This window comes from Pantherophis guttatus, chromosome 1 (genome assembly GCF_059756535.1).
Source record: "Pantherophis guttatus breed Tessera chromosome 1, ASM5975653v1, whole genome shotgun sequence".
Lineage (NCBI taxonomy): Eukaryota > Metazoa > Chordata > Lepidosauria > Squamata > Colubridae > Pantherophis > Pantherophis guttatus.
This window is the reverse complement of record NC_142063.1, coordinates 67,045,378-67,189,556: the sequence shown is the minus strand read 5'-3', so window position 1 is coordinate 67,189,556 and position 144,179 is coordinate 67,045,378. Positions and strand designations below refer to the sequence as shown.

The 144,179-nt window shown below is 39.2% G+C and overlaps 3 protein-coding genes across 9 annotated transcripts in view; 2 read left to right on the top strand and 1 right to left on the bottom strand.

Moving 5' to 3' along the window:
* PLCB2 (phospholipase C beta 2) overlaps positions 1 to 48,951 on the top strand; it is a 58,879-nt gene extending 9,928 nt beyond the window's left edge. The window contains exons 3-32 of the mRNA XM_034417870.3: positions 3,269 to 3,337; positions 5,690 to 5,830; positions 6,771 to 6,850; positions 7,847 to 7,900; positions 9,526 to 9,601; positions 11,382 to 11,482; positions 12,134 to 12,300; positions 13,132 to 13,278; positions 13,716 to 13,873; positions 20,138 to 20,220; positions 21,381 to 21,465; positions 21,589 to 21,778; positions 22,936 to 23,030; positions 24,513 to 24,609; positions 25,911 to 25,995; positions 26,641 to 26,765; positions 27,168 to 27,322; positions 28,632 to 28,796; positions 30,165 to 30,264; positions 31,345 to 31,449; positions 32,794 to 32,876; positions 34,669 to 34,753; positions 34,954 to 35,010; positions 38,317 to 38,530; positions 40,425 to 40,596; positions 42,044 to 42,120; positions 42,334 to 42,426; positions 43,676 to 43,733; positions 47,450 to 47,536; positions 48,618 to 48,951. Of these exons, the coding sequence (XP_034273761.2) occupies positions 3,269 to 3,337; positions 5,690 to 5,830; positions 6,771 to 6,850; positions 7,847 to 7,900; positions 9,526 to 9,601; positions 11,382 to 11,482; positions 12,134 to 12,300; positions 13,132 to 13,278; positions 13,716 to 13,873; positions 20,138 to 20,220; positions 21,381 to 21,465; positions 21,589 to 21,778; positions 22,936 to 23,030; positions 24,513 to 24,609; positions 25,911 to 25,995; positions 26,641 to 26,765; positions 27,168 to 27,322; positions 28,632 to 28,796; positions 30,165 to 30,264; positions 31,345 to 31,449; positions 32,794 to 32,876; positions 34,669 to 34,753; positions 34,954 to 35,010; positions 38,317 to 38,530; positions 40,425 to 40,596; positions 42,044 to 42,120; positions 42,334 to 42,426; positions 43,676 to 43,733; positions 47,450 to 47,536; positions 48,618 to 48,887 (3,474 nt within the window). The 3' untranslated portion in view covers positions 48,888 to 48,951. The remainder of the gene's footprint in view (positions 1 to 3,268; positions 3,338 to 5,689; positions 5,831 to 6,770; positions 6,851 to 7,846; positions 7,901 to 9,525; positions 9,602 to 11,381; positions 11,483 to 12,133; positions 12,301 to 13,131; positions 13,279 to 13,715; positions 13,874 to 20,137; positions 20,221 to 21,380; positions 21,466 to 21,588; positions 21,779 to 22,935; positions 23,031 to 24,512; positions 24,610 to 25,910; positions 25,996 to 26,640; positions 26,766 to 27,167; positions 27,323 to 28,631; positions 28,797 to 30,164; positions 30,265 to 31,344; positions 31,450 to 32,793; positions 32,877 to 34,668; positions 34,754 to 34,953; positions 35,011 to 38,316; positions 38,531 to 40,424; positions 40,597 to 42,043; positions 42,121 to 42,333; positions 42,427 to 43,675; positions 43,734 to 47,449; positions 47,537 to 48,617) is intronic.
* Positions 48,952 to 60,564: 11,613 nt separating this feature from the next.
* On the top strand, positions 60,565 to 62,509 carry ANKRD63 (ankyrin repeat domain 63). The gene has a single exon (XM_034417871.3). The coding sequence runs from the start codon at positions 60,791 to 60,793 to the stop codon at positions 61,610 to 61,612; it is 822 nt and encodes a 273-aa protein (XP_034273762.2). The 5' UTR covers positions 60,565 to 60,790; the 3' UTR covers positions 61,613 to 62,509.
* Positions 62,510 to 71,281: 8,772 nt separating this feature from the next.
* PAK6 (p21 (RAC1) activated kinase 6) lies at positions 71,282 to 133,547 on the bottom strand. Of its 7 annotated transcripts, none has more exons than XM_087875624.1 (11): positions 117,600 to 117,720; positions 116,426 to 116,494; positions 102,883 to 102,950; positions 101,873 to 102,081; positions 91,728 to 92,357; positions 83,120 to 83,608; positions 81,978 to 82,111; positions 80,790 to 80,916; positions 78,513 to 78,638; positions 77,899 to 78,033; positions 71,282 to 72,932 (listed from the first exon to the last, which is right to left on the bottom strand). In XM_087875624.1, the coding sequence occupies exons 4-11, from the start codon at positions 102,074 to 102,076 to the stop codon at positions 72,765 to 72,767; spliced, it is 2,013 nt and encodes a 670-aa protein (XP_087731750.1). In that variant the 5' UTR covers positions 102,077 to 102,081; positions 102,883 to 102,950; positions 116,426 to 116,494; positions 117,600 to 117,720; the 3' UTR covers positions 71,282 to 72,764. The 7 variants fall into 7 exon arrangements, with proteins under 7 accessions (XP_087731750.1, XP_087731730.1, XP_034273764.1 ...); XM_087875604.1 differs by lacking the exon at positions 117,600 to 117,720 and adding an exon at positions 116,803 to 117,197; XM_034417873.3 differs by lacking the exons at positions 102,883 to 102,950; positions 117,600 to 117,720 and adding an exon at positions 133,365 to 133,547.
* Between the last annotated feature and the right edge of the window lie 10,632 nt (positions 133,548 to 144,179).

The following is a 144,179-nucleotide window of genomic DNA, read 5'->3' as shown; positions in this document are numbered from 1 at the left end:
AAGATTAGTCAGCAGCTTATCTGCTCTCAGATGAAGGAAATGTATAGATTTGTCTTTAATGCCAAATGTATCTATTTGGGAATGGGTATCATTATATTGTAAAGGTTGGAAAATTACTGTGCAATTTCCAATTTCCAGTTTCCACTCCTAGTCAATCCTCACACCCAGATCAGAGCAAGCACATATGACACTCAGTTCAACTAGCAAAAAATATAACTTGGTTTATTTATTCAATTTATATGGCCACCTGTCTCAACAAATGAGTCTGGGCAGTGACTAGAATTAAAATCAAATCAAAAGCATTACAAAAGTTAAAATACAAAGTAGCTGAGAAACAGCAAACCCAAATCACTTGTACAAGCAAGAAGCGGTTCCCTACATACACTTCGGGGCCTAGGCCCAGGCACATAATCAGGCCCTTAGGACCTTATGAAAGGCTAGCAAGGCAAAATCAATGGTGACATGTTTAATCTGGTTTTTAGAAAAAGTCAAAGAAAAGAACAAGCACATTATTTTTAATGCATGTTGGATAATTTTAATGGGCTGTGGGAATATCCTTGGAAGAAAGGAGGAAGAGCCACAGCCAAAGCAATGGTCAGACAAAAGATGTCTCAGCCCACAGAAGGCATGGGGGTGGAGAAAGCATCTCAGAAAGGACCCTTCCTTTCCAGTTCTCTGGAAAGTAAAGGCAAAGAAGGGGAGAAGTGCTTTTGGGCATATAAGATTCTGTTAGTGTAACCTTATATAAAGGTAGTATCAGTACTCATGATTTTGGTGTCTTGTCTAGGCTACCTTTAGGGGCTGACACAGTGGTGAAATCCAAATTTTTTTACTACTGGTTCTGTGGGTGTGGCTTGGTGGGTGTGATGTGGCTTGGTGGGCGTGGCTTGGTGGGCATGGCAGGGGAAGGATACTGCAAAATCTCCATTCCCTCCCCACTCCCGGGGTAAGGATATTGCAAAATCCCCATTCTCACCCCACTCTGGGGCCAGGCAGAGGTGGTATTTGCCGGTTCTCTGAACTATTCAAAATTTCCGCTACCGGTTCTCTAGAACCTGTCAGAACCTGCTGGATTTCACCCCTGGGCTGACATGAATCATAGACCTTTTGAGTTAAAGAAGGGTAGATTTTCCAGGAAGCCAAGGTTATTTCCGTTTAAGTACAAGTGGATTACATAAAGGGAGAAACAAATATAAAAATATCGGCTCTTACATTTGCCTTGGAAATACAATACTTTTTAAAATTAGAAAATTAAACAGAGACAATACTTAAATATAGGAGAGGCGATTACCAGATTTGCCTTCAAATCACATTCAATGTTTAATTTACATTTAAATTTTGAATTTAAATCAGCCTTTAAGGTTAGCCATGTATTCCAGAATTTGTATCCTCACAACCCTGTCTGGCTGAAGTGCTTTTGAAAATGTTAACAAAAGCTTAAAGAGCAAAATTGACATTAATGGAGTGAGTTTGGAGACTGATGCCTGCCACATATATTCCATATAGTACAAAAGCTACATCAGACCAATAGCTGCCTATATTGTTTCTTCTAGTGAATGTCTTCTTAGCTCTATTCTTTTCATGGAATTCTTGCCAGAATAATTATCTATTATTTCAACATATTCATCTAGGTTTTGCATGATCTCTTTCAAATGCATTCTGTGAAAACCCACTATGTCCCAGAACTGTTTTTATATTGAAACCAGCTTTTGAAGATGATTTTTTGAGTAGAGAAGTGTTAGGAGATGTAACAACCCATTGTCTCCCAGCCATTTTCTCTTTCCAAATTTAAACAGCACATTTTCTTTGCTTTGTGGAGTTCTTGGTATTCTGTTGGTACTAGCCAGTTAGTAATGAAATGTCCACAAGCAACCAGCCAAGCTTAGAGAGCACCAACAATTTTACAGAAATTTTCTTCTATTAGAACCACAAGGGTCCAATACTTCCTTATTTTCCCCATCTCACTAGCTTCTAGATCCTTGTTTATACACAAAGCAAACCATCTGCAAAGGAAGATTACCGGTAGTCAACAGTTTACCTACTCTTAGATGAAAGAAATGTATAAATTTGCCTTTGTTTTTAAAAGCGCACAGAATTGAGAAGTGTTAATATTCCTTTGCAAATTATATGTAATTTGTCCCCTGAAATAGCTAGGGCTTAGCAAGCTGAAGAATTGTGATAACACTGTAGATATATAATGTGAACACTTAGAAACAACAATCCTGAGGCAGAAACACCGGGAGCCACAAAACCTGGGTGGGCATGGCCAACTCGATGTCAGTCACTTCCACCAGTCACATGACACCCAGCCACACCTACCCAGCTGGTCATTATTCATTTTATTTATTTATTTATTTATTTGTTCCTATTTCTATACCGCCCTTCTCCAAATAGGACTCAGGGCGGTGAACAGCCAAAGTAAAAAACAGTACATACAAAATTAAAAGCAGTTTAAAATAATTAAATATTTTGGCCGTAAATTAAAACAACCCAATTTAAAATCAATTTAAAATTTAACTCAAACTCATTAGGGCAGAGAACCAGTTGTTAAAAAACACTGGGAACCACAAAGCCCCTTTGACATATCTCTCTCTCCCCTCCCTCCCCCCTCCCTCTCCCCCTCTCTCTGTATCTTTCTATATCTCTGCCCTGGCCGCTTCTCCATCCCCCGCTGTCACCCTTTCCTTCTCAGGCCAGGAGAGGAGTGACTGGTAGGGGAGGGCGAGGGGCGGGGGCAGCCAGTGGTGGGATCATCCGATAGGGAGCCACAGCAGAGGGCCCAAAGAGCCGCATGTGGCTCTGGAGCTGCAGGTTGCTGACCCCTGTTCTAACCAATAGGTCCAGCAGTGCACTCTTTCATAATTTCTCTAGTAATATGATGTAAAAAGATGTCACTGGAGCGATGTATTTCTAGGCATCTAGGCATCTTTCTGAGAAATACATTTTGCATAAAATGGCTTTTCTATGCTGTACCCATTGAACAGCAATTTGATATTTTTCTAGCTTGGATGCTACAATTTACTCTTTTGTAGTAGTCTGATAAAGAAAGCCTTTAAACCTACTTTTAGTGGAATCTGTTAGATTTAAACCTATAGAAAAATTGATAAAATATACTGTATACTAATTCTTGTTCAGTGAAGCTCAGACCCAAATATGATTAGGTTGCTAAGTAATATGCCTGTTTATGCAAATTATCTGGATTTGAGGTTTATTTTTTGTTTTTCACAGATGCTAAAATTGTGCGTGCTACTTTTTTATTATTTTGCAGGAAATTGAATTTTTGGATATTACAAGCATCCGAGACACTAGAGTGGGGAAATTTGCAAAGATTCCTAAAGTAAGTTTATGACATACGGTGATACATAAAAGTCTTCTCTAACCTAGTGTCTTTCAAATTTAGAATACTTTGGCTCCTAAAATTAGGTGAGCTGACTGGCAATTTAGAAATCAAGGAAAACTGTCCTTACATCTTTTGTGATAAACTCAAACCCAAAACTGTCACAAGCAGAAAAAAGGAGCAGGGTTTTGATTGTGCAGTTGTAACCTTCTTGACATTTTCCATATCTCCCCAGGATGCCCCTGCTCACTGCTGTTTTATCAGCAAGTTATAAAAAGTGGTACATTTCCCCCCATCCTTTGTAACAATGTGTATAGTATGAAAGGCCATGTGCAATTTGAGATGATACGGAAAAATAACTTCCAGTCTGAAAATCTTAGCAATCTTGGAAATGGATTTAAGTGTCTGCAGCTGTGCTAGAAAAAGTAGGTTTTTCCATCTGCATCTTTCCCTTTCCATTATGTTCTCCCCAACTCTAAAAATGCTACACAGAAGGTCCTATAATACGGAGAGATTTCTCCAAATTTGGCCATGACACCTTCTCTGTTTGGAGCTCTGTTCAGAGAAGGTTTCTCAGAGCTCTGAAAATAATTCTGCTAGCAGTCTGGCACAGCTGAATGCTAACCAATTTTAAGAGAAAAGATTGAGATGACTGTGCCTCCTTTATGTGCCATGAAGAAACACAATATTGCTGAAGAAAGGGAAGGAGAGAAAAAGTATTGATTTTTAGAAGTAAGAGTCAAGCTTCTACTGTGAATATTGGACATTAATACAATTGAGCGCTTCCAGAAATATTTCACAAGAAGATTCCTCCACTCCTCTGCTCGTAACAAAATACCCTATGCCACCAGACTTGAAATTCTGTGTTTAGAAAATTTAGAACTACGCCGCCTTCGGTATGACCTAAGCATAGCTCATAAAATCATCTGCTACATTGTCCTACCTGTCAATGACTACTTCAGCTTCAACCACAACAATACACGAGCACACAATAGATACAAACTTAAAGTGAACCACTCCAAACTTGATTGCAGAAAATATGACTTCAGCAACAGAGTTGTTAATGCCTGGAATGCACTACCAGATTCTATGGTCTCATCCCAAACTTTAACCTAAAACTTTAACCTAAAACTGTCTATTGTTGATCTCACCCATTCCTAAGAGGTCTGTAAGGGGCGTGCAAAGAGCACCAGCATGCCTACCGTCCCTGTCCTAATGTTCCCTTTAATTGTATTCATTTTATGTACTCAATTCATGCTTATACTTATATATATTATCTAATATGTATTTGATAAAATAAATAAATAAATAAATAAATAAATATAAATAAATAAACTATCATGGAGAGAGAAAACTTCTGGGCATAAAATTGGTGGGTACACTCTGTGTGTGTGTGCGTGTGTGTGTGTGTGTGATATAGGCAACAGAAGTGCACTATTGCTAGGAGGCTGAGGTTTGCACACACTTAAAAGGAGTTCAGAAAAGAAAAAAGATCAGTTTGAATGGCAACAGCCAAAGTCTCCCATGGTCAAAAGTGATACAGGGCATTCTTGACAACACTTGAAAGTGCAGCATCAGCAAGATCACAGCTTTACAATATTTCTTTCTTAGGGCCAAACAAGGACCAGTTTATGTAAGCATTTTGTAATACAGTGGTATGTGACTCACTTGCATGGCATTTCTTGTATTTCTTTAACTATCCTCCTCCTGATGCAACAGCATTAAAATGGAAGTGTTCAAATAGTTCCTCCTTTTCCCAGAGTAACAATTGATGCGTTTAATTTTAAGGCCAGTAGTAGTAATGCTCCTCTATATTAAGCAGCAAACTGCATTTTGAAAAATAGCCATTAGATAGACAAGATTCTAGTATAGATACTGTCTTTGCTAAAACATCTGCTTAGAGGTTGTCCTGTATTTCTAGACTAGGAAAGATGTTAAGGATTCTGGCCTTATCAGGGCCAAGCCTGTGGAACAAGATGAAGAGAAACAAAATGCTTTCAAAATGTCGTGCTGACTGAATGCAAATTAAAGAAGCAGAATATTGAAAACAGTTTTTCTTCAATAGCCCCGTGTTGGTTATCACATTTAAAGGCCATTTTAGGAATTTGATAAGATGTGCAATAATATACACCTGAGAACCAAAACCAGCTTGCTAAACTCATCTATAACTAAGAAAGAAAAAGAGGGGGAAATATTGAGTAAAGACTATTATTTTCATTAAAATATAATTTTGTGTTCAAAAAGCCCATTTTGAATTTTAAAGCAAGATTTTCTCAAGTCTCCTCACTTCTGCTTTCAGTTTTTCTTCTTAATGTGCTTTTATTTATTAATTTCTATATCTATCCTTTGCAGAATCACAAGCTCCAAGAAGTTTTCAAGTTGGATTTTCCAAAGAGCAACTTTTTTCACAAGATATTGACTGTGGTTTCTGGTCCTGATATGGTGGACCTCACATTTCACAATTTTGTTTCTTATAAAGAAAATGTTGGAAAGGTATTAGAAAATAAAATAACATTATTGCATTAATGCAAGCAAAACCTAACCATAATATCCACACAGTGCCATATGTGAGAGAATAGTTGTCATTCTGTTTAAAGTGCTGGCATTAGAGATGGCAGACACTGGTTTTGAACCAGCTTGGACATTAAGTTTACAGAGTCTTTTTATACATGTGTGTCTTTCCTCCCTAACATATTTCACGGAATATATCCATGGACAAAAATGGAATAATATGTGACTGTATTAAAAGCTAAATAAACATAATATCAGTGTGATATTGTGGTTATGCTAGGCCTGATTACTTTCATATTCAAACCCCCACTCAGTTATGAGTTCCCTTCATGGCCTTGAAATACTCATAATGTCTTAGCCCAAACCCACCTCACAGAACTGTGATGTAAACAAAAGATGGCAGGAAGAATCAAGTATATTGGACTAAACTGTCTTCAAGAAAACTTGGAATTTATATTTATTGACCTTCTATTTCATTTTGTTGTATGAAATGCAATGACAATAAACTAAACAAAGCTAAACTAAACTAAACTAAGCTAAATTAAGCTAAGCTAAGCTAAGCTAAACTAAACTAAACTAAACTAAACTAAACTAAACTAAACTAAACTAAACTAAACTAAACTAAACTAATTTATTTTGACAATTGCCTAAGTATGAGTATCAACGTGATCATCCATTTTAGATAGAAGGAGAAAGATGTCAATTGCTTCCACTTAGTTTAAATTCATAAAAAGTAAATGTCAATGATTCCAAAAAGTGGCATAGATTAGAATCTTGTCTTTAGAAAAGATAGCCATAATAGAAAACGAGCATTTATTCCATGTGGAAATACTGCCTGGCAGAGCCACTCATGTGCTGAAATGTAGATGTTCACTTTGCAAGTTTTGGATTTTCAGCTTATACCCTTGGCTTCATTTTTCAGAAATGGGCAGATGATATCATGGACTTCATTAGGAACCCCTTTATATACAATGCTTCCCGTTACACTTTTCTGGAGAAAATGTGAGTAGTTATTGACAAAGGTTGTATTTCCAAGTATTTCTTGACAGTTCTAGTAATATAGTATGGTGACTGAATGATGTTGAAAGCTGGTCATTTAAAAACATTGGAGTGTAATGTTGTTTTAGGAGGTCCATACATATACGAATAGAGGAAACATTAGGACAGGGATGGAAGGCACGCTGGTGCTCTTATACATGCCCCTTATAGACCTCTTAGAAATGGGGTGAGGTCAACGGTAGACAGTCTTAGATTAAAATTTGGGGGGTTTTGGGATGAAACCACAAAGTCAGGTAATGCATTCCAGGCATTGACCACTCTGTTCCTGAAGTTATATTTTCTGCAATCAAGTATAATCGATTATAATAATTATAATATATAATTATAATATAATATATAATAATTATATAATAAATAAATATATAATAATATAATATAATAATTATAATATATAATTATAATAATTATAATCGAGTATAATCGAGTAAACATATGTTATCCATACTCTTCCCCTCCCCTCAAAAAACAAATAACAGTCAAATATGGGTAAGACATTCTCTTCACGTGGTAGCTGATAAAAATCCAGTCCTAGTAGTATCAACTCATCGAAATTCATCTTATTGACCATTTGGGACCATAGGAGAAAGAAACAAGGGACTTCCTCTTTATTTCTTTGCTGGTCCCCGCTCTTCTTTCCTAAAGTATTCCCTTCCTTCTCTTTGTATTCCTTCTGTGAAAACCTAGAGATCCAGGCTTGATACTACAACAGATAACTTTAATTGCCTTTTGGGATCTTAAAGCTTCTATTTTGGATACTTTTAACAGTCTTGATTCTAGTCACACAAGTTCCAGGCTCCAGTTCCTGAGGGAATCAAACCAGGGCTACCTCAGTTGTTTTTCCCTACAATGGCTACCTTTCTTCATTCTTTTTTGTCCCACAACTTTGTAAATATCATCCTAATACTAATAAAAATGTATCTGTTCTGCCCTTTCCTGCAGTCTGGTGAAACTAAAGCTGCAGCTGAATGCTGAGGGGAAAATTCCTGTCAAGAAGTGAGTATGGTGTTCATAATGCTTTGGTTAATGATGGACTCATCATTCTAAGAGGGCCCTGGGTCATAGCAATAGCATAGGCTCCCATTGGGATTTGGGCAAAGATGTGACCAGCTAACCTCTATTCGAGGCGTATAAGTTATTCAGTGTTTTTCAGATGGAATGGCACAATCCCACAAAATACAATGGAATGTAGATGTCTGTTGCACAAGGGAAGTATTCCATCTTAACAATTTGATTACACACATATATACACTGTCATTGACAACAAAGCACCACCGATGTATCATATTTGTGACAGATGTTTAAATGCATTACTTCCTTGGCAACCTTATGCAAAGAGTAGGCCTTATCTTGTAGCTTTGCTTTAGGAAGAATGAGCGATTATGCGTGCGCTCATGCTCTTTCTATTTTCATTGAAAAGGCTGATTCATCAACAAACCTTCTTCTTCTGGCCTATGGTTTACAGATTAAAGAAGGTCAGAGCTGCAATATGGCATAGTTCATAAGGGAAATTCCTTCTTCCTGGGAATAGAATTGTGAAATGTTTAATCAGAAATCAATTTTTGATCTGGTTAGCCTCAAGAGCTTCCTTATGTTTTCTATTCAATGCTTTTATTGTGATGTATTGAATCATGGTGGCATCTTATAAGTACATAGGCCATCTGCTGCCTCATATGTTGGTTCAGTGGTCCCTAGAATTATCCAGAAATCGTGCCTGCAACATTTGAGAGAAAGTTGCTGAAATACAAAAGTTTTGATTTCTTGATATCTTTGTAAAAAAAAATGTGTTGGACATTTCAGAAATCCATCCTCTCAAATAAAAACTCCGTTCAGCTTCAGAAACACAGAAGTTTCAGCTCTATTCACTTTGGGAATGTGACTTTTCTGCCTAATACAAACCTTAGACACTGAAGGTTTGGAGTTTTGAATTCTACTCTGACATAATATTCTCCTTCAGTAGAGTTTGTTTATTTTAGTATTATAATGGTTATTCTTTATGGGCAGTCTTCCAGTGGTGGGTTGCTCCTGGTTCGCACTGGTTCACAGGAACCGGTAGTAAAAATTTGTAGTAGTTTGGAGAATCGGTAATAACATTGGCTGGCCACGCCCCCGAACCGATCCCCAGCCCAGTCGCAGCTCACTTACCCCGCCAACCTCATCAGAGGCTTTTTTAAATAACTTTTAAAAGCATTTTTTCTGCAATCTCTTCGGCCGAAGAGGTTGCAGAAAAAAATGCTTTTAGGAGCCTCTGACGATCAGGCAACTCAGCTGGGATCGCCAGAGGCTTTTAAAGGCATGCTTTTTCCTACAACCTGAAGTGGTTGTAGGGAAAAAAATGCCTTTAAAAGCCTCTGGCAATCCCAGCTGAGTTGCCTGATCGTCAGAGGCTTTTAAAAGCATTTTTTCTGCAACCTCTTAAGGTTGTAGAAAAAATGCTTTTAAAAGTTAAAAAAAAAAGTTGGCCACACCCATCCACCAAGCCACGCCCACAAAATAAGCTACGCCCACAGAACCAGTAGTAAAAAATTTTTAGAACCCACCCCTGCAGTCTTCCCATTAGAACATTGCAGTCTTCTACTAGTGGCCCTGTCTCTCTTTCATTTCATCCCTTTCTTTTTCAGTATTTTTCAAATGTTTCCCGCGGACAGAAAAAGGGTAGAGGCAGCATTAAGTGCCTGTCATCTTCCACAGGGGAAGGTCAGTAATTTTTTTTTTTTTACGTGTATATACCCCAGAACTCATAAATGGAATTAGAATTTAATTCTGAACAAGGTATGTAAATTATGTAATAAATACTGATTTCCATAGACTGTTCATCAAAACTCTTGAGCAAATGGTTTTGATCCTTCAGCCCAAAACTTTGCTATGCTGAACAGCCATATCTGAAAAAGGGATTCTATGCAGCTTCGTCTGACAGGTCAGGAAATAAATGGGTAGAAACAGTCTGTATGAGATCACTGGGACTACTGAATTCAATGAATATACCCTTGTGCTCCTATAAGAATGTGCATATTTTATTTAGGCTTAATACTTGAATAAAGTGATTGCTGGTAAATGTATTCATATTGGTTGGTATCAAGAGTAAGGCATTTGATACAATCCCGTGCCTTGAAAATAAAGAGAGGAAGACTGTTGAACATTTAAACAAATAGTGAATTGGAATCTATTGCCAGTCTACCAATATCCTAGAGAAATAACTGAACGGGCAGTCCTTGTTTAGGAACTGCCTTGGACAGCAACAATTCACAGCTAATGGCAGTGATAAAAAAAACTAACTTTGCAACCAATGCCCACATTTACAATCTTTGCAGCATCATGTGTTTCCCATTACAGTTAGTTTGTCAACTTCGAACCGAACCTGGTAGCAGCCATTTTCCTATTCCTCAGTTGCCACACAGAGGGGGAAGTGGGGAAGGAGGTTGGAATGCATAACTAGACGCAACAGAGAGCTTTCTTGTGAGAACCCAGGTCATCTCTACTGGCAACAGATAAGGTAGGAAGGAAGGAGTGCCTGGAGAGCACTTGACCTAATTGGCCAACATGACCTGTGACACTTGGGAATGGGGTTATTTCCTATTGTTAATTATGCTGAAACCGCAGGAAAGATTTAGAGTTGGTTTTCCTTTAGAGCTGTGCCGATATGTACTCAATAAAGAAGATATTTGAGGAGGATTCTAGTCTCAGAGTTCTGATTTGCTTGGGTTCGTTAGTTGGAACTTTGACATAGTTAGTACATATTGCCCTGTGTAAAATTGTAAGCACAGTTATAGTCATAAGATTTTTCACTTTGTAATCCTTTTGGTTTTATACTACTCTTCCCCAATCTAGTTGTGTTGGACTGCATCATCACAAATTCTTGAATTGTGGCTAATAATTTTGGGAATCCCCAAATTTAGTACATATATAGTATTCAATGCCCTTACATGCAGCCACCAACTTTACCCTCTAAACCCTTAGATGCATGTTTGCATGTTTGCACTATTCCACAAGTGTTGTCACTACTGCCATTCTTGCAATGCTCAGTACTTCTCCTAAGTTCAGGTGTGGAAAGAGGAGGGTGAGCCAAGCAACCAGGATAAACTGCAAATTCTCACTGATGGAAAAGAATTTGCTTCCCATTTGCAGAATTTCCTGCTGTGCCAGAATTAAATTGTAAACTAATCATCTCAGCTAGAGAAGGGTTGCAACAACATATTGAGGTAAAGGAACCACAACAACATGGCACTTTTACAAACACTACAGGTGGAAGGGCCCATAAAACTACTCTAGCTACATCATCTGTTCTGTGAAAGAAATTACATTCTTAAGGGAAAACTGAAATGCTTGCTAAATGTATTTTTCTATTTCACATGCAGCTTTTCTTTGTTCTATGTCATACAACGATCTCTTTGTCATATTTAGGCTCAGGAGAAAGAATTCATGTTACAACTCAGAATACATTGTTAAATCTTATCTTGAGCTGCTCTTTCATTTTCAGAATGATGGTATCAACCCAGAAGACTTTCCTGAAACAGTGTATAAAACATTCCTGATGAACCTGTGTCCTCGGCCAGATATTGATGAAATATTTACCTCACAGTAAGCTTTCATAGTGTAAGAGATACTATGTAGGTAAAGGGAGTCTGGGTGAATCCAATGAAATCTAGTACAGTTCTCATCCTTCAGCATTTCTTGTGCTTTGTGTTTGGTTGGATTCATATGAGTCTTTTGGGATTCTGTATTTGTATTCTGTGTCATCCAGAATTGCAGGCTAACTCTGCCCACTGCCTGGAGTTTGATCCTAATAGGTCTCAAGGTTATCTCAGCCTTCCATCCTTCTGAAATTGGGACTCAGATTGTTGGGGGCAATATTCTGACGTTGTAAACCACCCAGAGAGTGCTGTAAAACACTGTGGGCCAGTATATAAGTCTATGTACTGTTACTACTGCTAGTATAACTTATTATATACCATTTTCTCTACAAAGAAAATTCTTTATGGGTGTTAGTTGTTCATTTGTTCAGTATGCAGATGTTTGGGAAAGTTTTAGGGTGATAAAGGAAGCGCTTTAGATTGAGCTTTATTTTTGCACCAGTTGTTTCATGTCTTATAGTGCTGAATCTGCAGTGCAGAAAACGATAAGCTGGAACAAGCTTGTTCAATACTTTAAAAAAATTGAAAGTTGCCTTGCTTCTAAGTGGGGCTTTTCCAGGGACCTCTAAAGACATTCTTCTTCATTGTTTTTCCTTAGCCATTCAAAAGCCAAGCCATACATGACGAAAGATCACCTGACAAAATTTATCAACAAGAAACAGCGAAATTCCCACCTCAATGACACGCTTTTCCCTCCTGCCAAACCAGATAGAGTACAGGGTCTCATAGAAAAATATGAGCCCAGTGGGATGAATATTCAAAGAGGTGAGTCTTTTCTATTAGAATGAGATTTTGTCATGATCCCACGCATGATCCCAAGTCTATAGAGACAATAGAGTGCTATACACTGTCCAGTTCTTATGTGGATGTGAACAGGATAGGAAGCATAAAGCAGTAGTGAATGTGTTCATGTGTGCTTGTTTGATCTATACACATATACGTACTGTACACACACAGATATTTGGCAGTCTGGTAATATATTGCTGAATCGCCTCCCTAATATCAATAGAACAGTAAGACCTATAAAAGAACAAGACAGTGTTGAGAGTCTTGTGAATACCTCAGGGTTTCTGAGAGTTTTGTGAATACTTCAGGGTATGCCATCAAAAACCAGTTGGCCTTTTCTTGATTAACAGTCCTTTTCTCCCAGAAAAAAAATATATTGTAGTCCTAACATTGTGGAATGTTTCCTTATAGCCTTTTTCTCTTTGTCAGCCAACAAAAATTGGGTGAAGTTGGCTAAACAAAGAATCTCCAGAAGATTAAATGGAATTAGGAATAAAAGTTATGAAATAATCATAACTCACAACAATCATACCTCTATTGCCTTTGATTTTAAGTCAGAATAAAATGCTGAGGGGTTGGGGGGGGGTGCGGTTGGAACATCCAACTCAGAGACAGGCGCCTAATTTCCTCCAGAAGGTTTATTCTCTAACTCCCACAATTCCTTGTCATTGGCCATCTTGGCTGAGGCTAATGGGAATAGAAATCCAGAACATTTGGAGGGCAGCAAAATACCTATTCCTGATTCAAAGTCATCTTCTTCAAGGCCTTGAATTCCACTCCCAGTCACAATACAATTGTTTGCTCCTGCAGGGCAGCTGTCTCCTGAGGGAATGGTTTGGTTCCTGTGTGGTCCTGAAAACAGCATCGTATCTCAGAACAAACTGTTGCTATACCAAGATATGAACCAACCACTCTCCCACTACTTCATCAACTCATCCCACAATACTTACCTAACAGGTATGGTGATACCTACCAAGATGCACTCATTTGTCCCAGTTAGGATCATTTTCTCCAAGTTGTCAACTTTTATACCGGTATGTGTTTAATATTACAATTCCCCACATTTCCTGGTTCTGCCAGTTCAAAAAAGATTAGGTAACAGGTGCTATGAAAGATAATCATCCAAGATCTAGCCATTGATGATCAAAGAAAATAGGCAAAATGGATCACAATCATACCATAGGGCAGATGCCTATAAGCCTATTGGGTGCTTATAACTTACACATCACCTAATGTATTTGCCTGCTGAACAATCATTTTCATTGTCTTCTATATTAATCATAACACAGAGAGCAACTTTACATCCACACACTCACTCATACTCACATTTACATACTGGTATCCACTTTCCAATTGTTGGTTATTGTTTTATGATTTTATTAATATTTTAACAGCTGGACAGTTTTCTGGAATCTCATCTCCTGAAATGTATCGCCAAACTCTCTTGGCTGGTTGTCGTTGCGTGGAACTTGATTGCTGGAAGGGACGTCCTCCAGATGAGGAACCAATCATCACCCACGGGTACACTATGACAACTGAAATACTGTTCAAGGTACACATTTGCTGGTGGTTTTTTCCTATTTGTTTTCTTTGAGCCCATATAGTTCCATCTGATAAACTGCTACCTGAAGTGGTTTGGGAATAACGAGAGGCACAAGCAAGCAAGTGACAACAGCTCTTTAATATATGGTGAGACTTCAGCAAAAACTCAGGGGCTGCAGCCCTCCTTATATACAACTCCGGAGAGGCTGTCAACCAATCAGAACTTAGACAGGTTTGAAACTCCCGCTGAAAAGTATCAATACATAACACCCCTCCCTTCCCAGAAGGCACTAACATTCAAAAAATTTACATAAATACACACAAAATCTCGCAGGTGCCCTGGCCGAGTTCTCGTTCTAGTTGACCTGCGCAGTTCAGTGTTTGGTGGGGCGTCGAGCTGGTCGGAGGGACTTTCTGTCTCTCCCGGCTCTGCCAATGGAACCTCCTGGATTTTGTCCGGGGCATGGTTATCCCCGGCTGGGAGTGGCGACTCTCTGGGGCAGCGCTGGAACCAGGGCTTGTCAGCTAAGTATTCACTCGAACCCGGGCTTGAGTTAGCTGTTTTGGGAAAGTTGTTGTAGTTAGGTTCGGAGATGTCTAAAGTGATGTTTGCCTCACTGACTATTCTTTTCCTAAGTTGGTCTATGTGGCGTTTCCAGAGTCTGTCCACCCCTACGTCTACCGTGTATGATTTTGGGCCCGTTATGCCCACTATGGTTCCTGCAACCCATAGAGGTCCGCTAGCATAATTGCGAGCGAACACCGGGGACCCAACCTGGAACTGCCTTAGTCCGGTGGTCTCTCCCTTAAAATTCTCATGAGTATAATTGGGGTGAAGCCTGTCTAACATGCACCGAAGCTTCCTGCCCATGAGGAGTTCGGCGGGGCTTCTCCCTGTGGCCGTGCATGGTGTGGCATGCTGGACAGCTAGAAATTGGTCTATCCTGGCCTGCCAGTCCCTGTTATCTAGCCTGGACAATGCTTCTTTGGCCGTTCCTACGAAACGTTCAGCCAAGCCATTAGAAGCCGGATGGAACGGGGCCGATAGGGCATGGCGGATGCCGAGTCTGGCCAGGTAGCCCTCAAACAGGGTCGCTGTGAATTGAGGGCCGTTGTCAGATACCAGAGTATCCGGTAGGCCATGGGTGGCAAATAGTTTGCGAAGGACTTTGATGACTGCTTCGGCTGTGGTTGAGGGCATGAGTATTATTTTGAGCCATTTTGAAAAGGCATCGACTATGATTAAAAATGTTTGCCCATGGAAGGGGCCGGCAAAGTCAATATGGATCCTCCCCCATGGCCCTTTTGGTTTCTCCCACTCTTGGATGGGCACTATCGGGGGATCGGGGCGAGACTCCTGACAGGGTCTGCACTTCCCCACCCACTCGGATATGACTTGGTCCATGTTGGGCCACCAAACGTAACTGTGGGCTAAACTTTTCATTCGGACAATCCCTGGGTGTCCCTCGTGCAGTAACTCCAAAACCCTCGTTCTCAGTTTCGTTGGTATGACCACCCTATCACCCCACAACAAGCAACCTCCTTGCATAAATAATTCATTACGTTTGTTAACATAACCCTGGTACTCCCCACCGACCGCCTTGACCGGCCACCCCTGAAGGACCCAACCCATTACAGTACGAATTACAGGGTCCCTAGCAGAGGCTTTTGCCACCTCGCAAGAGGAGATAGGTCCCAAAGTCATAGCATCGATCAGCAGAACGGGGGTCTCCGGCGTGGGGTTGACCAGCAAATTGGGGAGGGGGCAGTGGCTGAGGCGTCCACGTGGCCCAAGGTCCGTCCGGGTCGATGGACAAGCTGGTATGAATAGGCCGATAGAAAAATGGCCCACCTGGTCAACCGTGGGGACAGGGCAGCGGGGGTGGGCTTGTCACCGGCCAAAAGTCCCAGCAAGGGCCGGTGGTCAGTCACAAGTTCGAATTGACGGCCATAGAGGTATTCATGGAACTTGGGGCAATTGCGCCGGGGGCTGCCTGCGTTTTTTCTGTGGTGCTCTGTTCGGAAAACGTCCTCATCAGACTCGGACTCCGAGCTGGATCCGGCGTCTTCCATGTGCACTGGTGTGGACTTGGGACTGTCTTTGCTAGTCAACGGACGCTGCAGTGTTTCTGCGGCTTTAGTGGAGGCTTCGTGGGCCCTGGCCTCGTCTAGGGCTCCAGCAAGCGTTAAATCAGGCTTAGCAAGTAATCGCCTTTGCAGTCTTATATCTCAAATGCCACAGATTAGCTGCTCAAGCAGCGCATCGTCCAAGTCTCTATAGTCACAATGTGTTGCGGCTTTACGCAGGCTCGCCATGTAAGCGCTGACCGGCTCTACCTCTCTTTGCACTCGTTGTCGTAGTTGGTATCGTTGCACGAACTTGGAGGGAACGGGAGCGTAGTGAGCCCGGAGGTTTGCCATCAGGGTGTCCCAGGAAACGGTCTGGACCGGCGTTGGCTCACAAAGTGACTCCGCCATCTCGAGCACATCCGGTCCGCAGTGGCTTAGAAAGAGGGCTCTCTTTCGGTTAGCGGAGGGTCCCTGCATGTCGCTGGCTTCGAGCGAGCACTCAAACCTCGTTAGGTACGAGACCCATTTTTCACGGGCCGGATCAAAAGGCTTGGGCGGAACGTAGGCAGACATGTTTGGTATGTCTCCTGTAGTTCGCCTCGTCGCCTAGCTGAAGCTCGTGGTCTCACTGGTTCGCTTCTTGTGGCCTCAATCCCACCTTCGTCGCCAATGAAGTGGTTTGGGAATAACGAGAGGCACAAGCAAGCAAGTGACAACAGCTCTTTAATATATGGTGAGACTTCAGCAAAAACTCAGGGGCTGCAGCCCTCCTTATATACAACTCTGGAGAGGCTGTCAACCAATCAGAACTTAGACAGGTTTGAAACTCCCGCTGAAAAGTATCAATACATAACACTACCCCATCCCAAATTAAAGATAAAAAATCCTTATACCAGGATAATTTAACAATCCACTGCCACTCTGTCTTGCCAGAATTGAATATAACTATTCATCCCCATCCAGATCTTCACATCCTCCAGGCACTGGGACATGATCTTGATAGCATTACTTAACTCAGGATCAAGATGTACAACTGGTATTATCAGCCTACTGATGTTACTACATCCCACATTGGAGGATGAACTCTTCCAGTGGTTTCATGTAGCTATTAAAGAGGAAAGATAGGAGATTCAAACCCTGAGGCATCCCACAGGTAAGGGGCTAAAGGATTAGCCTCTCCTCATTCCCACTTATATCGATTGGAACCAACTTCAGAGAAAGGAGGAAAACAGCCTTAACACTATGTCTCTGTAGTATTTTCCAGCCTGAAACACAACTAGAAAGGGTCCAGATATCCTACTTCAGGGCTTTCTGAAGCTCCACCCCAGCCACTTCCTCAACAACTCCCCACCACCACCAAAAGAAGGGAACTAAATTTCCATTTAGTTATATTGATCTTAAAAATCTAGAATGCAGAAATTGTACCCAGAATTGGGGAGGAGATATAAAATGTTCTTCTGATTTACTACAAAATCAGGTACTCCCTATTCTAAATATAGATTTAGTTCATTCACCTTATGTTGGTTTTTAATTATAATCATTTATTAGTTCATTTTTTGGCCTAAATGAGTTTGATCTTAAAGACCTTAAAGATTTCCGTTACTTTCTGTGTTCTGCACAGCAATACTTTGACATTACTGTAATCAAGTCACGTAAGACATAGCAATTCAAATATAGATGCTTAAGATCTATATATTGCATCAGTGATGCATGCATAATAAATGATAGACTTATATATTTAAATGATCAGAATCCTATTCTTTCTTCCAACCCTTTCAAGTATTTAAACATTTTCTTTTGTCCCAAACATTCAGAAAAGAAGTTGCTCAGTAGGTTCCAACCTTCAGCTGTAGTTTAAGCAGCAGGGAAAAGAATAAATGGACTCTTTAAACGATTGCCCTGGTAGTAGTTTTTGGTATTAACAATTTTACATTCTCCATCTTATGACATCACAATTACCATGACACAGCGCCACGCAATCTACAGAGCAAATAAAAGCTATTGTGCTCGAGTAGGGCTATAATTATTATGGGGACTGATTGCTCTGCACCACAACAATGAAACTTGAAAAAGAATTACAGGGTGTTAACACAGCATGTACTTTTCATTATAGCTTATATAACATTTGGACATTCCCCTCTCCTCTTTCTTCCTACTTAGTTTCCCTCTCCAAAATAACTTGTGGGTGGAAAGATGTGGCTCTCTCCTGATTTGAACCTACATCAGTTTTCTTTGAAATCAGATCATGTCAAGAGGCAGGATCAGCCTCCCCTTCCCCAGTTCATGAACCACTGCTTGTTCGATTAAAAGTTGTTCTGCAAAAGACAATCTAAAGTTATAGGCCGTTCAGTACAGTTGACTCTTGGTGATTTTATGAGCTGAAGTTCACTATTTTAACCTCTTTGGCTTGGATCCCATTTTTGAGCTTGTTATGTGCTGATAAAATTCATTTGGTATTAAAGTAGCTGCAGAATGAGGCTCAGTTTACCCACAGAAGATAAATGTCCTATTTAAAATGATGTCAATCAATGGCTGGAGCAACAGGAGAGGGTAGATAATTACACAGAAAGAAGTATCATCAAGAACTATAAGTTACAATATTGGAGTAGGGAAAATAAATAAAGAGGATTCACAAATGTATTACCGTATTTTTTGGAGTATAAAACACACCCTTTCCCCCCCCTAAAAGGAGGTGAAAATGTAGGTGCGTCTTATACACCGAATGTAGCCCCGCCCACCCACTGGCCCCCACCCTTTGGCCTCTGCCTCCCAGCAGTTTACCTCCTTGCAGCAAGCAGCAAGACGAAACAGCTCATTTCAGTTTCAGCACAGCCTAATTAGCACAAGTTGATTGTCCCTTGGATCGGCCTCCCAACTCAGCTGCTTGCTGCAAGGAGGTAAATTGCTGGGAGCAGATTTTTTTTTCCTTGTGCTAATCAAGCTTGCTGAAAATGAAAATGAAAGTAAAACAGGCTATTTGCTGTTTGCTGCAACGAGGCAAAATTGCTGGGAGGCAGAGGCTGAGGCAGATTTCTTTTTCTTGTCTTCCTCAACAAAAAAGGTAGGCGCATCTTATAGTCTGGAGCATTTTATACTCTGAAAAATATAGTATTTATTTATTTATCACATTTATATAGCCGCCCATCTCACAAAAAACGACTTTGGGTGGCACACAGCAATGAGATAAAACATCCTGTAAAAAAACCCCAGATATAAATTCCAGAATTTATAATGCTGTCTCACAATCCATGACTGTCCAAAGAAAGTGAGTGGTGGAACAAGCAAAAATCTCATTCATAAACTTTATTCATTTATACAATATAAAGCAGTGGTGGGATTCAGCTGGTTCTCTCCGGATTGTGCAAACTGGTAGCGGCGACTGCGGGAGGCTTCACTTACCTGCCCTGACGTAATGCGCGACTACTGCGCGTGCACAGAATGCGCGACTACTGCATGTGCACCTCAGGGGATGAAAAATTGCTATTGCAAGCATCCTTTCTTTTGCTGCAACTTCTGAATTCTACACTATGACTAAATCTGTAGATCTATAGATTATGGTTAGAGCTGTTAGTTTTAACAATAAATTTGATCGTGGACTCAGTTATTGTAGTGTTTAATTTGGGGGGTAAGAAATAGGTCATTATAAAATGCAAGTAAATTGCCAGGGCGGTTGCATTTTAAATTAGACAGAGATGTAATCAGGCTAAAGTTAGAAGAGTTTAATTGCAATTTCAGTCTATAAAATTAGAAAAGGACCCAGACACAATTGCTCATTTTAAAATTGCTTATCTCTGTATTTTGGTATATTTATGCATTTCAAAATAATTCAAAATATTACAAAGTAATTGCCAGTGGGTTTTATCAGGCATCAGTCTATAAATGACTGTTCACATGGTATTAGAAACTCTGAGATCATTGTACATACATACATTATGCTGATAATTATCACACAAATATGCCCATCTTACTGATTTGGGTTCCAGTTATGTATGTGAAGGCTTTCCCCTAGACATGAGTAATTTGTGGTTTTCCAGATATTGCTCAACTAAAATTCTCCCCAGAACCACCCAGCACACCAATTATGAGAGATGTTCATCGGCATTTGAATCATGTAGGTTTCTTCTCCTTAAGCAAACATTACATTACATTCATGGAAAGCAGATTTTTCTCCCTCGCTCACATTTTCCCTCTTTGTCTCATACAGGATGCCATTGAGGCTATTGCGGAAAGCGCTTTTAAAACCTCTCCCTACCCAGTAATCCTGTCTTTTGAGAACCATGTGGATTTGTGAGTATTAGGATCTTATGCTGCGGTAAAGGATTGAAAGTGTGTTTTGATAAACTAGAAGTGGGGAGGAGTGTATTCAGTCAGGATAAATTAATTCTTGCTGCAATATTTACTGGCAACTTTCTAGCAAATCAAAATTAACAGTGGCCTACTCTTTAAAGTTTAAAGAAGGGACGCAGTGGCTAAGATGCTGAGCTTGTCGATTGAAAGGTCAGCAGTTCAGTGGTTCGAATCCCTAGTGAGCTCCCGTTACTTGTCCCAGCTTCTGCCAACCTAGCAGTTTGAAAGCACGTAAAAAATGCAAGTAGAAAAATAAGGACCACCTTTGGTGGGAAGGTAACAGTGCACCTCTGGCGTTTAGTGATGCCGGCCACATGACCACGGAGACGTCTTCGGACAGCACTGGCTCTTCAGCTTTGAAATGGAGATGAGCACCGCCCCCTAGAGTCGGGAACGACTAACACATATGTGCGAGGGGAACCTTTACCTTTACTCTTTAAAGTAAAACAAATGCCATGCAAAATCCCAGTCAATTACACGAGAAAGCAACTGTATACGCATTTGCCATGCTAGTTTTCAGACAAGAAACATCTTTCATCCAGCTCTGGGTTTTCTCCTGAAGTTTTTCTTTAAGTTTGGTGCTCAGACCGCTCTTGAAAGGCTAAGCAGGATTCACAATCAGGAGATGGTAAAAGCTGACACCTATGTTTTCCTTTTCAAAGCTTATTTATAAGTAAAAGGAAATTCTCATCCAATCTTCCCATCCCTATGCATTGAAACAATTATTCCTAGATTTCCTAGAAAATGTATTGATTAAAATGGACCTGGGAAGTGTATTCCATCCAAATAAATGTGGAACGCACCAGTGTGATAGTTAAATTACTTAAGAATTAAGAGAGAGGAAAAAAAATCTTAAATTAACTCTAAATAATTTCAAGGGAATTTTTAAAGCAATTACCATGAAGTAGCAAGCATGGGATATGGTAGAGAAGAGATGCAGACCAAAGTTTAGAAAAAAACAAACATTTTCTGGGGTAGTAAATTTAGATCAGTCTTGCACATGCTAGGTAGAATATAAAGAGAGAGTAAAACAGGTGAAGCATTGATGATGCTAAACTCAATTTTTTCTTAATTTATTCCTTTCCTGTACTTTCTTTTAGGCCTAAGCAGCAGGAAAAGATGGCTGATTACTGCAGAACCATCTTTGGGGACATGTTGCTGACTGAACCCCTGGAAAAATATCTAGTAAGTGAATAGAAAAATTAATTAGTTAAGTAGTCATTGGATGCACTTGTTCTGACCATCTGCATTTTGCGTTGATGTGAGGATTATATGAATATTAACGTGGTCCATTTCTTTCTTTGGTAGCTAAAACCTGGAGTTCCGTTGCCAAGTCCTCAGGATCTCATGGGGAAGATCTTGATTAAGAATAAGAAGAACCAATTTATGCCTGGGGAGAACCAAGATGCTCTGAAGAAGAGGAAGAGTTTGGAGGATGAAGCCAAACCAACCCATGAAGTCACAGACCAACCCATACCTATAGAAAAGGATAGCACAGGTATCATATCATACAGCAGCCTTTCCAAACTTGGCTTCCTCCAATTGTGTTAGGATTATAATTTCCACAAATTCAAGACACTTCTGACAAGTGAAGTTAATGGGGGAAGCCAGATTCACTTAATGACCACATGATTTGCTTAACAACTGCAGTGATTTGCTTAACTATTGTGGCAAAAAAAGATCTTAAAATGGGGCAAAACTCACTTAACAAGTGCTTTGCTTAGCAATGGAGATCTTGGCATCAATTATAGTTGTAAGTGAAGTGCCACCTGTGGTGATTCAGGATTATCTAAATTGTATTTAAAAAAAACATTTTAGAGAACATGTATAAAGGAGAATAGAGCTGCATAAAAGTCTGATTCTTTTTAACAAAATGAAAGACTAATGATAGAACTATATAAAGATGATGTAAAGCTTCAAGATGTACTTAACACTTCCTTCTCATTTCCCCCCACAATAATAATTTTGCTGGGGGATAGTGACTGTCCCAAAGTCATCCAATGAGCGTACGTTTCAAAGAGCAACATCTACTTTTGCATTTGTTGCTAAAGAAATAAAATCTGAATTCATGGCCCCAAAAAACCATGTAAATTAAAAACAATGATTGGGGCTCAATAACCACTGTTAATTATTTTCTTATGCACTTCTCAAAAAAATAAAGAGAACACAAGCAGAAGACATCCGAGATCTGAATGAATGAAATAGCCTTATTAAATACTTTGTTCATTACATACACCGTAGTTTATACACCGCTCAAACAACTAAAGGGAACACAAAACTACTGTATGTAATGAACAAAGTATTTAATAAGGCTATTTCATTCATTCAGATCTCGGATGTCTTCTGCATGTGTTCTCTTTATTTTTTTGAGCAGTATATATTACAGATCCCTATAAGATAAAGGAGCTACAGTGGTATATATCCAAACTAACCATCTTAATTTGCTTTGAGTTAACATTTTTTATGACCTGCCTCCATTGACTGTTAGTATGTTGTAGTTCACACCGGTCAACAATCTGTGCCTGGGTGAGTGAGCTTCTAGAGCTCCAGAATAGATAGTTGGGTGGAGAAAACCAGAAAATATCAGTCACTCTGGAGGAATTAGATTAGATGAGAACTTTCGTAAGCATACTGATTTTTCTTTCAAATTCTCAGTCAAGCCAGTTGAGGAGGGTGAAAAAGTTCCTGAAGCAGAGAGAAATTTGGAAAACCTAAACGAGGAAGAGATTAAAAAGCTACAGTCTGATGAGGTATGATTTATGATTTTGTGTATCTAGCCTAAGTATATGGTAATTATTCCAAGACTTTAGTTTAGCTTCCAAGGCCTTAGCTTAATGGTCTAGTGTACGGTAATATCTGTTCATAGGATATTGTCCTGCCCTTAACCAGATGAAATAGTTTGGAATTCATACTTTCCTTCACTTAATGGAAGATGATCAGAGGATCACCTCATAAAAAGTAGAAAAACTTCTTATGAAATAATTATGCATTATGATTTTCTGTTAAGATCTGTGAACCTTTTAACAGAATAACAGAGTTGGAAGAGACTTTGGAGGTCTTCAAGTCCAATCCCCTGCTCAAGCAAGGGACCCTATCCTATATCATTCCAGACAAGTGCAGGTCCAGACTCTTCTTAAAAGCCTCCAGTGATGGAGCCACCATAACCTCTGGAGGCAAGCCGTTCCACTGGTTAATTGTTTTCACTGTTAGGAAATTTCTCCTTCGTCCTAGGTTGCTTCTCTTCTTCATCAGTTTGTATCGATTGTTTCTTCTCTTGCTTTCTGGAGCTTTGAAAAATAGGTTGACCCCCTCTTCTGTGTGGCAGTCCCTCAAATATTGGAGCACTGCTATCATGAACCCCTAATCCTTTTTTTCACTAGACTCATGATTTACATGTTTTTGTACACTTTATATGTTTATCATATATCATGACTATGGTATTGGTATACTTTGCACAAATTATTTTATTTTGGTGATGATGTTATTACTTTCCACCTTCATCCTTTGTATGATTCTCTCAAGAAATGTAACAGAATAGTCCACTCTGCAAGATTGAAATGTCCCTTGGACTCATCTGCCCTACCATAAAAGATTAGCCCTTCAAATATTTTGTGTTTCCTCCTGAATTCTGACAGAGTGTGACTTTTGGGATTAATTTAATAATGACAATGTAGACTAAACATTTTAATAAATAAATGAAGTTCCTTGGACGTCTGGAAGGCATAACTCTGACACAGCCATGGGGGAAGCCTGTAAAGTTTGTATTGTCTTCAACTCAGTTGTTTAACCACACAACTGCTAAATTCTGCCCTCTCTGGTGTGTCAGTAATACCAATCAGCTGTTCTTGCCCAATTAGCTAGGAAAGGAGAAGAGAAAACCAATTAACTCTCTAGACAGAATCATGAATAGGGCTATGCTGATCCCTCTTTTGAATATTCCACTCCTAATTTTACAAGAACAGCTTTGCCTAAACTGATGACTTTCCAGGTAGATTGGAACTACAACTCCCAGAAGACTGAATGAAGGATATGTAAATAGATGCATATCTGTGCTTCCCCAGATAACTGGAGAGCCCATTCTGAAAGATTCAGATCTGCAGGATATATCATATTCATTGGTTGTCCTTTATTGTTCTTCTGAATCCTATTTAGTACTTTCTGATGCTTATTTTGTATATCACTGGAGTTTGCATCACAACAATTTGCTCTGTAACACTCCAAATTCTGTTTAGGGAACTGCAGGTCTGGAAGTGACTGCCTATGAAGAAATGTCCAGTCTGGTGAATTACATTCAACCCATCAAATTTGAGAGTTTTGAAATTTCAGCACGTAAGAATGATTTGTTTTCTCCTGTTAAGGAAAACATTTTCATATGGTTAAAGAAAGCCTCAGACATATTTGCACTGAAAATGGCGTATTTATTAACTGTGTAAATGTCATTCTTTAACACTGTTCTATGTGTTTTAGGACTTATATATGGGTAGCTGAGGTGGTAGTGGACAAAGCCCTACTTCTAGTGGCAATATGATACAGGGCAGTACCAATTAAGGGAAATTTATTGCATCCCTAATGAATTGTATGTTTCAGTGATTCTCTAAGTGAGCAGAAGTTGACCCTGCTTCTACATGGTGTAAAATTAAATACGAGATTTACCTGCATGTGGACTTTTTGTGCATCACTGATTCATTGAGAGCTAAGAGGGAGAAAAATGTGTAACCATAGCCCTGTATCACTATCTGCATTTACATTACATTTGCCAAAGTTTATAAAAAACGTTCTCTAATTTGGGCCAAATATTGAATGAGAATTTCTGAAAGTGATGAAAACCCAAAGAAATTGCAGACTTTGTCCCTTCCATTTCTTTCGTGCTAGAATAAAGGATAGATAATAAATAATAATGAAACTGAGATAAAGAATTCAAAGAAATTATTTTCTATAAAAGATATTCATTTTGTGCAAATATCAGCAGTGGAAAAACTCAGATGATTCTACCTTTAATTTAAAAAATTAAATTTTTCTGACCCCCTTCCTGAATTTAGAGCAACTGGAGAGCTGGATTTTGATTTTCAAAATACTGTCAGCATTAACTCATGTTGTTGGAAATGCTGAGAGTTGAAGTTAAAGTATCTTGAGGATCCCAGCTTTCAAAGTTAATCTATTGTTTCTACTCCATTTTCAAACATGTTCCTAGACACAACAAAAATAGCTTCACTGCACATAAGTGGAAGCTTATTATACAATTATTTCATGAAAGTTCTACAGCTTGTGGCAAGTATAATTTGCAGCAACACAAATGCTATCCTCCTGCCAAGAAACACAGTTTAATAGCAACTTTGATTAGGCAGTGATTGACTCCTCCCATATTATCTGCAGAGGTAATGTCTACAAATGTGTTTGTTGCCATAAGTGATCTCCTGGATATGTTTCCATGCTCGATGGAATCCTGAAATGAATTTCCACCTGACCCCAACTCTTTCTGTGTTGTCTTTTATTTTTTTATGTGAAGAAGCATGTGCAACCAGCATTTTTATTTAGAAATGATAACAAAGATTGGAAATTAAATGGAAGAAGGGATGGATTTGGAAACAAAAGATTGATTATGCTTTATGTTTTCTTCCTTATTATTCCAGAGAAAAACCACAGTTATGTCGTTTCCTCCTTCACTGAGCTGAAGGCTTATGAGTTGTTGACCAGGTCACCCATCCAGTTTGTTGAGTATCCTTTTTAAAGACATCTCCTTAGTGATTAGTTATGTTATATATCTATATACCGGTAGAGAGCTCATTCCAATTTATACATATATGCCCAAAGAGAATTTCTCTCTACAAATGAAGTTGGAAAAATAGTCGCACATTACATGGTGTCAGACATAATGTGCAGTTACCTACAGAGTATAGTAACTGCTGTTTTTATTATTGTAATAGACATTGTTATTAGCTAGCTGCAGTGTGTTAATAATATTAGATATTAGGAATTCATTTAAAAGCTGTTCACTATTAATCATTCTACCTGGAGGATATGATTCTTGCATCAATATCTATTGAACTGCCCCAGAAAAACTCTTTCCACTATTTTATGTGTGCAAAACAATTATAAACAATAGCAAAGATGGTTTATTTCTGATAATCTCCTGTCTTCATTGCCTCTGTGTCCCTTAATTGCACTGTACACAGAATATTCTTTGTTCCCTTTCAGTTGCACAATGACATGTTTCAGCATAATATGAATTCAATAGAATAGAATAGAATTCTTTATTGGCAGGAATAGCATTTTGGTTAATGTGTACAACTGTTTATCCTATAAAATGAGAATAGTCGTTGCATTCATTCAAACAATGATCTCCTATTAAATGAAACTCAGCTACAACAAAAGACAGATGAGCCGAATTTATCCCAAAGGGACTCGGATAGATTCATCTAACTATATGCCACAGATGTTCTGGAATGTTGGGTGTCAAATGGTGGCATTAAACTTTCAGACAAATGGTGAGTGGAGTGCTTCTTTGGCTTGGGTCCATGTGCTGTATTAAGTTTCTGGCTCTGATATTGTTTTGCACAAATGTATTTACATACATTAAATACAAATGTATTTATTTAACAAACCTATATAGCTGCCCATCTATCAGAAAAAACTCTAAACAAAAACAGAATATATTAAAAAGACAATTTAAAAACAGTCAGCAATAAATAATATTGAATCCCAATAAAGCTTGCATCCATCCATTAACCACCCCATATCAAGACATCAGAGTTTGTTAGATCTGAATGGTTATGTGTCTCCTGACTTTAGTCATAATAGAACGAAAGGTGCCCCATTCAGTGAAGCTTGCTAATTTGCTTTTTTTTGTCCTGAGGTGAAATAATCTCCTCTGCCACTTCCTTTCCCAGATGTCCCCATGCAGCAGAACATGGCTCTGTTTGAATTCAATGGGCAAAGTGGCTATCTTCTTAAACATGACTTCATGCGTCGTCCAGACAAGCACTTTGATCCTTTTTCAGTGGATCGGATTGATGTAGTTGTGGCAAGCACTTTGTCAGTCACCGTAAGTAACCACTGTGGGATTGATTGGGGGATTTGCTGCCCAGAGGTATAGTGCCAAATATCCAGTGAATCTACTACCCAGTAAGATCTGCATGGCAAAGTAACTCTAGAGTGACCTGCAGGACATTCTGATTATAGAAAAATATAGTTGTTTCTGCATTTGAATAAATGAATTCATCTCATGCAATTAACACTCACTTGGCCAGTTGTAGCAATTGAAAGAAAGATGACACAAATAGACTAATTTGCAATTTTAGGCAAAATATCAGTGTATCTATTCTATTGCAATAGAGTATTGGACATGTACCACTTCATGTCCAAACAGAACAAACCTGTTTGAAGTCTTCTCACTGAGTAAGCTACCATATGGCCATGGCTATATTTGACTGCAAATCTGGTGTTCTCCAGCAGCTGGAAATATTCCCAAATCAATCTCTCAGTTCTTTGAATTCCTCATGTTCATGTAAGCAGTTGGTGTGCACATCTAATCCTTTTTTAAAAACATAATTCCTTTTCCTAGAAATACTAGCATCACCATGTTTAGGAATGTAACTGTGTCACTAGAACTAAAGAAAGCAGCTCAGAGAAAAATCCTTGTATTCAGGTAATATTAATTATACAGTCTAATTTCACTTTAAATACACAAATGTTACACAACTTTTGAATTTATGCTTCCAACTCAAAGGGGGGGGGAAGCTGTTTTTGAAGGGAATTATAATGTTCATAGATACTTTATGTTAAGCTTCAAATTACCTGCTTACTAAAATCTAGAAAACTAAAGAGAAACTAAACTAGAACACTTCTGAGTGATACTATGCATTTTTCTTGCAGTTTTTGATTCAAAAAAGCATTTAGTCATGCATTTCTATGAACAGCATTCCACAATAATATTTTCCCAATAGAATAGAACAAATATACAGTCTAAGAAATAAAGTGTAATGTAAAACTAATGGGTCTTAAATAAGCTAATGGGAAATGAACCTAAAGGAATTAAGTAGTAGCTTAAAACAAGATGCAAGTACATTCAAAGGTAGTTTACACATGACACAAAAGTGGGAATTATTCAATATGTGACCGTACTTAATAGTAATTACATGAACGAAGTATTGGAAATGAAACAAAATGAAAGTTAGCTTTTGCCCCAGCCCCATCCACACTTTTTTGGAATGTAGCCTGATCGCTCAAAGGCCAGATTCAGCCTGACAAATGTTATGTGTGCCCCTGGCCAAAAGGGGTAGGGGGGAGGATTTAAGAGCTAATGCTGAATCTTTATGTAACAAATTACTCTCCTGTTCTTGTTCCATGCACAGATCATTTCTGGCCAGTTCCTTTCAGAACGCAGCGTGAAGTCCTACGTAGAAGTAGAACTATTTGGTCTACCAGGAGATCCAAAGCGTAGATATAGAACCAAAGTGACACCAAATGCCAACTCAATCAATCCTATATGGAATGAAGACCCTTTTGTGTTTGAAAAGGTAACAATCCTTAATATAACGTTGTGTCACTTCCAAGGGTACTATGTCTGCTGTTTCCAGGTCCTGGGCATTTAAGGCAGGGGAGATTCCTCTATTGTTCTTAATATAGGAAGCAGTTGTAAAAATGGAATTAAATAAGCAGGATCAGCAACACATTTTGAGAGTAAATATTAGAATCATCGCTTAGTGATAGGATTGGGGAAAATATTCAGGAACACATTTCACTGACTAAAAGCTGTCCTCCTCAAAAATTCCAAGCAACAGAGGTTGTTATAATTTGTAGTTTCTAAGACATGTTTTATGGGCAGAATACTTTGCAGACTTCATTTCCTTGTTTCTAGTGACCCTCTCAGGTATTCCTTAATATTTCAATGCTGCAAATGGGAAATTTAAGAGAAAGCGAGGTATATTCAATTCAAAGCTTTTATTTGGGAGGGGGGGAAGCCCTCCTAAAATATGCTAGATCGAGGGTTACAAATTCTGTGCTTTCTAAAAAAAATTAAACATTTGCAAAAGCTCAAGATCACAACATATGGAAATATATCTCCTTTCAGTATAATCTTCATTATTCCGCACATGAGTTGCAAAGCATTTGTAATGCCTAGTATGAATATAAGAAAACCAATATAGAACTATCTTCTTAAAATTAGGAATGCAGAAAGCAGCCATATACAGATCAGCAGTAGTGCTTATGTAGTTCGCATTGTCCACAATGACTTTAGGTAGATAGGTGGGTAGAGGAAGAAAGAGAGAGTGGGGAGGAGGGAGAGAACCAAAAGATATAAAGAAGGCTCCAGTACAGCTGTTATTTACATATTTCTATTTTTTGTTTATACCTCTTGGCTATCAGCTCAGAAAAGTTTATGTTAGACAGGATCAACCCATATAGTGAACCTTCCCTGCATGTGGGTGGCTGACTTTGAAGCTGGCAGAAAATTTCTTTTTAAAAAAGTGATATTATTCTTGAGCTAAGCTGAATCAGGAAGTGAGAAAGCAGCTAATGAAAAGGAATAACTGGGGATGTGATGGGGAGAAAGGGAAACAGCTCTGCCACTTGCTTTTAAAATCTAAGTAAGCCATATCATCCAGTGGTGGGATTCAACCAGTTCGCACCACTTCGAGAGAACCAGTTGTTAACTTTCTGAGCAGTTTGGCAAACTGGTTGTTGGAAGAAATCATTAGGGCAGAGAACCGGTTGTTAAATTACTTGAATCCCACCACTGATATCATCCACACGAACATAGAAGAGAAGCCCTTTTAGATATGAAAGCACAGAAGATAAGGGGGCCTCCAAAGGGGACTAGCTGTAGTTTTCTCCACCTTGGGTTTTTTAGGTTACAAACTGTCATACAATTTTTTTCCTGCCAGATTTTGATGCCAGAGTTGGCTTCTCTCAGAATTGTAGCTTTGGAAGAAGGTGGGAAGTTTATTGGTCACCGCATTATCCCAGTTACTGCTGTGTGCTCTGGTAAGACACTTGACCATTTTTCTGACCATTGAACTTGACTGTTTCTCTCTTCTTCTTTTTTTACCACGACCTTGGGGTGGCTTCCCATAAATCTTGATGTCCTTCATAGAGCCAGAGGAGAAGGCTGGCTCAAAGCCATCTTTGTGCATTCCTCAAAAGCATAAAGTACTAAAGTAGGATCTCCTTGTGAGAACTAGAAAATCTGAAAACCTTTTATTCATGTCTAATTGATTACAATTAGAAGTAGCTTCACAGTGCTTGAACCCTACTCAGGGCTAAAAGATCTGAAAGTGAGGGTAGGGAGAACTATAGGAAATGGAGTAATGTGTGCCACCAGACTTTTACCTTATTTTTTTCTTCTTCTTATATTTGAAGGAATGCACAAAGAGAGCTCATTCCTTAAGGAAACACACACACTCACAGACACACAGAGACACACACAGACACGCAGCCACACACAGATACATAGAAACACACACACATATATATATGAAGGGATGCGGTGCCTCAATGCTAAGATGCTGAGGTTGTCGATCGAAAGGTCAGCAGTTCAGCAGTTTGAATCCCTAGTGCCGCGTAACGGGGTGAGCTCCTCTTACTTGTCCCAGCTTCTGCCAACCTAGCCTTTCGAAAGCACGTAAAAAATGAAAGTAGAAAAATAGGGACCACCTTTGGTGGGAAGGTAACAGCGTTCTGTGCACCTTTGGCGCTTAGTCATGCCAGCCACATGACCATGGAGACGTCTTCAGACAGTGCTGGCTCTTCGGCTTTGAAACGGAGATGAGCACCGCCCCCTAGAGTCGGGAATGACTAGCACATATGTGCGAGGGGAACCTTTACCATACATACATACATACATGCATACGTATGTATGTATGTTTAGGTATTTCATCATGAGTGACTTTTGTGAACTTTGGTATGAAACTGGTACACAGTTTACAAAAGCAGAAATAATATGATATCGAAGAACCTACAACGATGCTGTTTTTCTAGGCAAGCTCATTGCATTTCTTAACTCTGGTATCCAAATTGCCATGGCTATATATTTTCCTACTGGATTAATCCACTTTCTTTTTTTAGGCTACCATCATGTTTGCCTTCGTAGTGAAAGTAACCAGCCTCTTACAATGCCCTCTCTATTTGTCTATGTGGAGATGAAAGATTATGTTCCTGATTCATGGGCAGGTACAGTATTCTGAGAATGAAAGAGCAGGACATCTATACTTCAGTTGCAGCGTTTTAAAAAAGAGTAAAAGGTGGCTTTCACTCTTTATTGCTATTAGTCTTGATTTACTTCTAGATTTTTAAGATGAGGCCTGGTGTACATTGGCCAATTAAAATTATTTACAATACCTTCTGGATGAAGGATGTTGAAAAGATTCTCTTCGTTAAAATTGTGAAATAACTTGAATGAGGCATTGGATGAGGTGTTTTGTAGGTAGATATGAGGGTTTTAAGACAGCCTTCAATAAAGATGTCGATCTTAGATATAAGATGTCGATCCAAGATATAATCAGTGTAGAAGATTAGGGAATGGCCTTGAAGGACAGAAGGAAGAGCTGTCTTCTTCCTGTCAGGCAATAATCAGACAAACACAATTTAAGTCCAGTTCAAAAAAACTAAATTGAGAAAATGTCTCAGATAGGCCCTTCTCTCATTCACACAAGGAGAAAATGAGAGGGGATGAGAGCATACTCAAAATTGCAATATTCTGTACTGTAGTTGTTCCACGAAAAGTAATTTTAGACCTACATGGCATTGATTTCCTAGACTGGTCTAATTATGGAGGTACTGTCAATAAGAACCAGCCTATATTGCCATACTTGTAGCAACCACAGGATGCGTTTATCTTCTTTTCAGCTATTTATCAGTCTCCCAGGATAAGAGTAAGTAAGATAATGCCTCCTTCAGATTGATCTTTGCTCCTGGATACATCCATGCAGCTTTCTTGCCACAAGTGATTAGTCATTGCCTTACTCTGAAGATTATTTATTTATTTATTTCCCAATTGAGCCCACAGACCTGGTGTTCTTCAGAGGTTTCCTATCCAAACACAACCAGACCTGTTCTTATTTGATATTTTTCTTTATTTCAGCTATTGTTCTTATTTGGTTTTTGATCCCAGACAAGGTCAGCCAAACAGGACAAAGACGAGGAAGATTTAAAAGTCTTTTTTGCTTCTTTTCCTAGCTGAAGGAGGGTATATAAGTCCTTCTTAAGGAAAACTGTAAATGAGGATGTAGGTCACTCAGCATTGTTCTAGAAAAAATACACTTTGTTGCTCATATAAATGATATATCTTTGAACTAAATACAAGCCCGTTTCAGTTTTATCCCAATGCAGGCAAAATGCAGAAGCTTAAAAATCTATTACTGCAAGTTTTATGTCTTTATTTTTATTAGTTGATTTAGAATAACAGAAAGCATATAAGAAAAGGCAAATATTACTATGTTCTTAGTAAAGGAAGTAGCAATCAATCAATAGGAGATAATGAGATGGTATTATACATTTTGTTTTTTTTAAAAATAGATCTCACCATGGCTTTATCCAATCCAATAAAGTTTTTTAATGCACATGATAAAAAGATGAAGAATGCAGATGCTAATAATGGGGTGAGTTCTCCAAATAATATTTTGTTTGTGTAAAATATCTGATTTTGTATTTAGCTCAAATCAGGCTACTAGTGATAGAAGTTAAGTCAACATATTCCATCTCAGAATCTGACATGTCTCTTAATAGCAACCAAAGAAAAACAGAGATCAATTATTTTAAAGAGGCTTTTAATAAAATGGGCCAAATGTTGTTTTAGAATCATAAAATTAATACTTCTGAAAATACTTCAGTTAGGATCAAGAAAGTTATTCATACATTCTGAATGTTAACAGAGTTATCTGAAAGACAAGAAAAGTCTAAGAAATTGGGATAGCAAATAGTTTATAGATAGTCCTTGTTAATGACTGGTTGCTTAATGACCAAATTAATAATGGCTTCAGAAAGAGTGGTTTATGGCCTGTAAAGCACTTCCAACCATTACAAAACATTACACCAACACAATAACCTACAATCACATGATTATGATCTGCATGCTTGGCAACCAGTTCACTGATCATGTGATTGTCATTTGCAATGTACTCTGTTGGCTTTTCCAGAAGGTCAGTGGGGAGAGCAGCAGGGAAGGTTGTAAGTAGAATATAGGGAGGTAAGCTGAAATCCTTCATGGGGCTGGAGGAACAAAGTTGCAACCCTTGAATCCTGAAGATTTCATCTCTGTTCAGCCCAAAATGACATAGAACAATCCAGCCAAAGTTCAATTCTTTATTTGCTTACACACAACGGACAGAATCTGCCAGGATCTGCCCATACTACTCTCATCCTAAAGGATATACCCTGGGAGATTCTAGGGAGTGGCCATTCTAACTCTCTTCCTCTGTCTCCTATCCAGCTGTGGGTTGTGTTGCCTCTTGTCTCTCCCCTTTTCTTACCATGTGCTTACTCCTTCCTGGGAAACTGCTCCTTTACTATTGTCCATCACACCACCTCCCTCTCCGTAGACACCACTCTTTGCCTCCAGGAACAAAATAAAAGCCTGGATATATCACCGTGTTAGGGAGCAGCTGAAGTGCTGGTTTCCAGACTTGCTTTTCTCCACTTCTCATCTGATTTAGACAGTTATTCACAAACAGAGTGACCGTCTCATCAAGTCTTCAGCAGATTTCACATTTAATCATCAAGAAGCTGTAAAAGGAATTTTCTTGAAGCTAAGAATAAGACAGTAGTTGTTGTTGTTAGTTGCGAAGTCGTGTCCGACCCATCGCAACCCCATGGACAACGTTCCTCCAGGCCTTCCTGTCCTCTACCATCCTCTGGAGTTCATTTAAGCTCATGCTTACTGCTTCAGTGACTCCATCCAGCCGCCTCATTCTTTGTCATAATTAGAAGGTAGTGTCAGTAGTTAGAAGGCACATTTTACTGAGTTATCATAGGTCTAGATGCTGCTGAGCAATTTATTTGGAGTGGTCAACATGAAAAATATAGCAACGCATGTCTATTGAGGAAGTCATAGAATATTTGGGGCTGTCAGAGAACCTGAGGTCTTCAGTTTAAAGAAGTCAAGTGAACGGAAAAAGGAAATAACATTTTTCAGGTTGAGAAATTTTATTCACTGGCAGGACATTCACATGTGCTACCCTGAAGAATGATGATGGACTATCTCCACTTGTTACATATTTTATAGATGCACCTTATAATACTTCATCTTTCTTGCTGCTTTCATGCAGGAACATTAAAGTGCCAAACCAGAATAAAAAAGCAACAACAATATAGGATTGGGTAGGAAGCAGTCAATTTTTCCTCAGGATCTATTTTTGCACTGACACCAATTTTCTGCTGAACTTTATTTTATAGAAATCCATACAGGAAAAGGATCTTTCAATCAATGGGATACCTAACATCCTAGGAAGCTATTGCACTCCTTCAAATGGCCCTGCAGGTAATGTTATGGAAATGATAGGAGCTGAGAATGGGAGAACACATATAATTCACATATTGAAAAGAGATGGTGTAGCTCCCTGTGACAAGAAGTAGGATCAACCCACATCACTGGGACCAGTTGATCATTCTGACGATAGTAAACATCTGTTATAAAGGAATAAAGTTTTAGTCCATTGTGATGCTGTTTTCATTCTCCAGGAACCTTGATTACACCAAAGGAAGGGACCATGAAAGAAGCTGCAAAATTAATTACAGGTAAGAAAGTCCTCTCTTTTTAGCAATCTGACACAATGACACATGTAAACAGATTCTACACATATATCATTATTGCAAAATGTGTGGTGATTCAGCCAGAATATGATACATTCATATCAACTGGTGGGCTTTATCACATTACTTTTCAAAACCCACTCCACAAATTTATTCAGAGACTTCATTGTGGAAAAAATAGCAATGGGAATTAAGAAACCCCCTCCTCATTACAGTAAGAGGAGACTTGAAACCTTTCATTTTATCAAAGCCATTTAGGGTTTTTAGAGAATATATGATGTGGAAGGTATATGTTCCCAAACTGATTCTTTAGGACTTCAACAATTTACTTATCAATTCTTAAGAGACTATTTGCTTTGTCCTGGTTTTTTTCTGTCTTTTCTTTTATAGTATAGTATATCTTTTCTTTTACTTTCCCCAGTATTGTAGACTTCTTAGAGAGCTAGGACTTCACATAAATAGGGTGATTTGAGCCTTACCGTTTGTGACTCAAGTGAATCTAAATGTCTTTTCCAAGGCTGTCATTGGTACTCTACTCCAAAAGCTAATCTGTGGCATATTTCTCGGCTGCTGGTTCTTTTACTTGATATTCACTCTTGAAAGGCAGAAGCTACTTTGTATGTTATCTTAGTCTCATTTTTTTTCACTATGTTCTTTGACTTTTACTACTAGAGTTCCAGATCATTTGCATGTCTGCATATCTGCTCTGATAGCTGCATTTTCAGCTATCAGAGCAATATCATCAGCAAAGTGCAATTATCCAGTATGCATCAGCAATGATATTCCTTGTTCTTTCATAAAGCCAGCTTTGATTGCTAGCATCTCCCTTTCCATGCAGAGCTCTAATCTGCCTTGAGGCATTATTTTGTTAGCATATGAAATTAAGGATGTTAGATGATAGTTTGCTTTGCACATTCTTTTAAGTCTTCTTTCTTTAGTTTGGTATGTAGATTGACTTACTGCAATCTGCTGGCCACTCTGTCCTTCTCCGGTTCTAGCCAAGCTATGCTGGCATAGCTTGGCTAGAAAATTTAATGACTAATGGGCCCAGATTCCAGAGGGAGTTTGGTGTTGTTTCTGCTGATTTATTGCACAGTCCATTTGAAATGCTAATAACCACTTGGAAAAGGGGATGGTTGAAGCTTTGGATCAGATCTTACCCATGAAACTTCTCTCCTCTGGAGATCTTAGCACTCCCTGTGGTTTATGGAAGAATTGAGGGAGATGAAGTGAGAAAAAACATGTCACGAGCATTGCTGGCATTCCCCAAGGGATAAACTGGACTGAACATGGGTCAGATCCATTATAAAGGCCTACCTAGTAACAGTAAGGCAGTGAAGCATCATTATGTCTCTGCTCTTATTGCATTTGCAGATAGTCACACTTTTTCAAGTGACATAAACTTCTTGGATAAGGGTAGTTTGGAGAACTTTTTGCAGGGGCGTGCAGAGAAATTACTAGGCTCTGTTGGATAAAATTGTTTGGCTTCATTCTCAATTGGACATTGGCTTTATTGAGTTTAGTGGAGATGCATAGTCTTGGCTTTTTATCTGGGAAGAGTTTGAACCTGTTGGACCTGAGGAAGTAGACATGGTTCTTAGAACTGTTTGCTCAGTCACCTGCTCTTTAGATCTGTATCCCTCTTGCTGTCTCCTCCTAAGGAGCAGCTGACCAGAGCAGATGTGGTCAATCTCCCATCCTCTCTTTAGTCAGACAAGTTTCAAGGAACCGGTCTACTCCTGGTTTCTTGGGCTTTGCTGCAGTCATTAGCTGTCTTCAGTTTGTCATTCCTCCCCTGAAAGTAAAGTAAAGTAAAACTTTTACTGGAAGTAAAAGTTAGATTTTTATTTTTTTAAAAAAGGAGATTATCCTCATCCACCAAGTTGTTTCCTTCATAGAGTAGAATACAGGATGAAGCACCAGATGTCCTGTTTTTCATCTCTATTCTGTTGCCATTATGAACATAAAACAATTAAGGCTGGAATAACCAAAGGTCACTCTCTTTGGGACCGCTCATGCTAATTACTCACTGTAATGGTTCTGTTTTCTGGGAAATGCTCGGCCTGTTTGGAGGAGCGGTGTTGTAAATTCTTGCCTATTCATGCCTCTCTCCTGCTTTTACCTTCTTTTGGTCATGTTTTGCTAGTTATCTCTTTTTGTTGTTTGCTAGTCTTTAATAAATAAACATCAAGCTATATTTTTACTCACTGTACTGGTATATTTGCTCGCCTATGCATATTGACTATGCTGGGTGCAAACTGGAAATTGTGGTTATATTCCAGCAACAGAGAAGTTTCACTTCTACTTAGAGTACAGGTTGATGAAGTTGTCAATGCTTATGCTATCTGGGAATTATGGAAGTAGGTGCCCCACTACATTGTGGAAAGGACCCAGTTGGGACAAATTTCTCTTGCATGATTATTGTTTTAAGAAAGTTTGAAAAGTTCACTCCAAGTAAGATAAAAATCCAGAAAAAAGTGAAGCATTAGCACTTTGCAGAACTTGGTTTACAATGTGGGAGCATTATTTGCACATTGCCTCCAAAAATCTGGTCCTCACTTTACCAACCTTGGAAAGTTGAGCCCTGACAGGATCGAATTCCAGGTATGGGCAGAGTTTGCTTGCAATACTGCACTTTAACCACTGAACCACCAGAGCATAAGAAGAAATTAGTCAGTTATTCAGAATAATAGTTAGAATTCAAAATGAAGTCATGGAACCTAATTTATAAGTAGAGGAAGAAGTGCCACTAAACCAGCTTCCCATTAAGCCAGCTCCATGTCCAGCTGGAAAACTCAGCTAAATGGACCAACCATTGAGCAAAGTATTGGGGATCCCCCATCAATATTATGAACAGTACTCATCAGGTGGCTTTGAAATTTTTACAGATTCACTCTAGAGCAGGAATCCCCCAACCCCTGGACCATTAGGAACTGGGACACACAAGCGGCGGCGAGTGAGCGAAGCTTCATCTGTGCATGCATGGGATCTAGGTTGCGCTTGGAACCATTCCCCACTACCGCTCCATAGAAGACTATTTTTCTTCTGAATCTGGTCCCTAGTGCCAGAAAGGTTGCGGACCACTGCTCTAGAACATTCCTTAGTGGGATCTGTATTGGGTTTTTTGTTATGTTTGAGGTGCTGAAAAAGACAGAATATATTCATGCAACACAAGGTAATCTTGAGAGAAAATAGGCATAGTAAATTAGTTGTGGAAAAGAATCTTCCAAGAAAATGGCAGCCTAGCATCTTATTTCAACTGATGGATGTCTTTTTCATTCTGTGTTTCAGAGCCACAGACAGCCAGCATTGAAGAGATACAGCAGATGAAAAATTTTGGGAAGCTCTTGAAAAAGCAAGAAAAGGAACTAAAGGAGCTGGAGCGGAAGATGACAAAGCGCAAGGAAGAATTATTACAGAAATATGCTGCTTTTTTCACAGAGGTGGTTAGCCAGCTTGGCAGAAAAGAAATGCCATGCCCATCAAGAGCTCCACGAAGAAAAAGGTAGACTTTAGTGCAGAAATAATAAAGCAAAGAGTTTCTTATTTGCAATCAGAATAAAACAGTGTTTTGTTGCATTACAATTTTGTTTTTCTGACGTCTTGGTGACACAACATGGAGCTCCCTGGTGGTTTCCCATCTAGACCTAGACTAGATTTGGTTCTGCTTAACCTGTTAGCATACTAAATGGATTATGACCAACTCATAATGGTAGGCTCAAGCAGAGGGCGTGCCATTTACCTTCATTTCACTGTACCTGCCTCTGGGTATATGTTAAGCCAAGCAAGAGAGCTGGAGGAATGGAATTCAAACCACTAGGCATGTGGTTGCCTGAAACAGAATTCTCTAGACATATTTTTCTTTCTATTTTGCTATGTTCCATCTTCCTGGCCTGTAGCTCTTCCAACAATATAGTTCAGAATTTCTTGCTAGTATTGAAAAACTGGATCAGTTCCATCTATCTGTATCCTATCTGCAGCCTATATAATAGACTACAGTCTAGGGCAGTGTTTCTCAGCAACTTTAAGATGTGTTCTTAAAGATCGTAAAATTGCTTAAATTGAAAAACTGAGCTAGGGAAAGGAAAAACACTGCTTCCCCTCAGAAAAATAGACATAGATAAGAGTGTTTTCCTGTACATACATCAGTGGTGGGTTGCTTCCAGTTTGCCCCAGATTGGGCAAACCAGTAGCGGTGGCGGTGGGAGGCTCTACCATCCGCCCGGACGCTTCTATGCATGTGGAGAAGTGTCTCACATGTGCATGAGCTCACACACGCACAAGCGAACCGGTAGCAAACTAAATTGAAACCCACTACTGACATACATGCAATTTCTGGGTCCCCTAATTCCACAATCATTAAGTTTTTCCTTTTCCAATATTGGGGAGGGGGATATTTGAATGGCTCTTAAAAGACAAATGAATTTCTGTGTTGCCAAAAGTAGGTACTTTCCCCTGTTTAAATGGCAGTTCTGGTGCATTTCTTGAAGTCTTTTTCTTGAAGTACCGGTATTTTCATGTCATAAACATTCAATATATGAAAGGACACTATCCAAACAATATGAATGTTATGCTTTTCCAGTACAGAGATTTGGTAGAAATTGGAATATGGGGTTATATGTGTTAATATGGTGGTAGTGCCAGAAAAAGGTGTGGGAAGCAGCCCTTTATCCAACTGGTTTATTCCCAGTGCTATTCAAATGTGCCAAACAAGAATGCTATGAAATAGGAGGAGAACAGGCATTACACAGCTCCAGACACCAGGCAGAATTATATATATGTAGGTCTTTGATTATTCGGATTTTCTCCCGCGTAAAATTGGAAGTGTCTTGGCGATGTTTCGACGAAGTCTTATTCGTCATCTTCAGGCTGGTGTTTTCGGCTTCGTGCTTCGAAGCCGAAAACACCAGCCTGAAGATGACGAATGAGACTTCGTCGAAACGTCGCCAAGACACTTCCAATTTTACGCGGGAGAAAACCCGAATAACCAAAGACCTACGTATAAACACCCGTGAAAACCTCAGAAAAATGTGTGTGTGTGTATATATATATATATATATATATATAATTTATCTTCTTAAGTTTTTTTTATATTTATATATATAATCTTTACTTTCTGAAATGGCAAGATCAGAGCAAGAAATTCCAAATTTCTCTGACATAAAAGTAAGAGTGTAAATGCCACTCTAGCTGCTGGATTGCAGTTGTTTTGCCCTTTTGTCTAATAGTGCCTGTCTATTGAGGAAATAGATCAAAAAACTGTGAAGTATTACTGATGACTCTCATTTACTGATCTGCTCATAGAGTAGATATCGTGACAATATGCCAGGGGAAAAGGGAAGTAGAGTCAGAGTTTGCCCATTTCTGCCTTATATTGAGAATTGTTGCTGTCTCTGAAGTTGCAGGATAGTTTTGGATGAAAGCAGCACAAAAGGAAATGCTGCAGAGTTGACCGAGATTGCTGATAATAAAATGATGGAGCTAAAAGAGAAATTGGAGGAAGAATTACTCCACCTGGGAGAAGAACAGTATGATGCAATCTGGAAGAAGAAAGATCAGCATGCCATAGAGGTATAGTAACCATATTTGTATTAACATTATTTTATTTAATGCAGTTAATGCAGCTAAACAGCACTAATGAACCTGAATCATTTCATTATTACCTGAATCATTTCATTAAGACTTCATTATTATACATGTTAAACTTGTCAGATGGCTTTAAACCCAACCCCAGATCTGCTATTTGAATTTTCATTATTGTTTTGGGAAAAAAGGTCATACTGTGTGTGAATATGGCTTCCTTATATTACCAAAATGATATTTCATTATATTTCTGGGGCACTCAATTAAATTGATAAGTTAGAACTGATCATTCCTTGGCAATTCTCAAGAAAATTTATCATTTGAGTGTAACAGGTGGGAGATCTCATCAGTTCCTTCCTTCTTCAAATTTGTGTAAAATACAAGTTTGCTCACTCTCACACACCCTAATGTGCAACACGACAGTATATTACAGACACAGCTTTGGAAACATCTGGAGCCATTGAATTAATCACTTGCTGTGTAGTTCCTAGCTGTGTAGTTCCTAAGGTAGGAAAGTGGCACATTCTTCTTTGCCATGTTTTCCTTATTCAGTTTTCCCATTGTAGTTCTCGTAGGCCCATAGCAAACCTGCTTCAAATGATTGGAATGATGTGGGAAGTTGTAGAAAACATTTCAAGGAGAAGAAGGGATCAATGCTCTCTTTCTTCTGTACGAGCTTCTACTAGATCTGAATCCTTTCTGTAGAAAAGATCCTCCTAGTTTCAACTCAGGATAATGTCTATGGAGATTGCTAGTCATCCAGGTCATGAAGGTTGCCACAATGTAAAAAAGATGTTGAGACTCTAGAAAGAGTGCAGAGAAGAGCAACAAAGATGATTAGGGGAATGGAGGCTAAAGCATGTAAGGAACAGTTGCTAGAATTGGGTATGATTAATTTAATGAAAAGAAGGACTAGGGGGAGACATGATAGCCGTTTTCCAATATCTAAGATGTTGCCACAAAGACAAAGGTATCAACATATTCTCCAAAATACCTGAACGCAGGACAGGAATGGATGAAAACTAATCAAGGAGAGAAGCAACCTAGAACTAAGGAGAAATTTCCTGACGTTAGAACAATTAATCAGAGGAACAATTTGCCTCCAGAAGTTATGGGTGCTCCAACACTGGATGTTTTTAAGAAGAGATTGGACAACCATTTGTCTGAAATGGTTTCCTTCCTGAGGAGGGGATTGGACTAGCTCCAAGGCCCCTTTTAACTGTGTTATTCTGGTATGATTGTCCCAAAGTTGCTTTTTCAAAAGGCAATTGGACTTTCTTAGTTTTCCTTGAAGACATCTCGCTTCTCATCCAAGAAGCTTCTTCAGTTCTCAGTACTTTGAAAAAGCACCTTTGGGTCGACTTGGGATAATGTTTAAATAAATAAATAAATAAATAATAAAATAAAATATTTTCCTTGTGCTTTGTTTAAACAGAAAGTTGCTAAAATGTTACAGCTTGCAAGAGAGAAGCAAGCATCTGAGCTGAAGGCACTAAAGGACTCTTGGGAAAGGTAATAATAAAATTAATGTCAGTGTGTGCAGAATCTTTCTACTCATTTTTGTAGATTTTCTTCTCTCAGCCTTATTTTGTTTGTCCATTGTGAAATCTGTGCTTTAAAACCTTGAAACCTTCTGTGATCAAAGTAGAAAAGGAGCGAGCATTTAATATTCACCACAATACACTGTTAAATTTGTAAACTCAAGCTGATTATCTTCCTTTACAGCGACACTAAAGAAATGAAAAAGAAATTAGAGGTGAAGAGACTGGATAAAATCCAAGCCGTGGCTAAGAATGCTGATAAGAGTGCTCAGGAAAGGTATTTTTGACTTCACACCCAAATGTAGCTCATCTCTACTGGATTTGTGGTTTTTAATGAAAAGGGAAATTTTAAAATAAATGCCTAGATTGCTGTTGTATGTACTGTATTGAATCAATGTTTGAACCTAATTTTAATATAGTCTTGCCCACTTTCTGCATACCAAGCTGGAAAATCAAGCATGACTCCCCACAAAACGAAGCCTGACTCTCCAAGTGAAAAATTATTTGCGCACTCCTGATTTGGAGTCAAATACTTGCAGATCTTTTGAGCGCGAGAAAGAAGCCATTCTCCTCACTTGAGAACTTAAAACTTGAGAAACGTAGGGAGGCTTAGTCATCACTTTAAAACATAGTTAATATGACCTGTGTCATTCTTCAAGCTGCAATATAATAAGCTGCATTTGTTTCTAGTTTTGGTTAATTGTAATTTATTGTGCATGACAAGTAAGAGGGATGTCTTCAGGTATGACGGGTTGTATGTGTAAAAACAATCAAGATTTTAGTCAGGTCTTCACATCTCCTCTCCAGCCTGTTTACAAATGAGGATGGCTTCCATGTTCCATCAGTCCTCGTTGAGGAAGATTTTAACATAAGCAATCTTGATAACCCATGACGAAGTTGGATCATTTGATGCAGGGGTGAAATCCAGCAGAATTCTAACAAGTTCTGGAGAAACGGTAGCGGAAATTTTGAATAGTTCGGAGAACCGGCAAATACCACCTCTGGCTGGCCCCAGAGTGGGGTGGGAATGGAGATTTTGCAATATCCTTCCCCTGCCACGCCCACCAAGCCAGTAGGGAAAAATTTTGAATTTCACCCCTGATTTGATGAGATGAAGGAGAGAAGATGGGAAGGAATGCAAGCCCAATGTTTCTTACAGTAACTATACCTGGCAGATTCAAAGTATCTTCTTTCTTTCCTTGGTTTCTTAATATGCTGCTTCTTCACTTCAGTCTCCTAATAACCAGTATTTTAGTCTGAAGGCTTTATTGTGACCACATGTCTAGAACAAAAAATAATTACCTCATCTTATGGATGAACCTGCCATCTGCAATTGGTATAATTTAGCCAGTCCTAGACTAGAGTCTTTTGCAGACAAAAATATTACTTTTTCTATATCGAAATTCTTTCTGCTTTTAAGTGATTACATATGGTATGAAAACATCTTATCTTAGCGGATGCCTTAACAACAATCTAAGCTGTAAATTTTAAGTAATACATAAGGTTTGATTTCTTTTTTCCTAAAGGTTAAAAAGAGAAATCAATAATTCACATATTCAGGAAGTTGTAAAAGCAGTCAAGCATGTAAGTAGCTTTCTGGTTTCTTTCCTTAGCACTAAAAGAACAATTATTAGTTCTGCCCTACTGATTTGGCAAATGCTGTGTCTAGTGATTTACAAATGCTTCCTCCTTCCAAGACACTTGATTCTAATCCAGATATAGGGTCCAAATCCAAGGGGGCTCCCATAGCTTTACACGGATCCCTAGAAGAAGAATAAGAGCTTGAGCTGCAATGGCACAGTGGGTAGAGTGCAGTACTGCAGGCTACTTCTGCTGACTGCCAGCTGCCTACAATTTGGCAGTTCAAATCTCCCCAGGCTCAAGGTTGACTCAGCCTTCCATCCTTCCGAGGTGGGTAAAATGAGGACCCAGATTGTAAAGCACAGTGAAGTGGTATATAAGTCTAAGTACTATTGCTGTTGGGCTCTGACCCTCATTTAGTAGATCATGTGTCTTTCACCACTGTCTTTTGGAATATTTTCAAAGCTATATTCCCACTGCAGTATTTTATGTGGTGCCTGGAGTAGCTTCAATCCATACGTTACAGTGGCCTTGATACCCATTTCATCTTTTTTTTCTGTGATTTATGTGGGTGTTAAAAAATACTGAAGTTTTCAAATTTTAGACAATTATCCATCTGGGGTCCAGGTGACATGCAATGGGGATAAGTGTAATTATTCATTATAAGCAGAATAAACAAATTGAAAGTAGTTTAAAGTCATAACATGAAGAAACAAAAACAATAAATAAGTATATTTATTTTAATTAAACATATTTCCATCTGATCAACTTAATGTAACTAAATATGAAGGCCATTAAGGTCAGGTAGAAATATAATCAATCTGTCAATCAATCAAAATAAACTTTCATAGGGCAGAATTTTAATTCATTGATTTTTTTTTTCACAACTTAATCTAACTCACAGTTATTATGAGTGAATTATTCCGCAAGAGTAAGTGTATGAGGAAAATCATTACCATTTTCAAATTGGAACCGAAGCACTTGATCATTTGCCCCTCCCCTCAGCTTAGTCACATGATCATAGAACGTTTCTCACCGCCTTAAGACATTCCAAATGATCACCTGTGCATGAGACAAACTGATGTCAGGTCAGCTGTCTAGGCATAATGTCCTATGCAGAGAAAACTAAAATTGGGATCAAAGTGTCATGAAACTAAGAAAAAAGACATTGAAGCATTCCTCTTATTGCCTGTGACTCAGAATCCAAAACTTAGTAGTCATTGGTTTCAGCATTGATGTATAGCAAAATATTCTAGTACAGGTAGTACTTGAATGTTCTACCAGTTCATTTAGTAACCATTCGAAGTTACAATGGCACTGAAAAAAAGTGACTTATGACCATTTTTCACACTTATGACTGTTTGCAGCATCCCTGATGTTTGACAAGTGATTCATATTTATGATAGTTACAATATCCCGGGATCATGTGATTACTTTTGTGACCTTCTGACAAGCAAAGTCAAAGAGGAAGCCAGTTTCACTTAACAACAGTGTTACTAATTTAACAACTGAACAATTAACAAACTGGGCAATAAAGGTCGTAAAATGGGGAAAAACTCACTTAACAAATTTCTCACTTAGCAGCATAAGTGAGAAATAACTTTTAGTTTTTTAGCTTTTTAGCTTTTAATCTGTCAATGGGTTTTAATTCAAATTGTTTTAAATTTGGGCCAAAGTATGTAATTCTTTTAATAATTTTAAATTTTGTATTGGTATGTGTTTTAGTTCTGGCTGTGCACCGCCCTGAGTCCACTAGGAGAAGGGCGGTATACAAATTGAATAAAATAAATAAATAAATAAATAAATAAATTGATTAATTAATTAATTAATTTTGGGCTCAATTGTGGTCGTAAGGCGAGGCTTGCCTGTAATATTTAATAGCAAAACAGCAGTTGTCATATATCTGATATTTATTTATTTATTTTATTCAATTTCTATACCGCCCTTCTCCTAGTAGACTCAGGGAGGTGCACAGCCAGAACTTAAACACATACCAATACAAAATTTAAAATTATTAAAAGAATTACATAACTTTGGCCCAAATTTAAAACAATTCGAATTAAAACCCATTGACAATTTAAAAGCTAAAAAACTAAAAAAGACTAAAAAAGGGGGTGTTCACGCCAGCCCTGCTTGATGGAAAAGAAAAGTTTTCAGGGCACGGCGAAAGGCCCGGAGATCTGGTATCCTTCGTATCTCCGGGGGCAAATCGTTCCAGAGGGCAGGAGCTGCCACAGAGAAGGCCCTTCCCCTGGGGGTCACCAGCCGACATTGCCTGGCTGACGGCATCCTGAGGAGTCCCTCTCTGTGGGAGTGTACTGGTCAGTGGGAGGCTATCGGGGGCAGAAGGCGGTCCCACAAATACCCAGGTCCTATGCCATGGAGCGCTTTAAAGGTGGTAACCAACACCTTGAAGCGCACCCGGAAGACCACTGGAAGCCAATGCAGCTCACGCAGGAGAGGTGTCATATGGGAGCGCCCCCTCGCTCCCATAATCCCCCACGCGGCCGCATTCTGCACCAGTTGGAGCCTCCGGGTGCTCCTCAAGGAGAGCCCCATGTAGAGAGCATTGCAGTAGTCCAGGCGGGAAGTGACGAGTGCCTGAGTGACTGTGCGTAAGGAGTCCCGATCCAGAAAGGGATGCAACTGGCGAATCAGGCGGACCTGATAAAAAGCCCCCCTGGCCACGGCCGTCATATGCTCTTCTAAAGACAGCCTGCATCCAGGAGGATGCCCAAGTTGCGAGCCCTGTCCGTGAGGGTCAATAACTCGCCCCCAATAGCCAGCGATGGCACCAGCTGGCTATATCGGGACGCCAGAAGCCACAGCCACTCGGTCTTGGAAGGGTTGAGTCGAAGCCTGTTACTCCCCATCCAGATCCGCACGGCCTCCAGGCACCAGGACATCACTTCAAGGGCATCATTGGGATGGCCTGGGGTGGAGATGTACAGCTGAGTATCATCAGCGTACTAATGGAACTCCACCCCAAAGCCACAGATTTTCTCACCCAGCGGCTTCACATAAATGTTGAACAGAAGGGGCGAGAGGACTACCCCTGAGGCATCCCACAAACAAGGCGCCTCGGGGTTGACCTCTGCCCCCCTGCCAACACCGACTGCGACCGGTCGGAGAGATAGGAGGAGAACCACCACAGAACGGTGCCCCCCCACTCCCAACCCCTCCAACCGGCGCAGCAGGATACCATGGTCGATAGTATCAAAAGCCACTGAGAGATCTAACAGGACCAGCAACCCCTATCCTGAGCCCTCCAGAGATCATTCACCAACGCGACCAATGCCATTTCCGTGCTGTGCCCAGGCCTGAAGCCGGACTGGAGCGGATCCAGATAGACAGCTTCATCCAGGTACCCAGGAAGCTGTCACGCCACCACACTCTCAACAACCTTCGCCAAGAAGGGAAGGTTGGAGACCGGATGGTAGTTAGCCAAAACAGCCAGATCCAGAGCAGGCTTCTTGAGGAGGAGCCTCACCACCGCCTCTTTCAAGGTGGAGGGCAAGACACCCTCACTCAATGATTTATAAAAATCATACTGGAATATGGGCTTTGGAAGGATAAGGAGAGACTGGGAGCTAAAATACCCTGCAGACTTCATCACTGGTGTTGTTGTACCTACAGAATGATACTGCATTGAGATGTTGCATTTATATAATTGCATGGAAGGTTATTCCTTCTAACATACATTTTTCTCTTGCTTCAAGATGAATGAGAAACAGTCAAGGCATCAACAAGTCTTGGAAGCAAAGCAATCAACCTGCCTAGGGAAAATCAAGGAAAAAGAAAGCCAGGTATCACATGACTAATTTACAGCAAATGTCCTTTCAGGATTAGTAGTATAGCAGGGGTCTAGAATAAGTCCAAAGGCTTCACAAATTATTTCCCTTCAGAAGTACTGGAATTGCAACTGCCAGCACAGCTCAATCAGCATGGCCAAAGCTGACATCTCAACACACATGGAAGATTGGGGAAGGCTGAGGCAGCCTATTCCCTGCTCTCCAGTCCTCTACTTATTAAGCACCCATCTATGCCAGGGATGTCAAACTCAAGACCTGCAGGGTAGTTAGATCTGGCCCACGGGGCCGCCCTGAAAATAATGTAGGACCGGCCCACAGTGCCTCTGCCAGCAAAAACAGGCTCCTGAGTGCCGTTTCGGCTGTGACAGCCTCCTGCAAACCCTCTGCCAGTAAAAACTGAGCTTGGCACGTGGTCCTCCCGAGCTCTGTTTTTGCTGGCAGAGGGTTGCAGGAGGCTGTTGCAGCTGAAAACGGAGCTCGGGAGCCTGTTTTCACTGGCAGAGCGCTCAGCCCACCACAGATGCTGATACAAATGATGTTAAGCTGGCCATGCCCACCCTAGGCATGCCCCTCCACCCCCCGAGATCAAACACAACCCTGATGCGGCCCTCAATGAAATCAAGTTTGACACCTCTGATCTATGCCATAGAGATTGCATTCACCTCCTTGAAGATTCATTCATGAAATCTTATTTGTTCTGAGCCTCTACATGATAGCAAGAATAAACAAACTGCTTAGGCTTACTTGAATAGGATTTTTTCTTTTTTAAAAAAAAATCAGAATGCAGTTTTCTTTGGGACTGCTGTACAGTGCATGAGGAAAAGAGTTTGAACCTTTCATTCCCTCCATGTTAGCAAGGTGGAGTTCCCTATAGGCCCCAGTGGGAATGATCTTCTCCTCCTCACATCTATAATTACAGCAGAGGAATGGAAAAAGTAATTTACCACAGGGATCTTGTCCTCGGAGAGGAGTATTTTTTTTAAAAGTTGGCATTGCTAAAAGACACATAACTGAATTTGTAAACATGCAACAATCAGGTTTCTCTACTGTGAACCTTTCCTGTCTCTTTCTGCAGCTCCAGCAGGAAGCATTTGCCGAGTATGAAAGCAAGATGAAAACTATCAGTGCAGAAGTGCAAGATTCAGTGAAGAACTGCATGAAAGTCTGTTACCCTTTGGAAGCTGAGACGGCAAAGAGAGAAGCTCCTGGAGCTGCTGGTGAGGGAGACCAAAGGCCATGTGGGAACTTGGTGACTCCTGAGACTCTAAGATATGCAACTGAGGTGGTGAAGGAGGATGTTATCATGGATGAAGAATCCACTGATGCTCAGGAGAGCAGATTGTAAGACTTAGCAGAAGTCTTATTTTAAAGTTCCTGTATTTTAAAAATAAATCTCATTTTGTTTCAGAGTTCCATAGAACATAATGGAATATCTGTTAGTTATCCAATGTTTTTGAATAGTAGGACATTTTGATCTGGCAGACTTACATCAGAGGTTTTCACTCTGTTTAGATTTACTACTAAAATCCAGCACCAAGAGATATTTCCTACTACTGGGATCACAACATAGAATGAGCCTTATTGGGTGGATTTGAACAACAGCCAGCTAGTTAAGTTTCTCAACTCTCCATCTGGACAGGCAGGAAGGTAACAGCCCCATTATCTCAAAAACCAATCTTGCTCTGAAGCAGTTTCAAGTCCAAGCCAGAAACAATTGGCTCAGTTGTTAAACGGAAAATGCTGAAAGAGGGAGGGAAAATACAAAAGGACAAGGCATCAATTCTGGAGTGGAAGACACCACATATAGAGATGCCCATGCTGAAGTTTTGGCAGTTATAATCCTTCCCTTCAGAAGATTTTCCAACAATACTATGGAGTGTTGATAACACCCAGCTTATTCTATTTATCAAAGTCTCTACATAAAGAGGGATCACTTCCAAAGTCTCACACATATTAGCTGATTGCAGCAAACATTTAGCATGTAGTCAGTTCTTTATGGCAGGGGTCTCCAACCTTGGCAACTTTAAGACTTGTGGACTTCAACTCCCAGAGGAGTTGAAGGAACTGTGGGAATTGAAGTCCACAAATCTTAAAAGTTGCCAAGGTTGGAGACTGTTGCTTTATGGCATTCAATAGACAACTCTGAAGCATCTCAAGGGTCCTAGCACACAATGGAGGTCAATCACAATGCAGAGGAAATGTGCACTGTTTCCATTTATCTAAATTAAGCCTGATTGAAAAACAAGAGTTCTTCCCTGATCGGAGAGGACTCTTTTCTATGTTTGGCTGTTTTCTTAAACCACTTTTGTTGTGGGACATCAGCTGACATAACATCTTAAAGGGGAAAATCAGCAGAAAAGAGCAGAAATAGTTCTCTTAATCTGAACAGACACTGCCAATTAACCCAAGTTGCCCTTCTTTGTCCCATGTATATATATATATACACAAATCGCCTCACAGATATCCTTGATCATAAAATCTTTGTGACAAAATGTAGCAACTGAACGCTGCTTGCCATCCAATCATGTAATCACCCAGATACATATTCTCTCTGGCACTCTTATAAAACTGGTTGCAGGAGAAGAGGTGGCTGACAAACCAGGTTAGACTCAGCAATTTTTAGCTGCTGCAAGTTTGCTTATCCCTGAATAGATCCATGACCACTGACATGTTCCAGGATGAGCCAGAGAAGACTGCTGTTCTAGAGAGGTCCGATGGATCACTACAGATACTGTGACAAGATATTCATCACTAGGATGTCTTTTTCTGGCTGCTATTAATTGCATATCCAGTTTATGGCTGAGTGGGGGGGGGAAAAAATCAAACACTGAGATTTGTTAGAGGCAGTTTTTAGTCCTATCTTGCTTTTTTCAAGCTATGTGAGCAGGCCAGTCAGCTGTCTTTTTCTGTGGGCAGCAAAAGAGCTATCTCAGTATTGCTGTCCCAACTGTGAAAAAAACTAAAAAAAACCCCAGTCACATCTACCAATAGAAATATATTTTGCAAACCTGGCCACTCTCGAGTCTATCAAAGGAATAATTTGCAATGTGTACCAATTTGTCATCTTTCACAAAACCAGAAGGCATCCAAGGAACTGCAACTGAAATTAGTCTAATAGATGTTTTGAGAAGACCTTGTTTTTCCAAAACAAAAGAAAATATATGGCTATTTTCAGGCCATGGAATGGCAAAAGTAAATTGCCTTAAATTTTTTGGGCAGGGGGAGGGAGTGTACATGCAAACAGGTGTCCAGCAAATATGAAAATTGTGCCATTTCGCAAACAGTAATATGAGATGGTTTTCAGTTTAGGGATGACTTCTTGATTAAAATAATATATGTAAATTCATTCAAGATTAATTAGGGCAGCCATCAATCTAACTTAGGAACTATTAGTGCCACTAGATCATGGCCTCGGTGCAAAAGGACAGGGAATGATATGTTTGGAGCAATTCCAACATCTGCAGAGAAAGGCTGCACCCTTATTTTAAAAAAGGAAGAAATTCAACTCTGCAGTGGTTATCATAGCTGCTTTTAAGATACTTTCTGACTTGATTTTATGGATCTCAGGTGAATCGAAACTTATGAGAGTTCAAGGGGTTAGAAAGCCATCTTACAACTAAGGAATAATCAAACACCAGATATCATCAGTAAGATTTCTTCATTTGTAACATTTAAGAAAATATTGTATCATGAGAAAGGCAGATTCGTAATTCTAGCAAGTCACTGGCCTTTCATAAAGTATGAAACTGTCCCACCACCAACATTCATGCATGTATTTTTTTAAAAAGTGCTTTATTTTTTTAATGGGAAGAGGGCTTTTAAAAGTACAGTTTGGAGATTGAAAAGAAGATAAATCTCTGGTAGAAAGTATAACCAGCCTCATCATAGGCCATATTTCTAATAAATTGATCCATTCTCTGACCACAAAGAAGTTCAAATCTTGACAGGCTAAAATGAATTGATTGCAATAAAAATGTTTCTAGACTAGCTATTTCTTTTAAAGTATTGTTTCTACAGTATCATCAGCTCTGGAAATATAAGGGATTAAACCTGGAAGATTCAAAGACAGGAACAGCTTCCACACAATGTGCTTGAGAAAAGAAGAACCCATTCAATTAAAAATAATTCTGTACCCTCATGAGACTCAGAAATGATTGCTAAGATGCTTGGAAATTCTGTAATGTTGTAGCAATTTATTCAGTTTGTCAACAAAATATGCCCTTTTTACAAATATATGCTCCCCCCCACCCAGAATTAAACATTACAAATATTGAAATATTGCATCAAAGTGTGTTGGTATGCATGTATTCACAACTGCTCCAGTTATCCTCTAATTGCATTGCATTATAAATCTTATATCTCTCAGAAGCAATAATCAACAGTGCCAAATGAGGGAAAGTTGAATTTGATTAACCAATCACTGTAAGACTGGAATGATTTACATTTTTCGGGGAGGGAGTATGTGTTATGATATAAGAACCAAGCACTGTACAACAGGGTGAGCTCATGTAACTTGCCCCAGTAACAAGAACTTGTTCACCTTGCAGTTCAAAAGCGTGTAAATGCGATTAGCAATAGCACTTAGACTCAAATACCGCTTCACAGTACTTTACAGCCCTCTCTAAGCGGTTTATAGAGTCAGCATCAGGGGTGGGTTCTATTTACCTTTACTACCGGTTCGCATCGCGCCCACACAGATCAAAATCGATGACATCTGGGTCAGTGGGCGGAGGCTCCCACCAGTTTTACTACCGGTTGTTGCAAACCGGTCCAAACCGGGGGCAATCCACCACTGGTCAGCATATTGCCCCCAACAATCTGGGTCCTCATTTTACCAACCTTGGAAGGATGGAAGGCTGTCAACCTAGAGCCAGTAAGATTTGAACTGCTGGCAGTTGGCAGTTAGCCGAATTAGCCTGAAATACTGCATTCTAACCACTCTGCAACCACGACTCTTGTAGATAAAAAAATAGCACTTTGGTGTATACATAACAGTATTCTGTGTGCCTTGGCGTAGACCACGGAAATGTCTTCAGACAATGCTGGCTCCCTCAGCTAAGAAACTGTAATGAGTACCACCCCCTAGAGTTGGACATGACTGGAAAGGTGAAACCTTTACCTTTTATTAAATTATATATGTATGCATGTGTGTGTGTATGTATGTATGTATATGTATATCCTCGACTTATGACCACAATGGAGCCCAACAATTCTGTTGCTAATTGAGACAGTTATTAAGTTAATGTTGTCCCATTTTACAACCTTTGCCACAGTTATTAAGTGAATCACTGCAGTTGTAAAGTTAGTAACAAAGTTGTTAAGTGAATCTGGCTTCCCCGTTGATTTTGCTCGTCAGAAAGTCACAAAAAGTGATCACATGACCCCTACACTGCAACCATCATAAATATGAGCCAATTGCCAAGCTTCTGAATTTTGAGTACATGACCATGGGGATGCTGCAACAGTCATAAGTGTGAAAAATGGTCATAAGTCTCTCTTTTCAGTGAATGAACTACTGTATGTTGAGGACTATCTCTCTGTGTGTTTGTGTGTGTTATGGAATACATTTTTTATTTAAAGCAGGGTTTTTTTTAGTGCTATATTAACCACTGCCTTTTTTTCCTCTGCCTGTTAAATACCTGGACAGGAATTTATACCAGATTATAAACCTCCTGGTGAAAGAAAAGCAATTCTCTGTTTTATGTATTACTGGCAAACTTTCTTTTCTTTCTATGTAATTCCTACCATTCATAACTTCAAATCTTATACAGGAGCAGCGGGTAACTAGGGTTCTTCAAATACTGCTGGATTAAGTGGTTTAAACAGTGAGCCAAACCAGCCGAACGATGCCAAGGCTATCGTTCAGCAACATGTTCCCCATCCCTTCAGTAATAGGTAGAAAGAAAAAAAATATTGCTTTCATGAGCCATAATTAATACTCCATTGGGTTTTAAATGCTTTGAAGCAAGATAGGAACTTATTTAATCTTTTTGCATCTGGGGACTGCCAGATCACATGGAAAATCAAGAACAAGAGACTAACTTCATCCCAGGAGGATAACAATAACAACAACTAGAATAATCATCACAACATAGCAAATGGTGGGTTAATCCAACTCTATTGTTGAATTAATCAACTGTATTAGAATTTATTACAAAGGGCTGGTTACAATCAATGTTATAGGTGTTATATACTCTTCAACAGTCAGTGAAGAAAGCAAACTGAAGGGTATATGTCAGTATGAAAGACTTCCGAAGGATGGGTCATTAAATTGTTGATGTGAACTGTAAAGACACAGCTGGTGTCAGTCTGTTGTTTTATCACCACACTTAGGCATTTCGTCAGACTTATTGCAATACTCATGATGAGAAAAATAATCATGCAAATAATCAGAGGATACACTATAAAGGCCACTGTTACCAATTTATATTTAGAACCATCTGAATGCTACCTGAAGTTGTGAAGCTATTATTTAATGGTGCCCTATAAAATATGAATAATTCCTACTGTGGGTAATTAGAGGTCTGTAAAAGAGCATAGCCATTTATCCACAAAACATTCAGTAGATCCTTTACTTTTGCCATCCTTTCTCTATAGTGATTAGTAAAGTCTCCCTTGAGTCTTGGGATTCCCGTGCAGTTATTTCCAGATGACTCATGGATAAAATCAGGCAACAATTGTTGGCAACAATAAAGAAATAATTTGCCATTGGCTTCTTCTGGGATATATTTCAATGATTTAGTCTGTTCTACAGTCTTGGAATTCTGTGCTGTTCTCTCAGCTAACTATTAATTAGGACTGATCCTGTTTAGTCTCCTCATATAGACAAGGTCAGCCAAGTACTAACCACATTCAAGAGTTTTTCAATTTTTCTAAAAAAGATGGTGTGATGATACTTATTACAGTAATTACAAACAAGGCTGAAAGAACCGTATTCATCTCAAATTAAGATACAAAGAACTGTTGAATTAGACCCAGAATAAGATGAGGGAGAATGTGACATTCAGTTCCCTATGAGCTTCTGGTTAACAAGCTACATGGATACAAGTTAGAAGTATAATAATTAATCTTCAAGTGGCTTTGTGGACAAATTATGCCAACAACAGGCTACAAAGAAGAATGAATGAATAAATGAATGAATGAACAAACAAATGAACAAACGAATGAACAAATGTTTAAAAAGTGCCTCCCCCTCAGCTTGTTAACCAATTGGAAGGAGCTATCAAGCAAGGTATCACAAGGTTCAGTCCAAGGCTGTGCATTTTTCAACATTTTTATTAATGATTCAGATGATGATATGGAAGAAAGACTTCTAAAATTTGGAGAAGACTCACAATTGAGAGAGAAACCTAATATTTTAGAAGACAAAAATGACATTCAAAGTTGTACTGCTAAGTCAATAAAGTGATCTGAAAATAGCAAATAAAATTTTGCACAGGCAAATGAAAAAAAATTGTTTAAGAAAATACACAAGTACAGGATGAGACCGCACTTAAAATGTAGCCAATAGCACATGAAAAATACCTTATAATTCTAGTTATCACAGAATATGAATTAACAGTGTAAGTCACAGTGACTTCAAAAAGACAAATGCGGTTTTAAATGCCTCAATAGAAATATATTTTCTAAATCTTGAGAAATAATTTCTCTATTCTATCCTTCACCAATTATATCCCATGTAAATATTATCCTGTACGCTAAGAAGTATTTAAAGTGAAAGAGATGCAAAAATGTGCAAAGGGATTATCAAGTATTATAAATAAATTTTATGAAGATGGACTAAAAGATTTTCCTCATTTGACCCTGGCGCAAACATGCTCTGGCAACAACCTCTCTTCATTCCTGTGTCCTCATCTTCACCTGATCTTTAGGCCGTACATGAGGCAACCTTAAGCAATCTTCAACTTTCCGTAAGTTTTTCTCATGGATATAATCAACTGAATTTCACTAATCTTTTTGTTGGTGTTGCAGTCAGAAGACCTTTAGGGAATGGCATAATTCCCAGCTCCTGTTAGCCACTCTAGACTCTAGTTCCTAGACTCTATTGTTCAGAACCAATTTGGTTTGAGCAGTGAGGAGAGTAGAGCTCTTTCAAACCAGATTTTCTCCTTGTGGGAAAAGGGAGTGTGGTGGCCCATAAACTTTCCCACAGTGGAAAAGTACAGTATGAAGCAGGAAGGAGCCATTGTCACTACAGACTTTTCCTTTATACCTGCCTGCTCTTAGGTTGTTATTAGTCCCTAGATATAGTTATAGCTAAGCCCATTTTCAAAAGGACGTAAGAGCCAACTTTAAAGGGGGCAGGATTGAATAGTGGTTAGAAAGCATCTCCCACTTCATCGTGAAGTGGCTTAGGGCCTGGTTATTTACGGGACCGCCTACTACCACCAATAGCCTCCCACCGGCCAGTACGCTCTCATAGAGAGGGACTCCTCCGGGTGCCGTCAGCCAAACAGTGTCGACTGGCGGCCCCTAGGGGGAGAGCCTTCTCTGTGGGGGCACCTACCATCTGGAATGAGCTCCCCCCGGAGATACGGAGGATCCCGGATCTGCGCTCCTTCCGCCGTGCTGTGAAGACCTTTTTATTCCATCAAGCGGGCTTGGCCTAATCTCTTCCCTTTTTAAATATGTAAATTTTAATCTGTTTTTAAATTATTGGGGTATTTTAATTTGTCTGGGCCAAATAATTTAATTTGATTTTATCGGGTTTTTAAATTTTGTGTATTTATGTATTTTATTGTTGGCTGTTCACCGCCCTGAGTCCTTCGGGAGTAGGGCGGTATACAAATCAAATGAACTAAACTAAACTAAACTAACTTCTCTGGGGCCGCATATGGACTCCTCTTCAATACACTTGTGCAAAAAGATTGCACAAAGCTAGAGCAAGTTTTGACACAAGTCTAAACCTATCAATCTAGGGCAAAATTCACCTTCTCCCCAGCTCATCCCATTTGAGGAGAATGAGTGAATGATCCAGTCTTCCATCAGCTGGTCATATCTGGAGGGGAGAAAAACAAAACTGTGGCAATGCCCCAATCCCTTTCCTTAATTTGCTTTGAAGATATCACCCTGAAGATAACATCTGGCAGCAACATAAAACAGGCAGGATAGAGAATGGCAGCAGGATAGCAAACTACAGCTGGTAGTTTTTTACTGACTCAAGCATTCATGAATACCACTGCAGCTGCTTAGAAGCCAAATGGAAATGAACTTCCAAATAGTTTTCTTGGCAACCATATGGCTTTCCACTGCCTTCTTCCAAGATAGTTTTTCAGCTTCCCTATCTACACATAGCCCTCAACTTACTACTAGAATTGGGACCAAAATCTCTGTTACTAAGCAAGGTGGTTGTTAAATGATTTTTGCCCAAATTTATGGTCTTTTTTTTTTTTGCCAAAGTTGTAAAGCAAATCACTGCGGTTGTTATGTGAATCATGCAATTGTTAAATTAATCTGCTTCCTCCATTGAGATTGCTTGTCAGAAACTGGCTGGGAAGGTCACAATTGGTGATCACATGACCTCCTAGGATGCTGTAACCATCGTAAGTACATGCTGGTTGCTGAGCACTTGAATTTTGATCACATGACTGTGGGGATACTACAAAGTCATACGTGTGGGGGCCAATTGTAATTCATTTTTTCATTCCTGTTGTATCTCCAAATGGTTGTAGGTCAAGGATTACCTGTATCAACACACAGCCAAAAACAATTAGGGAGGAAAAATTACTGCTATGATTTCAAAGTTTTAATAATTATATTATATAATTATTATAATTAATACATTTTAATAATTCTTGGCACTGATTCTACTAAAAATCAAAGATAAATCCCAGAAAATTGTGGAATTCTGTGTGGAGTTGCCTCATTTGTGCTCACAATTAGGCCAACCTGTCCCTTTAGAGCCCTTTAGAAGAAGTTCAGGGACCAAGATGTTGGCTAGTTTGCTGGCTTTCTTCATATGACCATTGCCAACTGCTAGAAGACTTTCAGCACATCCCGGTATATCTTGAAAAGATTGTCATTGATATGAATTTCTCACTTTCTATACCAGGGGTCTCCAAACTTGGCAACTTGAAGACTTGTGGACCTCACCCTCCAAAATTCCCCAAACAGCCATGCCAGCTGGGGAATTCTGGGAGTTGAAATCCACGTCTTAAAGCTGCCAAGTTTGGAGACTCCTGTTCTATACCATCCTGTATCTGGTTTCAGTACCTGTACAGAACTAAGCACAAACTGATGGGAAATATACAAGGTCCTGTCTGCAGAGGCATTGACACTGGATATCCTGGCAGAGCAAAAGGAGGTGCAATGCACCCACCAGGACAGGGGTCTGCAATCTTAAACACTCAAAGAGCCATTTGGACCTGTTTCCCACAGAAAAAAAAACACCGGGAGCTACAAAACCCTTCCCATGCCTGAGTATTTCTTGAGCGGCCACAAAATTAGCATATGTTGAATTAAACGTTCTGTTTTCTTCTGAAACTTTTCTTTTCTTGGATTTATCCATGGTTTGCCTACTCGGGGTTGAAAAGCTCAATAAATTGCATGCTGGCAGGTGTCACACATTGGTGGTTGTGATGTATATTTTGAGTGACAAAGAGCCGCAGCAGAGGGGTGAAAGAGCCACATGCGGCTCCAGAGCCACAGGTTGCTGACCCCTGCACCAGGATGATCTCAAACCATGAAAATGGTGCTTGTTCCACTTACTGGTCCTGCTACCATCTGTCACTGTGAAAAGCAAAAATCAAAAATCAAGACTCTGGTTTCTGGGTCCTGAAGACCGTACATGAGTACTACATGTATATACAACTTATCCTCCAACACAACCATGCAATAAAAAAGCTGAATGCATAAATGCATATCCATCAAGTGACAACCTGTGTCTGCATCAAATATCTCTTTTTCACATTAAAAAAGCTTTCTCCAGGTATCGCCCTCCAGATATGCTGGATTTCAATGCCCAAAACTCCAAAGTAGCAAGGCCATTGCAGAGAGAGAATTAAAGGGGAAAAAAGAAACACTTCTGGTAAATCCCAGATTTCAAGTAATTAAATACAGTATAAGACTACCAGACCTGAGCTGCAAAAATTCAAACAGCCATTAGAGGGAAGCAAAGAGAAAAACATCTGCTATCATGCAGTGATCCTGCCAATTTCTTCAGCCCAGATTTGGTAGCCCTTTAGATACAGCTGTCTTCTACTCACTGAGTCATTTTATTTATTTATTTATTTATTTATTTATTTATTTATTTATTTATTATATTTCTATACCGCCTTTCTCCCGTAGGACTCAAGGCGGTGTACAGTCAAGAAAAATATAGACACACAAACATCATAAAATTGCTAATTAAAATTATTACTTAGTTTGGTCAATTAAATAAAACCCAGAATTAGATAACATTTAAAAAATCATTCACATGTTCATATGTTTAGCCCCGCCTTTTGGAACATCAGGGTTTTGAGGGCACGGCAGAAAGCACGGAGATCAGGGATATTCCGTATCTCCGGGGGCAGTTCATTCCAAAGGGTTGGAGCCCTCACAGAGAAGGCCCTCCCCCTGGGAGTCGCCAGTCGGCATAATTTGACTGACGGTACCCTGAGTAGTCCCTCCCTGTGAGAACGAATTGGTCCGTGGGAGGCTATTGGTGGCAAAAGACAGTCTCGTAGGTACCCAGGTCCTAAGCCATGGAGCGCTTTAAAGGTGATAACTAATACCTTGAATCGCACCCGGAAGACCACTGGGAGCCAGTGCAGCTCGCGTAGGAGAGGTGTTACATGGGCGTAGCGAGCTGCGCCCATAATCACCCGTGCGGCTACATTCTGGACCAGTTGGAGCCTCCAGATGCTTTTCAAGGGGAGCCCCATGTAGAGAGCATTACAGTAGTCCATACGGGAGGTAACTAGGGCATGAGTGACCATGCGCAAGGTGTCCCGATCCAGAAAGGGACGCAACTGGCGGATCAGGCGAATCTGATAAAAGGCACCCCTGGCCACAGCCGTCAAATGATCTTCTAAAGATAGCTGTGAATCCAGGAGGACACCCAAGTTGCGGGCCCTCTCTGTGGGGAGCAAGATCTCATCCCCTATTGTCAGTGATGGTACTAGCTGACTATACCGGGACGCCGGAAGCCACAGCCACTCGATCTTGGAGGGGTTGAGTCTGAGCTTGTTTCTCCCCATCCAGATCCACACGGCCTCCAGGCAACGGGACATCACAGCAAGGGCATCATTGGGGTGGTCTGGGGTGGAGATGTATAGCTGTGTGTCATCAGCATACTGATGAACACTCACCCCGAAACCACGGATGATCTCGCCTAGCGGTTTTACATAAATGTTGAACAGAAGGGGTGAGAGGACTGACCCTTGTGGCACCCCACAAATAATCTTGCCTACTCAATACAGGTAGTCCTCGATTTACGATCACAATTGAGCCCAAAATTTATGTTGCTAAGCGGGACAGTTGTTAAGTCAGTTTTGCCCCACTTTACAACCTTTCCTGCCACATCAGTTAAGTGAATCATTGCAGTCGTTACACAGTTAGTGTAACACAGTTACACTAGTTACACAGTTACACAGTTAGTTAGTTACACAGCAGTTAAGAGAATCTGGTTTACCCATTGACTTTGCTTGTCAGAAGGTCGCAAGGGGCGATCACATGATCCTGGGACACTGCAACTGTCATAAATGTGAGCCAGTTGCCAAGTGTCTAAATTTTGATCACATGACTATGGGGATGCTGCAATGATCGTAAGTGTGAAAATGGTCATAAGTCACTTATTTCAATCATATTGTCACTTTGAACGGTCACTAAATGAACCCTTGTAAGTCGAGGACTGCTTGTGCTGTATACCTGAGCTTTGAAAAACTCAGAGGAAACTATCCCACCATTCAAGAACGTCTATTTCTTCTTACTTAGACGGTTTCCCAATTACACAGAGATCGTCCGGGTCTCCGTTGCCAAAGAGGCCCGGGAATCAATCTTTTGGATTTGCCTTAAGCTTCCCGCCCAACCTGACGGGCGAAAGCAGATGGGCGGGGAGCTCCTGCCGTCCGTGATTATCTCGGAGTTTGGACGACATCCCTCCGCAGCCCGCCAACCCCAGCGCTTAACGGATCTGTCTCTCTCGGAGCGGAAAGGCGGCGATCGCCATGGAGACTTGAGGGGAGGTTATAAAGCCGATCTGGAGAGCCGCCGCCTCGAGTCACCAGCAGGCACACGAACCGGGGGGATCAGGAGCAGCGGGTGGCCATGCTGAAACCGCGGGACCTGGGCCCCGGGGCGTCCACGCAGACTTTCCTGGAGGCCATGAGGGCTGGCCGGATGCATCTGGCGCGCTTTGTCCTGGATGCCGTCGATGGGACGATTGTGGATTTCCGATCGGACCGAGGACGTTCGCCTCTCATGTACGCCGTGCTGCTGAAGGACCCGGCGTGGCGACTGGCCTTTGCGCGACTCCTGCTGGAACATCAGGCCGCCGTCAACCTGAGCGACGACGCCGGGCGCAGCGCCCTCAGTTTGGCCTGCGAGCGCGGCTATTTGGAGGTCATCAAGCTGCTGGTTCAGTTCGGCGCCGACCCAGACACGGTGGACGCGCGAGGCTGGAGCCCCCTCATGTACGCCTCCTCGGAAGGGCGGACGGCGGTGGTCGAGTGGCTCCTGCGCGCCTTCCGCCGCTTCGGGCAGCTCCGCCTCGAGCGCGCCGACCGCGCCGGCCACACGGCGCTCCAGCTGGCCGCCAGCGGGGGCCACCACCAGTGCGTGCGGGCCCTGCGCTCGGCCGGCGCCTTGCTCCTCATCTTCCCGGCAAGCTCGCAGGCCGGAGACGACGACGACGACGACGACGGGGCCGCGTCGGCTGCTTCTCCCCCGCTTCGCGCGGCCGGCGAGCGGCAGCTCCCACAACACCAGTGGAGCGCGCAGGAGCAGAGATTCCAAGGGGAAGAAGAAGAAGCAGAAGCAGAAGAAGAAGCCGATGGCCCTGAAGCGAAAAAGGAGCCTTCGGCGACGAGGGGCCGCCAGCTGATTCGCAGGTCCACGGCCCCTGACTGTCAGAGTCTTCTCAGCCACTGATCGTGGGCGCGGGCGGGCGGGCGAGGCGGCTGGCAGTGACCCGCTTTTCCTGAAGAGCCGCGGCTCGTCGCAGACGCCTGTCGGGTCCTCGCTTCGTCCCGAAGACGCCGCCGTTAGGAGTGCATCCGATCCAGCTTTCCTTGACAAATTTCTGGGGTTACCCCACTCCGTTATATCGTGCTGTTGACTTCAGCTCGTTAGTATTTTACAATTCTGCGTCGCTAGCGGGTGGACTGGGATGTGGCTTCTCGGGAAGGTTTCCTTGAACAAGCAAATTAGAAGTTTATTTTTCTTTGCTTATTAAATGCGGCGGAATACCTTCGGTCCTTTTATGTGTGTGTTTTTATGTCTTTTCATACCAAAGCTATGCAATAGTTTGTTAATGCTGCCCCCCCCAAAAAAAGCCCCTCACCTTTTCCTCTGAAATAAAAGGACTCAAAGTGCTTAGCTCGAAATCTGCTCTCATGGTGGTTTTCTGATGAGGAAAAAAAATTATTTCTCATGTTCATCAATCACTTTTCAGCCAAAGAGCAAGAAAGCCTGAAAGACCATTAATATGTGTTCATGGCAGTTTCTATGGGGATAGTGAGGATTGTGTTTGTTAGTTTGTTTATGTTATAAGTCCTAATAAGAACCTAGAATCAAGTACTATAAAGATAAAAGTTACAGGCTTTGAGGTACTAAAGGTACTGAATGCACAGCCTCTAACAAGAAGCAGAAGAGGCATAGAAACAATAAAAATAATACGATAACATTTCAGAAGGGTATTAAAGTTAAGACTTAATTTTAAAAAAGAGCTTATATGATCAATTTTATCTTGTAAATTATATTGTTAGCAATCATTATACTAATGGAAGTGATATTTTAAATGCACATATAAACCTGCCTTGAAAAGAATATGAGTTTGTGTAGAAGTTATTACTCTCTAAACTAGTCTATTTTGCCTTTTTACTTGCAGGACTGGCTGCTAGGAATTAGAGTTCTTTCCATTTTTTATACTATTTTATGTGACATCTCTGGGAAGTGGGGGGGGATTAAAAGTAATTGTGAGCTAAAAATGAGATTGAGACACTGGAAATTGGAAGGTGGGATGAGAGCTTTCCTTTTCCTCCTGCCACTATTTACCTGACATGAGTTCCCACTGTGGCACTTGAGCACAGTATGGTATTCATGTACAGCTCCCTTGGTACTTGCCTGGCTGTCTCCCTCACCTGACTACATTGAAGAAAAGGGGAGGAGAGTTGATACGTAGCAAAGCAAAAACAGCATATTTATTATTTCCAAAAATGCCTCTGGAACCCAAACGAAGCTCATAAACTCTGAGGAAAGGAGAAATGACAGATAATTGGTGCCATCAAGTTCATGTTCTCATCTACAACATAGAGAGACCTTCTTTAGGAAGATCTGTCTCCAGCCTGTCTCTACAAGTCGTCCAGTGATGCACCCATTGCATCTTGTCTTTCTACTGTGCTGCTCTCTACCCTCTTCTTTCCTTCCATCTTTCCCAGGTTTGTGTATTTCTCAAGAGAACTGAGTCTTTGTATAATGTGTCCAAAGTATGATAATTTCAGTCTGGTTGTATTTACTTATTTATATCCTACCTTTATTACATATGCAAATAACTCAAGACAGCGAACATATTCAACACACCTTCCTCTTCCCATTTCCTCCCAACAACAACCCTATGAGATGGTTGGACTGAGTGAGATAATGATTGGCCCAAAGTTACCCAGCTAGCTTTCATGCCTAAATCGGAACTAGAACTCATCCCAGTTTCTAGCCTGCTGCCTTAGCCAAGTGATAACTCTTGATTTCTTCAATTAAAAATGATAGATATTCATTTGAAAGTCTGCCCATCTATGAAGAAAAGGGACAAAAACAGAGGCAAAAGGAGAACCTTCTGCAAGAAGGGGCAAAAGGGGAAGTAGATAACTTTCTGATAAAGCTCTGCTTTGTATCTGGCCAAATCCTGTCTTTTTTTGTAATAGGGCCAGTCCTCTCAGCCAGTCATTAACAATGTGCCTAGCAGCCTACCACATAACATAAGGAGTCCTGATTTAGCCACCTTTTATGCAGCCATCTTTGAATTTAGTTGGAACCTGGAGTTGGAGGAAGACAGTATTTGTATTACTATATATCCTTTCCCCCTTCCCATGGCTAATGGTAGATTCAGTGGAATGATTTCATTCAGGCCTGTGGCACTGGGGGTAAAAAAGTTAACTGAACCCTCCTAGGGCTGCACTTCAAAACTAAATTGTCTGCTAAGTGGATTCCTTTAATCAAAGAAACATGCTGTGTCTCCTGACCCTAGGTTTCCTCTGAGATGTCTTTGTTTGCTCTGAAGGATATAGATGCACACATTCTCGTGAACTAAAAGTATCTATTTTTTCCAGTTGTAGTATTTCCACTTGGGAAATGAAACTTGTTTATTTATTATTTAGAGTATGGTAAATATATGGACTTGTAGTGGTTCAAATGTTAATGTCCACTGCCCAGCAATTCAAGGACAGGGTGGTCTATGTTGAAAAAAATCAGACATTGGGCCAGTGTAAGCTCTTGATGGACATTCGGACACAATGTGATGAATATTTTGTCAAGGAGCACCACAGTCACACTAAGGGGTAGAGACAAGACCCCACTTAAACAATGAGTCCTGGCAGACACCATGTTGGGTACGGATTCTGTTCAGAGTTGACCAATCCTGGCGTGGAAGGTCAAAACCTGGCACCTTTTGTGTAGGGTCATCTATGTAATTGCCTGTATCTGGGCATTCAGGAGCCCATTTGGCTTTCCACTGTGTGTTGATGTCAAAGTTGTTAGACAGCTGTTGAGCGAGTACCAGAGAGGGCTTCCTGGATTTAAGCCTGCCAATTGATAGATGAGGAAGATCAGCGTGTACAGGAAGAAGTGGGTTTCTCATAATTTTGTTGTACTCCTTCACTAAGGCTTCCTGCCTTCGTAGAGCTGGTGGTGCAATGTGTCTCAAGATGGGGAGCCAGCAAGTAGGTATCAAAGATGAAACTGATAGTGGTTGTGTAAGTCTGGAGCTGATCAAACTCCAGATTCCCATCGGCTAGCATTGGCTAATTGACTGATTGTGACATCAAGTTAATAATGACCCTTAGTGACCAGATAGATAGATTTTCACCAGGATGATCTGCCTGGTCCTTAAAGCCTTTGTAGGCTAGCCCTGCATAAAAAGTCAGCATTGAGACTTTCAAATGTATTGTACCATTCTACATCTTTAAAATTTTTGCTATTAAGATACATTATGCGGTAATAATGCAATTTCAAATCCCTGCTCTCTGCTTGTCTCAATTATTACAGAGCTTCCCTCACTGAAAAGTATTTTTCTGTTTTCATTGACATTCTAAGACAATAAGATTTCTTTTTTTTTTTCCTTTCAGTTCCTGCGGCAGTGGACTATTTTGCTTTCAAAATTTACTTCAAAATCCATTGAAACCTAGTTCTCTTAATTATGAAGTGAATTGAGCTGAATACTATTATTTGGCCACTTTATTTGGTATCTAATCACACCAATATTTTATTAAGAGCCGCAGTGGTGCATTGGTTGCATTGGTTAGAATGCAGTATTGCAGGCTAACTCTACCGACTGCCAGTTCAGTTCTCATTGACTCAAGGTTGACTCAGCCTTCCATCGGTAAGGTCAGTAAAACGAGGACCCAGATTGTTGGGGGCAATATGCTGACTCTGTAAACCACTTAGAGAGGGCTGTAAAGCATTATGAAGTGGTATATAAATGTAAGTACTATTGCTATTGCTAGACACCCAAGGAATCTGGTTACTTCCAGTAGCATGAGATGTCCTAGTGGAGGCATTGTCTTCTATAGATGTGTTCCACATACTATTCCCCCCCAACACTTTTTCATCCCAGGGAAAAATAGTGCTAATCTATTGACCTTCTGAAGATGGTATCCAGTGTTTTATTTCTTAAGCTGGGGAGATTCAGTCTTGAGATTGTTTATCCATGGACCATTGGATTCCTCAGCTTTTCCCTCTGAGGATAGAGAGAGGATTCAAATCTTGGTGGTCAAGAAATAAGGCCAAACTCTTTCTTCTGCCAGCCTCCATGGCTAATGATGTCTTGGAAACCTTCATTTTGACACAAACTGCACCCCCAAAGAGGACATGCTGGAGATTGGTTTGAACATGCCCCTAACCAGAGATGGACTTAGTACATGTTTAGATGGACAAAATCTTTTATTTTTCTTCAATTCTAAGCAAGAAGGAGGAAAGAGATTTTTTTTTCCAACATAAGCAGGGCAAGGAAAGAGAGAAAGGCAAATGTCTACATATTCATTATTGTTCTGCCTTGCTGGAGCCATCCCAAAGGCAGTAACATAAAGATATTCCATCCTTAAGCACTCCAAACAAGATCCAAAATTGTAGTGTGAGATAACAATACAAGACTCCCTGGAAGGAAGGCTTAGAATCTGTGGAAAGGGAACATTTAACTTTTCAAGTAACTAATGGACAAATTTAACAGCCCCCAGAAAAGGAAACTCTATCTGTTCTTAAAGTTGGCAATTGAAGGCTTTTTGCTGCTCTGGAAGCAATGGGGCTGGACAATATTACTTTAGACATAGGATTGTTCAGTTGCTTAGATTCTACATAGTGCTATTAGTTATGACCATCACTTTACTGGGCTGTGCTTTATGCATTTTAATTATGCATGTGTCCATAGAGAACTTTCTAGGTAACTGGAACATTTTAATTTAAACAGAGGTTGTATTGTTTTCACAGCAGGCTCTAATTAAAAGAGGAAGAAATCATAGGAGATTGTAGCACTATGAAATACTCCAGGACTTTGTCCTCCTGACTTTTAGAATATTGTTTGAAGTGGACAATTCTGTAAGACTTATAATTGAAGTTACCACTTGGAATACAACAGAATATAAACTGTCTCTCCTCATGATCATAAATTTATTTATTCATTTATTGAAAAAATCATAAGTACTATAATGGTGGATGGTATACACTACAACAATAAAAACATAAAAACCACAACAGAAACTCCTGGCATCCTAAAAACAACATACAACAACATTACCCATCCACTTTCAAGTGTACAAAATTCCAGACTCACCTTTTCCAAATGCTTGCAGCTCTTCAAGGTCTTCCAGAAGACTAGGATTGGATCTCAGGGAGAAGGGGTTTCCACCGAAAAGGGACTGCTATGGAGAAAACCCATTTCCTAGGTCCCACAAGATAAATCATGGCTTGAACATTCTTGAGGCTAACAAACTACACAGTCTCAGCTGGAGCAGCATTATCAGAACTGGAGTGAGAGTCTGAATCTGAATCCTGGCCCATGATACACCAGGTGGGGTAGGTGAAAGGAAAGATTTCGTTATGGGTGCTGGAGAGGTGTGTGAAGGACAAGTTGTGTGCCTGCTCAGGTAGAAGCACTAAGTGGGCTTCTAGAGAAGGACCAGAAGGACTAAACTATCTAGATTCTAGACCAACAGGCTCTGCTTGTCTAGAATCTAGATAGTTTAGTTGGAAGTGGGTGGCTCTCAGTCCCTTGGGGATGGAAAGCTGAAGGGAGGGGAAGGTAGATAGGAAGAGAAAGGAGATGATAAGGAAGGGAATTGCAGTGGTGAGTATTGCCATGGCAATGCATTGCAATGGCTTGGGAAAGTATGGTGGGAGACAGGTGGGTGCTCTCAGGGAAGGAGGTCCCAGAGTTTAATACTGGTACTGCATTTTGGCTTCATGTTTGACTTCATGTTTGGTTTCCAGAGCATTGATAGTTTAGTCTCAATCTGATTGTGGATGGAAGAGTCATCTGGCTTGTATCACTGAGACCTAGTAGGGCAACGAAGTGGGGAGGGATTCCGTCTGAAATTTGTCTTCCTAGGTTTTGAGTATGGTATCAGCTGTGACTCCAGGACAGAGGGGCAGTTGTTACTGGTGAGTATCTGGTGGCCTTCAGGGACCCTGCCTCAGACATCAGTAGAGGTGAGATACTGTTTGTGAGACTGGGGATTACTGCTTCCTTCCTTCCTCCCTGTATGGTAGCTGCATCCCTAACTGTGCTCCTGGACTCTGTGTCTGAGCTGGCTTATGGTTCTGGGAGGTTTTCAGTCTGCTGCTTCTGGGCCTGGGATCAAAGCAGAGTTCATGGCGCCAATGGCAACCTTGGACCCGCTTCAACTTATTCATGATCTGCTTCACATGGGAGGCCACATATTGGCTCTGGTGTTTGCTTCGGGGCACCTGTTTCATGATCTGGATTGGGAGAGTATTAACACAGGTCCCCTATCATGGATAGAAAATTGGCCCGAGTAGGAGGTGCCCCTCACCACATGGAGATGGGACCTATTACATTGGCCTGCCCCAGGTGCCTGATGGAACCAGTGTGGTTTCAGAGAGAACCTGAGTTTTTTTCTGAAGCTCTTGTGCATAGTTGGCTGATGCCCTTGTCACTGCTTGGAATACCATATTTTTTGGAGTATAAGACGCACCTTAATTTGGGGGGAGGAAATCAAGAAAACAAGAATTCTACCTCTGCCTACCAGCATTTTGGAATGGTCTGGGGGGAATCTGCCTGGCAGCTTCGGGGAACAAGGCAGGTGCCACGATTTGCGGCTGGTCACCCCTCTGGCTGCCCAGCAGGCAGCTTAGGGCAGGCAATGGCCGCAATGACTTCACTCCCCTGCAATGTAGGAGCTGCCGCCTAAGCCCTCTGCACACAGGAGCCGAGCGAGCCGAACGAGAGCTCCTAAAGAAAAACGCCCCTCCTTTCCAGCCACCGCTGCCTGGATTGCCCAACGCAATAATCAGAGCCACGTTTCAGGCGGCGGCCAGCCAGTTCCCCTGCAATGTGCAGCGGAGAACTGGGAACCATTTTGGATTCGGGGAGGAGATTGCAGCGCTTCCGCCTGAAAGTGCTTTTCTTCCTGTTGGGAATGTGCAATGGGAAGAAAAGCACTTTTAGGCAGAAGCGCTGCAATCTCCTCCCCAAATCCAAAACGGTTCCCAGTTCCCCGCTGCACATTGCAGGGGAACTGGCTGCCCGCCGCCTGAAATGTGGCTCTGATTATTGCGCTGGGGAATCCGGGCAGTGGTGGCTGGAAAGGAGGGGCGTTTTTCTTTAGGAGCTCTCGTTCGGCTCGCTCGGCTCCTGGGTGCAGAGGGCTTAGGCAGCAGCTCCTACATTGCAGGGGAGTGAAGTCATTGCGGCCATTGCCTGTCCTAAGCTGCCTGCTGGGCAGTCAGAGGGGTGACCAGCTACAAATCGTGGCACCCGCCTTGTTCCCCGAAGCTGCCGGGCAGATTCCCCCCCCCCCGACCGTCCCAAAGACGGTTGTTCCTCAGGCTGTGCCCCGACCCAGATCCCTGCCGCCTGGAACTGCCCGAAAATGGCAGAAAGGTGGAGGGCCAGCAGGTGGGCAGGGCTACATTCGGCATATAAGACGCACCCAGATTTTCACCTTTTGGGGGGTAAAAAGGTGCATCTTATACACCGAAAAATACGGTAAATCGGCAACTAGGGAATTAGCCTGTGGATTTTCTGTGCATATGGAAATCATAAGATGCCATGATTTACCAAGCAACTTCTCAAGATGAAGCAAGATGAAGTCTCCTAGAGTGCTGCTGAAGGAAGACAAAGAATGAAGCTGACTGAGACAGTTGAGCCTGAGTTCAGTCTTACCTTGTGGGAATAAGGGTGGCAACATGTTCTTACTTCTCTACCCTTATTGCATCTGCAGATAGCCAGACAATATCCTTGTTTCAGAGACCAGGTCCCTTCTGGGTAAGGAGGACCTGGCGAGCTTCTAGTGAGGAATATTCTCAACATCTGCTCAACTTTGTCAGAGTTGGCCTCTGGCTGAGCAGATCTTTTGGAAGTGAGTCCTGTTTTCTGGGACGAGCTTACCAGTTGATCTCAAGGAAGTGGACAGGTTCCTTGAGGATGTGAGCTCATCTATTGCAAGAGCCGCACTGAGTCCGTTTTCTTATGGGTGCAATTCAACAAGCTGATTATCATGCTTCTTGGCTTCTTGGAGTCATGCTAGTGTGGTGGTTAGAATTCTGTAGACACTCAGCTGACTAGCAGCAGTTTGATCGTCACTGCCTCAAGGTTGACTCAGCCTTCTATCCTTCTGAGATCAATAAAATGAGGACCCAAATTGTTGGGGGCAATATGAGACTCTGTAAACAGCTTAGAGAGGGCTGTAAAAGCACAGTGAAGCTGTATATAAGTCTAAGTGCTATTACTATTGTAATTATCATTGTAATTATCATGGTACATGATGTTGTTACTTGTGGGACTACCTCTCCTCAAAATATGTGCCTCTCCCAATAGATTGGATGGGGTAGGCATGCTCTAGATCCCCTCTCTGAATTTCTGCCATCTAATTGGACCTTGGAAGTGTGCCTTTTTCATGGCTGCCCCTATTTTGTGGAATACACTCCCTCTTCAACGATTCAACACCCCCCTCCCTTTAGCCTTTTGAAAGGCCATCAAAACCTGACTTTTTACCAAGGGATAGAATAGAAAGAATGAGATGAAGATAATTGAGGCTTGCTGTGGGCAATACTAAGGGGATTATTAAGGTCAGGGATTTTGTTCATTTTACTATTTTATTATTGTATGGTTATGCTTTATAGTTCCTGGTTTTACTGCTGTTGTGAACTACCCAGAGTTGTTTAAAATGAGCAGCCATACAAACCAAATAAATAAATAAATAAATATCAATAATGTCTCTGTGTATTCTATGTGTAGACAATGTCTAAAATATGTTAATGAAGGAATTATGGACTTGGAACACATTTTATCTGACAAGAGAAAGTACCAAATGTGGAACTACAAATGACAGGCCAAGATAATGGTTTCAAAAAGGATGCTTTACCTGATATATAAAAGAAACTGCATGAAATTTTAAAAATTAAAAGGGAAATACAAATGACAAACCAATAGAATGACTTGGAAAATAATCCTTATTGGATCTACAGAAGAAGCTTGTTAAAACCTTGAACAAATCTATGCAGTGGGATAAATAAGAACTGAAATCAAATCCTATGAAAATATTGAATTAAAGATTCAGACTGTTAGAAGGAAAAGAAGGAAATATAAAGTTGGTTTATTTAATCAAAACTAAAATAAGCCTTTTTCTTTTTTTTCTGCAATGTTCTGAAAACTGTTTGACTTTTTGCTGACACCAGGATTGGAAACTTGATGTTTTATGGATTTGCTTATAGATAAGGGATGGGATATGGAATGAAGGATGTCTATTTAGCCTTATAGGGAGTAAAGAGTTATTAAATTTGTTCGATGAAAGTTTGGAAATAACTTTTTTATATATTTCTAATTTTTGTTATATATTTTTCTTTTCTCTTTTCTTGCACTTTATATTCTTTCTTTCTATTCTCTTGTCTTCCTCTAGGTTTAGTTTGTATTAGCATTTATTGTTGTAATTAAAAATGTTAATATTTAAAAAGTTAATAACTTGTGGACTCTATATGAGCCTTATTGCCCAAATAGCTATTAATAATGTAGTCTTGGACCCTACTATAACCTTTTGGATTATTTTCTGAACTATGTTGGCTCTTCTCCTACTTAAACTTAAGAGCAAATCTCCATTGAAAGTTTTACTACAAAATAACAACTGCATGTTTAAACTATATCAAAACTGTAACATATTTATGAATAATCAAAAATCTTTTAATTTAAAACAAAAGCAAACAATTTACACACACAAAAGAAATATTTGTTTAAGATAATTAGGCAATTCTTTAAAAAAGGAACTTGCTTTGCACAGATCCTGAAACATACAGAAATATTTTACAGCAAAAATGTCTCTAGTATTTCAAGTTTATATTTTTACACAAATCTACACTTGAATCAGATGGGTAATCTATCATGTGAGGGCAAACTTTGAGGCAGTAGAAATAAAATTTAACCCTCTTCAAACTCCCACCTATTTTTTTTTAAACAATCCTCGCAGTCCACAAATACAAAACATCTGTTTCACAAGACTGAACTCCAATATATTGTAATTAACACTCCATACAGTAATGCACATAATACCACTTAAGTGTCAAATGACCTTGTTCTTACACTGGTAAAATTCCCCATACAAAATTGCTGCATTGACATTAGAAAAGAATACTAAAAATGATCAGTCTACATCCAAGATGAGCATACATTTAAAAATCTGTTCCATGCTTTCCCCAGTCTAAAAAACATGGGAGGTAGAGGGTAAATATTCTCACCTGCAAAACAGACATTTTCAGGGGAATTAACAGGATTGCTTCCACACTTTATTCACCTTGCTACAGAATTCAAAATTGGTATAAAATACAACCCAAGAGTTGCCTCAATCTGCAACCACTGAGGAGTCCAATGTATTTAGAGGGGTCCAGGATGAGTCCAGTGTACTTAGAGCAAACTTGCTTCCTTATTTAGATAACCCCTGTGCTGCCTTCTGTTTCAGACACTGCTAGGGAAGGCACTATGTTTATATGCTTCAGAATTTCAAGAATAAGGTTCCAGGGGAAGTGTCTGCCTTACAGCGCTGCTCCCCAAAGATATTGTGTTAAGGTTGTGAAATGACAGACCATTCTAAACATTTGCAAAGCTGTAGGCTCAATATTATTCATTCTTGGAAAAAGAAAGAAAAGTGCTGGAGGAACGATTTGAAAATAAATAAGGGACAAGGTCATTTTATAGCAAGTTTAAGACAGACATAATGCCATTTAGCATTAAGTGAATGAGAATGCCTATCCTTTAGTCACTATGAAAGAACAAAGATCAGACTTCATTCTTTCAGAAAATTCCAGTTTAGTCACTATCTAATGCCTCTGGAGGTTGCAGATACATATGACCCAAGTTGACAGAACCATCTTACATATGTTTCTAGAAATAAGAATCCAGACAATATTCATAATATAGTAAGAATTTGTAGGAATCCAGATTTTGATTGTCTTCAGCCACAAAATGAAAGGTAAACATTAAAAAGCAGCTAAAAGATGATGAAAATTTCTCTGACATTCACATCTTGGGAAAGAACCCTGTCCGATTTCAAGCAGTGTGCGCAGGGCAATGTTGCCCTTCATCTTTTCCTAATCAAGTAAGAATTACTAGGAAAAGGGTTGCACTTAAATACTAGATTCAGGTTCAGAATCAGCAGGTAGAGGTGCGTTTCCTGTATCGCTGGATAAGGGGCACGAGGCATTCTGGAAGTCCAGTCTGAAGCAAAAAAGGGTGATCCAGGAGTTCTTGTGCTGTTGCTCGCTCTAAAGGATCTCGTGTTAACATTCGCTCCAAGAAATCCCTTAAAACTGGAGAGGTCTGTGGAAACAAAATTGGATAGTTTTAAGACAATTCAGGTAGATAGTTTCAACAATACAAAGTTCTACTAACATTTTAAACTAAAGTTGCAATTGCTCCTAGAAGTAATCCAAAATTCTTTTTCAAAAACTTCCAAGGTTCAAACCGAACAACCAAGCATTGAAAGGCAACGATAAGATTGTAATTATAGTTTCTTTTGCCTTTTTTCCTGAATTCAAAAGTTCTGTGCAATGGCAATTGTACTTGGAATCTACATGCTCCAAGTTACAGAATGTTGTACTTGGAACTGAGGAAACTGAGGCTGAAGTCTTACTTTGATTACTCTGTCATGATACATATACAGGTATCTCTTTCAGATCTTACACTTTGCTCTTAGGCCTAGGAACATGAGAGGGTCTAGTTACATAACACTGTCATATAAATATTTTTCCCAAATAATTCAAATCCAGTCTTGGTCACAAGGCATCATGAAAGGCTTAGAAAAGCACTCTTTCCAATATGACTTTATGTAAATAAAAATGCTATAGAAGTACCATGTTTCCCCGAGAATACAACCTACCTCGAAAGTAAGTCCTAGCTTGATTTTTACATGTGCACCCAATATAAGCCCTACCCCACAAATAAACCCTAATTAAGACCCCGTCCACTCTGGGTTGCAGGGGGTGGGGCTAGGCAAGGTAAAAATTAAGCTAGGATGGGGATGGGGGATAGAGCTGCCCTACTTACTAGGCCTCGCACACTTCAACACCTGCCTTGCTGGCCCACTTCTTCTGCAGTTGCTTGCTGACACTTGTGTGCCTTGTCCCCGGCCTCCATTTCACCTTCAGGAAAGGCCTCTGCAGCTGAGAAATGGGCTCTGGATTGACACACACATCGCCCCTGGCCTCGATCCGGAGCTCTGTTATCGGCTTCCTGAAGGCCTCTGATGGTGAAACAGAGGCCTGGAGTGACGCACGCAAGTGGTGGCAAACAGCCACAGAAGAAGTGGGCTGGCAGCTGGCTTCTACTGGTGGGGCTGTCAGTGCCATCACCGCAAGGTGAGCAATTGGAAGATCCCCCTCCCCCGAAAATAAGACCTGGTCCCTTTTTTGTGGAAAAAATATATAAGACCGGGTCTTATTTTGGGAGAAACACAGTATTACGATGTAAAGATACATGTTTTCCTCTTAGTCTTTGGCAAAGAATGACAAGCACATTCAACTATTCGATAGTAAGACTAATCCATTAAACCCCACCAGTCATTTTTAAATAACATTGCGGGGATGTTTTAATGGCAGGTTCAAGGAACCTGGAAATTTCACTGATAATATTAGTCATTACCTACAACAAGAGAGATTCCAGCAATGTCTGAAAGGATTTATGTCTGATGTTACTATAGATAATAGAAAGGAAAGGATAAAACACAGAATGTTGGAGCTTTTCAAACATATGTGTATATATATATATATATATATATATATATATATATATATATATATATATATATACATACATACATATATATATATATATATATACATATATATATATATATATATATATATATATATATACATATATATATATATATACATATATATACACACACATACATACATACATACACACATACACATACATACATACATACATACACATACATACATACATACATATCCTTCTATATATTAGTAGTGGGATTTATTTATATGACGATATCCTTTTAGAAAAGTAGTTTTAAAACAGAAATGGCATCAAATCTGATATGTCATATAAATTTTATTTCATATTTCCAAATAACTCAAATCCATGCCACAGTACATGTGTTAATCTTTAAGGCGACATAAAACTATCATTTGAGACTAAAGTGCCAAAGGCATTATGTCTTTGCAATAAATTATAGAAAGAATATTACACTCTTTCTTTGAGGCCCATCTATAATGGTTGCTTTCTGAAGGAAGGACCCTAGTGCTAGAAGAATTTTCTGGCTCTTCCATTTTTCTCTTTTTAACAGAACTTTATACAAAGAACAGGGAAAACAGAAAAAGTTAGAGATAAAACATGGAGAGGTTACAATGTTATGTGGACTGCTTTTAAAATTGTGACATACAGTACCCTCTCAGAATTATAGCTGTGATAGTTACATGGTTGTAATTCTAATATACAGAAATTCTATGGAGAATATTTGGCAAAGAACAACAATTTAGAGCTCTCTGGAGAATATAAGAAGTTGTTATATTCTTCTTTGGTTATACTGTATGCTTCTCCTTCCATTTCCTGTACATGTTTCTTTCTTTACAGCATTTTAGAAAGCTCATGTAAAAAGAGTCATGTACAGGAAATGGAAGGAGCAGCATAAACCAAAGAAGAATACAAGAACGAACTGAAGGAATTGTGCCAGGAAAGCTAAAAATGCAATCGGCTGAAAGGCTTGTGGGAAATGATTAAAATAACAAAAGAGGCTGTAGGAATATTTCAGAACATTAAAACCTGTATTTTACATCTGTCTTCCCTGTGAAGAAAAAGAAACCCCTTGCTGGCCATCATTTGCCACTGATAGAAAGACAAGTAGACAAGCAAAGCTGATGACAGAACTGCTAATTATAATATTTGAAAGTCCTGGAGAAATGGGAGTGTCCCAAAAGATTGAGGAGGGCAAATACTGTTCTTATCTTCAAAAAAGGAAAGAAGAGTATCCAAGAATTTAGACTTGTCATTTGATGCCTCTAATGAATAGTGTTGTAAAGTACATTTTTAAACAACATATTTATGAGCACTTGGCTAGGAATGCAACACTTAATGAAAGTCAACATTTTTCACAAACAAATCATACCAGTTAAATCTTATCATATATTTGACAGACTTACTAACTTAATTATCAGGGCGATAGACAAAATAAACCAGTAAAGCATTCATCTATGGTTCTCATGAGATTTTCATTAATGAAATGGCAAAATGAAGGCTAGATGATACAGATGCTTGAAGGATTCATAATAGGTTGAATGACTGAGAATATCTATTCATGTCCCCACATCAGCTTTGAGAATATTCTCAATTGGAATACCACAAGTACCTGCTTGGATTTTGATTAATGACTTAGATGAAAGTCATGATGTTGCATGTACCCTTTAACTTAAGGTCTCTAGACAAAGGCTGAACAGCCATCTGTTCTCATACTCAAGCACATCCTGCATCATAGATCTGTAAAATCCAGGATTTGATTTATTTTTACAGGTTTCTTTGTTAGAAAAAAAATGTATCTCGTATTTACCACTAGATGTCAGCAACAGTCTGCAGGAGTGACGGTTAAGCTAAATTCTGCCATCTCTAGCATTTGAACATACCTTAGATCTATGTGATTTTTCTCATAGGCAGAAGAAGATTACCATATGTACCATTTCATTGTATCTGATGTGCAACTATATTTTAGCTCAGAGGAACTTGCGGATGAGATAAAGCTGGAGAGAATTGCTAACACTTTGGAAGACAGTCTCAAGATTCAGGATCTTGACATTGAGCCCTATCAATAAGGTGCAGTTTAGTGGTGAGAAAAATAAACCCCTGCATTTCGATAGGAAAAAACAGATGGTCAGGTACAGGATCGGAAGTACCTGGCTCAACAGTAGCACCTATGAAAGAGATCTAGCTGTGGGTGTTCTAGACTTACACCTAGGTAGGTCCGCGTGGACCTACTGCTTAAGCTGCCGAAAAAAGCCAATGCAGTCCTAAACTGCATTGACAGAGGGATAATAACAAAATCACAGAAGGAGGTGACAGTACTGCCCTATACCACTCTAGTGAGGTCACATTTGGAATACAGTATCTAGTTCTGGTCACCACGATACAAAAAAGATACCAAGAAAAAGTGCAGAGAACAACAACAAAGATAAGGGGTCTGGAGACTAAATCGTATGATGAATGGCTAAGGGAACTAACTATGTTTAACCTAACAAAGAGAAGGCTCAGGAGAGACTGATAGCAGTCTTCCAATATTTGAAGGGAAAGGGGGCTTATTCTCCATAGCACCTGAGGGCAGAAGAAGAAGCAATTTGATAGAAGCTTGTCAGAGGGAGATCCAACCAGGAAATAAGGAGAAATTTCCTGACAATGAGAATGACTAACCAGTGGAAGAATTTGCCTCCTGAGTTGTGGGTACTCGATTGCTGGATGCTTTTAAGAAAAGATTGAACAACTATTTGTTCAGAATGGTATAAGGATTCCTGCGATGGACAGAGAGTTGTTCTAAAAAAACCTCCAAGGTCCCTTTCAGTCCTATGATTCTATGATTAGTCTATGAGCTAGTCTAGTGAAGAGAAAGACCAGGGGAGACATGATAGCAGTGTTCCAATATATGAGGGGCTGCCACAGAGAGGAGGGGGTTAAACTATTTTCCAAGGCACCCGAAGGCCAGACAAGGAATAATGGATGGAAACTGATCAAGGAGAGATTCATCCTAGAAATAAGGAGAAATTTTCTGACAGTGAGAACAATCAACCAATAGAACAGCTTTCCTTCGGAAGCTGTGGGAGCTTCATCACTGGAGGTTTTCAAGAAGTGACTGGACTGCCATTTGTCAGAAATGGTGTAGGGTCTCCTGCTTGGGTGGGGAGTTGGACTAGATGACCTACAAGGTCCCTTCCAACTGTTAATCTGTTCAATCTGATTGCCAGACTTACTTCAAACATCTCTATCACTTAGAAAGCCTCTCTAAGCACAGAAATAGAGAGGCTGTATTATATGCTAGTTTATGTGTTAAAGAGTATTTGCTTCATTGCAAGTATTCATACAATTTAAAGAGTGTGGATTTATGGTCAAACTCGGTTTCCCCAATAATGCACATTTATACAAAAGCAAAAGGTAAGAACAGCCAGAGGAATCCCCTGCAAACACTGCTCATGCTATTTCTAAATATTTTTGTGTATAATATTTAGAAGTGTATTCAGCTGCTACAACATACAGAGCTGGACATTTTTATAAATATATTCACCTTATGAGAGTTTTTCAATTTGGGAGGAGGGCTGTCACGGAGCCGCTTCATTGCTTGAACTGGAGAATCACTGAAATAGGGAGGTTCTCCATCAATCATTTCAATTACCATGATTCCCAAAGACCAGATGTCTACCTGCCAAAACAGAAGACTGCATGAGGGGATGATGTGCAGAAAGATGCTCTACTTTCTTCAGAACCTGAAAGATTATAAATTAACCTTTTTTCTAGCATTGCATCACGAAGGCATTTTTATCTTGCTTTCACTGTTGTGCCATTGCTTCTGTTATTTATTTTTACTGTACATTCACTGTAACGAATTCTTCAAAAAGTAATGAATGTAACATTTTTATTGTAACAGTCTTATGGTGATGCCAAGTCTGCATTGATGTACAGCTGTAAGTTGCTGAAATAGATAAGATAGCCACATCAGCCAGCTTCTTGCATTCTGTCTGAACATGGTTTACAGCATACTGAATTATATGCATCAGAAATAATAATACAGAGGAGACATCGAGTCATACTTTGTCATAATCTTAAAGGGTAGGTGCTATAAGGGAGTTAGTAAAAATATTTCAAACTGCCATCCCTTTCAGGTTCTGGAGCTATAATTACCTCAGTGGTATATGGAGACCTTGAAATAACTTCTGGAGCCATCCAATATGGTGTTCCTACTAAGGATTTCCGTTTTGGTACATCCTTGCTAATTTGTGCACAAAAGCCAAAATCAGAGAGTTTTACCTACACAAAAGAAAGCAAGGTAACATTAGATATTCTACATTGAAAAGTAGGAAGAGGAAGTGGGCAAGTAAAGAGATTGTAGAAGAAGACAGACAAAAGCTGTAATATAGAGATAAGCAGCCAGACATATTCAATTCAACATTGCATATTTTGAACTGCAATGCTTTTGCAAACTGTCCAGCAAACAATTTCTCTCTTAAATATAACAGTAGAGGCTTCTTTTCTCAAACTAAATGTATTAATTCATTTTAATATCACTCCAACCATATATATAATCACAAATCTAGACCCAGAGTTAAAACAAAACACAAAAGAACGATTAAAATAGAAAAAAATAAAGATAATATAAACTAACTTATTAAGTCAAGAGAGCCCACCCCACTATTCTCTGAAAGCTCTCCAGAAAACTACTATAGTTATATCACCTGGTTTTAGGAAAAAGATATTCCTTAGAGAAGTGGCAATCACCAAGCAGTACTTCTTCTGGATCCCTGCCCACTATACCTCCCCAAGTGAGGGCCCACTGTTAGTATGAGAAGCATAATATGTAGGCTAATTCCATTTATAAGAGGTGAAACTGAAGGTACTGGTAAATGAGTCACACAGAATTTACAGGTTAAAGTCAGAACTTTGAAATGAATCTTCTCCTAACAGTTTGATGCAAGTATTAAAAAATATCACAGAGAAGCCTGCTGGTATTCCACAAAGGGACACTTGTCGAACTGATGTCTTCTCCCCCTGCAACGTATTGGAACCATTTGCTTTGAAAGGAATGGAACCACTGCTGATAGTGTCTCCAGCTCCAGCTCCAGACAGATAATCCAAAAGAATGTGTGATTGAAGGGGCCCAGAAAATCAACTTCCTCTAGGGCCGTGATGGCAAACCTATGGCACGTGTGCCACAGGTGGCACGCGGAGCCATATTAGTGGGCACGCCAGCTCAGCTCTGGAGTGCATGTGCGCGCCGGCCAGCTGATTTTCGGGCCTTCTGGGCCCACCAGAAGTAGGGAAACAGGCTGTTTCCTGCCTCTGGAGGGCCTGGGGTGGGGTGGGGAAGGCCCGTTTTTTTTTTCTTACCTGGCTCCAGATCCTCTGTGTATCTGGGAACGGCGAAAACAACCTTTCCCACTTCCTTGGAGGCCCTATGGAGGCTCAAAGGGCCCATTTCCCCATTCCCGGTGGGACAGGAAGTGACGTTTTTTCCTGTCCCTAGCCTCCAGAGACTCCTAGAGAGGCTCCTAGAGACTCCTAGAGAGGCTCCTAGAGACTCCTAGAGAGGTTCTGGAGGCTGGGGACAGCAAAAAATGTCACTTCCTGCCCCACCGGGAGTTGGGAAATGGGCTTTTTCAGCCTCCGTAGGGCCTCCAAGGGAATGGGAAAGGCTGTTTTCGCCGTTCCCAGATACACAGAGAGGATCTGGAACCAGGTAAGAAAGAAAAACGGGCCTACCAAGCCATCATGTGCCAGGAGCGGGGGGGGAGGAGGGGGAGGAGGTTGCGCACACATGCGCGTGGGCACGTGCGCGCGCGACCCTCCCCCGCCCCCCCTCTCCTGGCATGCGATGGCAAAAAGGTTAGCCATCACTGCTCTAGGGGATCTCTGTAACTGAAGCTCCACCACCATCTCAAAAACATTCTCCAAAGGGAAAGCTGAAGACAGGGTAATCATTGTGAAATATAGGTGAGTTTTAAGATGATTTCTATCTCCCATTCTCCTCAAGGGGCACTGGTTTGGTCACCTCCTAGACCAAACCAACCATTGCCTCCATACCCAGGTTCTCAAACGTAGGTTCTCAAAAGAGGCTAGCAAGCTATGACTGCAAATCCCATCCGGTTATAGGATAAAATGTATCTCTGGCAAGTGAGCAGTCCAGCTGGAACAAAAAATGCAGAAGGGAGCAATGCCTGAGAATTCCAATTGAATTCTCTAAATTGGCAGAACTGGCAGCTTATTTATCTTTTAAAAGCAATTCACACAATTGCTAACTGTGTATATGGCCCCTAATTTGCTTATTTTAAAGTGTAGATGCTGGGGACTGAACCTTGGACTTCCTACATACAAAAGCACACTTAGCTCCTGAGTTATGGCAAAGAGAAGCCAAAGAAAAAATGCAGGAAACAAAAAAGATGAAAGAAACAAATTAAGAATTACCCTTCCATCAAGAGTCAAGAGAATGGAGTCACTCTTAATGTCTCTGTGAATCACACCTTGGGAATGCAGGTAGGCGAGTGCCTGCAAGACTGACTCACATACTGTAGCAATTTGCTCTTCATTCAGTCTGAAATACAGCAGCCAAAATTGTACGTGGGAGTAACTTAATTTCATACAGCAACAATTAATTAAATGTTCACATATAGCATGCATGATATTTATGACACTTCCTGCTCCATTAAGAGTAAGAATTATGAGCAGCCATTCTTAAAAAATAGAGAAAGTCAAAAAATTCAGAACGAGTGATTTGGAATTCCAAAATCAAGTTTTACACACATACAGCTGTACATACACCTTGGTGGCACAGCAGACTAAAGTGCTGTTAAGTAGCACCGGCTGCCTGCAATTACTGCAAGTTCAAATCTCACCAGGCTCAAGGTTGACTCAGCCTTCCATGCTTTCGAGGTAGGTAAAATGAGGACCCGGATTGTGGGGGCAATAAGCTGACTTTGTATAAAAAAGAATACCGCTTGGGGGGCCCCGAAAGCCCTATTAAGCAGGTATATACAAAAGTATAAAGGCTATTGCTTAACGCATTGTAAGCTGCCCTGAGTCTCCAGAGAAGGGCGGCATATAAATCGAACCAATAAATAAACAATAAATAAATACAAGACAATACTCAGTTGACAAAACAAAATCATCCTCTTTCCCTGCTCTAGTGGAAAATTGCTAAATTAATTTCATTGCCAAATTTGAATCTGTGAGAATAGTTCTCAGGACACCCCCCAGGAGCTAATTCTTTCTCATGACTAGGCATTATTGGTATTCTTATTCTCCAAGAATTAAATTGATAGGAATTATCAGTATGTCAACAAATGTGATACTTTAATTGCTATTTGAAGAAGCGCTCCTTTTCTTTTGTCTACTCATCACTCCTGTTACAGAGTTTTCCTGGGTATTCCTTATGATAAGAGCAGACTGAAATTACATTCTTTGGCTGTTCTATAATATGGTGCTGCAAATTGTGCAAAACAAAGCCTGGAGCTATGTGCAATTTATAAGCCACAGGTTCGCTTCACAGAATTTCAATGGTCTTTGACAGAGACAGAGATTTTCTAAATAAACCAGCCCAAGATAGATGTGTTGAATCAGAAGAGAGCAATTCATATATTCTTGTTTTTTTCCTACCTGATTTGAGAGAGAATGTCTGTAAGAGCTCCTCCTTGGAGAAATTCCATCAGCACCCAAAGCTCATCACCTACAAGATAACTTTTATACATCTCTACCACGTTGTCATGCTGATAGTCCCTCATTATCACGACCTGAGAAAGATGACAAAAGACAAATGACTGATAATTCACACTAACCTTTTTGCTGATGTGATATATCTCCAATTAGAAGATTCTCTTTTTGCCTTCCCAGGTTGGTGACTTTCATTCTATGGTTAAGGGTCACAACCCATGATTTCAACATGCAGTTCTTCATGTCATGTCCTTCTATAATTCAAGGACTGACAAGTCATACTACTGGAACAAAAAGTTATTCCACATTGCAATATTTTTCTTTTCCTGGAAATTCTGAGCAGTTTGGACCTGAAGGACAACACTCAAGGTTGGAATAGAGACTATTATATTCTTGACTAAATCATAATGATTTTCAGGCACTTCCACACTATAGTACCACCATTTTCATTCCTGAAACTCTCAGTAGATTCTTCCATTTCTGCTTCTGCCAATTCAAAATGCTGAGAACAGGGAATGAAATTCACTGTTCTGCCCAGGTTCCTACAAAATTTACTAAAATAAAAGTAAAACAGAAAACAAAACCCAACACCATAGTCCTTTCAGAGGAAAACTGACAAAATGTTTGTCAATTTCACACTTGCTTTTACTGTAGGTTCTGGAGGCCAGATTGCCAGCATTTTCCTGAAGCTCAGGAATTTGGAGAGAGAGGGGAGAAAGAGGTCTTTCAAATAAAATAGAAGTACATCATTTTTAAAAAGTAAAACACTTCCCCTCCAGCTTTGCAACAATTTCAACTACCTCACAGATGATCTGAAAATAAATCAATTCAGTGCTACAGCATTTCTAACAGGGTAGGAACGCAGAAGTTCAAAACTGCTTTTAAACCGGCGCAGTATCCTTGATGAAAGTGCAGTACAAGAGTTATTAAATGATATGAATATATGGCACTAAAAGCAATCTCTAAAAGCCAAATGAATAATCTTTCTTCTGCCTCTTTTGTAGATGCAGTACTACATCTCACTGACATTATTCACTATGTACTTTTGGGCAAATAAGGTTACATTTAATATCTATTAATTTAGTCACCTCATTAAAAAGGAGTTCTCGCCGCTGCTGCTTTCGTAAATCCATCATCTTCACTGCTACCTGCCTTCCAGAATGCTTCTCACGAGCAATACAGACAATACCCGTAGATCCTTCACCGATCTTGACATAGCTTTCTAGCATTGTCCTAGGATCTCCTTGGTCCACCACCATCCTCAAGGCAGCTTTGAACTGCTCATGAGTTACCACAGCTGGATCTTCACTGGTTGGCTGTGCTTTAGCATCCAGGGGAAGATGAAGGTTGCTGGAGCTGGTTTGGGTGTGTCTGTTCCGTGGGGACCCTGCTGGCGATGGCCTACCTTGAGGCAAGCCAATTCTATGTTCAATGGTTGGGGACTTGTGAGGGGAACCACCAGCTTCTGAAATCCTAGCATAATCAGGCACAGGCTGGTCAGAGGGAAGAGACTGGGATTTGGCGGCAGGACTGTGTGGTGAACTCCAGTGCTGGGGTGCCCTGAAGAAGGGGTTCGGCTTGTAAAGAATAGAAGAAAATATATCATTAGCTGAACTGTCAATTCAGATAAAGACATTAAATGTATTTGAATCAACACATTACTGTTGCAATCTACATAAATGGAATTATTGAAACAATTGTTTTGAATGGAGATTAAAGTATTCTTTGTATTTTGAAATAGCACACATATAGATTGCAGAGGATGCCATCTTGGGGAAAAATTGCCCAATAGAAACACACACACTGTAATGAGCCACTTCAATATCTAAGTCCAAATTAAAGCATACTTGATACATGATTGTCTAGTCTTCACTTGAAAACATTCAGCAGAGGGAAGTCACAATCTCTCAGAATAACTGATTCCATTCTTCAACTAATATTTTTGTTAGGAAATTTGTTCTAACATTCAACATGAATTTGCCTGTATTTCCTGTCCTGCACTCTCAAATGGTGGAGAGTTTCTTGAGCAATTTCTATTCTTCTATTTGAAGGATACCTTCATATGCTGCCACAATTTTCTTGCCTTAAGTATGTATGCATATGTATGATAGGTATTGTAAAATCATCACCTTGTGCAATTTCATATTTATGGCTAGAACAGGGATGAGAAACAAAATTCTTATTATTTTTAAAGTCATATAAAGTGAGGTAAAGAACCTATCACATGCAGTCAACAAGCAAAGTGCTTATTATCTTTAGCTGAGTTTCAAAGAGGTAAGTATCTTGTGTGGCATCACAATCCCTCTCCCAACTGTTTTAAGGGTACTTGAAGTTCAATAGAGAAAAAAGTTTATATTATTGTATATTCTCAGAAAAAATATGTCACCTGAATAAGCCACTTTTCTTTCTTGTTAGAACACCTTTAATACATCACAAGACCAATAGTTTAACTTGGTCATTGCCCAGGTGTTATTTCAAAATATATATACCACAAAGTTACACAATTAGATTTCATGCTACAGAACATTTTACATATCTATTATCTACATAACAAATATTCAATTATGTATCTTATTCACAAAAAGAACCATTCTAATGATAAACTTTAAAAGCTAAAAAAGAGATTAAAAACAAAAATGCATTTGTAACAATGGCACTCCAATAAAAATAGGTGATAAACTCTTCTATATTGCCATGATTATATATGCACAACTATTGAATAAACAAATTTAGAATATATTAAAATATGATGTTTAACAACATTATTATAGAGAAGGGGACCTGCTACAGATAATTGTGTGAAATAATGTTATTTAAAATTAATTCTCCATTCTTTTTATTCTTACTTTCTCCTCACAATCTCCACCAGTTCAATCAGGCAACCGTTTAAGATATGTTTTTTTTATATGTCCCCAGCAGGTTTGGTCCTCAATTTGCAGCTTATTTCTTTTTTTATTTCTTTATCCCTTCAGGCTTTTTTATACTTCTAGAACTTCAAGGTCTGCATGAATGATGCCAGCTGAGCAGCTATAAGGATTGGAATTTCAAATGAAATTTTTATCAGATCAATATAAAGGTGATCTGCAACAGAAGGAAGTAGTGTTATCTTTCTTCTGTTATATAGAGTCCAGAAGACTCAATCAGTAGGTTATATTCTGAACACCCAATCACTCAGCTACTACCTATATTCCATATTATTATTGTTGAAGGGACTTTCTTTCCCTTTCTGCTTTTATTCTCTTCTGTTCTCCCACTCTGTAAAATAGAATATAAATATTTTGGTCCATTTATTTTATAGAATGTATACAGGTAGTCCTTGACTTATGATCATAATTGAGCCCAAAATTTCTGTTGCTAAGCAAGGCATTTGTTAAATGAGTTGTGCCTTATTTTACGACCTCTTTTGTAACAGTTGTTAAGCAAATAACTGCAGTTGTTATATGAATCATGTGGTTGTTTAGTGAATCTGGCTTTCCCTATTGACTTTGCTGGGATGGTAACAAATGGTGATCACATGATGCCAACCTCCCAAATTTTGAACAGGTGACCATGGGGATGCTGCAACAGTTGTAAGTGTAAAAAATGGTTATAAGTCACTTTTTTTCAGGGCTGTTGTAACTTCGAACAGTCACTAAACGAAAGGTTGTAAGTCAAGGATTACCTGTATAACTACCTCTCTCAATCAAAAAGTAATAAAATAGTATCATAGGAAAGCAGGCATATACATATCAGACTCTGCTAACAACCTGAGGATAAAGACAGGTGTTCAGGACTTTCTGGAAGGCTAGAAGAGTTGGGGTCACCCAATCTCAGGGAAGATTCTGTTCCATAGGGCAGGTGCCATGACATAGAAGACATATTTCCTAGGTCCCACTCGATGGCGCTGTTTCAAAGGAGGACTCGGACCATGCCTACTTTGAAAAATATTGTGGAATGAGCAAATACATAATTGGGAATTAGTGGTCCTGAAAAGAACTTGGCCCCATCCTTTATAGAGCTTTATAGCTGACCACTACCACCTTAAATTGCACTCAAAAACCTGCTGGAAGCCAGTGGAGCTTTTAATGCCCATGTCTTATATGAGCATACCACTGGATTTTGGACTAACTGCTGCTTCCAAATACTCTTCAAGGACAGCCAGATGTAAAGCACTTTGAAGTAATTTAGGTATGAATGACTGAAAAATAATCCTCCTGTTCCAGGAAGAGGCATAATTACTGCAAAAGATGGAGTTTTGCACAGATGCACCTGACCACAACTGCTCCCTGCTCATCGACTGGGAGCCAGAATCTAGAGGGACTTGAATGCCAACTCTGGGCGTGGAAGTGCTACTCTATCCAGAATAAAAGAGGGAAATCTCCTGAACTGAAGGGCCCTAAAGCCCAAATCCATTAAGTCTTTTTATGGTTGAGTAAAAGCCAGTTCCTTCCTATCCAGATTTCCACAGCTTCCAAAACCCAGGAAAGAACCTGGGAACTAATACTTGGGTGGTCTAGGGTGCAAATCAGTGGTGAAATTCAGCCGGCTTTATCTGGATCGCGTGATCTAGTAGCGCTGGTGGTAGGAGGCTCCGCCCACCTGCCTGGACATCATCACGTCCCATTTTTGACCCTCTGTGCATGTGTGGAGGAAGAGGTGCGTGCGAGCGTAGCAAGCATGCTCACATTTACGAATCAGTAGCAAAGGTAAGTGAATACCAACCCTGGTGGAAATGTACAACTGATGGTACATAGCCTTGTATCGTTGAATGACCTCACCTAACAATTTCATGTAAATGTTAAATAAGAATGGGAAGAGCTGTGGGGCCCTTTACATTGCAGGGATCCAGAGCTGAACTTCTCCCAACATCAACTGGATCCAGCCCTGGAAGTTGTTGTCTCCCACTCTGAATCTTCCGAGACAGTTCAGAAGGATATTGTGATATCACAAAGTGAAAACATTCATTACATATATATTAATATATTAAAGATGCCACTCATACACAGAATTAAGCAAGATGAATTGAAAATGCTTTGTTAGAAATCTAACTAATAAAAGATTGATGTGAGAGAAAATATAACTACCTGGATATGTTCATTTGTCATTATAGCAGTGCTATTCTGAGAAAATACTCAGTGCAAGTCATGTTATAGAATCGGTGTTGGCATTATGTTGGTACAGGCTTAATTCAAAAGGAATCTGATTTCTTTTTTGAAGAATTTAGAACAGATTATGCCCAACCCATGCAGCACTGGACAGCTAGTAATGTGGCCCCAGAAGACCAAAATAAAAATATTGAAAAATAAAGGAAGTTTGTTATTTATATATTTTATTATATATTTTATATGCAGCCCAAGACAATTCTTCTTCACTCAATGCAGCTTAGGGAAACCAAACATTTGGACATGCCTGATTTAGAAAATATCTAGTTATGCACGTTGGAATATAAATGCATGGCCAATATAAAAACTGACAGAATTGTAGAAAAGTTTTATGAAACAGTTTTATTCTTTTAAATGAATTTATGGTATCTAAAAGATTATCATATCGCCATGGAATTACTATTGAGATTTATCATTAGCCACTGGTAATCATTGCTACCTTATAGTATGCAAATCCCTATCAGATTTTTCTCCTCAAAGAATGCAATGAGTGGGAATTACTTGTTTTCATCATCACAGTAAGTCAAGTTTAATAAACCAGGTATTTGATGATCTATTTGAGGATCACCCAATTAATTTAATGACTGGTGAGTGGAAAAAGGATTCAACAAGGCCTGCTATAGTAGTGGATTCTTATAATGTCAGAGATGTGGACTAAATTATGTTTAAGAACCTTTCCACCTGTACAGAGTACAGAAGACAACCTTGAAGAAAATATGTAAGGACTGTTACCTAGGCAAAAGAGCTGACACATTTTTTAAATCCAGAAGAAAATGACATTTGGAAACAGTTCAGATAGATGCCTCCCTAATTCACTGAACTATAAGGAGAAGGAGGTACAGCATAATCAGACTTGCAAGATTCTGTTATTATAGCCGTTATCAGTAAAAGTAGTTTTAGCTTTCCTGTTGACTTGATTTCCTGATTTTGTCTAATAAGATTGATATCAATCTTAATATTTTATGGTATATCTCTGAGCCAGGGGTGAAATCTAAATTTTTTTGCTACCGGTTCTGTGGGCGTGGCTTAGTGGGCGGGGCTTGGTGGTAAGGTGACTGGGAGGGCGTGGCTTGTTGGTCATGTGGGCGTGGCCAAGTCAATGTCACTTCTTTGCCCTTTTTTAACCTACAAAACACAACATAACACAACTGGCTCACCCACAATGTAAAAGCAGCTGTGCTAGACCCAAAATGGCCCCTGCAACAAGCAGGAACCTCACACAGCCACAAAAAGCCCAAAAAGCCAACTTTCACACTTTACACACACAAAATTCCACATACAGCTTTGAGAGATTTTGTGTGATTGTGTAGTTAGAGTGAAACACTACAGAAACACTCTAAATCTCAGAAAGTTGCACAAATATTATTTTATTTTAATTTATTTTTATTTTTATATAAAAGCAGCTAAATTTAAAACTTCCTAAACTTTAAATGGCTAGGTCTAAAAAAAGAACTAAAACCCCCCCCAATTAACTATTTTTTTAAAGCTCCCAAAGGGGAAAAAAACTTACCCAATTGAACAGGGGTCTCCAACCTTGGCATCTTTAAGACTTGTAGACTTCAACTCCCAGAATTCCTCAGCCAGCTTTGCTTTGCTGGCTGAGGAATTCTGGGAGTTGAAGTCCACAACTCCCTGCCTGCTTGATTGCAGGCAGGGAGATTCAGTTGCTTGCTGATGCAATCGATTGCAGGGATTACAGCAAGGCATTGCGACCAGGAGCTAAAGTAAGCAAGCTGAGGGGGGAAGGGGGAGCGATTTTTGCTACCGATTAGCAGGCAGAGCCATTTAAAAGGAAAAAAGTTTTTTTCTTTTACATGGCTCTGGCGATCCAAGCCGAGTTGCCTGATTAACAGGCAACTCAGCTGGGATCGTCAGAGCTTGGCTGGTCAGAGCCATTTTAAAGAAAAAAAAGGCTCTGATCATCGCGCAGCTCAGCTGGGCATGGGGGGCGGGGGCAGGGATTTTTGCTACCGGTTCTCCGAACTGCCCGCTGCCATCGCTACCTACTTACCCGAGCCGGTCCAAACCGGGAGCATTTCACCCCTGCTCTGAGCTAGGTTAAATGTTCTTATCACAATAAAATGTTAATGTTCCTGTAATATTTAGCCTTACTTATGGCACAGCCATGCAATATTGACAATAATTCTTACATATCTATATCAGAAAACAGATCTTAAGTGACCAGTTATGGAACCAATAGATGCTGGTTTAAGGAGGCCAGGTCATGTTTTCTACAATTCTGTATTAATTAGATGAAAAACAATGATGTGTATTTAAGTATATAGGAGATTCTCCTTATTTGGGCCTAATAATATTTATACTGCAAGCAAATATAGTTAATTATCTTGCATAGCATCCCTTATATGCATTTTTTTTGTTTTGACACCTGTGGGTATACATATATGAAAGTATATATTGCAGTCATTGTACATTATGAGTGAATGCAGAAAGAGAGAACTGTCAGCATGCAAAATTACTAGTACTACTTGATGAAATGTACTTTCCTCATTTCTGCCTACAATACCTTTTCAGTCCAGCTGAGACATGTTCCCGATAACAAGAAGTGTTCAAATCACCAGCTTTGTTAGGGCACCTGAAAAGGCTCAGAGTCCACTTTTGTAACTTGTACACTCTAAATTCAGCACATTTTATGCGCCATTTAAAAAAAAAGCAACATAAACATACCTATATTTTCATTTATTTCTACATCATTTAACCTAAACTAGCTATGCTATATTTCATTTTAAATATGTTTATAGCACAACATGAGATTGCAATGATATGAAATCATGGGAAAATAGGTCTAGATCACAAATGAAAGCTGACTCATATCAAAATGACAGATGCAAAATGAATTGTCAGCAAAGACCAGATTAAAAAAACCACACTGGTAGGCATTCTAGGTTCAGCAGATGATCTGTGGCCTCTCTTGCTCACAGTTCATAATGTTGCTGTTACTGGGCTCTCCCACCACATCTTTCTTTTATTTATGACTATGTTCTGAGTCAGCAGGGATCTGTACATATTCTCTTCAGTTTCTTTCTCACAGATGGATAAGGTATGTCCAAGGCCAAGTATGTTTGTGTGTGTGCGCTCGAGTATATGTATATGTATAGGTATATATATGCATATGTATGTATATGTATGATTGGTAAATATTAAAACCGGAGATATGAGAAGATACCACCAAAAATATAACAGTGCTAATAAAATCAGAAAATAATGTTAATATAAAACTAACTCAATTCTTTAACATATTATTAAATCTAGCTATATAGACCATTTATTATTCCATTTTCTCATTTTGGGTACAGTATGTTATTTGCTACCTATTTATTTTGGTATATTGGAGAAAAAAATTCTGCAAGCATTTCTCTCTTTCCATGTCTGGCGGGGGGTGGGTGGGGGAATGTAGCTAGAAGTTAAACACTTAACAATTGCTAACCTTGAATGACATCCAAAATTTTCTTTCTGCCAAACAGTAGATCTGGTCCTGCCAGGTTCAGAGCTATTTTCTGAAAAGGTGCCACTTTCAAGGCAAAAGAAATCATTCAAGTCTGACGAGCACCAAAAGGGAGTTCCCTCATGATGCAAATAGCAATGCCAGACCACATTTTCATTTGGAACTTAGCACTGGTGAAAAGACTTAATCTTTCCCCTTTTGCTCTGTAGTACTAGTCTCAACACGCTTCCAGTGCTCGTTATTTCTTTTTCAAACACACTAAATGCACAACTCAACAGATTGGATAGTTTGGCCCTGGACACTATAATTATGCGATCAATAGTTACTAAATTGCCACCTTAAAAATGAACAAAATTAATCTGGTATCAATGATGTCAATAAAAATAGCTATTGAAATATTTTGTAAAACAAATGGGTTTAAGCTGGACTCAGGTTGATTTAATCAAAAGAAGAAACAAAATTATTACTAGAGGATTTAATTTTTTGGAAGGCAGTTTGGCAAAAATAAAAACACTTAGCAAAGAAGATGGAAGTAATGTGAGACACAAGAAAGTCCAAGAAACAATATACATAGAAATTTGTATTTTTCCAGCCAGCATCGTCTTCAGAAGGTTATGAATGTGCATGAAGGAATAAAATGGCTGATGTGGAAATTACATTATTTTTTCTTCCTTTCTGGCCATTTCTCTGTCCCTGCTAATGCCTCTCCCCAACTTACTAGAGTAATGTTTTAGATTGTGTTTCATTTAATTCTTATATAAAGGAAAGAAATGTATGTTCAAATAAACAATGACACTGACAGGCAAAGTTTTTGTGAGAGCAGAAATGGGTTTCTAAGACATCTTGCAATTGAAAGAAATACATATACATACACTGTGCATGTGGTAATATGTGTTGAAACTTTAACATTAGCATATATTTAAGGCTATCTTCATCATATAAGTATAACCTCCTGAAATGATTTGCAAGTTGTAAGAAGATGAGTTGTAAGAAGATTCTCAAAGCAATATTTGCTTTGAGAATTGGAACTTGGAAGCTCTCAAGCTAGAAAGGTACTAATGTAATACCTTCTAGGGAACTAAGCACACATACCTTTATCTGTGGGTTGTTTCCAATCTTATTTGAAGGGTTGGATGACGGGAACACAGTTCGCAACAGCCTCCGCTTCAAACTGTTTTCCCTTGATTTAGAGCCAGGACTACCTTCTCCAGGTGGCCTCAAATTAGCTTGGCTCCCATGGCAGGGCTGACCATAGTTCTCTTCGGAGTTTCTTCTTGCTACAGCATTTTCTCTGTTTACTTCAGGAACAGGTATGTATTGCTGGTGCTGAAAACCTGATGAGAGTGGGGCAAAGTGGCTATTTGCCCCTTGGAACTCTGAAGGGTCAAGAGATTGAGCTTTCATGACTAGGCTATTGGAATGAGCCTGCCCGTCCAACATGGGCTTGTAATCAGGCCATAAGGTCTGCCTTCTAGACGATTTATTTCCACCATTACAGTTGAGGTAGTTTCCATATTTGTCTGCCCAGTCTGGTTCAGCGCAGTGTAGATATATGTCAGTTGGTTCATCTTCTCCTAGAAGTCCTAGCGACTGGGCTCTTCTCCTGCTAGTAGGGCTCTTACCCCTCAGGGTGTTAGAACTGATGAGGGAGAGCTTCTGGATGTCATTGAGTATTCCAGAGATATATCCTTCCACTTCAAATGTGCTGGCTCGCACAACCGTCTACCACAAAACAATTAATTAATTGATTAATTGAGGAAAGTTAATGTCATCTGCTCATTCATTAAGAAAGGGAATATCTAAATCTGGGACAAATTTACATATATTTCTACATACTGTACGTAATTAGTGAACTATCCCTAGTTCACTCTGAAAATGCAGATCCAAGGAGAGAATCACACTTGTATTTACCGCACAGTGCTCAACAACTTAAAAATGGTTTGGTGCTACTAACAAATCAAGTGTTACAGAGTCTATCCAAAAGTGAGGCTAAACCTCCAAATACAGCAGATCTACAATACATTTGTGTTGCCTGCCATTGTTTTTAATTTCTAGTTTGAAGCAATTACTAAGATCCAGTTCACACAACCACATGCAAGAAAAGAAAAATATCGGTTTAGTCAATAGCAAACATGTACACTATGCACCAATTATATGATCTGATACACAATCTCTTTTTAACTGCCTACTACTGTTTTACTGAATAATATGTTGAAAGGTAAAGGCAAATAAATGTTCTTTTTTTATATCTAATATAATGATAACTCAAATTCTAAAGTCACAATCCATCAGACGTATTGGTGTGAATAACACAAAGATATACACATTCAGTAATAAATAAAAAGGAATTAATTTTCACAGGAAACTAGTTATAAGCTTATAAAATTATTTTAACTATGCAAAGATATTGACTTGGAACACAATAGCTGCACTTTCCTGCCCAGACACCTACCTCTACCTGTCTTACAACTCAGCTAACTCATTTACATAGGAAATCAGAAGCTTAAGAATCTATTAATATTATTTTTCCAAAGGGAGGCTCAGTATAGCAATGGCGTCCGCTCCATCACTTCAAAACAGCAAAAAAATGTGGCAAACGGCAGTCAAATGATTGTGAGACACTGCAACAGTTGTAAATGCGAGCTAGTTGCCAAGTGCCTGAAATGCAGTCATATGTCTTTGGCAGGGGTGAAATCTACTTACCTTCCCAACCGGTTCAGAAGTGTGTGTGCATCACATGCGCGCTTGGAACATTTGCGCATGTGCAAACCCTTCTGTGCATGCGCAGAGGGTAAAAAACAGGTTACTTCCTAGGAAGTAATGACAACCGGGCAGAGCCTTGCGCCGCCATCGCTACCGGTTCTCCAAACCACCAGCCACCATCACTACCGGTTCAGTTGAACCAGTCCGAACCGGGAGCATTTCACCCCTGGTCTTTGGGGTTGGGGAGTGGTACAGCACATCATTTTACAACAGCTGGAAGTGCTTTACAGGCCATAAAATAACTTCTCTAAGGCTGTTGTAACTTTGAACGCTTGTTAAGCGAGGACTATCTGTATGCTTTTATTGTACACTGCTAGCCATATATACTAGAATCTTGTGACAGGGTGGTATACCAACCTTTGCAAAGAGTCTGAAAAGCTGCTGTAAATCACAGTCCATCTTAGAAGATAGTATCTGTCATGACTTAAATAGAGCAAATACTTTCATCTTCTAAAAAGTGTTCTGTTCTTATTTTCATCTCCAGAACATTTACCATGCATTATTGAATGTATGAATATGTTGCATTTTAGGTGATGGATTCACTGTATCCATATACGGATAATTTTAAATGCAAATAATCATTTAGCAACAATTGGAATCAGCAATTCAGTCATTAAGCAAAGCAGTCACTAAGTAAAACTGTGACTGTGCTTATAATCTTACTTCAGCTTTCCTTTGCTTTACAGAACTGTGAAAGTTGAAAATGTGAGGATTGATGTAGTTACTTTTCATCACGGTCATAATGATAAAAGGTTGCTAAATGAGGACTACCTGTAAGGGATAATTTTCATTTAATTTTTAAAATGGTTTTGCTAATTTATTTCCCAAAAATCAAAGTAACTTTGAATTAGAACTTTGAACGTGACTGTATAGACTTTTGCTTACTCAAATCTGTCTCAGCTATGTGTTGCTTGCTAATGCTTAATTATATAGTTCTGTATTTTTTCTGTATGCACTAGACTTCATTAGTTACTTAAGAATAATGTCTTCCAGTTTATTCTCTCACAAGAAATATAGAGACATGGGCTCTAGTCTTTCTGTGGAATGAATGACTGGATGAAAATCATTCTTTCTCAGTCCTACTGACCTCACCGTAATTGTGGGAAAAACAGGAAATGTGAGCATTTTGTATACCACCTGGAGTTATACAAAAATATTTATATTATTATTTATAATCATATGTAAAAATGGGATATAAATCAAATTAATAACTAAATAAGGTCTTTCAACAAAGCTCTCAATGCCTGGATTTACATATCATGCTAATTTGAACACACAATAGTAACTTTGTTCAGCATAAAATTAATCAAAATAGCTGAGGTCACATATTACACTAACACAAACAAAACATACCACATTATGACTTAACACAGTATTTGAATCCAACCAGTTTCTTAAGAGCCTTGGTGGCGCAGTGGTTAGAATGCAGTACTGCAGGATACTTCTGCTGACTGCCGACTGACTGCAATTTGGCAGTTCAAATTTCACCAGGCTCAAGGTTGACTCAGCCTTCCTTTCTTCTGAAGTGGGTAAAATGAGGACCCAGATTGTTGGGGGCAATATGCTGACTCTGTAAACCACATAGAGAGGGCTGTGAAGCGGTATATAAGTCTAAGTGCTAGTGCTATTACTTAATAATGCTCATTTAAGCATATGAAATACCTTGATTAGGAAGCATAGAAAGATGGCCTGCTGATTGGAAACTTCTTAACACAATGTCGGATATTTGATAGCACATTCACACATTCTCTTAATGCTACAGTTAACTAATCCAATATCAGAACTATGTCATGTAGAACTCATCTATATTTTCACAATCCACCAGTAAATTATGGCATCCTGGCAAAAAAAACCAAATACCCTGATCTATATTGCTACCCTGGGTTAAAAACAAACAAAAACACCACCACCCAATTTTCAAGAATGGTAGAAATGGTGGTCTAAATCAACTTAAGAAATCTTTCAACTAGGCGTTATCATGGAAAATTACCAGCTCTCCATGTTCAATTTACGTAAATATTAGAAAATAGAAATCTAACTATTGTCAAATTCATTTTGTATATATAAAAAGTGATTCATGCATTCTCCATAGAGAGGGATCTCTGGCAATTGTGATTATTAATGGACAACATTTACTCCCACAGAATTAACTTATTACAGTCTTTTCCGAAATGCCAGAGAGAAGGAACTGTCAGTCATTAAACAATCTTCTAAATACCAGCATCTAGCTTACTCTGTTTTGAAATAATTTGGAGATACTGCTGCTTGAAAGATATCCTATTCTGTTACCCATGTTTCCCCGAAAATAAGACCCTGTTTTATATTTTTTGAACCCGAAAATAAGTGCTTGGCCTTATTTTCCGGGAGGTCTTATTATTTTGGGGCGCATGGAGCAAAATGGGGGTCCTCTTGCCGTCTTACCTGATTTCCAGTTCTGCATTTAAATATTTTCGGGGAGGGCTTATTTTCGGGGGAGGCTTATTTTAGCGCATCAAAACCCCGATTGGGCTTATTATCAGGGGATGTCTTATTTTCGGGAAAACGGTATATATGACATTTCTGAAACAAGTCAAACCTTTCTTTCTTTCTCTATATATAATATTTACCGTATTTTTCGGAGTATAAGACGCAACTTTTTCCCCCCTAAAAGGGGGTGAAAATTTAGGTGTGTCTTATACACTGAATGTAGCCCCGCCCACCCACTGGCCCCACCCTTTGGCCTCTGCCTCGCAGCAGTTACCTCCTTGCAAGGAAACAGCAAGAAAAAACAGCTCCTTTCAGCTTCAGTACAGCCTAATTAGCACAAGTTGATTGGATCGGCCTCCCAACTCTCAGCTGATTTGCTCTCAGCTGTTTTGCACAGGGCTCTGCAGTTTGCTGCAAAGAGATAAATTGCTGGAACAGATTTTTTTTCCCTTGTGCTAATCAAGCTATGCTAAAAATGAAACTGAAAGTAAAGCAGGCTCCTGTTTGTGGCAACAAGGCAAAATTGCTCAGAGGCAAAGGGAGATTTCTTTTTCTTCTTTTCCTCACCAAAAAAGGTAGGTGCATCTTATACTCTGAAAAATACGGTAAATGTTGCACATCTTCTGGACAACTGGAAAACAGGCAGCAAATAACTACAAGCAAGTCTTAGTAACAAAATATTATGTCTTCTCTCTTCAGTCTGATGGTAATGGCATCATCACAGTCTGTGTGTAAACATGCATTTATGTTTGGCTATTTTTTTTATTGGCAACAGTTTGATTTGGTCTGTCAACCATTTTATGGTTTACAAAACTGATACAAGCAAAAGGATTAGGCTTCTCACTGTGAAAAGAAGAATGGAAGACACAAGAGTCCCTTTTTCAGGGATTATCACTTCCTTCATTCAAAGCCATAATCTTTCCTAGTAACAATGTTTACATTAACAAAGAAGAACAAATCTGAATATACCATATTTTTCGGAATATAAGACGCATCTTAATTTTTGGGGAGGAAAACAAGAAAAAAAGAATTCTGCCTCTGCCTACCAGCATCAGGATCAGCCGCAATTCGCAGAGCTGCGTTTCAAGCAGCGGCCAGTTCCCCTGCAATGTTCTCACTTCCACTTGATTTTGATAATGAGCAGCACAGATCTTTTTATCCGTTTAAAACAAACCCTATCACTCTACGCACATTTAACTGGAGTGAGTGGGGTGGGGGATGATTTTCATGGGGGCAGAAGAGGGACTTGGCACTGAAAGCTCTGCTCCTGAGACGCCCTTGTCTTCCTACCTATAGCCATAGGCATTGAAAGCCTGGCTTTCTTCCTTCTTTGGCCTGGATTGTGGTATCTTTCTATTTTGTAGGAAGTGCGGCTTTACGCCGCCTTCCTGCAAGTGAGAGGTGCCTCAAAGACTCGGCTGGGAAAGAGGGCGTCGATTGAGTACGTCGATATTGAGAAGTTCTTTTCCAGAAAACTTATTGGGGTGCTCCTAAGATCCACAGGGACTATTCCCTTTCTCCGAAGAGACCCCTTGCATGCAGCCTAAGGAACGCTCAGGCTCCACATGCCTTCACACGCCCCATTTTTGGAATCGTGAAGCGTATCGCGGGTCTGCCACCCGAAAACACTTTCCTTTGGAATCGGGAAGGAAAGGCTGTGCCCCGATCCAGATTTCCACCACCTGGAACTGCCGAAAAATGTCTGAAGGGTGGGGGCCGGAGGGTGGGCAGTGCTACATTCGGACTATAAAACACACCCAGATTTTCACCCCCTTTTTGGGGGTAAAAAAGTGCGTATTATACTTTAAAAAATATGGTACATCTTAGATTGCTTTATACATTTTTTTCCTCCATGGACTGAGAAAATGGATAGGTTTACTATCCATATCCTGAAGTAAGCTATGACCAAGCAAAATGCATAATAACTTAGGATTTGTGTAAAACTTACTGTACTGATTTGTAAACTCATGGTTTATGGCTTGAATCTGATTAACTGTGGCTTAAGTCAATGAAGTATGATTAAAAGCAATGTATAAACCAGATCAACATTTAAATAGTCAAGATGTAACAGATGCATTAGAATGGAAATCATTCTGAAAAAATCTTACGAATTTAGAAAATAAACTTCTCCAAAAGTTTTGGGAATGCAACTAAAGGGCATTTTTAGATGGCTTAAGCTTAAGATGGCAGGGACTTTCCAATGTCAACATCCGAGTCATGAAATCCCCTTCAAAAGAAGGGAAGAGTAGCCCTATTCCTGATGGTTATTACATATTCAATGAATACAATCATTGTATATAGCCTGCCTGCACGTTTACTTTTCTTCTCAAATATATGTTGCTGCCCTAATCATAGACTCTAAATGGTTTGCAATCATGGAAAAAAAACCCATAAAATCATAGAAACATATAAAATCAGTCTAAAAGTACAATATAATACAAAATTATATATGCTGGATAAAATATAGCAACCAGGCAAGATACAGGCAGTCCTCGACTTACAACAGTTCATTTAGTGGCCTTTCGAAGTTACAATGGCACTGAAAAAAGTGACATGACTATTTTTCATACTTATGGTCATGTGATTTACATTTGGATGCTTGACAATTGACTCACATTTATGATGGTTGTAGTGTCCCAGGGTCATGTGATCACCTTCTGACAAGCAAAGTCAATGACGAAACCAGATTCACATAACAACCATGTTACTAATTTAACAACTGCAATGATTCGCTTAACAAATAAGACAAGAAAAGTCATAAAATGGGACAAAATTCAGTTAACAAATTTCTTACTTAGCAACATAAATTTTGGGCTCAGTTATGGTTGTAAGTTGAGGACTACCTGTACAATGGAAAGAGTAATCTCAAGTATTTCAGCAAAAAAATAGAGTGAAGGCCAGGACAGCCATCAATATTTATCCCCCATACACATAGAATCATAGTGCTGGAAGGGACCTTGGAGGTTTTCTAGTCCAATCTCCTGCCCAAGACAGAAATCCTTATAACTTCCTGGACAAATGTATATCCAATCTTTTCTTGAAAACCTCCAGCAACAAAGGCAGGCTGCTTCATTGATTAATCATTCTCACTGTCATGAAATTTCTCTTTAGTTCCAAATAGGATGTCTCTTTAACGAGCTTCCACCCATTATTTCTTGTTCTGCACTCAGTTGCTTTGGAGAATAAGTCAACACCCTCATCTCTGTGATTGCCCTCAATACTGGAAGATAGTATCATGTCACTCCTAATCCTTCTCTTCATTAGGCTAGATGTACCTAGTTCCCTTAATCATTCATTGTATGGTTTAGTCTCCAGACTTCTTATCATCATTTTTGTTCTTCACTGTACTCTTTCTAGGTAGGATCTCGGCATCCTTTTTAGTGGAGACCAGAACTGCACTTTTCTTGATCTTAATGCTACCCCTCTATTGATGCAGTTTAGGACTGTGCTGACTGTTTTTCGCAGCTGCAGTACATTGCTGTTTCATACTTAAGTAATAGTGGACTCGGATATCTAGATCCCTCTCACACTTATTATTGTTGAGCCAGGTACTGCCTATTCTATACCTGTGCATTTGGTTTTTCCTGTAAAATAAGGACCTTACATTTTGCAGCACTGAACTGCATTTTATAGGATAGGGCCATTTCTCTAATCTCTCAAGATTCTTCTGAATCTTGAGTCTGCCTTCCAAAATATTAGCAACTGATGGCGTCTGCAAATTTGATGAGCTCTCCTTCTATCCCCTCATCTAGATCATATATGAAAATGTTGAAGAACACTGAAACAGAATCTTGAGGAACCACACTGCATGTTTCTCTCAATGTAGATGTAGCTTTGCTGAGGGCTACATGCTGAGTGCGACTGGTCAGCCAATTGTGAATCCATCTGGTGGTTGTACTGTTTATACCACATTGTTCTATTCTACCAAGAAGTAGGCTGTGGTCTACTGTGTCAAATGCATTATTGAAGTCCACATACAGTATACTATATCCACAACATTAGATGCTTGATCTACCATCCAGTATCATATCCTTGATCCACTAAGTTAATCACTTTATCAAAGAAAGCAATAAGGTTTATTTAGCACAATTTGTTTTTAACAAACCCATACTGGCTTCTATTAATTGCCTTGTTTGTTTTTAGGTGCTTACAAATCCGTTGCTTGTTTATCTTTTCTAGGATTTTCCCAAGTATTGATGGCACACATTGTTCTGCAGTTTCCTGGTTCCATTTTATTCCTTTTTTTTTTTGGAAAATCTGGAATCACATCAGTTCTTTTCCAGTCCTCTGGCACTTCCCCCAACCTCCAGGTGTTCTGAAAGATTTTGTTCAATGGTTCCAAGATCACATCTACCAGCTCCTTCAGATTCCTGAGATATAAACCATCTGGTCCTGGCAATTTGAACTCATCAAATGAAAAGGTGTTTTCTTACTAATTTTTTGCTTTTTTGACCTGTTTTCCTGATCTGACTCCCACGGTGGTACTTTTGATAGGTTGGACATTTTTTTCCTTTTGTAGGAAGACAGATGTAAAGAAGAAATTAAGCAATTCTGCTTTTTCCCTGCTGCCTGTCACAGTTTTGCCATCTTCTCCTACCAGTGGGCCTATCATTTCCTTGACTTTCTTCTTATTCCTTACATATCAAAAGAAACTTTTTTCGTTATTTTTGCATTTGCTGCAAGTCTTACCTCATTCTGAGCCTTAGCTTTCCTTAAATCTTTGCAGATTTGGGCTATTTTTTGATAATGTGCTCTAGTTCTGAACCCCTCTTTCCATTTTTTTACATTTATCACTTTTGTCCCTCAATTTGTCAGAGACTTTTTTATTCAATCATGCTGGTTTCATCTTGGATTCCTTTTTCCCTTTTTCTGTGGTATTGTGTTTAATTAGGCTTTAAAATCTGATTTTTCAGTTTCCCAAGTATCTTGGGTTGTTTTTCCCTTTAAGTTTTCTGTGCATGGAAAACTTCCTGTTTCTTACTTTGTTGAAATCAGCTGTCTTAAAATCTGAAACACTAGTCTCACTTTGTTCAATTATCTGTGCCTGCATTATGATGAATTCTAGTATGATTTGGTCACTCTCTCTGAAAGTTCCTACGACTTCCACCCCTTCTATCATTTCATCCCTATTAGTAAGGATTAAGTCCAGTGTAACTGACCTTGGAACCTGTTTGATCTCCCAATTGCTTCAGAGTTTGTCTCCCAGTTTATGTCAGGGTAGTTAAGGTACCCCATTATTACAGTGGTGTGCTTCCTGCACAACTTATTTTACTGAATAGCAAAATGTTTATCTTTTTCTTCTGCCTGGTTGGGTGACCTGTGGTATACACCCCTTTCCCGATATCTCGAGAAGAGGAAATTAGAAGAAGCATATCCACCCATACTGAATGCACAGAATATGTAGATTCTACTGTTCTTTCTACACAGCAAAAGAAAATGAGTTGAGCCTTTTTAAATATGTCCAGTAAAAGCATAATATACTATGTGAATAAATCCACATTAAAACTAGACTGCTCCTTTGACATGAGATGAAGTGAATTCTAGTCAATGCCATAATTCAACCTGCTGATGTACTGAAACTACAGCTCTCAAGATTCCCACTATTTAGCCAAGAGTACCAATTCTGGGGAGTTGCAGCCCCAACATACCCGAAAGATGCCACATGGGAAAAACAAATATAATCAACATGTTAGCTTGCAGGCAATACACAGCTCTTTCCAGGTTTGCTGTAACAGACTAAGGCAGAGATCTACCACTGGAAAATATTTGCGAGAAACCTCCCCAAACAATATACGTAATAAATCATATTGAAGATTGATGAAGTTCTGATTTGCCTCTCCAGCAATTTTTTTTCCAAATCTTCAACTCTTATTCATGTCTGCACTTTTTTATCATGAATACTAACATATTAAGCTCCATGGAATACCTTGATTGGAGGCAAAGAAAGATACATATGTGAACTAGATGATTAGAAAGTGTTCTGGGGAGTGCTAATATTTTCTTCTTACCTTCATAGGCTGAAGCTGTACCCGTGTAATCCTTGAAGGGTCTACAACAGGTTTGGGACGTTTCAGAGTGTCCAAGATATTTTGCCATTGAGGTGGCAAGCCAATAAACTTCCCTTCCTTTGGATCGAATGATGTGTGTACACGATGCTCAAAATTCTGAGGAGCAGAGATTTCAGGTCGCTTCTTTTTCTTCTTGCGAAACATTGTGCCTGAATGAGAAAGAACAAATGCACTGGAGTGTTTATCGGACTTTACCCAGCATCAGTTGCAAGCAATTTACACCATGTGGCATTTACTAACCCCATCTGAGAACCACATCCATTAAAAGTTGTTCGTCTAGTTCAGCAGAAAGCAGAAGAGCATCACAGATGCCACCCTGCATCCATGGTTCCTTCTTGCCAAAAGAGACTGAAAGCTTCTAATTTAGTGGTTTAATGGCTGTGAATATGACAAGATTTAACTGAGACTAATACAATTGCTTTCCAGATGACTTTCTCTTTCTACATATGGTAATTTGAATCCCTTTTACCAATTTTTTTCTAAGCAAAGTTTATTCTAATTAAAATAACAGGCATAAAGAACTCTGTTCCTTATTCCACAGTCTTTCTTGGAACAGTAAGCCATTGGAAACCCAAGCAAGAAAACCCAGCCCTGTGAAGGACTTTTAAAGAACTGAAGATTAGGAGAAATAAATATAAAAAAGTCTCAAAAAAGCCTTAATTTTTTTCTGAAAAAAAACCAAGAAAAAAGCAATGTTTAAGAAGTCTGCATCAGCCATAATAATTATTAAGCTTATTTGGGCCTAGAATCAGAGAATGAAGATGACTCAAGAAAATGTCCATGTAATAAAATATTTTCTTATTTGGACTACTGATGCTTATTATTAGATTTCAATCCCTTAAATTTCTGACCTTGCAGATAATGAATCACAATAATAATCTCACTATGGCTGCCAGTGTAGAAAAACAAAAGAGTAAGGTACTCTAAGCAATTATGTTACTGATATTTACGTTTTCACATTCAGGATTATGAATCTTGTAAAACAGAGCATCCAGCACAGTCTTCTGGTTGCGTTCTTCTGCAGATTAGAATTTAACATCAGTCTTATGGATTAGTAAATGCTGTCTTTTGCTATTAGGGTGCAAATAAAGTGACTGTCTGAATATGTTATATAGTATTAAATGAGTCACTCACTGTTTATTGCGTATCTAGAAATGCATGGTGTTTTCCTTGAACCACACTATCTTCAAGTATTCAATGCTATGTTTATGTGAGTGAGAAAGGATTTATTCTGCTATGATTTTGATTATTTCTATAACCAATCAAAGAAATAACTTCCCCCATCCATCCTTTAGGGGAAAAAATCCTTTGTTTTGTAAGTGCGAATGAACAAAGGCCTGGAGAGGAATAAATTCACTTGTTAATAATTACTACATTGTTGCTATTATTATCATTATGATTATTTATGCATGTTATAATATTAATTCCTCTTCTATCACTCTCTCAGGTTAATAAGCCAGTCCATTTGTTTTTACTCAAAGACAGCTGTAAATTGCAGAACTGCAATAATCCAGAAGCATTTTCTGATACTCTTGTATCTTTCCCTATACCACAATGCTAAGAGCTTTGCCTCGTCTAGCAAAGAATGTGATTTCCCTGGTAGAAATGTACTGCATTTGGATATATTGCAAGATGAATAATTCCATTTTTTGCTGCCCAGTATATTATTTGAAAAGGCCCCAAATCTAATTTTCTGTTAATAATACTTGGGTTGGAATATGAGTAAGAGACACAGTACAAATGGTACTAGTATGCCAACAGGTGCTTGGTGCCTATAGGTCTCATCCCTACCTGAAATGTAATTATAAACTTAATAAATGTGATGCTGATTGTAGAAAAGCAACGTGCCACATTCTAGCAATAGTATATAAAAGTAGGCCTTTGTTTTGCCTAGGGCTCCATACAGGATTCTTACAAAATGAAAATGCTTTTCACAAAACAGCTATAACATTTTAATTTCATTGCACTTTCACTGTAATTGACTGGCTGTGGACATCCCACTCCTTCGTATGCATGTCTTATGTTGTTCTAATGTGTTTGTGTTATACCTGCTTTGTTCTACACTGCCCAGTATCTCACAATTCTGGCAGTCTACAAGTATGGTAAGATAATATTAAGAAAGAGAAGGAGGAAGAAGAGAGGTTACAGCTCTGATCTTTGAAAGGACTTTTTTTCACTTGTACTGGGAAAAAGAGAAATTGGGGAGATAAAGAAATGCTCAAAGTTTGACCGCAGCAGCCATTTTGTAACTGGATAAACCTCACTGTGGCAGCCATCTTTTAATCACAGAACATCTTTTCAAAATTTAGATGAGCTGAATTTTGAAGGCTGCCTAAATTTGGGCTTCAGTATCAGATGTTTACATACAACAAAGCCTTAGGTTAACATTGTGCTATAAAAACATTTGATGATTTATCCTCTAACCAAACAACCAGCAGCTTCTTGCAGAGCTTTTCCCCATTTAGCAGATTTTAGCTGCCTGCCCAGCTTTTCAACTTCACAAGAAGCTCTCTTGAGCCTGCGCGCTACTAGAGTATAGATATTCTTGCTCTAAATTTGGGTCAGAGGTATAGCTGAATTTAGTAGGAATAATTTGTACTGCAGCAGTTGCAGGCTTGTTATAGCAATATTAACAATATCTCCTCTCACACTTCAGTGTCATACTTACTAACAGAACTACATTCTGTATTGTAATCAAAAGGAGTGCATTCAAGTAAAATATTCTCCAGTGCCCTATTTTCTGAGGCCAGAAACATCTAAAATAACTGAGTAAATTACCTGTTCACAAAAGATCTCAAATGTAATAACTAGGCTATTAATAAAGAGACACACACAATTTAATTTTTTAGGGTAAAGTAGAATTATCCTTTTTAAAAATAAATCCTACATCTGAAGAAATCTGACGAAGAAATATCCAAATGATAGTTTATTGAAGGCAAACCCTGACAGAAAGAACCACCAAATCCTGTCCAATATTCTTAAAAGGAAACTGCTGAAGTAACAAAGCAGTTGTGAGTAGTGAGCTCTTATTTGACTGGCAAAACTACAAGCTCATTTGGATAATACTACCTCATTTGGTAGTTGTTTTGCATGATCCAACATCTGCCAGATGCACAGGATTACAGCTGCTAAAATTCTCAGCCAGCTAAGATTTCTAAGAATCGTAATCCAAAATATCTGGAAGGTGTTAGGTTGGAGAAGGCTGAGCTATATAGCATATTAAAATTACTTTAGTGAATCCAAGGCACATTAATTGTTATGCTCCTCTTCAAATAGCATATCTTGTTATCATATAACTCTATCCAATATCCTAGAGTTACAACCAAGGGTTGTACTAAGACAATCCTGAATTCCTAATAATAAAACAACCAGTACTATATAACTCTTACCAGCTGACTTAGTTTTAGAGTGTGAGCTAAGTAAATATTGGCTTCTGGAGGAAAGGCAGGATATAAATTTAGTAAATAATTATCAATATGTTAAATCTTCCCTGTCTCGTCATATTGTCTATGTGACATATCACCTTGTTAATGAAATACAGTCAACGATATGAAGGCATTCTAACATGTATGAAGTAGTGAGACCATCCAGATCCTGCCTACAGAAGCTTAGTAGAAGAAATTCTGGCAAGTGATTTGTTCAAATGGAAAAGGCTAAAGGTTATACCTTTTTATTAGTGTTCATAAATAAAAGATGAGTTCACACTACAGTACCATGATGTAGAGAACTACTTTGTCTAGAGCAGTGATGGCGAACCTATGGTACGCATGTCAAAGGTGACATGCCACAAGTTTTAGGAGACAGGATAACATTCGCCAACACATCAAAACAACTATTCTTGAAAGCATATCCTATTCTAGCATGATTTTTGGAGACTACCATGTTTCCCCGAAAATAAGATCCTGTCTTATATATTTTGAACCCCGAAATAAGTGCTTGGCCTTATTTTCGGGGAGGTCTTATTATTTTGGGGCAGGTGGAGCAAGATGGGGATCCTCTTCCGTCTTATCTGATTTCCAGTTCTGTCTCCCTAACCCTAACCAGAGAAAATGAGGGGGACTGGCTGCATATGCATTTAAATATTTATGGGGAGGGCTTATTTTCAGGGAAACACGGTATGTGAGAATGGGTTATGCCAGTGATGGCTAACCTTTTTGCTGTTGTGTGCCAAAAGCGGGGAGAGCGTGGGGAGGGGTTGCTTGCGCATGTGCCCACAACCATAATGCAATGCCTCCACACTCCCCCCACCCCCGCACATGCGCACGGAACCCTCTGCAGCCCGTTTTGGGCCTGGCAGGCCTCCCTAAGCCTTCTGAGACCAGCTCCCCGCACTCCCCCTGCCCCCGCACATTCGCCCACAACCCCCCGCCCCTATGCATGTGACCCCCCCACGCGCCTCACACCGCCCACGCATGTGCATACGACCCCCACGGCCCGTTTTGGGCCTGGCAGGCCTCCCTGAAGCCTTCTGGGACCAGCTCCCCCTGCGCTCCTCCTGCCCCCGACATGTGACACCCCTCGCATGCATGCATGACCCCCCACACATGCACACGCGTCTCCCGCATGCGCCCCACACCAGAGACCCAAAAATAAGCTGGCTGGTGGGAGGCACTCGCGCATGCGTGGTGGAGCTGAGCTGGGTGATGGCTCGTGTGCCCGCAGAGAGGGCTCCACGTGCCACCTGTGACATGCATGCCATAGGTTCTCCATCACAGGTTATGCTCTTGTGCAGCCTCTGAAAAAATGTGAGAGCGGAAAATGCTTTTGCACTATTTTCAGGTGCCATAGAAGCCATGGAAGAGCGTTCTCGGAAGCTGCTTCAAGAACAAAAACCCTGTGTGACCCAGATCTACCTCGGATAGGCCACAGGGGCCCGTCAATGGAAAAAGAACACTACCTGAAGGTAATTGGCACAAAGCAGCTCCTGGGGATCACGCATGATTGGACTGTATTTTAAAAAATGAATATATAAAGAAATGTTTCTCTTTTGTTTGATTGTGTGTGTGTGTGTGTGTGTGTGTGAGAGAGAGAGAGAGAGAGAGAGAGAGAGAGAGAGAGAGAGAGAGAGAGAGAGAGAGAGAGAGAGAGACACGGAGAGAGGGGGGAAGGGACGGAGAGAGGGAGAGAGAGAGCAGCAGAGTCAAGTCAGCCTAACTATGGACTTCTCTAGTAACAGTAAGAACAAAATGACAATAGCAGTATTTTTACTTAATTTACACGACTGAATTGTTGAAAGTGACCAAGAATTCATAACAAAACATCAGGAAATATATTCACGTATAAAATGCATGGATTAATCATTTAACAGTATCAGTGTGAATAACAAAGCCCAGATTAAAATAGTTTTCTCTAACTGCACTGCAACATTTTTTTCCAAATCTATTAATTTCCAGATGTGTTGAAGTTCCAATTATTCCCATAATTTCTGGTCCAATTTAACATATTTCAGAGCATCTGGAAGAAGCAGGCCAATTTACAAAACAATATGCAAGCTTTCATGATAAATTGAATTTAATTGATTAATAAAGGGAGAGATTTTTGCTGAGATGGGGGCGGGGGACCAGCTTTCCCAACCAAAAAATAGCCATGGCACAGCTACAGCACTGACCATGAGAACAGCCAGAAAGCAAGAGAAGAATAGCAGTAAGAGGCCTTTCATTTCAGGAGAGAAAGGGAACTCCCACACATTTGGAGACAGAAAGGAGAAGACAGTTCCCACTAGTGGGAAGCTACCTACCAGACAGCAAATCTGTTTCCACTGTGTTTTCTGTGATTGAATCTTAAGTCTATATAGCCTTTGTCTACATAGAAGAATTATCAGACCCACTGACTTTGAAATAAGACTAATTGAGTAATTTGTACTACTGTTAAAAAAAACTTTTGGTTTTTAAAAGTTCACTATTATGGTTTTGAGAATCTAAAAAAAAAAAATCTTTTACACATAGTTCTCAACTTAAGACCACAATTGAGCCCAAAATTTCTGTTGTTAAGTGAGACATATGTTAAGTGAGTTTTGACCCATTTTACCACCTTTCTTCCCACAGTTGTTAAGTGATCACTGCAGTTATTAGTAACACAGTTGTTAAGTGAATTTGGCTTCTCCATTGACTTTGCCTGTCAGAAGGTAGCACAGTTACATGACCTTGGGAGAGTGCAATTGTCATAAATGACTCAGTTGCTAAGCAGCTGAATTTTGATCATGTGACCATGGGGATGTTGCAATAGTTGTACATATGAAAAATGGTCATAAGTCACTTTTTTCAGTGCCATTGTAACTTTGAAAGGTCATTAAATAAACTATTGTAAGTCGAGGACTACCTGTAGTATGTGGAAGAATTTAGGCATGGTGGTATGCATACTTTTTTAAAATTTACAATTTCATTGGATTCAAGTAGTTTATTTTTGGATCCTGGCCCATTTGTTTTATCTTGCTTTCCCTTCCACCAGCAAGAGCATTTCTTAATTTTCGATTCTTTGAAGATGAATTAATGAAGAATTTAGTGGTTGTAATTAACAGTGGTGTTTCCCTCTGACTCAAATCTAACTGATTTATGGACTAAGGATTAGGATTTCATTTGTGGGTTAATATTAGCCAACTTTCAAGTATGCATCCAAAAAAGCTTACCAGAAACAAATAACATATTCAGTGAATTCTCAAATAAGACAACTCCACCTGTAGATACAGCACCTACTTGATTTGAAAAGATACACACACTTCAAATGTGTTCATAGATTTATCAGTACCATCTTCAAGAGCCATGCATTTGACAAAATATGATCAATGACAGTTGCTTTGCACCTCCCAAAACTAGGTTATGCCAGATAATTGAGCATAATTTTAAATAATAAAATATAAGATTTCATAAAAATGCAGAAAATATAAATTTTAAAACCTTTCCAATTTAATAAGCAGACAGGTTGCATTTCAAGATCCCTGAGCAATTGCATCGAACCAGACACTTACAGCTTTTGTTTCTCATACATTAAGTACTAGGTTTCAATATTGGTAGAATATATTTGCATCTCTCCCTTTCTTAGAAAAACATAAACAAGCACTTTTAAGCAATGAGTTAATACATGATATGATTTTAATTCCTAGAATATGGAATTATATGTATATGGACCTACTAAGTAAATGGAAAAATGCATACCTGAAGCTTAAGCAATCAGATAAGATCCTATTTTGTCAAATGGCTTGCATCCCAAGATGCTGATGCTTGAAGAATCTTACTAGCCTGTAGTCTTTCCAGTTCTGCATTTACATTTGCACTGAAATGCCACAAGCATAAATAATCAGTCACTGCCATGAAGTAAAAGCCGCTGGAGACTGAAATTCTCTCCATGATCAATCCCTGCTGCCAGGGAGCCACATCCTATTTTTCAACTCCAGATCTAGCCTTTTCATAGATAATGTAATTCAAAGGCTGTCACATCTCCCAATAAGTATGAGGGTCTTTTCTCTCCCCCCCCCTCCCCAAATTGGCAGATTCAGAGCAGAGGGAGGGATTAGCCGATAGGAGGAGCGAGACAAGAAAAAGGGTCAGGCAAAGACAAGGGGAAAAGAGACTGATTTTTTTCTCATAAGGAAGAGGAGCTGCCAGGTAGGAAATTTCCAAAATGGCAAATGTGGCAGAAAGGGGTAGTATGGAGACGGCAACAAAGAACTATTGTTTATTTTTGTATTTCCTTTCAAGGGAAAAAAAAATGTCTCTGCTTCAGAACGGAGAGATTTAGAAATGTAAAGCAATCCTATTAAAGAATGGTCTTTGTCAGCCAAAATAGGCAGAAACTGCATAGGGGACTCAGCATCCATGATGTCTTGACAATCATATAAGCAGCAATTCATCTAACATGCATCATTCATTTTTAAATCACATATTTTTCAACTAGATTAAGGAGGCATGGGTGAAAAACCATCCAAATTAAATGCAATTCCACAAATACTTGACTGCAGGTTTGATCTAATTAGTCCATGTGATTCATTTCACTGGTCCTTTGTTTGATCCCAGGTTCTCATCTCCACTTGGAATATAGTAAGCCCTAAAAAGTTGCAACTGCTCATACTCCTACTACTTTTCCCTTTTTCTTCTTCCTTACCTTCTATTGCCATTTTTGATATTGAGATTTTAATCAAGAGTTCCACAGAACAGAAGAATGATTTCCCCCCCTTATTTTATCCTAGAATCTTATTTGAACTGTGTGGTTCTATGCTAGGGCTACTACTATTCACTTTTTGACCATACTTGAAATGTGTAGTTTCATTTTTGTGTGTGGCTTTTGAAAAAAAAACACAGAAAAAACAAACAGATGATGTGAAAAATTAGGGTGTTATTGGGGAAAACAAAACATATTCACTTTGAATTTTTTCCAATGGTGTTCTGAATGGCTCTATGCACTTCGTTGCCTTTCGCTCAGGAGCAAACAAACTGATTATGCCAAGTACTTGAACCATGTCTAATGTGGAAAATGGATCAGGGATTTAACAAAAGCACAAGTAATACCAGCAGAGAAAAAAATCTTCAGAATCCATCAGCTATAGTCAGCATATCCTACAAGCAGCCCCCATTACCCTTGCAAAGTAAGAGAGTTGTGGTTAAAACTAAACAGGAAAACCTGATCCTAGCAAGGGATAACTAAAAAGTTGCTGCTAAAAGTTTTCTGCCTCCAGTCAGTACTATAAAGAAAACCAAACTACCATAGATCTTACCATAAGTGTTGAGTCAGAGAGGCATTGGAAAAACTCATGGCAGAATGAAATTCTGCTGTACCGGAGCTAGAGGCCTCAATATTCATGTCCATAATGATCACTGGGGAAACAAAGTGGAGTCTGAGACCACTTGTATCAGCTCCGAAGGGATACTACTGAATATATACACTAGAAGAATGTTCAACTGCTGCTATATTCACCAAATGCATATAGAATATTTTTGATACTCTAATAATTTCTACAAGGTGATCTGACATAAATGAAAAGAAGTCCAAATAAGGCAGCTTTCCCTTCCCCAATACTGTATTTGTGTTTTTTTTTCATTTGTTTATTAAATGTGTAAGTCACCCAATACCCAATGACTCTGATCTGAATAGGAAGAATCCCATTTGCTTCCAATGAAAGTCAAATAAAAGCTTCTGCCTGATCTGGAATTGTTCTTTTTCAGGTTTCATGGTCACTGAAAAGACAGTAGTTCTTGTCCAATGACTGGTTGCTTAGTGGCCATTTGAAGTTACGATGGACCTTTCTGGGGGTATGACCCAGATTCGAAGTTCTGATGATTCCCTCTCCCCGAAGTTATATTACCACAATTCAGGCACTTGGCAACCTGGTTGCATTTATGACTGTTTGCAGTGTCTTGTGGTTATATAACCAAGTTTTATAACTGTTTTTGGCCCATAGCAGACCATTGGTTAACTTAATGACAATGGCATTAGCTTAACGACTGCCACAAAAAAGATCAGAAACCTGGATCAGTCATACAAGTTATGACTGTGATGGGCAAGCTCAATTATGGCTGTAATTTGAGGACTATCTATGTTCATACTGGCTTGAATATAAGAAGTGCAAATTTCCTCACCCCAAATGGGAAAGTAAAGGATGTTGCAGCCAAACCACACATATACAGCATACAGACTGCAAAAACTGATAGCTGAAAATCTGGAAAACTATTAAATTTCAATTACACCATGGTTTTTTTTTACAACATTGACTTATAACTATCGTGGACTGCAGTTATCACGTGGACTACGATATCACATAGAAATCCTGTTTGTTTTAAAATATCTAAACACACATGTTCGTGGCATTTTAAAAATGCAAAACTTATAACTCATTTCTCAGATCAGTTTAATCAACTCAACTGAATTTTGCCCAGTACAAAAATCTAGCAATAAGAAGAGGTATTGATATTAGCCATGGTGTCTGCCAAACTGACCTCTCTTCTCCAACTTGACATCTACAAATGTTTTGGTTCTTGCATTTCCGAATCAGAAAAGACCTGGTAGGTATCTTATACCATTAAGGAACTATGGCATTATGACTTTTGTTCTGCTTCCTTTTCCCAATTCTTTTCTGCAGACATTTTTATATGTCAGATTCTTCTTGATTTTCTTAGAAACAAAGCCCTCCTACTTTCCTAGGACTAGCATGCCTGAATGAAGTGATACTCCAAATCCTTTTGTGAATACCTGTTTTATTCTATTAGAAACAAGTGTCAGAGAGCTAAATATTATATTACTGGGTATATCTAGGTACAAATTTCCGAACCAGAAAAGACCTGAAATAAACTACAAGAACCCAATTATTTTATCTAAAGTTATTTCAAGGAATGGAAAAGGAAACATAAAATGAAGCCCTCAATTTTTATTTGCTTTTTGTTTCTTTTTCATTTAAAAATATCTAATCCATAACAAACACACTGGCCTTTACATCTCTGAGAACATGAATTATAGATGCCATCAGGAAGTAAACATGGTTATAAGATTGGTTCCCTCTTAGCATACTGACATGGTCCAGGTAATGCCCCATGCGATATTGTGGTTTCTTTAATTTTGGCTATTGAATGTGTTGCTACATTGTTTGCAAACAAAGGTTTATCTATTGCAATTGTGTCTTTCCAATGATTATGTAAATCAAAGCTTCAGGCAACATATGAATCAGCATACTGTATTACGATGAGTAAATCCTCCCAATCTTATAACCTCCAGATCTATTGGGCTACAATTCCTTTCATTTCCATGTAGAATTAATGGCCATGCTGCTAGAAAATGATGGAAGTTATAATCCAACACTTATAGAGGATCTGAATTAAGTAATGAGGTATATAGCATTTTCCCATGAATATTCACAATTCAGTTACTGTAACAGCAAGTGATAACTTCCGTCTATTAAACAGTTCTCAATGATGAAACAGTAAACCAACCTTCTCTATGATATATGGAAACTGTTCTCAGGCATCATGAGAGGTTGGCTGAATTTCTAGGAATGGAGCCCTAATCTACCTGCAAGAGCACAAGGCTGGGGAAAGTTGCACTATAGCACAAAGTATGCATGTCACTTCCAATCTGATAAAATACACTCTGTTTTGCTTAATATATCTTGTGAAGCCAACAATTCCAACTACATTTATTCTTGGCGAAATGTGAGTTTTAGAAACATAACACTGAATAAAATCATGGGAAAGAGGTCATATGATTACCACACACAAGGTGGGACCACACACAGCTTCCCAATGTATATTCACATCAAGGTAGCAACTTATTTTACCATTCTGAATAGTGATGGAATTAGACTTGGTGAGTCCCTAAGCTATATAAAAAGTTTTGGGGCCTCCTGTTAAAAGTTACACCAGAAAGTTTCAGAAAGGTATGTACCAAAACAGGACTTTGGGTCACCACAGGAAAAAATGAAAACATATAAATGCCTTGTAATTTACATATAAAACCATTTTAAAATCATGCCTAAAAGTTTGCTACACAAGAGTTTAAAAAACTACAATACACATTAAAACTGCAAAATTCTAAAACCAAAACAATCAGAATGTCTGTTAGGCCCTGCAAATTGTGGGACCCTAAGCTGTAGTTTGTTTACTTTATGCTTAAATATTGCAATGATTCTGACTTGTAGCTTCTATGAAACTGTACATGAAAGCCAACTCATATGGTGGTTCCTTCAGATTGCTCCAAGCAGAGGAACTGTCTGTATTAGTGTATAAACTGAACTGATGGTTCATCTTAACAAAAATATACCAAAGTGCTTCTAAATATAACTTGTTGATGGGAGAAACGCATTGTGATTGAGCCACTACAGGATCTCTTTGGCATACCACAAAATATCCAGTCTTATTTACTGTTAAATAGTCTTATCTATACTAGACACAAAAGGCTTTGAGACCCGAATGCAGCATGATTATTTATCCCAGCCTACCCACCTAACAGTTTGAAAACATGCAAATGAGAGTAGATAAATAGGTACAATTTCAGTGGGAAGATAAGAATGGAATGGAATGGAATAGAATAGAATACAGAACAGAACAGAATTCCTTATTGGTCAAGTGTGATTGGACACACAAGGATTTTGTCTCTGGTGCATAAACTCTCTGTATATACAAGCAACAAGTGATAATTCACGATCATAATAGTGTTCTGTGCACCTCGGCATATAGGCATGCTAGTCATATGACTATGGAAGTGTCTTTGGACAATGCTGGTTCCCTTGACTAAGAAATGGAGATGAGCATCCTGCCTAAAGTCGGACACTACTGGACAAGGGAAAGCTTTACCTTTACCTATACACATTAGCAGTATCTGGAAATTGGTGCCATTAGATACAATGGAACTTGTTTCAGAATAGACAAAGTAGTATGTTACCAATGCTATAAGCATTTCACAAACTGAAGCAGCTCTTCAAATGAAATGTGATGAGCAATGAGTACACTGCAGAACAGCCACTTAATCCTTGCACATGGTTACAGACCATGTTTTCCCCCCATAAAATCTGAAAAGTCTAAAAGGTTCAATAGATGAACAGATGCTTAACAATTATCTTAAATGCAATGGGGATTCATCATAATTTTATACTCAGGTTTTGTCACAAGTGTTAGTTCATTACAAATTTCATTAGATATATTATTAATAATTTGTGTTAACATAGGGAGTGTTATATTTTTATGGATTAGTGCTTAGAGTATTAACTCCCATTTTGGGCAGTTCCATAAACACTGATTCATTATATTGTTAAAGGAAATAACCTTCGAGTCTTAATGAACCTTAACAAATATGAGGTATGTTTAAAATGTGATTAAGTCTACGGATAATAGCTCTGGATGGCATACAACATGAAACAGTTTAAAATAAACTAATAGAAAATGATAGAAAAACCAACACCTGGAAAAATAACACAAATTCTACCAGATGAATTATCACAAAAGGTCCATCTCCCACTCTAGCTCAAGGCCTGGAGGAACAGCCAGGTTTTAAAGGCTCACTTAAATAAGGAAGGCATATCAATCTCATGGGGGCTGAGGGACATTATTCCAGAAAGCAGGTTTACATTTCAAAGGCATATGACAAAGTAAAATGGGGCTACAATTACACTAGCAACCTTGCAGAAATATTCATAGATTAAATATTTTAAGCGGAAACATCTTCAATTTAGCACAACTTTCCAAAAGGTATTCCTATAAATACTAAGACTCACAAAAACTTGTAGAATGTTTAGATAGGAAAGAGAAGACAATCCTTACCAAGACAGATTTGGACAACTAAACACCTTCTTTAGCAAAATCAAGCAGGATTTTAAGGCACACTTTCTACTTGTAAATCATAGAAATTGAACCAAACAATAGACTGATAATTGCAATCATGCACACATGCTTTGAATTCATTCCCAAATTCTGAAGCATTCAGGAATAACAAATGGGAGATGGTTGGAGTTATAGTATATTTATGGTCAGATTTCTACTCTAAAGTGGACTATAGATCATCTCTGCACTGTTTATCTGCTGCCCTTTCTATCATACCTAATAAGCAATACCTGTTACACCACATTCATAATCCATCTAAAAGAGTTGGGAAAAGGCTTGTGTGATTTACGCCAATTCTCTACTAACTTAAGAATCTAGCTCACAGATGGCCATCCAGCCTCAGCAACATACATAGAACAAAACAACTCCAAAGACTTCATGCAGCAATCTGTTCTGCTGTAAAGTAGCTATAAACCTTTAAAATCTATGCTAAAGTCCACCCCAAATCTTCTCCTGGCCATTTGTACCTGATAAGATCTAGCCATGTCCTTCTAAGCAATAAACAACAAATCTGCAGGGACAGAGAAATGTACATCATCATTTATAACATTTCCCCCTTTTTCTCATTAGACTGACCTACCGTTTTGCATCCAACATTATATGTATTTAATGTAACATTTTCCAACACACAAATAGTATCTGTAACTCAAGTAGTTACTCAAATAGCTTTCCATTACACTTATTACATGGCTGGGAATTTGATTATAGGTTAAGGGCCATACACATGGTCATAGTCACACTCATCTTCCCAATTTCCAGGTCCACCTAAAGACCTTCTCAGGAGCACTGCTCCCCTGCTGTTGCAAGCAGCAGCCAACCAGTGGAGAACAAGGAAAACAAGAAGGCCACCTGGAGAGAAGCAACCACATTTAGTTTTCCTTCCCTCTAACCAATGAACCTGCTTAAGAATGCAGTTGCTTACTGCTATTGGACCACTAGGAGAGGTGGGCAGCCTCACCCCCTTTCCATTTTGGTGAGGTCCACCTGAGAACAGCTGATTCTCAAATATCATTAGCAGTAATCTGTTCCTTAACACCTAATCAATGGTTGGTCAGTTAGATGTCAAAGGAAAACAGGCAGAACTTCCCAAAGCTCCAGCCTCAGGGCATAGAGGGACAGTAGGACCACCTGTGGAACTGCAGGTTGCCAGTCTTTCTTGATTCTCTTCAATGCTCACAGTACATTTTGAAGTTCTCACCAGTTTAGAGTCTGCTGCAGTCTCTTCAGTGTTCAGTCTCACAGCACACTACTGTAGGTCCTTAATAGCCTGGCAAACAAGAATACACAGCAGTCAACAAACATTAGTTAAGAATTCCCACAGAGGACAAGGAACTAAACACACCCATACCCACAATTACCTTTCCAAGTAGAGGAAATAAGAGTTTATCTTTCCATTAGATCACTAGAAAAACATTTGCAATTGCTTGGTATAAAACTGGGTTCTCCCCCTCCCCCAAACCCCACCAATCTAATCATCTCGACAATGCTTTATTAATACTGTAAATATGAAATAGGTGTGGTCAGGGATTTCTCCAAAGATTCAAAAGGTCCTTACTAGGCAAATGGTAATAATACCTTGCACATATCCAGCAGACATGTTGCCTACATGCAGCCTGCTTTCTGAAGCATCAGTTGGGCCATCTTTTAACTCCTTCCAGTCTGCAGTGACAGTTCCAGCTGTCCCCCCCCCCCCCCACTTTTTTTTTTCTCATTCCACACACTGCACAATTTGACAGTATTCAGAGAGAGCCACTCCCTCAAAGAGATGCCACATTGCCTCCTCCCAGGTCTGGGTTTGTTTGTTTTTTTCCAGATCCTCTGCCTCCTACAAGAGTTGAAGCTGGCAGGCGGAGAGAGGAGATCCCGGCACCCCCCCCCCTCATCCCACCCCCAAAAAAGATGCTAGGGAAGGCAGTTCCAGGGGAGAAGGAAGAAAGGATTGCGAACAAATTGCACTCCTGCCATTGAGCAAAGCTGATTGGAGGACGGGTTGTTGCTGGGTTACAAGAATGAAGATGGAATGAAGGCCTCCCCCAAGGAAAGCCAAGCTTTCTCTTCCCCTTCCCCCCCCCACCCCCCAAATAAGCCCTTAAGGGGGGGGGAACAAAAGCGAGGTACCCTGGCAAATGGCTCCCTTTCTCCCTGCGAGCCCATTCAATGCCCGGCTTTAGCCATCCACAGTGGCAGAAAGGTGGTTTATTGTCTGGGCGTGTGCGCTTTTAAAGTGCAGCTCCGCAGAAAAAGAGTTAAATCCTCGGGAGCGGAGACGTTAGTTGGAAGCGGGCAAATCCAGCGCTCGGAGAAGGGCGAAGAAGACGGCCTCCCTCATAAATAAAACCGACGAGCCCGCTGGGGCTCAGGCTCCAGCTTACCGGCGGTCCTTTATCAAGCAGCGGCACACACACACACACCCCTTTTTTTTCCCCCCCTTTTTGGAAGGAAGCGGGAGTTAGCGCGTGCCGAGCCGCCGGCCCTCCGCCAGCACGAGAGCTCAGGGGAGCGCGGGAAAGGGGGCGGTGGCCGGCCTGACATGTTCGTGCAAGGAGCTACGTTCACCTGACCCTGGGAGTTTTGACTTCAGGGCGTAGTGCCGCGGCAGACCTTACAGCAACACCCGCCCGGGATTGCGACAGACCGCAGCAGAAAGCTGGCGTTGGGGCTTCAAGCAGCCTGGGGTCGCCCCCCTTCGCCCTGAGGCACAGGGCGGCCTTCTGGGGTGGGGTGCGGTGGGGTGGGAATCTCAAACTTGCGGTGCAGCGGTAAACCCGTCCCCGTCCCCCACCCCCACCTCCAGCCCTGTTCACGAACTAACCTACGGAAAGAACCGCCTCCTTTCAGACCTGGCGCCTTCCAGAAAACGTTGGACACACACAAGGCTCGTCACTCCTGGCCGAAACAGCCAACCCATGTGGCTGGAGGAGACGAAGTTTAGGCGAGGCAGAGCAAAGCTGATCTCCGAGCCTCAAGGCCGAAAGCTCTTGATAACCCTTCACCTAATTGAGAAGCAACGCTGACTTCCTAGTTATGTCTGGCAGAAGCAGTTTGTTCACTTTGTCTAGACAGGCACAGACATACCAAAGAAGAATGTCTGTGGAGAGGCTCATGGTTGTCCCAAAGGTGCTTTTTTAACCACCACCACCCGAAAGGCAACTGAACTTTCTTGGCTTATTTTCTTTTGAAAACGTTTCACTTCTCATCCAAAAAGCTTCTTTAGTTTAACGTCAACTAAAGAAGTTTTCTTGGATGAGAGAAGCGAAAACGTTTTCAAAGAAAAGGGAAAAAAAGCCCAGTTGCCTTTTGGAAAAAGCACTTTTGGGACTGCAGGAAGAGAGTCTTCTCATTAATAAGTGTGAGTTGTTACAAATATGCAGATAAAATCTACATGAGCCAATCAAATTAATAGTACTGTATTCCTACATTGTCCCGTAGCTACAAGTATGCTAAAGCTCACAACATACTGACTACTAAAAATGCATCTTTTTTTCTATGACAGCCAACTGGAGAGAGCTGGACATATCTAGAAGATTGTGCTACTGAGGACATGAGGACATTTATAAAGTAAAAAATAAGGTCACAGTTTAATGGCTTGCTAAGCTGTTCATAAATAAAAATAGGCTGGGTTTATTTAGAAAGATCAGAAGCAAACAATGAATGTTAAACATCAAGACTCTATCCAAACAGCTAAGATAAAAGTGTCATCGTGTCTTTTTGCCTGAGTTGCTGAGAAGCAAAACATTACATTTTATTTAAATCAGTCTTTCCCTAGCTTGGTGTTCTTCAGATGTATGAAAATTACAATTCTCAGCCAGAACATTTTTGAGCATTGTAACTCTAATGCACCTGAGGAGCACCACATATGGAAAGCTAAATTAAGTCCTCCATTTAAAAACAACCACAAAAAACAAAATCTTAATTTTTATCCTTTTTATTTCTCCACAAGTATTGTTCTTTATTAAATGATCTTGTGAATTCCCCCGAAGTCCACCACTATGTACAAGCCATCCAGGATAGAACGACCAAGAGTTTATGAAGAATTTAAAAAATGGAAAATTCCAAAGATCAAAAAAATTTAAAGAGGCTTTGTATTGTAAGTATTTCCCACCACCTGTACAGGGTTACTAGGAAAACTCATGTTGTTACAGTATGATTTGCTCAAGTGTGTTTGGTCAAACAAGGTACTTACTAATAGCTCTAGGTATTTATCTTCAATAGTTACTGGAATATGAATATAGATTCATATTGTGGTGTGGTAGAGGCTAGATCAGTGATGGTTAACCTTTTTGGTGCCGAGTGCTCAAAACGTGGGCATGTGCCCAGACCCCCAAAATGCAATGTGAGTGCTCCGCGCGCACGCCCTGCCCCCACGCCCTGTTTTGTCTTCCAGGTTGGTGCAGGAGGCCTTCCAGGCCCAAAATGGGGTGTGCAGGGGTGCGAGTGTGTGAACCCCCAAAATGCAATACGAGCGCCCTGTGCATGCACCCAGTGCCCTGCGCATGTGCGTGCACCCCCCACATGTGCCCTACTCCCCATGCATGCGCAACAGAGACCTGAAGAGCAGCTGGCCGGCGGGAGGCGCACACGCATGCGCAGTGGACCTGGGCTAGGGCAACGGCTGGCGTGCCAGATGACATGGTTCTGCATGCTACTTCAGGTTCCATAGGTTCGCCATCACGGGGCTAGATTATTCGTTCTAGTATTTTTGTTGGTGGAGAAATCCTTTTAATCCGTAAGGTTGGAAAGTGTATCATGGGAACACTTTGCTCCCCCCCCCCCGCAAAGTTGAAATCTGTTCCTTCCAAGAAGTACAAAAGAGGGAAGCTATTTACATTAAAGAACTATATGTTAATTTATAAGTAGAGATGCACATTTAAATATTGCTAATTATTAAATGTCAACAACTCACATATGATTTCAGATGATGAATGGATTGATGCTTAACAATCTAACTGGTTTCCAGTAATCTCCTTGATCCTGTCTAGGCACTTTATTCATTACCATTCCCTTCAATTTCCCTTAACCTTGCCAAGCACAGATTTTTTTTCTAATCCCTCAGCTGTTTGTATCACATGACCAATGAAAGTCAGTTATTGCTTACTGAGTATTTCCTTGAGCCCTTAATCTTTTTTGGGGCCTGGATTGATTGGTTCTTGCAGTCTGTTATATTTTTAGGAATCATCTCCAGATCCATTATTTAAAAGTGTCTATTGTCTTGTTCTCAGGATCCAACTTCACTGGCTGTATATATCTTGGAAATATCCATATGTCCCACAATCTTTTTTAAGTTGTCATCGCTTTCTTCCTTAGGATTCATTTCTAATTTTCATTCTGGAATTCATCTCTTCCAATTCTGCTATTGTTATAGTTTATTTGTTATATCAGTCAAATAAATACAGAGGCAACTTGCAGAAAGCTTCAGAAATAGGCACATTCTCTTGTGTTGTCTTCAGTATATGTATATTGTTCAATATTTTCCAGTCTCTAAGGCATACAGTCTTGTTCCTCATTTGTTAACACAGAGCTATTATACTTTAACTGCTGTTTCTCCTTCATCTTGAAACAGTTCAATAGGTCATTTGTGCTTTCCTAATTGCCAGCTAGTCATTCCTGAATATATTTGATGTCTCTTTCTAAAAAGAATTCTATAATTCTGTTTACAAAGGGTTTTCACTATAAGCTTTCTAACTTCCTTAACCATATTTTCCTCTGTTCTGTTGTATACTACGTTTGAATATTCTAATGTCCTCCTGTTGATTTCTCTGTTCTTCCTAAAACCATTTATTATTTTTTTCTTGTTCTTTCCCTTTTATTTTGCTGGCTTCCTTGATTGAGATCCCTTGTTTTTGTTTTTTTGTTTGTTTGTTTTGCTTGGCATTGAAATTGCTGATAAGTCAATTCCAAGGCTTTCCTTCATTTTCTATGTCTACCATGATAGCTTCTTCTGAAAGCTGCTTGGATTTCTTCCTCTTTGAAATTTTGGAAGTACACTATATTATTTTCTACTGCAATTTTTACAATGTCTACTTTCTCTTCCTATAGCACCTCAGGATAAATGGAATCTGTTCCTTATTGCATGTCTTCTTGGTTATATCCTGCTGAATTTAATGTGTTGCAATCCTTGTCACTGTCTCCTTAATGCCTCCTTAAATTTGTATTTTCCAGGACCCAATACTGATATTTAGGGGGAAAAGTGCAATTCTTTTCAGATCAGCTGATAGGTATAGATACATAAATGTCATATGATGCACCGTTGCCTCCTTCCAATTCAAATACTGAGTATGTCAACTATTAATGCATCTTGCATTATTTCATTTCCCAAGCCTTCTTGTAATTCTAAATTCCTCATTTTACTGGTGTCTGTATTCCAATTGCCCATTAGTAGCATTGCATCCTTCCTTGACAGCTCTGAAGTAGGTAGCTATCCTTGTAGGACTCTGATGTTCGGTAGATATCCATTCTAAGAATATGTTCATATAGGCTTGTTGGCTATAGTCAATGGAAAACCTGGCTATAAACAAAATGTCCTTCTTGATAATCCTTGCTACTTCATTCCCTTGTATGGAACCATGGTCTGAGATAGACAGAAATCCATCCATTTATCTCATTCATTCTGAATATACATCATGTCAAGGCAGCTTGATGGGGACGTCTTTTTATTTTATCTCACAATAATAACCTGATACGGTAGGTTGGACTGAGAGTGAGTGAGTGACTGACCAAAAGTTAATCAGTAAGTTTTCCTAGCCCTATTTGTTTATTAACTACTATATCACACTTATCTGATTTAAACTGACCATTTCATCCACTTTTTTTCTTCCTAATGTTTCTTTTTGCAAGAGCAAGTTCTGCTTTTTTATCAACTAAGTGTTGATCCATTGGTTGTGACAGCTTGTTACCCAAATAGCTTGTTACCCAAGCCTGATGTTATGGGCTGAGAGTAAGTGGTCAGGCTCTCAAGGCAGGACTAAAATTCAGAGTCTTCTGGCTTCTATGGTGCCATAACCACTAGATCAAACTGATTCTCAAATCAGTGGATGGCTCTTTCATCCACTCACATTTGCTTATTCCTAAAACATTCAATATAGTATCTTCTATTTCCTCTTCAACATTTCAACTTTTCCTTGTTTCATGCTTCTTGTGTTCCTGGTCCAATGTTTTTGGACTCTATTCACCTTTTGCCTTGCCAGTCAAATAGCTACTGTACAAACATTGCACCGATCCTCACAGCAACACATGGTATGGTAAGGTGGGAGCAGTGATTTCTAGTGCAGATAGAAACCACAGATTCTCAAAATGTGTTACACAGCGGACATACTTTAGGAACAATTAAATGATTATTCTGAATGATGAACGGGCCATAGGTTGGGTGTTAACTCCTAAGCAAAGCTATGCTGATTGACCATTCAGAGCATTTGCTATTCTCCCTCCTTGTGGTAGAGTTTTCTTGGGGTTTTTTTCATAGAAACATTACAGTGTAAATCTTCAGCGACTTCCTTCTACAGAAATGGGCTCTGGAGAAAAATGTCAAAACTTATAAGTGAGGTGTAAGAACAGAACACCCCTTCAGAAAAAAATGTTGAAAAAGTTTCTATTAGAAAAGTTTGCAAAAAAACCACAGAATGTCATATACTTTTTTTCTGTGTTCTAATTTAAGTGAAGCAGAGGAGGGGCAGAAAACAATTCCAAGACTTGCAAAGTTATCCAAATATTTGGCAATGTTTTCTGTTACTAATATTGTCCCATCTTGGTCAAAAGCCAGTTCTGTCATCTTTCAATGTGTTGCTAAAATAAATAGGCAATTGGATGTTGAATTAGCACAAAAACAAGTCATTCACTGAATTGTTCCAACTTGTATAATCCATCTCTTAGAATACTGGTGTCAACAATTTCTTCTTATTACTTTCCTCAGACTTTCTTCGCAAATGGAGACTGCAAGGAATATTCCAAAATATGACTAGCCTTTTTTCATAGTGCCATGCTCTTATAGCACCAATTTTTAGATGCAGAAAAACCTCAGTTTAATTGTGGAGGGAAAGGTTATCCCCTAAATCCAATTGTCTACTAAATCTGGATTTATGTTATGAAGTATTTATGTCAGTTATATAATTTTATTTATTACATACTTATGTTAATTATATGTCTACATCATATATATAGGTGTGAATGTGGATCAAAATTTCAGTCTATATAACTGATGCAAATCATGTAAATTCCATCAACTGTCTGGATTGCTTTGGAGACCACAAACATTGTGCACTGTCTTGGTGTGAAGTCCGAAATAAAATGTTGTGTATTCCATCAAAAGTTAAAAATATGTGGACTTGGGAAAGAAATGTTGGATTGAAAAGGAAATCAGCTGTGAAAAGTGAGATGAATAGTCCAGCTCTTTGATAATTCTTCTCTAGACAAGAAGAGAACTTGAGATCACCCACAAGTACTCCAGAGAGTTGCTTCTTAAAAGGAGACTGCAAGAGAGGAGTTTTCAGTGGGTTTAGAGCTCTGAGAGATGGGGGAATAGCACCTTGCTCAAATTGCACTCAGGTACCTTTGAAAGGATATTAGGTTTCTTTCTCACTCACTTGGAAATTGCTTGTTAACTGCTTTTCCACTATTAGGAACTTTTGGATCAAGGTATTCTACAGCACTAGTGAGTTTTCATCAAACTTTAGTGAAAGATGTTTTAAATATAGGTTTAAGGACTTAAAAACATTTTAATAAACAGCAAAAGTTTATAACTTGGGTTTTAGAAAGTTACAAACAGACTAAGGATCCAAATAAATTTTGGAATTATTTTTAAAAAATCTTTCCCATGGGAAAATAGCAATAGCACTTAGACTTATATGCCACTTCAGATACTCTCTGAATGGTTTACAGTATTAGCATGTTGCCCCCAACAATCTGGCTCCTCATTTTACTGACCTTGGAAAGGATGAAAAGCTGAGGCAACCTTCGGTCAGGATCAAACTCCAGGCTTTGGGCAGAGTCAGCCTGTTGGCTGTTCACCACCCTGAGTCCTTCGGGAGTAGGGCGGTATATAAATCCAAAATAAAGTAAAGTAATGTAAAAGCCTGCAATACTGCATTCTAACTACTGCGCCACTATGGCTCCTTATTTTGAATTGTTTAAAAAATAACATTAAGATAAGACTTTAAAAATTGGACAATAGAGGTAACTAAAAGAGAAGAATGAGAGAAGAATGCTCAAACTTGACTTACAAATATAAAATGAAGCAAAATATTTAAACATTAGACACATTGAAGGATATTTTTGAACAATGACCCAGGAATTAATTTTAAGCCTCTATAGATACTGTATTTAAAAGATGTTATGGAAAAAGAACATATTTCACTTGACAAGATTGAAACTGATTTGAAAGTAATTTAAAAAGTACATGCTACAAGAAATATTGAAAAATATTTTACACTAGGCATACAAAAGAAACCAGCTGACATTTTAATAATTAAAAGGATGATACAAATAGCAAATTAAAATGTACCTGAATAATTTTTCCAAATTGGATTTACAAAAAAGACTTAGTAACCCTTTGAAGAATTTTATTTATTATTTATTTAATCAAGGTTAAAATAATTCTTTTGTTATCTCTGGTAACCCTTTGTGGAATTCTGCTGACAAAAGGACTGAAATTTTAAGGATTTGTTTATAGATAAGAGATGGGATATGGGAAGAAGAGACATTTGTTGTATTTTAAATGAAAGTGATAAGTTACTAAAATTGTTTATACTTATTGTGATAAATGGGGAGTTACTTCTTTTTATATTTTTCTCTAATCTAGTTTTGCTTTTTCTCTCTTTTCTGTTTTTCTTTTTTCTTTTCTACATGTTCTATTTATTTTATTTATTTAATTTTGTTCTTTTAAGTTTGCATTAGTGTCTACTGTTCTATTTACAGAGTCAGCAACTTGCCCCCAACAATCTGGGTCCTCATTTTACCAGCCTTGGAAAGGCTGAGTCAACCTTGAGCCAGTCAGAATCAAACTGCTGGCAGATGGCAGAGTTAGTCTGCAATACTGCATTCTAACCACTGTGTCACCAAGGCTTATTATTAACGTAATACATTTTAAATTGGAATTTGGCCTTTGAGTACATATACAATATAAAGTGTTAGAATGTTAAAGTGACCAGCAGATTAAATTCCCTCTTTCATTTGTATCTCGCTTCTATGTTTAGATCTGTTAAGAGAGAGGAGGGGCTGGTCATTCTTGGGGCCCTTCATCACTTGCACATAATCATGGCTCAAGCATGCTTTTTTTTTTTTGGTCTATCTTCTGTCCCCATTGTGTTGCCTTTGTCTCACCCCCAGCCTTTGGATCAGAGAAACAGCCTTAAATGATTCATAACTGTGTTACTGTTAAAGTGGTATTTCCCCCTTTTCCAATGGTCTCCAAGGGCAGCTTCAATATCTATGAAGACTGATATGGTTTGTCTCCCATTGCCTTGGAGGGAAGTCTGACAATGCTGTGATTGAGACAATAGAACCAGGATAAGGATTGGCAATGCGGACAGCAGATGTCCTGCTGTAATAGTTTTTTGTTGACTGAAGGATGGGTGGATAGCATGTAAGTTCAGCAGTGGAGAACTGCTGGTGTGCACTGGTGTGCACTGGGGAACCAGCTGATTAAAAGGTGAGAAAAGGGAACAGGCCTAAGCAAAAGTTCTGTCACAAAATGCTGGATTTAGTAGATTACGTGGTGCATTTTTGCATGCTTTGTTTATGAAAATATATAGTTACAAACAAATGTACAGCCTTAATTTGAGAAAAACCATTCAAGTCATAAAGAGAGTTTGGGAGCTCCTATACATCCCTCCTTAACACTGGAAACAACTCACTAATCCAGTATTATCACTTGCTGGTATCCATGTTAGAGAAACTGTACAGAACTGGCTTTGCATATTATGAGAGAAGAGCCTGTTATGACTGACCTTAAATGAATGGAAACTTTAAAAGTTTTTTTTTTTCTTACACATAAAGTATAGATCCTAGAATGATCAAAGGAGCCATTTATTCAAACTACATCTTTGAATTATTCTAAATCTTTAAATTAATCCATAATTCCATACTCTATATCCCAGTGATGATTACTGTATAGATGAATTACACTGTTTTTGTTATTTCTCACCTTTAAAAAAATCAAAAATCAAAATAAGACTATGGCTGTTATAAAACATTCCTAGGAAATTAATTCCTATTTAATAAGATAGAGTCTCTAGGGGAAAACTTACTTATCTTAGAGTAATTAAAATGCCATGCATAACTTATTAAATACTGCCTCTGATCTAACCTTAAAATATGCATCACAATTTCATCCAATTTTTAACAAGGGATTATATCATAAGCAAAATTCTAAGATTTTATTCTTGAATATTTTGCCTATGATATAATCACTTGTTAAAAATTGGATGAAAAAAAGAAATATAAAACACCTTATTAAAATTGTAATTAAGTTGCTAATTTAAAGGCTAAGAAAATATGTGCTTATCTCACCTAATAGTTTTGTAAATTATACTTAGATTTGGGGCATAGTTGATCACGGGTTGTCATGTACAGTTGTTAACTTAAATGTGCAAAATAGCCATTTACAGATTACCAACCTTGCTCATCACTTAATGTCAGACCAAAAATAAATTGTTAAAATGGTGACAGCTTGTATCTTCATGTGAGAGAAACCACATAACAAATGCTGAAATGAGAGCAGGTAAAAGTAAAATTGTTCCTCAAACTCTTCCAATTTTTCAAAGGGGGTTGGTATTTGCACATGTGCTGACAATTACTGGAACTGATTTCTATTTTTTCTTGTAATGTTATTATAATACAGTACTGTTGACCTCAGACACTGGTCAGTTTTATCACAGGCAAAATGAAGAAACAACCTGCTGCAGCAGATTTGTATGTCATAAAAAGACATCACAATATTGTGGATTAGATCCAGATTCATTCATAGACTTAATGTAACCTTTGCACTGAAAGTTACATCTAATTTAAATCCATTAATTCCTGCTACAATCTCTAAGCAAGGACTTACATTTTTACTTAGAAGGAAGGAAAGAGTTGCTTGTGGAATTCTGCACCTTAGGTCCTTAAAAAGCATACTTAGTCTTGAATATTTGGCACCTTAACTGTGGGTGTGTTTGCATTACATACGACGAGAAAACTGCTGCAGTGATTTTCTACTTCTGCTCCTCCCCAACAGGTATTTCAGCTCAGTGTACAGGTAGTCTTCAACTTAAAACCATAATGGAACCCAAAATTTCTGTTGCTAAGTGAGACATTTATTGAATTTTGCCCCATTTTATGACCTTTCTTGCCACAAGTGAATCACTGCAGTTGTTAAGTTAGTAACATGGTTGTTAAGTGAATCTGGCTTCCCCATTGCCTGTCAGAAGCTGACAAAAAGAGATCACATGATCTCAGGACACTGCAACCATCATAAATATGAGTCAGTTGTCAAGTGTCCAAATTTTGATCATGTGACCATGGGAATGCTGCAACGCTGTAAGTATGAAAAATGGTCAGAAGTCAGATTTTTCAGTGCCATTCCAATGCAACTTCAAATGGTCACTAAATAAACTGTTGTAAATCAAGGACTACTTGTAGAGAGTAGAGTGGAGTGGAGTGGAATGGAATGGAATGGAATGGAATGGAATGGAATGGAATGGAATAGAATAGAATAGAATAGAATCTGATTTTTTTTTATTGGCGAAGTGCACTGTTATTAGATGCGCTGTTGCCTGATTTTATATCCATATCTAGGAAGAGGGAACACTAATTAACCCTACTGCACTGGTGTGGATTTGTATGCCATGGTTCCAGCAAGCTAACCTAAAAAAAAAAAAAAAAAGTAATGAGTTTGGCTGGTGGCTACAGTTTGGTGTAGTGGTTAAAGTACCAGGTTAAAAATGGGGAGACTTTGTGTTCTAGTCCTGCCTTCGACATGAAAACAGCTGGGTGACTTTGGTCTAGGCACCCTTCTCTCATGCCTAGAAAAGAAGCAGTGGCAAACCACTTATGAAATTGTGCCAGGAAAACTGCAGGGATTTGTCTCTAGGAGTAAATGTTGACTTGAAGACACACACTGGCTGATGGCTGAAGTTCTAACTCATTCAACAAATTCATGGACCATTAGTTAGGTCAGCAACATATCCCGTTTTATAGTGTACACTCCAGGGGTGGGTTCTACTTACTTACTACCGGTTCACAACGGGAAGCTTTTGCACATGCGCAGATAGTCAATTATGACATCCGGGCAGGTGGGCAGAACCCCCTGCTGCTTTTACTACCGGTTCTAAAGAACTGGACAGAACTGGGAGCAACCCACCACTGGTACATTCAGAATAAAGTGACACAAACTGTTATTCCATTTAAATGCTATACTTTAATGTAAACTTTAAACTCAAGAAGTGCAAGATATGAAAGGGCAGAGAGACTCCCTTGGTCCATATGAAGAAAGACCCTCTATTTAGGGTCCAAGTCATTTACTGCTTAAAGGCAAGTACTTACAAAGAACAAGAAATCTAGTGTGGGTGATAAAATAAACAATGATTAACCTAGTGTGGGTAATGCCAAAAATGACTAAGCACAAAGCTGCTAACAACAAAAATTATTTAATAGTTTCTGAGTATAAACAAAACCCAGTTTTGTGCTTTTCTTACAGTTACCTGTAATATAATTAATGCTTCCAAAGATTTACCATAAACATTATTATTAAGGAGAATAGGGATTACCTTCTGAACTAATGGTTCCCAAGACATTTGTAACAGAAGAGGCCTGTTGTTAACTTTGTAGGAGTAGAAATTTACAGCAGGGGGTGGGAGGAGGTAAAATCTGATAACTGCACAGAGAATAAGAATTGTGCTTGTTAGGAGCTACTAGTAGAAAATTAAATCATTTTCAACCATGTCTTATTTCAGTATACATATCCTGACTGGTGCGTACATTTGATATCACCAAGGCAAGAGCTTATCTCAGAATATCTGTTATTGAAAACCATATAGGTGCCTTGACTCACAATTCTAAGGTTTTCTCCAACCAGATTGTTCCTGTCGCTTTAAACATCCTATGATCATGAGACTTGATTATTCTTTTCCCACAGTTTCCTCCACTACAATAATTTCTCTGCCCATCTGTTAAGCAGTCAAAAACTATAATTCTGTTTGCTGCATGAGTTGGTTTTGTGTTTTAAGGAATTTGTAAATATATTCTTTGCTTTTGGATAAAATTCTGGCAAGCAACTTTATTTGGGCACTTTCAAAATATGGGTATTATATAACAAGATTATGAAATAACCTACACTGGCATCCTTGATGATCAGGAGTAAATTGCTAGTCTGTCACTGGCTGAGCCATTCCAGAGCAGACAATAAAGTTGGGCAGAGTGCCCTGAACACTGAAAAACTCTTGGCTCTCTTAATTTGACATCATCACAAAACACAAGAAGACTGGGAAGGGCAAGTTAGTGTAGGAGGATTTTGATTCTAGCAATGGAATTGCCTTATGGTCTCCCTGGAAGCAGATTGCAGATAGTCCTCGACTTACAACCACAACTGAGATCAGAAATTCTGTTGCTAAACAAGGCAGTTGTTATGTGAATCATACCTGATTTTACAACTTTTTTGCCTTGGTTGTTTTAATGCAGTTAAGTGAATCATTCTGTCATTACACCAATGCGCCTTCCCCCCTTGACTTTGCTTGTCAGAAGCTGGCTGGGAAGGTCACAAATGGTGATCATGTGGCCCTGGGATGCTGCAACCAACCTAAATACACGCCGGATGCCAAATACCTGAATTTTGAGGACCTGACCATGAGGACTGTAAGTGTGAGGACCAGTTGTATGCCACTTTTTTCAGTGCAATTGTAACTTTGAGTGTCATTAAATGAATGTTTGTAAGTCAAAGACTACCTGTATCCGAACAGTTCCCTCATGTTTGACAGTTTATGACAACAATCCTAGTTTGCAGCTTTTGTGGAAGCCCTCTAACAAAGTTAATAGTTCAATGGAAAAACAAATCACCAATGAATATTTGACATATTTTAACAAAATTCAAGAATTTCTATTCCCTGAATTGCATTTAAACTTTAAACTTTCTTGCTGTTTCTGTCAGTTACAAACTCACCTTATTGTTATATTCATGTGTGTACCTGTTTTTCACACCTTCTCCTGAGTGTTATTATTCATGGCTCCTTCAGGAGACGTTGCTCTTACTCATTCCTTGATATGAAGGGCTTTTAATAATCCATGCTCTAATTTCCTGTATTTCACCAGTACTGGTAACTTCCTGTAACCTCTAATTTCCTGTATTTCACCAGTACCTAATATTGATAGTGCCGGTAACTGACAGGCAATATCAGTATTAATTAAAACATACCTGCATTTTGTTTATCAAATGTTTGTGTCCATGAAGAATATTAACACTTAATTGGCCAGCTCTCTTTAATTAAAGAAAGAGATATAAACAGAGAAAGTGCTGAAATACAGAAAAGAACTATAAAAACTGTTTAATATATATGTTAGACATGTTCAGCTATTTAATATTTTGAGTTACTTTTTTGATTTCCAGCTGCAAAACCAGGGATGGAGATTTTATATACATGTAATAGTTATGCCATGAGAATTTCAAGAACATCTTTTGATTTTCTGAATAAGAAGCTGTACCACCAAAGTTTCCTATTCTGTATATTTATTTTTTTAAAAATATAGGAGCTAGCTAGCCATTCTGATTCTGCTTGCCTTCTCAGGTACTTTGAGCTGTTGAGATACCTTGGCTTCATTGGATCACAGATCTTACAATATATGAGGTAACCCAACAAATTGGGAACTGCTGCCCATGAAATTTCATCATGTCACAAAACTCATTTGTAGCCCAATGCAATTTATTTAGAATTTACCTTAAACAAAACACAACTGAAAACCAATGGAAAAGAATGATTAGGGGCAACATGAAAACAGTGTTCCAATATTTGAGGGGCTGCCAAAAAGAAGAGAGGGGCCACCTATTTCCAAAGCACCAGAAGGCAAAGCAAGAAGCAATGTATGGAAACTAATTAAGGGGAGAAGCAATCTAGAACTAAAGAGAAATTTCCTGACAATGAGAACAATTAACCAGTGGAACAACTTGCCTCCAGAGGTTATGAGTGCTCCACCATTGAAGAGCCATTTGTCTGAAATGGTATAGATAGGGTCTCCTGCTTGAGTAGGGGGTTGGACTAGAAGATAAAAGAGTTCCAAGGTCTCTTTCAATCTGTTAGTCTGAATTCTGGAATGTTTTGCTATATGGATATGTTTATAGTACAAAAAGACACAAGTTAGATATTTGTCTCCTTTTCCTTTGTCCTGATGATTTGAAAAATACTCTTAACATCTGAAAGTGTGCTACTGGATATACAGTGCAAGTAAAATTGGAGGGAATTTCTATTTCTAATTATTCCTAAGGCTGTAAAGAGATATTGTATTAAAATAAGAGATCTTAATTTCCACGTGATTTAAAAAAAACTATTCATACTCTCTATAAAAACATCATACAGGACCATTATATATATATCTGAATCTGACAGCTAGTTTTCACAATTAACCACCAATATTTTCACAATATCATAGTTTTATTCATATAGGGCAAACCACACAGGCTTTTCTCATTGAGGAAGGGTCTAATTTTGCAAGATATTTTATCTAAATATACATTTCAGAACAGTTCAAACTGAGCAGCATATTCACAGAAGATGGCAATATAGCTCTCAACTTTTCATTTTTCAAATATTAACACTATTAGATTTTAGAATTCAGTGCACAAATTAGTAAAGGTGTTAGTTCATGCTCTAAATAAATTCCTTCCCAAATTCCCAAGATCAATATCTGTCAAATGTATACTACTATATAGGAAACAAGAACTAAATAATTATATGAAGCTACTTGTATTCAGGAAATACATTCTTTGGGATCTGTTCCCTTTGCACATCTACCTGCACGAAACATATTACTTTTTTTCTGTCAAGAACTTAATTAAGAAATCTAAGAACTAAGAGAGGGAGGGTTTGGAATAGATACTGAGATTTCAGCATATTTACTAATAGCTGAAGGTATGTCAGTAACCCAACCCCCCCCCCATATTTCAATAAAATCATTATGCAGAAATACATGTTTAAATATTTAATCAAAGCATAATAGTAAAGCTTCAGAAACTGCCAAATTCGCAGTCACAACCACCCACCATTTACGGTACATCTCTGATGTACAAATCAAGAGCTCCAAGTGTTTTTTTTCCAAACTTGGCTACTTAAAGATGCCAACTCCAATTCCCAGTATCCAGCCATGGAATTCTGTTAATGGAAACCTACACATCTTCAAGTTGCCAAGTTTGAAAAACACTGCTCTATTTGCACCCTCGTTTGTGATTCCCTATATATCTAGGTACATCACAATTCTTATCTAAAGTTCCAATCCACGGTTTGGGGTTAGGGTGTTTCTTCAGGAAACTATCCCTATTCCCGCTTGGTTAAAGTTACGGCAGGTTTCCTGGCATTAAAAGCCTTACCTTTTCCCTCCACTTGTTGGAAGTTATAAACTGTGTGTGTGTGTGTGGGGGGGGGAAATGCGGCTCCTATTGGCTAATTCAAACGCTTAATCTGAAGAGGAAGTGTGAGAGCACCGTCCTCATGCATCTTCTGGAATGCTTGCAGGTTAGATGATTCTGCCTTTCTCTGTCTCACACACAAACGCACACACAGTCCCCAATGAAATTAAAAGCCAAAATAACAATGCTACTCAGAGAGAGAGAGAGGGAGAAAGAGAGAGGGAGGGAGGGAGGGAGAGAGAGAGATAAAACCGCAATAGGAGCAATCAAATTGCCCTGCTTCCTGCAACTCTCTTCATTAGCAGAAGTAACACCGCTTGTATAACATGTGGGGGTGGGGGGGAAGGACCATCACACAGGAATTTTGGGCAGAAGCCCGTCCCCCTTCGAAGCAGCCAAAGCAAGAGCTTCCCAAATGTAACAGAAGTGCTTTACCACAGGTCGAAGAAGCACACAGGTCGAGGTATAGACAGGTCTAGCTACAGACAGGTGAGGGGATGGGTCTACCGGTAAGTCCAGAAATCAGTTAAGCTCATCATGAAGAAAACCAGGATCTTACCTTAGAGACGAGACGAGCTGCTTCTGAGCTGATCTGCTGGGTCCCTCCTCCTGGGACTGCAGGCTGCTGCTTGTTTTAGGAGGAGGGAAACATCCTTTGCTTCAGGCAAAAATTCTCCAGGATTTCATCTCCTGAGCTTCAGAAACACTCTGGTTCAGCTTTATCCACGGCTCACGCATCCCTGAGCATCCTTCTCGCTGCAGCTGCTTCCTACCAGCATTCCCTTGTGCCAACCAGCCAGCTGCTGTGTAGGAGGCATTATGAAAATGCCAGACGCCCCCTCTCCCAGGCAAGTGGTGAAAAGGGAAAAAGGAAGGGGGAAAAGAAACAAAACACAAAAGTTTCCTTTGGGAAGGATGGGCCAGAGTGATACATCAGGTGTTCTTGTTTACGCCGACTAAGCCCTTTTCCTCCCTGTGTCATTCAATTGTCTCTGTGCCCATTTAACAGATATGAAAACAGGTGGTATGTTCAAATAGCGGTGACTGAGTTGCTCCAAGTCACCAGTCAGGAAACAGCTAGCCTTCCTTGTAAATGTACACTTTGCCTAGATTTTGTGCATAGCCATCCTGGTTAAATTTTCTCACTACTTCCCAAAGAAACCCTAATTGATTTTCATGGGCAAAATAGAAGAATAAGCAGGATTCCCTTTAATCAGTTTTGTCCAAGTTAGAACATTGTCACATGGTTTGGAGCCTTTTCCCACTAGTGAGCTCAAATGCTTTCCACCCATCCTTGAGTAAGCAAAAATAAAAATGATTTGATTTGTTTTTAATTGACCTATATATGTGGTTTACATTCCTCTTTCTATATTTGGTCATTTCCTTTATTTCCTAATCCTTTATCCCTTTCCTATTTTCCAACCAGACATACCATTTTTCCCATACTAGATAATAATCATGTTCCTCTCTGTTTTGTAGTTCCTTTGTGAGTCTATCTAGTTCTGCACATTCTATTATTTTACTAATTACCCTGTCTTCTGATGGTATATCATTGCTTTTCCAATATTGTGCGTATATTATTCGTGCTGCTGTTATCATGTGTATGATTAAGTATGTTGTTTCTTTTTCATGTTGTCCATGTACTATGCCAAGTAGGAAAGTTTCTGGTCTTAATTCTATCTTTTGATGTGTTATTTCCTCTATTTGTGTTTTAATCATTTGCCAATATTGTTTTGCCCTTGGGCAAGTCCACCACATATGATAATAAGTGCCTTTATGGTGTTTGCATTTCCAACATGTTGATGGTGTGTTAGGGAACATTCTTGCCAATCTGGCAGGTGGCAGGTGCTATAAAACATTTTGTAGAGATTTTCTTTGTAGGGTACAGACATTGTCAATTTATAATTTATTGTCCATAATTTTTCCCATTTGTCTAAATCAATATTGTAGCCGAATTTTTTTGCCCACGTTATCATATTTTCTTTCACTACCTCTTCTTCTAATTTGTATCCTCTTAGGTAATTGTAAATTTTTTTGATCAGTTTATCCTGTGTCCCTTGCAAAATTTTATCTAATTCAGTTTGACCTTTTTGGAATTCAAATTGAGCCGAATCTTTCTTATATCTTGATTTTATTTGTGCATAGGGCCACCAGTCAATGTCTGTACCCATCTCCTTCAATTCTTGCCTCGTTCTTGGTTCCCCCAGGTTATTTAATAGGTCTTTGTAGGTTTTTGTTTTATTGTATTCCATGGCATTAAAAATAGACAGAAAAGATAGACCAAATAAGGTGGAGTCAAATGGTAAATAAAATTATACAGTACAGTTGCGATAAACTGGACATGTATGTAAATTTATGTTTATATGTTTATATGTTTTGTATGTTTTATTGTTTTGTTTGGTTTGTATTTATAAATAAAAAACCTTTAAAAATGATTTGATTTGATTTTGGGCTACCAAATTGTTTTTGACTCCTAGAAACCTCACACATTTCATCCATGGCCTTCTGTCCCTAACCTGATTCTTCAGGTCTTCCAACACTGCACACATCACCACTGTAAATGAGTCTATTCATCTCAGTACTGGTCATCCTCTTTTCTTTCTTTCTACCCTTTCCAGCCTTAGAGGTTTTCTCACTTGAAATGTTTTGTCCCATTGCAGAGTCTTGTCCTATATCTATCGTCTCTGCTGTAGTTCTCATAGCCAGCTGGACTTCCCTCTATGGTTACAAGTGCAAAACCTAGTAGATTTCATGCACTTTGAGGGTACTTTTGGACAGCATGGATTAAGGAGGAAATATGCTGGTATAATTAAAGTTACCCTAAGGCTGGAGATGAAATGGGAGGGGGTGCACAATACTTTCAAGAGGGGGAATGGCCATATTGGGTTTGTTAACTATAAATTATTACTGAGAACAAGCCTAGATTTCCTTGCATATTTCCTATTATTTATTTGATGTTTTGTATCCATACTGGAGAAAGACTTCCCTGCAACCTCCCTAAGGAAGAATGGAAGAATAAATTCTTCTTGCTGATCTTTTCCAGATGATTTAAATTACAACTTTCATAATCTCCATCAGCTCTAATGACTAAGTCAGCTTATCTCATATTTTCACAATGTGAATATAGACTTCCATTATTTACTATGATGACAAAAATATTACAATATGTGCAAGACAAACTCCACCCTTCATTGCCTGCATCCTGACTTTGAACGCAAATACTTAAGTGTTTGCATGTTTGCATGATTATGCTACATTGCATGTGTTATCACTTGCAGCTCTTTGGCCCCCTTCTGGTGCCTATGATATCAAACGAATGCAGCAGCATCCATTTATAAACTGCAAAGATTAACACACTTTGTAAAATGCTATTGTAGCAGCCACAAACATTTTTCATGTGGTTCAAGATAAGAATATTTCTTTTGTCACGAAAACATTGTCTTGTACTGTCATACTAAATAAACAGAATGTACATGCATAGTGGGGTAAGTGCATATGTATGTAGGGGATAATTTTCCTTGTGTGGAAGAACCGTGTCACGTCTACATGACATTTTTCATTGATTAGCTATGCATTGGTGGAAACCATTTAATGTAAAGGCAATATCCCCAACAAGATAAACTTTTATGGCCTCAGAAGCAAAGCACCATTGGACCAGTTAGTTTTAAGACAGCAGGCTACCAGGGAATGCCCTGGTTTTAGTCTAAACTGGAAAGTCATATCCAAGGAAAAAAGCTTTGATATTTACGTACCTAGAAACAAAGTCTCATGTAGCAATTTCCCCGCCTCCTTCTAGGAAACATAAAGATTGAAAATAGAAGTTGGAAAATAACATTGTCACAGACACTCCAAAACCTATAAGTTTGGAATCCCTTGCCTGAAGCAACTATTTGGATATTTCATGGAACAGCCTGTCCTATGATTTTTAGATTGACAGATGACCTTTTGCAAAAAATTACTGTAATTCCAGTAATTACTCACTATTACTCTGTTCCCCTGGTTTACAAATCTAAAGTAGAAATTGGGGGGGGGACATTAATTACATACTAAAATTAGAGCTAATGTAGTGCTGCAAGAAAAAAAATGAAACATCCGATTCATGATATGGACTGAACCAGGAGGCTTAGCAGTATGTTCATATGTGGAATATAAGTACACTCACATATATGTAGGCATTATTCCAAAATAATTGGTTCCTCATGTCAAGTCAAACTCAGTAAACATGGCAGGAAATAATTACTTTCCATTCATACACAAAAATATTTATAACAAGAATACCAGTTTTTGTGTGGGATACTTCCACATAAGGACTTAGTCACTTCAGAATCCCTCTGAACTCCTATAATCTTATGACATGAACATTATCTTATTTCTGGTTTAACTTTAATATATTTGAAACCACAGTTAAACTAGTATTTGAAACAATGTTAGAGTGTGGAACTTCTGCCCGGTCTGCTGAAACTCTTGTCTTGTCCCATCTTCTGATCCAGGACTTCAACCATCCTAGCATGTCTTTCAAAGAAATTTTATTACTTTGCTGTTTCCTCTCAGAGGCAGAGCTCTGATTTTTTTATATATATACCGTTAGTGACACAAATGGATACTGCACATAGTAAGAATAAGTATGGCAAACTTCTAAGTAACTCTATTTCTCTAGAGTGGAAATAAGCCAGGGATCCACAAATTCTTCAGTTCATTGACCCCTTTGTAAAAGTTTCAGATAGTTAATTAACCCCCAAACACTCATCATATGAAAATAATTTTATAACTACCACTTCATCTAATAGTACTATGAATCATCATATAATAATGATATCTTGTATCAACCCATCAAATCTTGGAGGTCAATACTGACCTCTTTGGAATATGCTCCTAGCTATCCACTTTGTAAAATCAGTGGAAGAGAATATGATCACAAGAAGTCTTTAATCTCCTTTCAGGAATTCAGAAGTGGAAATGGTGACAAATGTGGAAGTGTTTTCAGATTTCTTATGTTTTGTTGAAAGAAATGCATCAGCAAATATTTGATCCAGCATCAGCTCCAAAAAATAAAATAAAATAAAACCTCTGTTTCCACTGTTTTTTGTTTAATATAATTTCTTAATTTCCATTTCTATAAATGCACATTTTCATGGACTTATCATGATGCTTGATAAGGATCAGAATCTGAGGGTAAAAGATGACAATGAGAGAAATAACATTGTAGAAAAAGAAACTGAAGGCAATAAATTAGTGAGGGAGAACTTAAGAATAAGTCATTCTCAAGCCTTCTGCTTAGTCACATGTGCATATTTTCTTAAAACCAATGAAAGTTAGTACAGATGCCCACCTAATCCGTCATTTTGACAAATATAGTTATTAAAGAACAACCAGAAGGAAAAAAAAGTTCCTAAAAACTGTAATAACAGAATCAACCTTTCCAAATTTGACAATTGTTCATTGCCAGGACTCCTCCTACACCTTAGCCCTCATTGTTTAATTTCTCAATTAATCACAAATCGATAAAGCATTGCATTTTCTAAATGTTGCCTGCTAATTTTGACCTCGTGGGAAGTTGCTATGGGAAAGAAGTTGATGTCATTAGCACGAAAAGCACTGAATTTACACATACAACAGGAACAGGGCTATTTATACAGAGAGCATTTTACCCTAGCCTCCCTCTTTCAGTTCTGTCATAGAGGGAAGAGCAATGATTTTCCTCAGTCCTGTCTGAGATGGATTTTGTCAAGAAGTGCTCTGAATTCATGCAGAGCAAAGGACAGAAGATTGGGGGGTCATTTAGCAGACTATTCAGGCATATTTATCTACTTAAGTCTATGCTTTTCTAACCTTAAAAGATTCCAGAACAGTTCCTTAAAGTGTGTAAGGCAGTGTTGTATTATCCAGTACTATTGACCATTCACAAATAATTGAACTTCACACACCCACTACTTGTAGCTGTTTTCTTATGTCCTTACGCATCTTGTCATGTGAACAAGTGTTAGGATGCAAGGGGGAAAAAGACATGGGATTAAATCTTGTGCTTGAAAAGCAAGATCACAAATTATTTTTTAAAAAAGGAGACTCCCAGTATGGACATTACAGTGTCTGAAATTCAAACTTTGGGGATAAATCTAATTCAGTGATTAGGACCTTTACACATAGTGATATGCTTTCCTCCAGTATTCTTCCTGAGTGGTAGGCTGGCACCAAGATGAAGATCCTATTGTGAGGACATGTCTTCAATCCTATCTCAGCATTGAGACAAGAAGACAAGAAGAGTACCCAATTTTACTTCCACTGCTGTTTTTTGAACTTGGCACTTTGCTCAGAATTATATCCAGTGCTGAAAAGCTAAGAACTGCTTACTTTTTCTATATGTTCTATATGTTGTTGATCATATTCCAAGATGGTGTCAGTTTTAAATGTGCAAACGCATTTTGAAAAGTCAGTGAGTAACCATTTGTTTCTTTCTCCTAGACGTTCCTGGAAAAGGTCTAGGTGCAACCTGAAATCATCTCAGTACCTGACAGATCCTAATTTGTATGTCTGCAGTCTACTTCTAATCTGTATGTCTGCAGTCTACTACTATGTAAACACAGATTGTAGCTTGAATATTAGGCACTTTTCCTTTCCCATTCCTTTCCTTATGCTTTTCCCTCTGTTCTTGAGAATTTGAAAATTTACACAGTATCTTGCAAGCTACTGTAAAAGACAACTTGAACAATATTTGCAAAATATTCTACCACTAATGAATTACCTTTAAAATTTTAAGTTGGTATAGAGATGTAGATCCTCCTTTAGTAGTTGCTGCCTTCAGATCTGAATCTGCCTTCAGTCAGTCTTACCACACTTTAGTTTAGCATTTGGCCCAGCAGCAGAACATGAATGGAATGGCATTCTTTGTAATCTAGTTAGATTTCATTCATGATCTGGTCTCTGACTTCCTGATATCTGTCAATAAACTATTAGCTATAGTTGACCAACACCATCTAATATTAGCAGAGTTTGCAAGTTTCTGTGGTGGTTAAGGCAGCGGACTAGAAATTGGGAGACCGTGACTTCTAGTCTCGCCTTAGGCATGAAGCCAACTGAATGACCTTGAACCAGTCACTCCCTCTCAGCCCTAGAAAGGTGGCAACGGCAAGCCACTTATGAAATCTTGCCAAGGTATCTGCAGTTAATGATTATAATGATTAATGATTAATCATAATGATAATGATTGAAACTAATTAACTGCAGTTCCAAAATTATTGAAATTTTCAAAACCGGTTTCATGTAGTGGTTAAGGCGTCAGGCTAGAAAGTGGTAGGCTGTGATTCTGATCCCGCCTTAGGCACAAAGTCAGCTGAGTGACCTTGGGCTAGTCACTTTCCCTCAGCTCTAGGAAGGAGGCAATAGCAAGCTATTCTGAAAAACCTTGCCAGGAAAACAGCAGGGACTTGTCCAGGCAGTCCAAGAATCGGACACGACTGAATGAAAGGGGGAAAAAAAAATAGCTGATCAGCACCATCCAATATTAGCACCGCTAGAAAGGCATCAGCCCATAACGTGAGAAACTAAAGGAAAAGAGTGAAATCATCTGAGTTGGTAATTTGAGAGTCCTTCCACAGTACAGTAGAGTGTTTCCTAAATAATCTTATCTAGGAGTCAGTAGATACTTGGTATTATGCAGTTCTCCAGTGCTCACTGCCTACAGCTAAATGATAATTTTAACCTTCAGAAAGGAACAGTCTAGATAACTGGCAAAAACTATAACTGTCTTAAATCAGATAGTCAAGTATTAGTCCATGCCGGGGGCTCAGGGAGTTTCTCCTATGTTTTATTATTGTTTATTGGTTCGATTTATATGCCGCCCTTTTCCGGAGACTCAGGACGGCTTACAATGCGTTAAGCAATAGCCTTCATATTTTTGTATATACCTGCTTAGTAGGGCTTTCGGACTCCTCCCAAGCGGTATTCTTTTTTATACAAAGTCAGCTTATTGCCCCCACAAACTGGGTCCTCATTTTACCTACCTTGAAAGGATGGAAGGCTGAGTCAGCCTTGAACCTGGTGAGATTTGAACTTGCAGTAATTGCAGGCAGCTGGTGTTACTTAACAGTGCTTTAGTCTGCTGCGCCACCAAGGCTCTTTTAGTAAGCACATCAAACACAACAACTTAGTCAAAGGCTACTTTTGAATATTTATTAATAGGGGAATGACTATAAGACCAGAGACAGCTACATATGGTAAATATTTTTAAACACAAACAGAACTTTTGTAGGTGTCAAACATTTTTTTAAAATATGATTCATCTATTAAGGCAAATACAGAGATTTTTTTTAAAAAAAATTCCATCGTTAGATAATGATTGGGTCATAGGGATGGAAAAAACCTTGGAGGCCTTCTAGTCTAACCCTCTGCCCAAGGTAGGAATCTTCATATCAACTCTAACAAATGATTATCTAATCTTTACTTGAAAATCTTGTGATGGAGCAATGACCTCAGGAGGCAAGCTGTTCGACTGTTTAATAGTTCTGTGAGGAAATATTTCCAGGTTGTATCTCCCTTGCTTCTTGTGCAGCCATTAGGTACTATAGAGAATAAAATGATGCCCTCTTCCCTGGCAGACCTTCAAGTATTGGAAGACTGCTATCATGTCTCCCCTCAGTCTTCTCTTCATAAAGCTAAATATATCAAGCTCCTTTAATCATTCTTTACAGAATTTAGTCTATAGCCCCCTTATCACGTTTTTAAAACATAAAGTAGATTTTAATCATTGTTTGAGGCAAATGGTACAAATCTCTGGTTGTTACATGCCTGAACACAGAAAATGAATCTGTAGTACTTAAAAGAATTATGTATAACACTACAGCATTGGTTGAACGCCAGCAATAAACTAAATTTATGTTTAGGTTATATTGTGGTTCATCAGCTATCCTCCACAACTACTTATGAAGATGAATACTTTTTAAAGTGTTTTCTTCTTAGAGTTGGTAAACATGTGCTTTGAAAAGAAACATACATTCATAATTTGTCACTGCATGAGAGGAAAAAAAAGAACCCCTAGGGCAAGCTTTGAGATAGTAAAGAATCTTTTATAAAACTTGTATGTAGGATATATACTTATCCATGCAAATAAAATTATTGAGGTGGTTAGAACTTCTCTATTGTGGGGCCCCACAAGTAGAATCACTTGGAGGCATTCCCTGAGCCTCCACTGAAATCGTATCAGGACTTCTTCCCAGATATTTGTAGAGTACGTTTTGAATTTAAGAGTTTGTATGCTGGAAATTTGTTTTAATTTGTTTTAATGTATTTTCTTATGCCATTTATCTTTGCTTTCCTATTTGTTAATAGTGTTTTAAATCATTTTGTAATCCATCCAGAATGCCAAGTGGGATCATGTGTTTATGGTCATACATTCAGGTATATGTCCTGCTGAATCAGGCCAAGGCATATCTTAATCTAGGACTTTGTTACAGTGGCCAGATGCTGAAGGTTGGTGTGAGGAAATGAAGCAGTCTCTCTTTCCAACCATTATTCCTCTGCGACTGGTACAAAGTCCTTGACTTACACCTTTTATTTATTTTCAGTGCTGAAGTTACAACGAAAAAAGTGACTTGATCATTTTCCACACAACCGCTGCATCTCTGTGGTCACATGATCGAAATTTGGTAACTGGTTCATATTTATGATGTTTGCAGTGTCCCAGGGTCATGTGATCCACCTTTTGTGATCGTCTGACAAAAAAAGTCAACAGGGAAGCCAGATTCACTTTACAACTGTGTTACTAACTTAATTGCAGTGATCCACTTAGCAACTAGGGCAAGAATGGTTGTAAAATGGGGCAAAACTCACATAACAAATGTCTCACTTAGCAACAGAAATTTTGGGGTTAATTGTAACCGTAAGTCAATGACTACCTGTATTTGAAGCATGTTGCCCATGACCTGGAGATCATATTTCTTTCTCAAAACCAATAGCCCCTGCAAACCTGCCCCCCCCCCATTGAAATTATCTTCTCTAAAGTAATTGAATTTAGTGGCCAAGACAATATCTTGTGGTAGTGAAGTTTAGGACTCTAGCTTTAAAAATCAGCTGAGAGAAATCATTGAGGTATATAGTCACAGAAAGTCAGATATTTGTGCTCCCGTTACATTGGTTGCCTGTTTTTATACATTTTCTACTTTTTTCAAACGTAGTGACCAAGCGTGTATGTTGTTTCAGACACAATATGTATCACATATAAGGACCTCTTTAGTTATAGATAGCTTATGCCCCATATTACTGTACATTGGAACTTATGGATTTTTTTTGCCCAAAATACATATACTTAATTAAATGGAACTGTATTGGTCATTTGGTTGGCCATTAACCCAGAGCTCTTTCAAACATCCTGTTTTTTAATCACCTTGCATAGATTGGTGTCATCGCCAAATCTAACCTGCTTACTGCTTATCCTAAGTCAGGGGTCGTCAACCTTAAACACTCAAAGAGCCATTTGTACCCGTTACCCACAGAAAACACCGAGAGCCACAAAACCCTTCCGACATCTAAAATGAAGGTAACGCTGCATATATCGTTTTTTTACCTTTATGCTATGTATAAAAAAACTATAGTGTGTTGCATTGATGAAATCCATGAACTGCTACAGAGAAAACAAATTTTGGTTTCTGCTTGCAACCAAAAAGTCCAAAAAGTTCAAAAAACATTTTGAACTCCGAAAAAAAAAAAAAAAGATGGGTCAAAAACCTCAATAAATCGCATGCCAGCAGGTGTCTCACATTGGCAGGTGTGATGCATATTTTGAGCGACAGGGAGCTGCAGCAGAGGGATGAAAGAGTTACACGTGACTCCAGAGCCATGGGTTGCAGACCCCTGTCCTAAGTCAAGGTAACTATCAACTGGTTAAGAAGCAGTTTATATATTCTATACAGAATTTCAAGGACTCCATTTTCTACTTCCCTCCAGTAAGAAAACAGCCAGTATATATTTACATTTTTCCTTTAACCAATTAGCAATCCATAAAAGGATAGGCCTTTGTCAAATATTTTGAAAGACCAAATGTACAATATTGAACACATTCTTCTACATCCACATGTCTATGTGGACACTCTACCAAGTTTGATGAGATCTGTGCTAAAACAAAAAAATGCTTTAAAAAACAAGAATCAGAAAATGCAAAGATAATTTTAAAAAGATTGTCAAGTTATAAGAAAAGAAATAATCTGCACCACTGGGAAGTATTATTATAATATGCACTGGGACCAGTCATTACCATAGGGTCATTTACTACTATGAAAGGGAAAACTGGGCCTTTGCCATCAATTTAGTTCATTGTTATTAACTAAATTTCAGTGAAAAATATCCAGGGATGAGATCCAATCAATCTTCTAGAGCAATTACCACA

What these genes read in the sequence shown, in the direction of transcription:
- ANKRD63 (XM_034417871.3), top strand. Translation starts at nt 60,791, where the DNA reads ATGCTGAAACCGCGGGACCTGGGCCCCGGGGCGTCCACGCAGACTTTC.
- PAK6 (XM_034417873.3), bottom strand. Translation starts at nt 102,076, where the DNA reads ATGTTTCGCAAGAAGAAAAAGAAGCGACCTGAAATCTCTGCTCCTCAG. An exon ending in TCTTGACTCTTGATGGAAGG is followed by an intron (nt 78,639 to 80,789) that starts GTAATTCTTAAT and finishes TCTTTTGTGTAG; the next exon opens with GTAAAACTCTCTGATTTTGG. An exon ending in AATTGAAAAACTCTCATAAG is followed by an intron (nt 72,933 to 77,898) that starts GTGAATATATTT and finishes TTGTTTCCACAG; the next exon opens with ACCTCTCCAGTTTTAAGGGA.